The sequence below is a fragment of the Diceros bicornis genome, chromosome 14 (genome assembly GCF_020826845.1).
Source record: "Diceros bicornis minor isolate mBicDic1 chromosome 14, mDicBic1.mat.cur, whole genome shotgun sequence".
In the NCBI taxonomy this organism is placed as follows: Eukaryota; Metazoa; Chordata; class Mammalia; order Perissodactyla; family Rhinocerotidae; genus Diceros; species Diceros bicornis.
The window spans coordinates 53,344,389-53,488,567 of NC_080753.1; the positions used below are offsets into that span (position 1 = coordinate 53,344,389).

Consider the following 144,179-nt stretch of genomic DNA (forward strand, 5'->3'; position numbering starts at 1 on the left):
ATGGTTCCTGGCACGTAGCAAACGCTCCCGGAGCGGAGGTTGTAATTACCGGCTGCTCACACCTCGCTGGGTCCGGGCGCCCGCGGCTCTCTCGCAAGGGACCGACGACTAGCCTATTAGAGCGCGTCCTGCCTAGATAGATTTATTTGCTTGCTCGGGGCGGGGTTGGCAAGAGGCGAGGAGGGGAAGAAGGTGGTGGAGGGCAATGAAAGGCAAGAAGCGGCGGAGAGGGAGGCGAGCGAGGCGGGGCCGGGGAGGAGTTGGGCTGGGTTCGTGGGCCCGGGCGCAGCGCGCACGCCGAGCCCGCGGCGGCGGGGCGGGGGTGGCGCGCGGCGGTGGCCAATGGCGCGCGGCGCTGCGGCGGGGGCGGTGCAGGAACACCCGGCCGCTGACAGCCAAACTCACCAACTCCGCCCTCGTCCCCGCGGGATCCCGGAGCCCGAGCCGGCCTGGGGCCGAGGCCGCCCGAACCGCGCTGCCAGCGAACATGGCAGCAGAATGAGAAGGCTGGGGCCGGGTCGTGGCTGCTGCCGCCGCCGCGCTGCAGCTCGAAATCCGCGCCCGGCGCCCTCCGAGCCGCATGCTTAGCTGGCCTCCTGGTGGCCGCTGGATTATTTCATTGGGAGCAGAGAGCGGGGAGAAAGGGGACCCTGCCGCCGAGCCGGTCCGTGCTCTGGCACGGTGTAGAGGCTTGTGCGTACGAGTCGCCGGCTGCGGAAACGACGCGGGAGAGAGCCGGTCCTGGGCTGCGGCGGCGCGGGCGCGGGGATGAGCCGGCCATGGAGCCGCCTCGGCTGGGCGCACGGAGCCGGCCGGCGCTGCGCCGGGGGCGCCGCCTGAGCCGGGGCTCCGCGGGGCTTTGGGGCCTCGGGCGCCCTGGGGGGATCCCTTCCGCCGCCTCTGGGAAGGACGGGAGCCCCGCGTGGCGGACACTGCAGCAGTCACCGTTCTGAGGCGCCCCGAGCCTGCTCCGCCTGCAGCTCGGTGCGCTCTCGGCACCCGGGCGTCTTGCCCGGTGCACGGCGGCTGGCGCACCGCGGCGAGCCGGGTGCAGGGCTGGCTAGAGGGGTGTGTGTGCGCGTGTTCGACTGGAGATCCGAGCTAAAGCAGAACCAGGCGGACCTGAGCAGCCATGCTTCCCGGGGTGGGCGTGTTCGGCACCAGCCTCACGGCCCGTGTCATCATCCCGCTGCTGAAAGACGAGGGCTTCGCGGTGAAGGCGCTGTGGGGCCGTACGCAGGAAGAAGCGGAGGAGCTGGCCAAGGAGATGAGCGTCCCCTTCTACACCAGCCGCATTGACGAGGTGCTGTTGCACCAGGACGTGGACTTGGTGTGCATCAACCTGCCGCCGCCCCTCACCAGGCAGATCGCTGTCAAAACCCTGGGTGAGCGACCCCCTCTCCCACCTCCCCTTCAGCCTTCTCTCCTTTCCTTCTCTGCTGCTTTTCTCCTCTTGCCCCCTCTTCATCCCAGAAGCTTACATGGCACCTACCCTGACTTGGGGACTTGAGATCCCACATCCCACTCGGAGCTCCCTCCTGCCTCCACCCTGGCCTTCCCACCTCTGCGCTTCCCTCCTCCCTTCTGACACCTCCCGGACGCGCTTCCCCACGTGTGTGGCGCGGAGGCTGGAGGAGGCGTGTGTTCCGGCGATGGGGGACGAGGCGGGTGGGACGCTGAGGACTGGGGATGGGCTGCTCTGAGGGAGAGAAAACTAAGACCCCAGCTGTGTGGTGCCCGAGTGTGTGCGTGCGTGCGCGCCTGTCAGAGGCGAGTGCGCGCCCAGGAACGCCTGAATAAAGGGCCCCCACACGTGTCTTCGGTTTTCCTAGGGTCGCTAGACTGCCTGACGTTTAGCAGCTGTGGCGCCCTGCTAGGATATTTTGTTTCTTTCTACTGTGAGTTAGTTTAGTGTGAGATTAGAGATGTGACAATCCGCTGGAATTATTTCGTCTTCGCTGAAAGCAAGGATGGCGGGAGTGGTTGGATGGGGGTTGGGGGGAATCTATTGGGAAGTCTTCAGGGGGGTCATAGGTTAGTAAAGACTGGTTTGACAAAACCAGAGGAATTTAACTTTTCAGTGCGGCAGCCTAGGAATTGTTTTCTGCGCAGATTTGGAGTTATAGATGTTAAATTTTTAGCGGATAGGCGTACTAGTTCCAGAGGCACGGATGTTTTCTGTGGGAAAAGGCCCAGCGCTGCCAGTTTCCTCTGGAAGCATGCAATGGTTCCTCCTTAATTCCTTAAATCCTTGGTGTTGACTAGCCGGTTGGGGATGAGTTCACCACGCCTCACCATCCCGGCTACTCTTCTCACCCAGGCAGTCTGAGCAGCCGCACAGAGTATCAGCATCTCTGCGATGCCCAGAGGAAAAAAAAGTGCATGTTTTGTCCATCAGCAGTTCTCACACACACCTAAGACAATCCCAGGAAGATTATACACTCCTTACTCTCTGGAGAAAATGTATTGCCCACCCTTGAAAGTTGGAATTGTTATTGATGAGGAAAGGGACAAAGCATATGGCACAGGATGCCACATTAGACAAGAGTTACAAGGAAAGGACTGGAAGGAACAGGGACAGCACCCAGAAACCAATGGTAATTTATGTAATCTTGGAAAGAATGTTCTATTTTTAAAAACAGATATGAGTTCAGGGCAGGTGAAATGTACATATATTTTAATTCTGTCTTTAGAGGCCTATGATCGGAGTGTAAAACTCTTTCTCCCGAGAAAACCATTTTTATCAGGCCATTCTGCTATTGACTCAGATGGGACATCTGATAGCATTCCTAAGGAGGCTGCCTAAGGCTGTCAGTTTTCACGTCAGTTTCATTAAGCTTCTGACCTTTGTTGCCTGGTGTCTTGGGCCTTGAATTGAATGTCATTGGGTTCTGGCTAATGTTTCTTTTCTGTTTGATCTAACATCTATGTTGGGTGGCTAACCTCTGTGCTTACAGTGGGTGGATCTGTGCATATCCCATAGATTATAGCCATTCTATAGCATAAATCTATTAGGGAAATTATTTGAAACAGGTCCATCTTGAGCCCCATCTCTACTAGAGGGCTTATGACTGGTCATATCAGAAAGCCCTTATTGTAACATCCCTTCTCCCCTCTATGGCAGCACAGTCCTGTGAGTCAGACCCACAGAGCAACCCTAGAGCATGTCTCCAGGAGAGTGGCAATTTGGGAAACAAGGATATTCCTGTTTTCTGACTATCTCTGGTACTTTAGCCGTGGAAGTATTTGGGGACTCGGGCTTCAAGAGAAGTGGCACAAATTATACATTTCTGGATCCATCTTCTGTTTTTATTTTCAAATATCTCAATGTCTTTTTTTTTCCCTGGCAAGACTAATGTGAGTTACCTCTTCAAAACCAAGTGTGAGAGGCATAAGAAATAGAGTTAGTTTAATAATCGTGACTAAGGAATAGGGTTTTGTTCATATTTCCTTGGTAGGCATTAGATTTTTTTTTTTTAAATTCCTGACTTGCAGGTAATTTGAGATAGTCTGTGATTATAGAAAATGTAGAGGCGTTGGGTTTAGATGTGGCTGGACTTGAGTCTCGTTCCTGACTTCATCTTCACTGGAAAATCCCCGGAGGTCACTCTCCTTCACATCATGCCTGTGAGTTCACAGCGGGGTGGTCGTCTTCGTTTGTTTTGCTGTCACCGTTAGAGGTTCAACACCCACACAGCACAGGAAGTGGAAAACCCCAAGCAGTTACTGGGCTGGTCTGGCCGTTGGGGGTTTAGAGTGCTAGTGTTAGCCTGGAATTGAAAGATGCCCATCTTGACTAACGCTGATGAGCTGCCCTTCTCTTAGCAAAGGCTTTGACTTGCTTGCCCAGCAATGGTGAGAGATCTGTGGCTCTCCATCCGTACTCATGACTTGTCACAGGCCTGTCACAATGAGGGGCTGCTCTAGGGCCAGAGAGGAATGGAGCAATTGAATCACACACATCCTCCTTCAATTTCTAAAAATTTCCTTGAAATCCCTACCTTAGTGAACTAGGCATTTCTCTGTTGCAGAGACTTTTCTACAATGTATAATTTCTACAATGACCAGGGCTGCCTCTTGTTAAGTACCACCATGTGCCAGGCAATGTGGTAGGTGCTGTGCAGAAAACATTTCATTTCATGATTAAAATAATCTCCTAAGATAGATATTAGCCCTGTTTCACAAACGAGGCAACTAAAATTCAGAGACCTGAGTCGAATTGCTCAAGGACATACAGCTAGACATTTGAAAACATTCTGCCTCCCCCGGAGTCATTTCTTTCTCTTCCGTCCCGTAAATTTGCTCCTTTGCCTCAGTTGCTTCTCTTAGATAATGGTGGGCCAGGTGAGATTGTTGGAGTTATCCTTTAATTCCTGTTTACCCCCCTCATGGAATCAGTTCCCGTACCTGGTTGATGCCGTCTCCTAACCCCTCTTGTATCTGTTCCGTCTTCTGCATCAGTGCTTCCTCCATGGGAGGAGCGAGGCCCTCACCTAGTTTCTGAATTAGGTTGCAGCCTGCCGCTCCCACCCCTGCCTCTCTCCACCTTCCACACTGCTGCCCGAGTTATTGTAGTTGAAGAACTGCAGACCCGATCGTGTCACTGCTCCTCCCTTTCATCACTTCTAGGGAAAGGCTCAACTTCTTGGCAGGACAGGCAAGAGCTGCTGGCCATCTCGAAGCCCATGAGCTTCAGCTAAACCAAACTACTGGTGTTTCCTTGAATGGACCCTGTTTGATGATATGTCCATGCCTGTTGGGAACACGCTTCGGCCTTGCGTTTGTGACAGATGCCTGTTCATCCTTCGAGACTCAGCCCCAGGCTTACCTCCTCCCCGAATTCTTCCCCTTCTTCAGTCCCACCCCCTACATACCCTTCTGTGGTCTCAGCACTACATGCCCCGTCTTTTCTTGCACCTATTTTAGTGCCTTTGTTTAAAATTTAAATTTTACTTATGTTGAATAGGTTAGATATTCATATGGTACAGATTTCAAATGCTATAAAAGTACACAGTGAAGAGTAAGTGTCCCCCAGACCCTGTCCTTTAACTGGAGGGAATCATTGTTACCAGCTGTTTATGTCTACTTTTGAAGATTTTTCTAGGTATGTACTGGCAAATATCAGTGTGAGAATTTTTAAAATCTTTTTTATGCTATTGGTAACATCCCATACATACTGTTATATACCTTGCTTTTGTCATGCAACAATATTATCTTAAAAACTTATATATACATATATACATGTATAGTCGTGTGTCACATAACAATGTTTTGGTCAACAACAGACTGCATATATGACGGTGGTCCTATAAGATTAGTACCATATAGCCTATGTGTAGTAGGCTATACCATCTAGGTTTGTGTCAGTACACTCTGTGATGTTTGCACGACGAAATCACCTAATGGCGTATTTCGTTAAGCAGTGCATGCATATACATACGTATATGTATATAAAAAACTCAATGTGAAAGTATCCTTGTTCCTCTTTTTGGCTGCATACTAGTTCATTGTACAGATAAATTAAAATTTATTTAAGCAGTTCCTTATTACTCAACATTTAGGTTGTTTCATCTTTTGCTTATACAAACATGTAATGAATGATCTAGAGCATATGTCATTTTACACAAGTGCCAGTCTGCTTGTAGGATAAATACATGAACTGCTGGTCAAAAAGGATGTGCTCATTTCATTTAACAAAGACATTCCCAAATTAACTGGCATCTGAAATGACATTGCATTTCGTTGATTTCCTTGTGTGCCTCCCTCTGCAACTGCTTGACTGCCAGGTGCCTGAAGGCAGCCAGGGATGGTCTCGCTCCCCTTTGTATCCAGAGCAGCACAGCGTGCAGCACCCAGCACAACTCCCCAGCCAGCGTTTGGGGTCAGTCAAAACACATCTCCAATTTGTCCTCCTGCAGTGGGCCACTGCATCTAGACTATACAGTAAGCCGCCCGACTGCCTCCTTAGGTCCACTCTTGTTTCTTATCCAGTCTAGTCTCTATCCAAGAGGTAAGTGACATATACATACATATATGGCATTGTGTCACTCCCTGCTCAGAACCTTTCAGTGGCTCCTGTGGCACTTGGAACCACATTCAAGCTCCTTGCTGTGACTTAACTTGGCCTGAAATGGCTCTGCCTAGAATTCTCTCCCACCTCTTCATTCCACTGCATGCTCTCCTGGGCTCACCATTCTCCAGGCACTTGGGCCTTTTGTGTTCCTCAAACACACCAACCCGTTTCTCGACTCTGGACCTGCATAGGCTGGCTCTTCCCTCTGCCTGGAAGGTTCTCTCCTCATTCTTTGGAATGGCTAGCTCATTCACACTTTCAGGTTTCAGCTTTAATGTTATATCAGGAGAGAGGCCTTTATGATCCTCCTCTCCCAATCAGAAGGCCTTTCCCCACCTCTCGATCATGCCTCTATCATCCTCTCTGTCTTCTTGGTAGCACTGTCACAGTTGATGATGATCTCTCTCGTTTGTTCGCTTGTTCTCTTCTTTGCTATTTGTCTCCCCAACTAGCAGGTAAGTTTGAGATAGGGCCTTTGTCTACTTTGCTCAACAGGGTGGCCTTATCTCCCCTATACAGTGCCAGGCACTGAGTCACCTAGTAGGTGCACTATAAATATTTGTTGAATGACGAATGAATGAATGTTTGGGGAAGGCAAAGGTTATAAACAGGATGTGTCGATTTTTGTCCTGCCTGCAGTCGCCTGGTGCCTTTCAAACTTTAATGTACAGTCTCATCACCTGGGGATCTTGTCAAAATGCAGATTCTGGAGTGGGACCCGAGATTCAGAATTTCTGTCCAGCTCCCAGATGATGTGCATGCTGCAGCAGCCAGACACACAGATGTGATGAGTCTCTGCCTTTGGGAAAAGAAGACGTCCCCTGCCGTGAGTAATTAACCCGGCAGGGGAACTGTGTTCAGATACTTGTGGCCTTTGTGTGTAATGTGACGACATCTGTTTTCACGGTCCCTGCCCCTGTTTTTGGAGATAGAAGTGCAGACTCTCCTGGGGAAGCCTCTCCGTGGGAGAGAAGGCTCCTTTCAGATGGTGAATAAGGCTGTAGGGCTTCTCTGAGCTTTGATCTTGCTGTGCGTTGATCCTGCCCCAGCTTGTTTGGCATCATTAGCTAAGGTCCTGGAGCAGTGTTTCCTTTCCCGTCCTGCTTCACAGTGTCAGCAATTGCTCAAGGTTGAGGAGGGCTGCTGGGACAGGAGTGAGAGCGCGGGGAGGAAATGGGGTTGAGACAGGGCCCTGCTGGTCATGGTTGCCACATGGGTAGAGATGCGGCTGCAGATAATGTGCGGTGCAGTTGGACTTGATGGTGACGGTTGTGAAATCCCAGCAAACCCTGCATTCCCCATTCTTCCGTGAAGTCTCTTCATGATCTATTCCCATCTGAAGACTGTGTGGGAAAGGTGATTGCCTTTTACTCGCTGAGTTTCTGCCCCTGAGCACTGAGTGAAATGACTTTGGTCTATCAATTTGGTGTCGAGTTGAGGAAGCCCTGGGGTATTATGTAAATGAAAGAAATGACTCTTTGCTGTTAGGAAAAGTCAAGCATCACCAATCTCATTGCGTCTAACTGAAATCAGGTGCAGTTGAGTGATTATTTCGTTGATGATATCTGGCTGTAAAAATGAACAATTCTGGCAAAGTCTAAATTGCAAGGAGAAGAAGCCAAATGAAGAAGTTGGGCATTTTGATACCTGAAACTGGGGAAAACCAAAAAATAAAAATACGAAAGTGGAAGTAAATAGCATGTTTTAAGATTTTCACCAAGAAAGAAATACACAGGCCATTAGTGATATATTTTGACTCAGGGCAATCATGGCCCAACAAAGAGCATCGCTATAGAAGATGTTGTGATTCACAAAACTGACCAATGAGAGGAAAGGTTGTCAAGTTACCACTGTGTGACTTTGGGAGAGGGAACCATCCTTCCTGAGCCTCAGTTTTCTCGTCAATAAAATGGAGTTAATGATACTATCATATAGGGTTGGTGTTAAAATTAAAATGAGAGAGAGTGTGTAAAGACCTAGGCCATGGCCCCGCTTAGTTTTCTGCATAAGCTCAATAAATGTTCGTTTTACTTCCCAATGTGATCATTTCTTTTAGCCTATTCCAAACAGTACTTTTGAAGATTTTTTTTTCCTATTTTCTGTAGAAATGATTCACTCCTGCTAGATTCAGAAAATATAGTTAAAAGTTTTCTTATTTTTAAAAGGGAATGTGCATAAACCAAGCTTCGGATGTCAGATTGGCTGAGAATCCAGTACTTGCTTTACAGATATGTGATCTAAAGGTGCTGATGGTGTTACCTGGGACCCACCACGCCCCTATGAAGATTTATCGTCCCTGTGAGAAGGATGCAGGGCCGTCCCATGGGACTCAGGGGCAGGGATGTAGCTGGGTCTCACTAGGTACCTGGAAATCATGAACTCCGGGAATTTTACCATTTTGTGTTCTGCTCCTCTCCATGTGTCGGCTTCGTCATCCATCCCTCTTAGGCCAGCCTCTTCTGTTTCATGGGCCCCTGTAGTGGATGGAACACTGTCCACATGCAGCTCCCAGATGCAAATGTTACAGGTTCGGCCACCTGGAAAGCACAGCCCTCTCTCTGCCCTTCACCCCCAGTTGTCCCTGCTTGTGCCCAATGCTTTGTCCTGGCTCAGTCTTTTTGGTGATGATCTCATAATGTGGGGGATACATCCCAGAATGCTGGGGGGACCTCTCTACTGGAGGGCAGTGAGGGTGGAGGGATTGAGAGTGGTCACTCCGAGCTGGACCACACTCCGAAAAGGTGCTGATTATGAGAACACAGACTTGGTTGAAGATTTTACAAATGTAGACATTTCTTGATTATGTATGTTCTTTATTCACTTTATGAAATACACATTTGGCATTTCACTGCTTTTGTAATGACCACAGTGAAACAGTGGAAAGAAAAAATGTATGTGATGATCAAATGATGCCAACCTTGTTGCTGTCATTATTATTATTAAATTTAGGATGTATATATTTTTGGCCGGCCCGGTAGCTTAGCGGTTAAGTGAGCGTGCTCTGCTACTGGCAGCCCAGGTTCGGATCCCGGGCGCGCACTGACGCACTGCTTCTCCGGCCATGCTGAGGCCGCGTCCCACATACAGCAACTAGAAGGATGTGCAGCTATGACATACAACTATCTACTGGGGCTTTGGGGGAAAAAGGAGGATTGGCAATAGATGTTAGCTCAGAGCCAGTCTTCCTCAGCAAAAAGAGGCGGATTGGCATGGATGTTAGTTCAGGGCTGATCTTCCTCACACACACACACACACACACACACACACACACACAAATAAATAAATAGGATGTATGTATTTTTAAAGAATGTGATGGGAAAGTAGATAAACATGATCAACTGCATGGAGTTTTGTGGTCGTCTGTTGGTTTGCGAGCCTTTACCGAGACCTCCTGTGTGGTGTGCACCAGCAGAGGACCGTGGTGAGGCATAGACCCTTTGTCTTCAAGTATTAGTGTGGGTCATCGAAGGAGTCAGGAGTCAAGAAGAAGACTGAGGTCCCTGGGGAAAAGGGATTTCTGCCTTCAGACTGCCTTCCTACTGGAAACTGCAACATCAACTCTTCCTGGGTCAGCCTGCTGGCCTGCCCTGTAAATTTCAAACCTGCCAGTCTTCATAATGCATGAGCCAATCCCTTAAAATAAATCTCTGTCTCTCTGTCTCTCTATATATGTATATCCTGTTGGTTCTCTTTCTGTGGAAAACCTTGATGAATACAAATTTTGGCTGGATCAAGGCCACCTCGTCAGGCAAGCTGGGCGATGAGACACCTGGCAGATGTGTCACACAAGTGTGGGTCTGGAAAGACTTGTCGGTGGAGAAGCTGCTCCCGTGAGTTTAGCTGGTGGGTGTGCACCCCTAGGAGAGTGCTCTCGGAACTTTGTCCTCTAAGCTGGAAGACCTTGAAGGCAAAAGTTCTTCTGCATTCAGACTCAAGCCAAGGGGAATGGTGGGGAAAAGGCTTTCACACACTCACTGCTGAGAGCTATGTTGACCCTTCACTCTGACAGTTCTACACCTGTCAACAAGGTTTTGGGGAAGCTGACCTTCCAGTTTGGGCAAGTCTGGGGTGCCTTGGAGTTTAGACTTCCCTTGAGAATTGTTAATGCCCTGTACTTAAAAATGCAGAAAAAATAACTTTATATTAAAATGATATGAATTGTTTTTTTAAAATTTCCAGTTTTCAACTAATAGCCCTTAGGGTACTGAGATGCTCTTTTAGTTAGCATAGTATCCGTAAACTGAAACTATAGATTTTTGAAGCCCCAAATTAGGTTGGTTTGCAACTTGAGCATTGCTTTTTAAAAAAATAGCTTTATTGAGGGGCCGGTCCCGTGGGGTAGCGGTTAAGTGCACGCATTCTGCTGCTGGCGGCCTGGGTTCAGATCACTTGTCAGGCCGTGCTGTGGCAGCGTCCCACATAAAGTAGAGGAAGATGAGTATGGATGTTAGCCCAGGGCCAGGCTTCCTCAGCAAAAAAAGAAGAGGATTGGCATGGATGTTAGCTCAGGGCTGATCTTCCTCACACACAAAAAAAAAGCTTTATTGAGATATAATTTATATACCATAAAATTCACCCATTGTAAGTGATTTGATGATTTTTAGTAAATTTATACAGTTGTACAATTAGCACCACAAAAAGTTTTAGAACACTTCCAACACCCCCAAAATTTTCCTAATGCCTGTTTGCAACCAATCCCCATTCCCACCCCTAGCCCTAGGCAACTGCTGATCTGCTTTCTATCTCTACAGTTTTGCCTTAGCTAGAAATTTCATGTAAATGGAATCATGAAATATGTAGTCTGTGTCTGGCATCTTTTGTTTAGTATAATTTTTTTGATGTTCATCCATGTTGTTGCATGTATCAGAAGTTCATTCCTTTTTTACTGCATAGTAATATTCCATTATATGGATATAACACATTTTGTTTATCCATTCACCATTTGATGGATGTTTATATTGTTTCCAGTTTTTAGCTATTATGATTAATGTTGCTAGGAACATGTGCATACACATGTTCTTGTAGACTCATGTTTTCATTTCTCTTGGATAGATGCCTAGGAGTGAAATTGCTGAGTTGTAGGGCATGTATATATTTAAATTTTTAAGAAACTGCCAAACTATTTTCCAGAGCAGCTGCACCATTTTACATTCCTACTAGCAACGTAGGAGAATTCTTATTTCTTCAAATCATCATCAACACTTGGTATTGTCAGTCTTTTTTATTATAGCCATTACAGTTGGTGTGTAGTGGTATCTCATTATGATTTTGATTTGCGTTTCCCTAATGACCGATGTCGAGCACCTTTTCATGTGCTTATTAGCCATTCATATATCTTTTCTGGTGAAACATCTATTCAAATCTCTTGACCATTTTTAAATTGTGTTGTTTGTCCTCTTATTATTAAGTTGTAAGCATTGCTTTTGTAATTTTGTTATTAAGTTAGGAGTAGATTATTTGGGTTTTCAAGTACTTCCCTGTATTTTTGATTTTGGAACTAGATACAGCTGAACTAATTCTCTAACCCAAGTAAAATCAGCTTTGCCAGATCTTCATTGCAGTGGTTCATTATTTAGAAGAGGGAGACAGCCGTGTGAGCGGATGCTGATGACCAGGTCTCCCGTGCTGCCCTGGGCCTGCTCTTTTTTTCATTTGTTTTTACTTCATAACTGCCTTTTGAATGCCTGTAGCACTGTGTTAGCTGTGGTGAGAAATACCGCAGATAGTGAGATATGGTCTTTGTCCTGAGAGAAGATAAGCATATGCAAACCATGCGATGAAATAGATGATTCAGTACAGAACAAATCGAATCGTTAAACTGCAATGCCAGGAAGTGTTTGCTTAAGGCCATTGAGTAACCCAAAATACCAGTATCCGATCAAGGGTGGACCACCTGGGTAGCTTCCCAGTGCTAGGCTATAAAGGGCACTAAAACAAAGGGAAAAAAATGGAGAAAATGTTAGAACAGAATTCCCCTCATAAAAAATGCCATGTGTGTGAATGGGAGACTTGCAGCAGAGTGAGGCCTGGAAGGGGCTTCCTCTAATAGGTGGTGAATTATCGCTATGTTACCTTCTAGAAGGGCTGGTTCTAGTTCACTGCTGAGCTCTTGTTTTGCTGAGCAGGGAACATGAGTTTGAGGTTAGAGATAAAGTGCGTGGGGCCAGTAAGGAAAGGCCACACTGGTCCCCAGCGCCCTTCCCCTCAGGCAGCGTGAGTTCCTGAGGAGGTGGCCCTCCAGATAATGGATGCTGCCTGAAAGCTGAGGAGAGAGGAATTCCTGAGAGCTGGAATGGTCTGGGGAGACCTTTTGGAGGAGGAGGGGGTAAGATTTAAATAATTGAAAAGGAAGATATAGAAGGCTCTATGATGTAAAATTCTCTTCAAGGAGCTGTCTGGTTCTGTAGCAACACTCTGAGGAAAACTGTTTCCTCTGGTCCACTGCCTAGGACCAAGTTAGAGTGGTTTAAGAATGTCCAAATTTTAAAAATATTTTTCTTACCTAGAATTAAAAAAAAAATTTTTTTGGCCAGCAAATTCCCCTCCCCCTCCTTCATCAACAGCAAGTTCCACTTGCATCTTTCTCTCTGTTTGGATCCCAAATGGTGATAGTCACAGATGACAGAGCTCTGGGGTAGGCAGAGGAAACAGCTTGCAGGAACGTTGGAAAGAGCCCCGTTGAGAGGAGCACAAATGGCCGCCTTAAACGGTGTGAAAAGAGCTGCAAAAATCGATTCAGCAGGAAGAACGTTGTAAAGACAAAAGCCCCCTCTGTGATGGAGTCAGGGGCGTGCAATGGCGGAGAGTAGGGTCAGCTGAGCAGAGGGTGAGCTGGCTGTGCTCAGTTCCTGGTTTTGTGCTTGTGTCAGACAGTGGTGTTCCCTTGTGATACAGTGGATCCCCTTATGGTGCCAGGGTCAGTGCCGGGCTGGGGCTATGATTTATTGGACGGGAAAGGGTGAAAGGATCTCCTTGGAGATGGACACTCAGTGCGTGACATGTGGACGTGCTTGTCAACCTTAGGAGGCGAGAGCTTGTGGAGATTATGATTGTGGGGCTACTGCAGAGTCTGCTGTCGTGGGAGATGGTTTTAGGAGAAGGCCACAGCGGTGGAATAAGTAATTGGTTCTTGACTTGGGATCCAGAAGTCAGTCAACAGAGCCTTGCTAGGTGAGTGCGCTGGCTAGGCTTTTAAAAGATCCCCAAACGTGACACCCTGTGTATCTTCATTGCTCTCTTTCAAAAGGAAAAGTTCCCTGTTGAATTTGGTGTCATCCTGTAGAAAGTAAAGTGAGGCACCCGAATGCTTTTTTCATCCGTGGACAAGTCGGCCAATTTTAAGCAGCTCCCCCATCACGCTGCCAGGGGTTGAATCCTGGCCTTGCCACGTTCTACATGGCTGTGGGTCTTCCACTTAACTCTTTTGAGCCTCAGTTTCTTCTGTAAAACAGAGATAATAAAAGTACCTAGCTCAGAAGGTTGTTGACTTAAACAGGGACTCATTTAAAGTGAGTGCTCAAATAAACATGAGAATCCTGCTTAGTCAGAACTTATGGTGAGCTACTGTCCATTCGTTCTCCCCCTTGAACAAATATTTATCAAGCACCAGCTATATCCCAGGCACTCGCGAGATCTGTGCTTTGCAATACGGTAGCCATTAGCCGTATGTGGCTCTTTAAATTTACATAAAAATTAAAACTAAACAAAATAAATTCAGTTGCTCAGTTGCCTAGCCACATTTCAAGTGCTTGAAGGCCACATGTGGCTGGCTGGTGGCTACCATATTGGACGGTAGAGCATAGAACATTTCCACCATTGCAGAAAGTTCTATCGGCCAGCACGAATCTCGAGGCTGGGGATTCAGCAGTGAACAAAGCAGTCATTTATGTTTGATCTAAACATGAATTTTTGAGAAATCGAAACTTTTGGGTGTGTTTCATTTTCTCCCAGGAATGAGATGACAGTGGGTTATTGGTGTCTCAAAACTAATTAGTGGATGTTTAATGGAGTATGTGCATGACCTTCTCTATTTATTCGTAAGGACTCTATTATTCATAAGAAGGAGATATGCTGTGGAAAGTCCTAAAATCCCCATTAGATGTTGGGAATGAGCAACCAGATAAATGACGCACGTCCCCACCTTGGGGTCGTCACAGGTACTTTAGGTAGCAGATGGCCCAGAGGAGGCTGGAGTGACGCCAGGGTGGGAACTCTGCCTTCGCTCACAGGAGACGTTTCCTTAACCCTCTCAGCAACCCTGCGAGGTTTTCTCTCCTTTTGGCCAATGTAGAGCCTAAAGTGGAGAGAAGCAAAGGAGGGCAGTGCGGGGAAGGGACTAGATGCAGGCCTCCTAATCCTGCAAGAGCCCGCCACTCACAGCCGGTTCCTGAGAACTTGCTTTAGGGAGGAATACTGACTTCCCAGGAAGGCTGCTTTCTCCTCTGCTGCCAACAGTTTGTATGACTCCAGGGAAAATGAGGTTTCTGACCGAATTCCTCCTCTCTCCGCTTTCCCTGTCCTTCCCTTCATCTGAGGGGTAAGGCTAAATAAATTCTAAAGGATGAAATATCAACGAATAGCTAATAGCTGTTTTGCTAATTATTATTGCTTTCCTTTTTTTTCTTCAAGTCCCATTAACTTTGTGAAAGCAACATCCATTTGTGTGAGCGCTCCTTAGGGAACTGGGGCTGTGAAATTCCAGCGGGTTGGAGCTTGGAGGCAGAGACGAGTGTGCATTTGTGAGGGTGTCAGCACACACATGCCCGAGTGTGCCTCTGACAGAATGTCTCTTGACCGAAGTCAAAGGCAGAGTCAGGATGTTAGATTACTAGTTATTTAAATTTGTCATTGGCAGCTCTTCTTCTCTCCTACATGAAGATGAATAATCAAAAGTGGGCGGTGGAAAGTGAGATTCGTTCCCCTGCTCTGTCTCTTCCCCTTTTCCAGTAAAGCTGGGGCACCAGAGGAGAAAAAAGCAGGAGGCATAAACATTTAGGGAAAAAAATGCCACATGGCTCTGTTTGTCTGAACTTCTGCTCCTTCTAGCACCACCCCACATGGGACATTTGTTTACACCGCCTGATGCCAGTCTCAGAGAGTCCTGGGAGACGGGTTTAGAGCCCTTGGGGATGTGTCCTATCTGATTTAATATGCACAGCCGTTCACATCTAGGGCACAGAGGCAGCCCGGCTTTCCCCGGGAGGCCCAGGGGTACCACGGTGCAGCATTTGTCTGTGGACCTGAGACGTAGCCACTCGTGCTTACCTAGCTGCAGTAGGCTGCCCTCCACAGCCTGCCTGTATGGGGGATGCCACGGGGGATGTGCCCCGAGCAGCTGACATTTGCTTTTCTCCTTTCCAGCCCCCAGCACCCAGTCAGGAAGATACTGACAGGTGTGCTCGTCACTTCCAGGTGCCAGGGCCGCCGGTGGGATTGCGCTGACGACATCCTCCGACAGGGGTTCCCTGCTTGGGTATTTATCAGTTCTCAACTAGTTCATTTATATTCCCCATCCATTTATCAAGCGCCTACAACGTGTATGGCAATCTTCTAGGTCATGGGTGGGGGTGAGAAGAGATCAAAAATGTCTAAGATCTGGTGTCTACTCTGAAAGAGCTTATAATCTATCCAGAACCTACCCATCACTTTTGAAATGAGAAGAGGAACTAACATTTTATCGAGTACCTACTGCAGTACCCGGTCCAGAGTGAGGCACAATCCAGCTGTCATCTCATTCCCATCTCACAACCAGCCTTCAGGGTAGGCATTTAGCATCTCTATCTTCCAAGTGAGAAATTTAACTGTAGAGAGGTTAAATATCACATACCATTGATTCTAAGACACATTTTCACACTTTAAAATCTAAAATAGGGATATGTCTTACAATCAATGTCATGTCATAGTTTAAATTGGCAGAGGCTTTTTTTTTTCCTGGTGGTAAGTAAAATAATCGTAGGTCTTTGCAGTAGTGTCTTAGATTCTGTGAAATGGTGTTTTGTTAGGATTACTCAACTAAGAAGAAGTGGAATCAAAATCGACGTAGGTTTGTCTGACTCAAGCTGGTGTGTGTGCCAGCACACCATGCTGCAAATTCCGTGGTCCGTATGTGCAAAGGCCATGTGATTTTCACCGAGAAAGTACGACAAGGGGAAAATGATGATTAACCTGGAGCTCGCATCATCTAATTCCATAACTGGAGAGACAACCGCGTGGGGAACTGTATGTATCATACGGGATGTTGAAAGATTAAGAAGATTTTATTTAATTATCTTCCCTTCTCTGCTGATTATAATTCATTTTTTAAAGAGGCCAAAATTTAAACTGTTGTATGGACAAGATAGAAACAAGAGTGATGCATTCTTCCCTTTTTTCTCGTGTGCTCTGGGCTGAGTGGGGTGTATTTACCTGCAGCGATCAGTGGTTGTAAGCACAGTGGCCTCTTTACGTCCTAGAGAACCACGATAAGAGACATAGGCCGACTCCCATCCCCGCATGACTGAATTCTGGGAAGTCCCCATGTGCAGGCCTGTGTGTGTTTATTGTTGTCACAATGCCCTATAGTCACCACTCCCAGGTATGAAGTGAGGTCTGTTGAATTCCACGGCTGACCTGGATTCGGAAAGGCGTGCCCAGGACCACAGGGTGGAGAAACAGCCAATACCACATTTTGCACACCCTAGATTTGATCTGCAAGGCCCCCACTTGCTGTAACAAATCTGGTCCCCAATGGGCTTTCACTACGTCATTTTCCTGAGCAGCTGATGTGAAAGCAGAGAAGCAGAGGAAGGCTGGCTGCATGGTCTGGCCTCTCGTGGGAGGCCGTGTGGAACAGCAGAAAGAGAACACTCCTGGTGATTAGAACACCCTGACAGGCCTTGGGGGGACCTATCCCCTGACCCCTGAAGGAAACCCAGTCTCAGAGGAGTTGAGTGGCTTGTCGGTGTTCACACAGCTAATCGTTGACAGCTGAGTCAGGACCAAACGCAGGTCTCTCGGGTGTTCCTTCTACCTTATCAGATCTTTAATCACTTGGGGCCGTGTTTCTCCAACAATGAGGAAAATAGAGAAGTTGACTTCTGGGAAGCTCTCCTAAGGAAATAACCTCAAATAATAACTTGAAGAAACCTGAATACACAACATTGTTCAGTGAAGCTTTATTTATGTTGCTGAAACACTAGAAACAAAGGTAAAGTTTCCACATTAGGAGATCAGTTAGGTAAATATGGTAAATACAGTTGATTCAATACTAAATAGCCATTGGAATTATGTATAGGAAGACTGTAGCAATATGGGGAATTTCTATGACATGATTATAGGTAAAGAAAAAGGATATGGAAGTATTTGTATATGATGATGACAGCCTTGTTTAAAACACACATACACACATGCCCAGAAAATTAAAGTCTGGTAGGTAGTAAGCCAAAAGTCCTAGTGATGGTTATTATGGGATTGTGGGATTATGGATTTTTTTTTCTTCTCTAAACTTTTAATTTTTAAAAATATGGTCTTAATGGGAAAAATACATTTATTTTTCAAAAGAAACAGACAATAACATGGGAAAGAATTGTCAGATTGGGTGACTCTCCAGTTCTTACATTCTGTGATTCTTTGAATCTGGGACTGTTGTCCCCAGGCGCTTGCAGACGTTTATGGGGAAGCAAAAATCAGACTAGCATTGGCCGAAGGGAAAAGGCAGTCTTCTAGGGAGTGGGAGTGGATGAAAAAGGCCTAGGAACTCTGCTTTTGTTCAAAGAGGTAATTGGATATGACTCTGAGTTTGGGGAGAAGCCATAGGCTCTTGGTTGTAGGGTGATTATTTGTAATTCTAACTTTGTACAGCCAAAACCCAAACATGGCTGGAAAGAGCTGGTGCGGAGCCATCATTTTCTGCCTTCTGAACCTGCCCCAGGGTGGGAAGGGCAGCTTTTGCTGGCTTCAGCCTTCCAAAGAAATATAGGAATGGTGCAATTGTTCCATTTCCAGTTTTCATTTCCCCTTTTCTTTGCAGGAAGTTTTCTTTTTAGGCAGACAGGTGTAGATGGTGAGTAGCTTCAGAACCCTTGTTCTGAGAAAATTCATCACCATCTGCTGGTACTTATTCCTGGGCCACAGGAATGGTGATGTTATGCAGCCAAAAGGGTGCTGGCCTCGGAGCCTGGACAGGCGACTCGTGTCCCGACATCACAGCTAATAAGCTGTGTGACCTTGGGCAAGTGACCTCACCTCTCTAAATTTATACGAGTCTCTGCCAGTTCCCACCTGGTAGATCTATTCCAATAACTCACTTTAAAAGCTTGGCACTGACTGGGCAGAATTATTTGGTGTGGTAAATATTTTTAAGTGTGTTTTATTACCATTGCTGTCATATGGTTGATTAGCTTGGTTTTTCGTTTGTTTTAATGTGTCATACAAACACACATAGCTCTCCTTTATACCAGGAAGGATTCTTCCCTTTATCTGCAAGGGAAGAGATGCATTCTGGGGGCAAAGCGGCGTGGCTGGTGTGGCTTAGTGGAAAGGCTGCTTGCCAACGGTGTATATGTGTGTGTGCGTGTGTGTTGTGTCCTTGATGGTGTGGGTTTTTTCCCTCTTAATGTCACTGCTGAGAACACAGCTGTATGGTTAGCTGCCATTACCAGCTGTCAAGCTAGTAACTGAGTGAGGTTCAGTATAATTTCTGGGCACAAATTTATCAGCACAGTGGGCGTTCGGGGTTAGCTTTTTCTGCAGGTGCCTCATGAAGTAGACTGTGCCCCACTGCACTACGGAAAGATGGAGTTTTGCCCAGGAAGAACTACTGCACTGTCAGCAGCAGATCAAAGGGATGTTCAATCCAAGCAACTCCAGGCCAGAAATTGTACTGGGACAGTTTATAGGAGGCCAAAGCGAGGGAGACAACAGAGAACGTCACCCCGTCACGCTTAAGTAATTGGCTGGGTGCAGCCACTTCTCACGCCAGTGTCTGCCCAAGACGCGCCCCCTCTGTGTGTGGTTACCCTTCCTAGAAGGTAGAGCATGTGATGTGAATAAACTGTGGGTGGAAAGTCGGTTGTTTGTGATCATAACCCTGGCAGAGGAGTTAGTGGACCCCACCAGGCCGGCATTAAGATAAAACTCAGAGAGGGTCTTGAAAGGAAAATAACTCTGTTTACTTCTCCCGTCTTTTCTGTTATCTCCCAACTCAGATTAAAATCCATGCCATATGGCAACATTAAGAAGGTGCAGTAATATCATCATCTTGTACCTTCCACAGAAGTTACATAAGCAAAGAATCAGGGACCAGCAGAGAATGAAGGAGCCAGTGGAGGCCGTGTCCACGTGGGAAGTTTTTGGGTCACCCTAGACGGAGGGGTGGCTCTTGTCTTTCCCAGCACTAATTTTACACTGGGTTTCAGTGTTTGACAGTCATTATAAATGGGAAGGGTTCCTGAGATCCAACCTACACTAGGTGGTTCTTTGTGTTCATAGACAATCCTGTTGGCTCTTCTTAGCAGAGGAAACACTTGGTGTAATGACAATGTCCTGCGTCAGCTGGGTGCTGGGCGACCCAGGTTTCGTTTTAAAGTTGCTAACACTGCATATGGATCTTTTTCTCTTTCTTTAACGTTTTTAGGAGCCAGGAAACCTTGGTGGGGTCCTGTTCCTGATACTAACTCACTTTGTGGCCTAACACAGTCTCTCAACTTTGCTGGTCTCAATTCCTCTTTATATAAAATAAGAGATCCATTTACAATGGTTCTCACGCTTGGCTGCACATTAGGAACCCCTGGGAAGGTTTTGAACATCCTGCTGATGCCCAGGCTGCACCCCAGACCAATTACATCAGAGTCTCTGAGGGTGGGAACTAGGCATTGGTATTTTTAAAACCTCCTCAAAGCTAAGGAGCTTTGTTTAAAACAGTGCTTCTCAAACTTTGATGTGACATGAACCACCTGAGCATCTTGTTAGAATGCAGATTCTGATTCCATAGGGCTGGCGTGGGGCCCGAGATGCTGCATTCCTAACAAGTTTCCAGGGGATGCCAATACCACTGGTTCAGGGACCAAGCTTTGAGTAACAAGGTTTAGATGGTACAAGGCACAAAAATTATGTTTGAAAAAATGTGGCACAAGCAATATACTACGGAAGTGAGCACAGAAGAAGCAGCAGTTGTTCTGGCAGAGGAAATCAGGGTTGCTGCACAGAAGAGGTGGCATTTAAGAGACCCTTGAACAATAAGGAGGCTTTGGGCAGAATATGAATGTGTCCTAGTCAGAGAAACAGAACCAATAGGGTATGTATGTGTGTGTGTGTATGTATATATATATATATAGAGAGAGAGAGATTTAAGAAATGGTTTATGCGATTGTAGATGCTGGCAGGTCTGGAATCTGCAGGGCAGGACAGCAGGCTGGAGACCCAGAGAAGAGTCAGTGTTGCAGTTCAAGTCTGAAGGCAGTCTGCTGGCAGAATTCCCTCTTCTTTAGGGGAGATCAGTCTTTTTCTGTTAAGGCCTTCAACTAGTTGGATGAGGCCCACCCACGTTAGGGAGAATAATCTGCTTTACTCAGAGTCTGCTGATTTACATGTTAATCTCATCTAAAAAATACTTTCCTAGAAGCATTTAGAATAATGTTTGACCAAATGTCTGGGAACCATGGCCTAGCCAAGTTGACACATAAAATTAACCATCACAGTAGGGGAAAGGGTATCCCAGTTTCCTTTGGCCTCTGTAAACTCTAGAATTCCAGCTGGAGAGGGAGGAGCTTGTGGTCCAAGGGAGCAAGAATGATTTCTGGGCACTTCATCTTTGCTGCTGATGTTCCGACAAGTCTTTGTTCTGCTGTAAATGTAGAAGAGCCAGACTTCACGAGCCTCAGAATCGGCGTCGGCTCAGCTGTGGGTCTGTCGGTCCACCGTTGCCTCTGCCCCTGCCCATGTGTGGACACTGGAGCCCAGCCCAGTGTCTGGATCCTTGCGGTTGCCTGGCTCCATGTCCAGGGGAAATGGACTAACAGGGAAAATCAGGTCTGGAGGAAAATCATGTGTGGTGCTCTGGAGCAGACACTCTGCCTCACTCCCTCGTGATTTGAATCACCTGGAAAAGGGAAGCTGAGTGGGGGCAAAAACACCAGAATATCTATAGGCGAGGAGCACGCTGTAGTGGGGAGGGCGTCTAACGTTTTCTGACCCACAGGATGAAATACATTTTACATCATGGCCCAATAAATATGTAACTATAAATACATAGATATAGATAACATGTGTGTGCATGCATAAATAAAATTGGAAAAAGTTTATGATCTGGCACTTAGCCTTATTTCATTGGCATATGATGCACTATGATATTTTCTATTCTCTTCTATTTCATTAAGAAGAAAAGCTGGTCCTGTCCCACTGAACCAATTTCACAGTTCTTTTTTTGTGTGTGAGGAAGATCAGCCCTGAGCTAACATCCATGCCAATCCTCCTCTTTTTGCTGAGGAAGACCGGCTCTGAGCTAACGTCTTTTGCCAATCCTCCTCCTTTTTTTCCCCGAAAGCCCCAGTAGATAGTTGTATGTCATAGTTGCACATCCTGCTAGTTGCTGTATGTGGGATGCGGCCTCAGCATGGCCGGAGAGGCGGTGCGTCAGTGCGCGCCCGGGATCCGAACCCGGGCCACCAGTAGCGGAGTGTGCGCACTTAACCGCTAAGCCACGGGGCTGGCCCCTGATTCCACAATTCTTGATGGATGGATTCCTGCTGTGAAAATGAGACCCAAACCATGGTGGAGTGGGAAGACCTTGGAGAGTCTTGTGATCTGAAGCCGCACCGTCCAGGAAAGCTTTCTGTGGTGATGGAAATGTTCTGTTCTGCACCCTCCACTGTGGGAGCCGCTGGCCTGGGTGGCTATTGAGCACGTGAGATGTGGCCAGTGCAAAAAGGAACTGAATTTTAAATTTTGTTCCATTGTAATTAATTTAAATGCAAGTAGCCGCTGGTGGCTCCCGTGGTGGACAGCACGGATCTGGGGTACTGCCCTCCCTCTGCCTAGCTGTGTGGCAGTGAGCCCCGACCCTACCACACCCCGTCCCACACCCCAGGCCTCAGGTGCAGCATCTGTAACTGGGAGACTGGACTCGGTGATCTGCGCAGTGCTGCCAGCTCCTCCTTTCTGGATTCTGGTGGTCAGGAAAGCCAAGCTTAATGCTTACATGGGGCATAGAGTTAATTAAGTGCCTGGGGCGGTGTTACAGATAATGCACTTTGCATTTTTAAACGCTCTGTAAGAAACCTTTCCCTTCTTCCCTTTCAGTTGCTTAATTTGTCACCTGTGTGACTTGACAGTTTGGAAAGAGAGATGCTTTCTGCTTAATGAAATCTTCGTAGCCCATCTTCAGAAGCCGCCGAGCTCCATGGGTTGGCATTTGCAACCTGAACAGGAGGTGCTTTGCTGTCATCAGTTAGCTGTTCTCTTCTCCAGTAGAGGAAACCTTTCTCCAGACAGGTGTCATGGCCCAAAGGGAGGCAACAGTGGGAATTCGAGTGCAAACCATCCGGGTGGGTTTGATTTGCTTTTGTTGTATGTAGTTTGCAAAACTAGTGATTCCCTTGGAGGTTTGGAGGACAGAATCTGTTTACATCTCAGCAGTTAGAATGGAGAAGACCCGTGGTTTCCCTAACCTTGGGCCCTGCTGGAAAAATTAAGGGACCCAGGAAAGGATTTCTTCCTCACTCTCCAGAAAGTTCTGGTAACAAGAGTCAACCTTGACCGAGGTGGGGTTTGGCAGGGCACATACCCAGCTTATTTTACTTTTCAGAAAGCAATTTCTTCTCCCAGGCCCTCACAGTTGACCGGGCTGAAGGGGAGCTGGGTGAGCTCAGCTGATTTGTGCTGAAACCAGAAGTGATCTGAAATGTTCTGCCAATTCATCTTGGCTCTGATGGGAGAGGTAGAAAGAGCGATAGAAATTCTAGGAAGAGCCCTAATTCATGACATTCAGAAACTGAGAACAAAATAACCAGCCCTAGATTGGAATTAAATGGCCCCGGGCTGCTAGGAGCATTTAGTCGTGCGCCGCATAACGCCAGAGCGCATGAGCGCATGTACGGCAGCGGTCCCATAAGATTAGTCTCATACAGCCTCTGTGTGTAGTAGGCTAGACCATCTAGGTCTGTGTAAGCATGCTCTATGTTCACACAACGACGAAATCCCCAAATGATGCAGGTCTCAGACTGTATCCCCGTCGTTAAGTGAAGCATGACTATATCTTGTTTACTTCTGTTTTCTTGGTGTATAGACAATGAAAGGAGTTTTGAAAATAGTGCAGTGATAGCATTAAAGATGAGCTATGTCAGATTCCCCTACACGTAAATGCAACCCCCTTTGTTAAAAGTACAGTATTTGTCATGTGCCAGGCATGTCACTTAATGCTTACCACCACACTCTAAGGAAGGAATTCTCTTCGTTTACAGATGGAGAAAGAGAGAAGTTAAGTAACTTGCCCAATGTTACACAGCTAGAACTGGCAGTCAAAACCCAAACCTGATGCTCAGGCTATTAAACTGCTCTGCTGCCTCTCAGCTTTAGGCCTGACAAGCTGACGGTGGCCTGCGGTGCCCCAGGGTGTTGGTGACTCATTGTGCCATCCTTGGTACACACGGATGGTTCATGAGGCACATGTTGGCATCCTTGGTGCCCATCACTCTGAGAGGTGGGAATGCCGGTCCTCTGCTCGTTGGCTTTCTTGATGGAGGCTGAGCCTGGCTCGTGTGTGTCCTGGCAAGAGCTGAGTTGAGCGCGAGGTGGAGTGATGGAGAGGGAGCCTTCTTTCTCTCTGAAGTCAGAGCGGGGGAATTCACAGTGAGGCAGCCAGTGTACCCCGTGCATAGCAGATAAAGGAAAAAAACAACAGCACACCACTTAGAGACTCAGCTGACAGGAAACAGCTGCTGAAGGAGGAATGGACAACGTGGGGGCAGGGTGGTAGCGCTCTGCTCCGGAGAGTGGAAGGTGTGAGCTGACAGTGGACGGAGAAACAAGGGGGAGGCTGCACTGGAGCCATCACAGCTGTGCTAGCTGACTCGGGAGAGCAGGATGCTTCAGACGGCATCGTGGCAAGGGTCTGCGCAGGGCTGGGCCCGTGAGGGCAGACGCCTCCCATCCCTTCTGACCTGGGGCATCCTCCCTCCTCCCCAGCTGCACTGGCTCAGGGACACGATGAAGAGACAGCCTCCTCTGCCTCCTGTCCACCTTGCCTTTGATGCACGAAACCCTGATCTGATCTATTGGGGACCATTGTGGCTGTCCCTCCGGCTTTTCTTCCCACCACTCCATGTCACTTCTTACAAGAAATCACATCAGAAACGCTCCCTCCTCCCCGTCTCAATTCACTTCTTTTGCTCGAGGGGCAGTGAGATCTTTTTCTGACTGCCTTAGTGATGACGACTAGGACAGTCTCACCCTCACAAAGCAGTTTTGTATCACCTCATTTTTATCCTCGCAACAACTCTATAATGCAGGGGTTAACACCATTTTATAGAGGTGGAAAATGGGGCTCAGAGAGTTTAGGTCACTTGTTGAAGGTCACACAGCTAATCAGGAGGGTCCGTGACTGAAGTCAAGATCAGTCTGACTTCTCCGTCACACCAGATCGCCTTACGAGTTCAGTAGGGAGCATTATTGATTACATCTCTGTTTCAAAGGAGTTTGAAAATGGTTTATAAGATGATATATAATACAAAGAGTGTTTTTAAAAATTATGGATGAGGAAGAAAAGGCCAATGGACTAGGAAACAATCAATCAGATTTGGATTTTAATTGCCCTGAGTTCAAGCATCCTTTGGGGTAAGCTGAGACCTCTAGGCTTGTAGGATGGACAGGCTGACAGGAAGGAGTGAAATCACGCTTTTGAACGGCTAACCCCAGCTTGAGCTCCAGGAATCGTATCGGGAACCTCTGCTGTTGCCTGGATAGAAAATGCTTCTCGGTTTCAACTGAAGGCTGTCGCTGAAGTAGCCCAAGCGAATGATTTAGGAGCTCTGAAAACAGAGCCAGTGACCGCTCCATGTTCATTTTTCTTGCCAGAACAGGCTGGCAGCCACTTCCAGAGAACATAAGGTATAGAGAATAGTTTAGAACTACACTGAGGATGTCATCTTACTCTGAATCACATCCAGCTGCAGGAATTTGGTATAGATGGTTGTGAACACTTAGTGGGAAATACCCGATCTCCATCAGTAATTGGTAATGCTTCTGGCACAGGAGAAGTACCAAGTGTGGCATTATCCAGGCCCAGGCTCTAGTCCCAGCTCTGTCATTCCCTGGGCATGTGACGTTTTCTCTGCATCAGTTTCTCAAAATGTTTCTGAGGACCCTGGGTTGAGGGTGGACAAGGGGCTTGTTAAAAATGGAGACTCTTAGGCACCACCCTGTGATATCGGGTGTTCCTGGTGGATGGGTGAATTCCTTTGTTGGCTCTCTGCTGGTGGCAGGCTTATTAATCATCATCCGCAAACATTTATCGAGCACCTGCTATCTGTTGGACGCAGTTTTACATGCTGTAGAACTTTCTAGAACCATGCCTCCATTTTAGACTCCGGAAAATTACAGCAGGGCCAGGTTGCCTCTCCAGTCCCTGTCAGGTGCTCATTTGTTTCTGGCAAATGTGACTCACAGTCCACAGCGGGGAGCGGGTCTGGGAAGGTCAGGCTCCCCTGGCAGTCTTCCACTTCCCATGTCGGGCACACGTGGCTTTGGTCTGCACAGCTGTATAAGCATTGCCCCTTTGCCTCATGTTTATGATAGAAGGCACCATCTTTGATTGTCCCATGTGAGCCACTAATGTCACCTGTTAGTTATGGGAACAGGGAGGAGCAGGAATGTTCCCCCATATGTCAGCAGAATGAGTGCCCCTGCAAAGGATTTCCCAAACTCCTCTGTTCAGGTGCCCCAGAGTGGGGGAGTGGCATGGTTCAACCCCTCCTGCAGGGATAATCAATTCTCTTTGAGGTCTCTTGTTCTTATTTGAAAAATTAGTGTGAGCTTTTCGTTCTACTCAATAATGTCCCTGTGAGGAATGAATAAAATGAAAGCTTTTATTCCCACGAGGCTACCGTCCTGCCCGGCGTGTGTGGGGAGGGGATGCAGGTGCCCCAGTTTATGAAGCTCAGCTCTAGGAGGCTACACAGCAGGACCTAACGTTCTGTTCAGGATTGATCATCTGCAGTGAGAGAGCCATTGAGATCTGTCTATGTATTTATTTAGATTCTTGCTTTATTCTAGAAAGAGTTAGAGGTGGCTGCAATGAGTAGTTTAAAAATTAACCTGTATTTAATGGGCAAAATAAAGTGGAATAAATCTGATCTGTAGTCACGACAAGCTAAAACACTCTGTGAGAAGCCTCACTTCCTCTCCACCATCTGGGATCTTGCTGAGAGGTAGAGTGGTTGTGCTTTGGGCCACCTCTGGGACCCACGTCCATCATGGGATGAGGACTTCCCCGGGACTGAGCAGGACTGAACGAGGAGGGTCCCCAGCCCTGCACGCCTGCTGTACCAAAATCATGCCCAGCAATATTTTAAATAATTAGCAGTAGTCAAGCTAGAGGAATGGTTCTGCTAAATTCCCGTACAGTCTGTTTGAGAGTGCTGTCCACGGAGGGCTGACCAGGCAGATGTTCAGCTCCGATTGACTGGGCACTCAGGTGAGAGTGCTCCTCCCTTTTAGCAGGATTCCAGCAGGTGGGGGTACAAACACGGAAGTGCAGGAAGAATACGGGGCACTTGGACCTCCTGCGCCCTTCCTGATCTAATGTGGCTCTTTGTGTGGGTGTCTGTGATGAATTTGGCTGAGGCATTTCTTCCTCTTCTGCGTGGGCTTCCTCGGTCCAAACAGAACGTCCGGTGGCCTGTACAGGGCCCTGCTGACTGGCAGTAGCAGGAGTTCTGGTTTGCTGCTGTTTTAGCTTAATGATACCCCTTTCCCTGTGGTTTCAGACATTTCCCTATCAATCTGTCAATCTTTGGTGAGATATCATGAGAATTTTTGCTTTAGAATAACATATGTCACATCTCGGGTGTTTCTACAGCCAAATTCAGACCAGAGATGAGGGGACTTTCCCTCCCACTCGTAGTGGCCGCCCTGCCCGAGACGGTTCAACATGACTCCTGTGAGCCTGGAGTTGGCTTCCTTCTCAGGAAACAAAACCTCCGATGGGTGTCTGGAATTACCAAGGTGATTTAGTGATAGAGACTTCTGGAAGAACCAACCTGAGCGTAAAACTCAGTCCAGATCAGGTCGGAAACCTGACCCGCCTCTCACCTCTCGGGTGTATCCACTCACTGCCAAGCTTTCCGAATCCTTAGGAGGCATGTGCTTCTGTGGGGACAGGAGCCTTGGTGGGGGGCAGGGCAGAGGGCCGTGTGTGTGTGCAGAGCCCCAATGTGACAGGCACACATGCAGAGAGATTTAGATTAGAGGGCCTCAGATGACTAAACCCTCAGTTCTAGCGGGAGCCGCAGTATAAAATGGTATAAAACCTCATCCAAATGCATTTATAATCTATTTGAGATTTTTCATATCAGGACAGCCAGAGGTTTGCTGTGAGTGACAGCCAGAGGAGGAAGCCAAGGTCCTGGGGTCTGAAGTAGCCCTCCCCCACCACCCCCCTGACTCCTGCTCTGGTAATCCCATGTGCGGCCGCCTCTGTCTCCCTCTTGCCACCCACAGAAGGATTGGGAAGCGTTGGCGTCAGTCCCAGCTGTCAGCAGTGGCCTCGGTCTGTGGGAGGTGGAGCGTGGACTCCTGCAGTGGAGAGGGGTGTTTCTGCTCCGTGGGTGATGTGTGAGTGTGAGCACACGTGTGCACGTGGACGGGCATTGTGCTATTGCTCATTCTAAGGAGCCAGTGGGTAGTGTGGAAATGTGCCTTCTGTTGGTTTCTTGTTTTCTTGGTTTCTTTTTGGTGGTTTTAAAAGAAGTAGTCACTGAAAAGCCAGGAAGCAGGATTTGGGGACGTGCCAGTGAGCAAGAAGCCCCTCTAGTGTCCTGTATCTCTTGCTCTTCAGTCCAACAAGGGTGCGTTGTTGTATTATGCGTGCGTCTCTGCAGGGCTGTCTATGAGAAAGAGACATTGGCCTTGCTGGTTCCAGCTAGCTGCTTCTATCAGCTCGATGGGCTTGTATTAGTTTCCTGAGCCTGCTGTAACAAAGTACCACAAACTGGGTGGAGGCTTAAACAAGAGAAATTAATTCTCACAGTTCTGGAGGCCAGAAGGCTGAGATCAAGGCTGGTTCCTTCTGAGGGCTGAGGGAAAATCTGTTCCAGGCCTCTCCTCTACCTTCTGGTGGTGTGCTGGCCATCTTTGTCGTTTCTTGGCTTATAGAAGCATCACCCCATCTCTGCTTTCATGTTCAATGGTGTTCTCCCTGTGTGCGTGTCTGTCTCTGTGCCTACACGTCCCCTTTTTATAAGGACCAGTCATAGTGGATTAAGGCCCACCTAAATACCTCATTTTAACTTGATCCTCTGTGAAGACCTCGTTTCCAAATAAAGTCACATCCACAGGTACTAGGGATTAGGACTTCAACACCGTTTGTGGAGGAGTGGGCACAGTTCAACCCATAATAGTGGTGAAAGGGGGTTTTGTGCTCACCTGATGTGAGAGGCCTGGGAGCATAGGTTATGGAGTCCGAAGGCCTGGGATTGAAAGCTGCCACTTACTAGCTGTGTGTCTTCAGGCAAGTTGCTTCCATATCAGTAAAATGGGCAAATTGAAAAAAAAAAAAAAGTTGAATTGAGAGGAGTAAGGATGTTACCACCTGAATTTCTAGATGTATACATCTTCAAATGACTAAATAATTGTCCCCTCCAGGAATCTGCAAGGATCCCTTGTGTTCTGAATACTGAAAAAAATTTATCTTTGAAACTAGATTTATGCATTTAACAAACATTTATTCAAGCCTTGCTGTGCACAAAACACTTCGCAAGGTGCTAAGGTGTCTAAAAAAGACCGCTGATGTAATATCTCTGGTTTCAAGGAGCTTGCAGCCTCGTGAAACACACAGACATAAAGTGATGCTGTCATAGGTCGTAACAGGCATTGTGCAAAGTGCTCACCTGGATTAACCCACGTAGTCCTCAGAATAATCTGATGGATAGATACAGGGCCATGGTCCTTAATCCTCCATTCTGAATCCAAAGAGAAATAAAAAAACTGACTCCGAAAATTGAATTTTTTCTTTGGTGCAAGCTCATTTGATTACAGAATCTGAGCTGAACTGATGTGAGGCAATTTGTTGTTACATTTTTTTTTTCCCCACATCATGTAAATGTTCACACATTTCTCTGTAGAAAAATGCTGAAGGTGATGTGTAGCATTCAGTAAATGTACCTTTCTAAAGGTACATTTCTAAAATGTACCTTTCTAAAGGCAACATTCATGTTGCCTTTCTAAAATCTGGGAAATTCTAACTCGCATCCGGGCCCCAGAGATTTTGGAAAAGAGGATGGTGGGCCTGTACAGTCTGATGTTTTACAGACAAGGAACACCAAGGTCCAGAGGAGTGAAACCGTGTGCTCAGGTCTCAGAGCTTCAGAGGGATGGAATCAGCCCTCAGAGCCGGCACCCTGGCTCCAGGGCCCCAAGCTTAGTCAGTGGGTGACTCTGAGGTGGAGGATGGGGACTGAGGGCAGACATCTTACCTGTCATCTGACCCGTAGAGCCCTGCCATTCCTGGCCTCGTGTCTTTAGACTCCTTTAATTTGGAACATTTCCGCAGGCTCTCTTTGTCATCAAGAGTGAAGACGCTAACTCTGCATGCTTGGGTCAGCCAACCCTACTGGTATTCATTAAGCCTGTTTTGCTTACAAGTCACAGAAACCAGCTCCAGGAGGAGGCATAAAGGAGACAGGGGTGGGTGGGTGAGGGTACAGGAATCTCCCCAGACGGTACTGTGGCTCAGCCTCGAGAAGGATTAGAACCAGGGAATCTTCTCCCATGTCTCCCATCTGGGCTTCTCTCTTTGACCACTGACTTGCTGTTTCCCAGCCCACACAGTAGAAAACAGCTACTACCGCTGAAACCTGGCTTTAGACCTGCTCAATTTAAGACAGCAGCCAGACTGAGCTAGAGGCTCTTCAATCCAATCCAAATCCCCTGTGTCTGCTTCCCTTCTGTGTGTGAGGATGAAGAATGGGGGTGGCGGTGGGGGTCTGGTTAAAGAAAATACGGCATGTAGGCGCCCTCCATTCAGTGTGGATCTGACCCAGCGTTATCGGTCTTGCTGACCTTAACCCGGCATCTGGTGCGTCTTTGGGGTGAGCGTTCCCCTGGCCTTGGTTCTTACTGCTTGGGTCTGTTGCCTTCTGTTCCCTCTGCTGATCGGCGGTGGGATAACACATCGCTGGGAGGACAGTGCGGCCCGTTTGCTTGGGGTCGTGGCAAGCTGCTTGGCCTTTGGCTGCCCCTGCTCCCAAGCTACTGGCTTCAAATTGATGGGCCTGGAGCCACCACACCACCACCTGCTTGACAACTATTTGGAGGGCTTTGCTGATGAAGTCCTAAGACGCCTGCAGAGCAACGCTGCATTTATCAGGGTGCCCTGGACTTGACCCTGTGTGCTCCATGACCTCCTGTTCATCGTGACTGAACTGCTGGCTACTCCTCCCTGGCCTCACCAGGCCCAGTGACACAGCCAGGCTGCTCGCCGGCTCAGGCCTCCATGTTGCTTGTCTGTTCCCTTCTCTCAGGCCCAAGGGTCTTGGCTGAGGGCCATGGATTACGGCCTGGTCAGTGTCAGAGGCCAGGATAGTCTGGCAGTGGAAAAGAGGCCTTCAAATCCAGACTTACTCTGGGCAAGTCATTTAACTTCCCTGTGGGCCTCTTTCCTCTTCTGTCTCCTGAGGGGAATGGACCAGATGTTCTTTCAGGGCTCTTCTGATTCTGAGAAATTCTGTGATGTCCATCAAGAACTCTGGCAGGAGTTGCCAAGCGAGTACAAAGAATGAGCATCACAGTTGATAGAGAGGAGGGCGTCTATGTCTAATCGGGCCAGCCGCAGGTGAGAGCCTCTCTAACATCATGGGTTAGGGAACCTTAACAAGGACCATCCCAAGGCAGCTGTGGTCTGGGATTCCTGGACCTTATCCTGAGTCGGTTTACTCATTGTGCAGGCCTGAGACTGTTAGCCTTAGAAAGGCCTGCTTGCAAGGTTGACCCTTGGCTGGCATCTGGGAGCTAGACTGTACACAGTTCCCTACACCAACATAAAACTTCCCCTATGTGATAAGTGTGGCTCACTGTGCCTAAAGTGCTTGTGCAAACAGTATGGCTTATATTGAACATTTGGTATCCTTCTGTGAGTCTGGAATTTTGGTACCAGGCAGAGAGTGCCTGTGTGACCAGCCTATGATAAAAACCCTGGACACTAAGTCTCTAATGGGCTTCCCTGGTTGATGACACTTCACACCTGTGGTCACAGTTCGATGCTGGAGAAATTGAGCACATCTTATGTGACTCCAGTGAAAGACGAGTCCAGGAAACTTGTGCCTGGTTCCCCCAGACTTTGCCGCACAAGCCTTTTTCCCTTTGGTAGTTTTGCTTCCTATTCTTTCCCTGTAATCCGTCGTAGCCATGGGTGTAACTGTGTGCTGAGTCCTGTGAATCGTTCTACCAATTCACCTCCTACTACGCCTGGCGCTTGTCTTGGGGACCCCTGACACTTATGGACTTTAAAGTGACTGAGAGCAAGTAAAGATAAGCCCCACGCTCCTGTGCAATTCCCTAGTGCTAGTTCATAGCACAGAAGTTCTGTTGCCTCTGCCTATTCAAAGAGGAGGCTTCAGCTTAGTTAAAATTTGTGAATGTTGCATCCTGAGCATTGATGTCCCCACCATCCCCACACAGAATCCAGAAGTTGCACTGTCCATTGAGAGGCCAGGTCATTCACGGTCCACATGTAAAAAGCAAGGAACTCTTGGCTCAGCTTGACATTCCAGAATATGGAGGGAATTTTCTGGAACAGTTTGGCTGGCATGCCTTCTCATCAGGGCAGCTCTATCAGCATACTTCAAGATTCTTTATCAAATGAAGTTATAGATTCTCCAGAGCCAAGTCAAGAAAGCCAGTTCTTATATATATGTCTTATATAAGTTAGGAAAAAATTGCTGATGGAGGAAAGATCATTTGAGAGGAAATGCAAGGTCTTAACCTTAGCATATTTAGACTGTTTCTGTGAATTTTGAATAGAAACCACATAGCTTTTCCTGAATGCTTTAGGAAAGCATTCTGTTTAGAACAGAGTTCTGCTCTGGGGAGGGGCAGTCTTGCTTCCTCAGTGGCAAGAACTGTGAGTCTATACGTAAGTGGTGGAGAGGATGAACTATTGTGTCTGGCTGTCAGGTCTTTATGGACCATGAGAACCAAAATCACAGTATTTGATGCTCTAAGCATCCCTCTTTTCTGCTTGCAGTTGGCCTGGGTTGCCCAGGGGATTGAGTATTTGGCTCTCCAAGGGCAGAAGGATCATTCTGCCACTCTTCATATTCCAGCATTTAAAATTAGCCCCTGCTTTAGAGAGGCCTCTGGCTCTGTGTCTGGAGCCAGAGCTGGAAGTCAGCAGCTTTAGGAACAGAACATCTCAGGAGGTGCTGCCAGGGCTCCACCCACCCAGTCGCTGGAAGCATGACCCTCGAGGGCCGTTCTGAGAGTCTGTAAATTCCATGGCAGTTTAGTGGCGTGAGACACTGGCTTTGCCTAAATGGCTAAGCCGCATTTTTCTGTATTCTTGGAGGAATGGAGACGAGGCATTGACTCGCAGAAGGAGCTGCTGCAAATAACGCGCGAGGAGCAGGGAGATACTCTGCGCCTCTTGGCGTTTGTGAGGCAGTCTGAGTGTTGCTGTGGCATTTGGAAACCTTAATTTTGTTTTCAGAATTGTTCACAAGATTCCTCTTTGGTGGAAGACCAATACAAGCACCCTTTCCTTGGGGCTAAAATGACAAAAGAGGAAACCTTTGGCCTGCCACTATTGTTGAGCACTTCCTTCGTGTGGAGGACTCGTTGTGCTGTGTGCCTTATGGGGGTGAAGGATGGGCACTTGAGAGAAGAGGCCTCTGCTGTCCCTTCTAGAGCTTCCCTTTGGACTGGATGAGGGGGCAGCCCTGCAGCCCCTCCCATCACCTGGGAGAAATGACTGATGGGCACTTGTAAAGCAAAAATGTAAACTAATGGAAAATACCTGCATACGTGAGCATCCCTGGTATGGGCTGGAGCATAGCCGGAGTCAGGGGTGGCCAATTAGAGAAGTTACTGAAAAAGAGGCTTTTGAAGGAACCGTTAAAGGCAGCCATTTACTCAGGATCGTCTTCCTTTCCACGCGACATCAGCTTGGTCTCCTGCTTTCCTCCCTGCCCCGGTTCAGGCACCATGAGCCCCTCAGGCACACACACCAGAGGCTTGGAAGTCATTCAAGAAGTCCCCCTCCCTCGTCCCCCCCAATCCTACCAATCACCCCAGACTTTACCCCCTCAATTCCCCACTGCTGCCAGCGCTGCCCCAGTTCAGTCCTTCAGCATCATTTTCCCCCCAACGTTTTATTTGGAATTAATTTCAAGCTTACAGAAAAGTTGCAAGAATAAGAATAGTGCAAAGAACACCATCTCCCCTTTACCCAGATTCACTACTATTAACATTTTATTCCTTTTGTGCACTTTTGCTCTCTCTCCACACACACACACACACACACACACACACACACACACACAATCTTTTTTTTAACCGTTCGAGGATAAATTGTGTACATTACTCTTAAATACTTCAGTGTGTATTTCCTAAAACCTGGGATGTTCTCAGTAGGGCAAATTTAACCATTGATACGATGCTTTTCTCCAGTCTACCTTCTGTATTCCAGTTTTGCCCGTTGACCCAGTGATATCTTCCACAGCACCCACTCTGCACCACCTCCAGTCTCGGGTCAGGCCTGCATTTGGTTGTCATGTCTCTAAAGCCTTTTTTTGTCTTTCATGACATTAACATTTTAGAAGAATATAGTTTCCTCTTCTTTTTTAATAGAATGTCCCTCAGTTTGGGTTTGTCTGGGTTTCCTCATAGTTAAATTCAGGTGATGCCTTCTCAGCAGGATCACACCTGGAGACACGATGCCCACCTGCCCAGCATTGGTGGTGTTAATTTTGATCACTCGGTCAAGGCATGCCCAATTTCTCCTCTGTCTATTACTGTTTTTTCTGTTGCAACTAATAAGTGATCTGTGGGGAGACTCTTTAAGACTATTTGACTCACCTTCAAAATTTCTCCCTAGCTTTAGCCTCCATTCATGGTGTGTACCTCGTCTAGTCTTTATCATGAAGGCTGTAAAATGATGATTTTCCAACTCCAGCCTCACCATAATCTTTCGTCTGGATCAATGCAACAAACAGCCTCCTAATGGGCCTCCCTGCCTCTATTCTTACCCATCCACCCCAAGTCTATTCAGATGTGGTTCTGATTCCATCACTGCCATGTGTAAATGCTTCTGCTGGCTCCCCCTTACCTCAGGATGAAGTTCAGGCCCTCCTCAACCCTCTGTGCCTCTTCATCTTTGCCTCCTACCCTGCTTGCCTTGTCCTCTGTCATCTGGGGGTACTCAGCTTGTGATGTTGCCTCAAATGTGCTCTGTGGTATACCTCTGCTCCCTTTCATGTCTTGAGTGGAATGCCTTTTCTCTAATGACTTTGACTGGCAAACTCCCATGCACTCTTTAAAACCCAGCTAGGTTTCCCTCCAGGAAACCTCTTTTATACCTTCCCCTTCTTCAAGGCTAAGGTAAGTTTCTCTGTGCTGGGCTGCCACAGTGACCCGTCCCTGCCTCTGTCATAGCACTTACCACAGTACGCTGAAATTTACTGCTCTGTACACTCCCACTCTCATCCCCCTCAGAAAACCTGGTTCCTCAGCAGCAACCAGGTCTTATTTACTTTTGGAGTCTCAGAGCCGGGCTCAGTGCCTGACACAGAGGAGGCTCTTCACAAATTTGTGTTGTGATAATGAATCTCGAGCATAGAGTCGGAGCATTTCTCAAACACTGGACCAGAGGATGCTCTCCTCTTTCTCTTTTTTACTTTATACATATTTTTATTTAATTTTATTTATTTTTTTTAAAAACACTTTATTGAAGTATGATTGACATGTAAAAAGCTACATGTATTTAACGTAGAACTCGATGAATTTGGGGATAAGTATATACGTGTAGAAGGATTCTCTTTTTTCAGAGCATTTTTAACAGCTGGTGTTCCAACGTGGGGTAGCGGTTAAGTTCGTGCTCCACTTTGGTGGCCCAGGGTTCGCAGGTTCGGATCCCGGGTGTGGACTGATGTACTGCTTGTCAAGCTATGCTGTGGCAGTGTCCCATATAAAGTAGAGGAAGATGGGCGTGGATGTTAGCCCAGGGCCAATCTTCCTCAGCAAAAAGAGAAGGATTGGCAATGGATATTAGCTCAGGGCTAATCTTCCTTACCAAAAAAAAAAAGCTGGTGTTCAATAAAACACAGCTTGAAAATCTCTGCATCTCTAAGATCCCTTCTATTATGGGTTGAATTATGTCCCCCCCGCACCCTTACCGCCCAGCCATAAAAAAGATGTGTTGAAGTACTATTTCCAGTACCTCAGAATGTGGCCTTATTTGGAAATAGGGTCTTCTCAAGTGAAGATGAGGTCTCTTGGTGGGCCCTAATCCAGTATGACTGATGTCCTTATAAAAAGAGGAAATTTGTAGACAGACACGTGCACAAGAACTCCATGTGAAGATGAAGGCAGAGATTGGGGTGAAGTAGAACAAGCCAAGGAACACCCAAGATTGCCCGCAAACCACCAGAAGCTAAGGGAGAGGCATGGAACAGATTCTCCGTCACAGCACTCCATATCTTGATCCCTGACTTCTAACCTCCAGAACCGTGAGGCGGCACATTTCTGTTGTCGGAGTCACCCCGCCTGTGGTACTTTGTTATGGCAGCCTGAGCCGACTAAGACCCTTCCAACTCGAATCTTTGATCTTTTGTAATGATGGTGAAATAGTGATGTGTTCACTTTAACATTTATGAGGGCATAATGGTTCCAAAAATAGCCTTTAAACACTCTCTTTCAGAATAGCAAAGTTTTGCCGAAATACACTGACACCTAGTGTGGGTGGGCCTAGAATTTGGAAAGCCATCTCTGCTTCGGATCCCTAGGAGGTGGGCAGAGAAGGGTCCAGGGAGGATAAGGGACATGTTGCGTGCTCAAATGCGCCCTTCCAGCCTCTAAAAGCCGTTTTCACTGTCAGCAGGATTAGTGGGGTCATGTCAGCCTTCACCCTCTTTCTTAGCACCCCCATTTCCTTGCAAGGTTTCCCTTGCTATAACTGGCTGCCACCTGCATGGTTGTGTTTGGGGAGTAGAATCAGCCCACACGTTATTCTCTGCCAATCTCGGGGGGGGGGGGGTTGTCTGCTGACAGTGCTTGCGAGTGTCACTCTGGGATTAGCAGGTGGCCACGGCAGGCCTGGTTTGACTCTTGGCCGGCACCCAGACTCGCCTGGCTTCACCGTCCTCTCCTGGGGCTACACGCCCAGGCTCTTCCTGGGCTGAGTGGCTTTTCCAGAAGGCTGGTCCTCCCCACACTGTAGCCTCCAGTTTAGAGATCAGGGCCACCAGATGATATCACTAATCACCCCACCAGTGGTCCCCAGAGTTCTAACAAATAAAGGTCTCTATTTTGATCCGTTAGCCTCATTCTCTCGGGGTGCCCAGGAGTGCTGGTTTTTAGAATTCAATTTTGGGAGTAAGTACACAGGTAAATAGACCTGTGTTTGGGGATTTTAAAGGTGATTTGAAATAAATTCCATTTAATGATATGGATATTTCAAAAGCCTGTCCCCTGTCGTGTTCTAGTCCCCAGAGCAGCGACTTTGTTAACTCTCGGTTCCTGGCCTCGTTAGGATGTTAGGAATGGGGCTGTGCTTGTCAGCAAAGTGAACAAAGTGGTAGGTCCAAACTCCAGCCTGGAGGCTCTGTGGTCCTCTCTCTCTGCTTGTCTTTTTTGGTCCCTGTCAGCATCACTTTCCCCTTCTGCGGTTGAACAAACAGATATTCTTCAACCTTCCCTCTGCTTCTAATCAAGGCTGCCGCACCTGGCTGGCTCCTTGGCTCACACCCTATTAAGAGATCAGAACTGCACTGTTCGCTTCTGTCCAGCCCAAGAGGCTTAGGACAGCTGGTGTTGGATGTATGGACTGTGCTACCCAGCAGGACAGACCGTATCACACGTGGCCTGAGGCTACTGGCCTCTTAAAGATTAGACCTGCACTTTATCATGTCTGTGCATCCTGTAAGCTGCAGCACTAAGAGAGCTTCTTATAGAGTACATCTCTCGATTCTGCAGGAATAAGGGAGAAATACTACCTTTTGTTTGAAAGCAACCTTGTTAGAAAGAACAGTGATGCCAGTCCTGGCTGTTGTTCCCTCTGGTTCCTTGGTGGAAGGAATCTTCTCTCCACTTCAGAACTGCGGCTTTGAGAGGAAAGAAGCCAGGCATCGCCAGAGGACAAGATCTGTTTGCCTTTGGCTCTGGGAAATGTGAAACAAGAGCTTGTTTTCCTAAAGCGTTTGAGTCCTCTGGCTCTTCTGACAGGGAATAGGTGGGATTGGATCTTGGTCTCCTTAGATTAAGGGCCCAGTACAAGTGCAGAACATTATTGCTGTGATCAAATAGGAGACTATGGCCACACAGTCTCTAGATCTCTTCGAGATGCATATTAGTTCCTGAATATGCACATATGAATATGAGAAGTGGTGCTCCGTGAACATCAGGAAATCTGGCCCTTTCTGGAGACGGGAGCTGCCGAGCATCTGCAGGCTTGGAAGGCTGCCAGCCGTCGCCTTTACCAGAATGCTAACTGCTTCCCTCCTCACTCTTCATCCATGGTACCTTCTGCCGGAGGCTGGACTGTGTCCTTGCCATGGTTAGTCCCCTCCACTGTGTGCATAAGCTGGTACGTCACTGTGTTACTGACGATAAATGTGCTGCTATAGGAGGACTGGTGTTTATATTATTAATCAAGTTGTCTTTTGGGGGGGATTCACTTAATTAGAGGAGGTTGATTTTTATAGCAGAGCTGTAAAAGGATAAGTTCTTTGCACAAAATTTGAAATTGAAGAGAACTCTAAATTCAAATATTTTCCCTCGGGGGCTGGCGCTGTGGCGTAGTGGTTAAGTGTGCGCGCTCCGCTGCTGGCGGCCCGGGTTCGGATCCCGGGCGCTCACTGATGCGCTGCTTGTCAGGCCATGCTGTGGCAGCGTCCCATATAAAGTGGAGGAAGATAGGCACAGATGTTAGCCCAGGGCCAGTCTTCCTCAGCAACAAAAGAGGATTGGCATGGATGTTAGCTCAGGGCTGATCTTCCTCACAAAAAAAAAAAAATTTCTGTTGGATATGTATCTGTGAGCTATGTCAGTTATGTCTGCTGCATTTCATTTTAAAGAGATCTGTCATTTGCAATGATCTCAGATTTGTTGTTTTCCAAGAAGCTTTTCACGAAAAGCCCCACCAGTTCAAAAACAAGGGAAGTTAAAGCCCGTATGTCTGTGGTGGCAGCATCTGTGTGAGAGGACGAAGGACAGTGATGTCCATGCTGGCACTCATGGACGTGTGGAGTGGTGGGAGTCTCAAAGTCCATAAAGAAACGTGAGCCCCGAACCCAGGGTTGCTTGCCTGAGGGCACAGCTAGTTAGAAACAGAAAGGGTCTGTTGGTGAGATGAATCTCCTGGTTTCTCAGCCTGGTGGTCTCCATGACACCATGGACTTGGCTGGTTCTCCGTGAACAGGGACAAACCATCTGAACCCAGGGACGGGCAGTATTGGCTGTGGGCTATGGATGCGTCCCCTTTCACCTCCCTGTCCTACGAGCTTACATCAAACATGTTTGTAACCCATTTTGCTCTTTGTTGAGGAGGGTACCCCTGTAGGCACAGAACTGCCTTAGCCTCTGTAGAGAGAGCTGGGAGGGGAGAACTTAATGTTAAATGCTTATGATATAATGAAATAATATAATTCCCAACAGATGTGGCTTGTGGAATGAGTTCTTTGCAATGGTCTGATTACTTTTAGATTAGTGGTTGAAGTAATCAGTGTAACAGGCTCAAACCCTATTCTTTTAATTCCTGCCCATCTGAATACCCACATGATTGCAGTGGTTCCCGTCTGTCACGTGGAGAGGAACAGTAGGGAGGAGGAGAGAGTAGAGACCCTATCAAGAGCAGGACAGACACACACCGGGCAGTTTTGGCAAAGCTAAAGCATTAAGAGATAACAACCAAAGCACTTATTTTAAAGTATTTAAAGGGCTCTGTGTTTCTTAAAATGAGCTAGGATGTTTGGGTAATAACCCAAGTACTGTTTACATTGAAAGCTGTTCTCTGATTTAATAGGAAACATGTCTGGTTTTGATTTCTGAAAACATTTGTTAGCAAAATTACTGCCAGGAGACCAAGCCAGTCCTGGAATGGGAGGAAGTCTGAGCACTTGGTTTTCTAGAAATGAGGAGTGCTGCCCAGGGGCAGGGCTCGGAGAGCAGTCATCTGAAGATTGATTGATTACAGTCCAGGAGGTGGGCATGGTTCACACAGAACTCGTGTTAACCCTTAAATTGAAAGACCTGGAACTGCGTGGAAGTCCTGGGTAGCCTGGAACGGTAGAATTGGTCTAGCTTGGATTTCCTATAGGAATTATTATTGATTGCCAGCACCTAATGTTCGTAATTTCAGCATGGAGGGCAGTATAGGTAAGCAGTTAAGATTGCAGGCTCTGGAATTGGAGGGACCTGGGTTCATATCCTGCCTCCTCCACTTACTTGCCTTAGTTCAGTGGTTCTCAGTCTTGACTGCACGTAGAATCGCCCGAGTGGCTCTTAAAACTCTGGATGCTCCGGCTGCATCCTGGAGCAGGTATATAGGAATCTCTGGGGTGGAAGACAGGCATGGGTATTTTTTAAAGTAGTCCCTGTCTTCCCGTATAATGGGTAACCGTGTTGAGAACCACTGTTCAAGTAAGACCATGGAGAAGTTTACTAGTTCAGTCACTGTATTTCCTTGTCTGTAAAGTGGGGATAACATGTATGGTTCCTGTGCAGAGAAAAAGAGATAATGCAGGCTGGCCCAGTGGTGTAGTGGTTAAGTTCATGCACTCCTCTTCAGCGGCCCAGGGTTCACAGGTTCGGATCCCCGGCGTGGACCAATGCACCACTTATCAGGCCATGCTGTGGCAGTGTCCCACATACATGATAGAGGAAGATGGGCACAGATGTTCGCTCAGAGACAATCTTCCTCAGCAAAAAAGAGGAAGATTGGCAACAGATGTTAGCTTAGGGCCAATGCTCCTCACCAAAACAAAAAAGATAATGCATACCAGGTGCTTGGTCCAGGGCCCAGCACATAGGAAGCAATCAATAAATGACCATCTATGTCACCAGCTCAGCTTCTCTACATGCAAACACAACTCCTGAGATGTACATGGGATTGTTCTCATGTCCATGAAGGAAGGCTCTGGATTACAGTTCTTGCATGTATTTGAGATAGAGAGACTGGTGGCCTCTAAGCCTGCAGGGGTGTGGAGCGTCAGAGGCCTTCCTGGGGTAGGCCTGCACAGGCAGCCAGGCTGCTGTTGTCTGACTTCCTCGGCCCCGCAGACACCCCCACAACCACTCGAAATCACAGAAAAGCATGATCTTTTATTTTCAATTATTTATTCTCTGATCCTCCCTCTCCTCTGCCTAGGCATTGTGATAGATGCTAAAAAATCCATCCTATTATAGTGTTTGACAAGGGGCAGTGTCCAGAAAATCAAATATGAGGAAAGTTTGGGTCATTCTCTCATCTTCTACCCAGTACCTCTGGAACAGTTCATTCCTAAGTCCTGCGATTGCAGGGACAGATGTCTCTGGAAGTCAAGAACACAGCTGGCTTCTGTGTCTGTGATTCTGTTCTCATTCACTGGTAAAATTATGTCTACTTATGGAATATTAATCTGTGTCTGTATCAGGTCCATAAATATCAATTATAAAAAGTTAATACATTGTATCTGGGTTAACAATTCTGTTCTCAGAATATTACCAGCTACTCCCTTCACCTTAGTACCAGCTCTGACACAGGTGCACTGGTTGGTTCAGGGGAGTTTACTGACACCTGCGTGGAGCCAGATGTTCGCCACCGTGCTGGGGTGTCTATGGGACACTGCAATGCTGAGGGCTCACTTCTGGAGTGAAATAGTTTCCAGCACCACAGTGAGGCTGTGGAGAGTGTGGACTTCAGACCTCGGAAGGTCTGGGTTAGGATCCTAGGGCAGTACTTGGCCACTGAGCCTCAGTATCTTCATCTGGAAAATGGTGACAGTATTTTGTAGGATGGTAGGTGATAAAGATTATAAATAATATAAATAATATATATGTCAGGTCCATAATAAGTGCTCAGTAGTGTAGATTAATATATTATGTTGTATATATTGCATATATAATATATTATAATTAATATTAATATATTACTAGTTAGGTATCAAATTGTTCATGTTTTTAAATTTAAATTTATTTTTTTCTATTCATTTTTGAGAAGGTGTGCTTTTATGTTCATAGGTGGCACTGAATTTTCTCTGAGGCTTGGGAACTGGTCTCAGTGGTTACAAGATATAGTAAAAGTCTGTGTACGATTGCAAGTGGTTTTTCCATAAAGAAGGTAGTTGCATCCTTAGGTCCTCAACAGTTTCATCATCCTTGCCTTGAGTCTGGGGAAGAAAAGGCACCCTCACCCTTCCTTCATTTAACAAACATCTACTACATCTGTGCTGGTATTAACTTTCTTCTCTGCTCCTTCTTATGTAAACACTAAGTGCACAGTTTCTTTATTCTAGGTTTTACTGGAACAGGCACAACTGTGCACGGGGGTGGGAGTGAGGGAGTGTCCAGTGCTGGGATCATCAGTACTGGATCCACAGACGCACTTTGGGAGGGAAGTAGAGGCTCAACTCACCGCAGGCCCTTTGAGGCTCCCTGAGTTCTCTATGCATAGACTGCAAACCCCTTTATCACATCACGTTGTCATTTGGCATTTACGTGTCTCCTCCACTAAGCTAAACAAATGGAACGACATGTGGGAAGCACCCACGGAATGCTCAGCACGTGGTTTGCATTCTCTCTCTCTCTCTCCACGTGTACGTCTATTTTTTCTTCCTTCCTCCTCCCCCTATGTGCTCCCTCCCCATCTTATGCATCTGTAACCCCAGTGCCCAGCCCAGCACAGATGTAATAGATGTTTGTTGAACGAGGGAGTGAGGGTGCCTTTTCTTCCCCAGACTCAAGCGCGTGGTAATGTGCTCCTCTCCGGTATCTGGTGTGCAGCAACGTGCCGACAGACATAAGCAGTGACTGCCAAAAGTCATGATCAGCATTTTGGCCCCTGGTGTATTCACTGCTGCACATCCGTCTGTTACATGATAGCTAGAGGGTTTGTCTTTTTAAATGAGCTGATTGAGAGAGATTTGGACTAAAGGGGCCTCTGTACTTTAAAAACCATTACAGCTGCTCTGTCCAGTACCGTAGACACCAGCCACATGTGACTATTTACATCTAAATTAATTAAAAGAAAATCCAATGAAAAATTCAGTTCCTCAGTTGCACTAGCCACATTTCAAGTGGCTCTCGTATTGGACGGCACAGAGAACAATGCCATCATTGCAGAAAGTTCTGTTGGACAGTGCTGCAATAGAGGGTGGGCAGGAAGAGATTTAAAGGTGACTTTTAGAGGTGAGAGTGTCCTCTTCAGGGAGGCTTGGCATGTCATGACGGAGCTGGGTAAAGGGAAAGGCAGCAGAAATCTAAGCTTTCTTGGATTTTCATGGATTTTTCCAAAGTTCCAGGCTTGGAGGCTGGAGCTCTTTTTACTTTTCATCACTGCCTTCACCGAGACCCATTGCCTTTGGGCTGGCCTTCCTCTTTCTCTCATACCCTACTCTCGACAACACCCTTTTTCCTCTGAAAGTGGTTTTAGGAGGAAAACACAGGGCCCTCCTGGCCACGGCAGGCCTGTTATTTGGCTGCAGGACATTCGGGGCCACCATGGCTAGTGCTGTTGGACCAGCGGCCCCACCTGGTGTGGGCCGCAGACAAAATTCTGGGTTGGAACTTTGCATGAACATAATGCCTTTGACCGAATGTCTCATAAAGTGATTCTGTTTTGTATTTCTCAGGCTAGCCAAGCCTTTTGTGGGAGTAACCTGATAGCCCATCAATATTTTCCTGATGTACAAATAGAGAAAACAAAGCCACAGGATGATTATGTGCCCAGCAATTCACAATAGCAACCAAAATTAAAGTCACACCCACCTTCACCCTGGCAGTTCCAAATCGGGGGATTTATTAGCTGTATTAGCACAACTGTTTATTGCAGCACTACTTATAATATTGAATAACTGGAAACCCTAAGTGTCTACGTGTAGAGGAGTGGGTTATGTGAATTGTACCATATTAATACAATGTAACATCGTGTAGCCTATAAAATCATAACTTAGATTCGCATGCACTTTGTGGAAAGATCTCCAAAGTATAGTGTTAAGTGAAAAATTAAGATATGAAATAAATAGCGTGATCCCACTTTAAAAAGATAGATATTCCAGGAGGATACACAAGAAACTGTTCACAGTCTTATTTGGGGAATGGACAGGGGTTGAGGAGAGAACTTACTTTCATTTTATATCCTACTGTAGTGTTAGATTTTAAAAAGAACATGTCCATATTTTACTTTCATTTTAAAATTAAATTTTATTTACATACTTTTAAAATTTAATTTTTAAAAACTTGTTTCATTTGTATATTTTTTGGCACAGGGAGTACATGCATGTGATTGAAAATTAAAGGTACAAAAGAATAAACCATAAAATGCTTATCTTCCTCTCTCTCCTGGTCACCAGCTCCCCTTCCTGGAGCACCCACATTACCTGTAGACCTATTCTATGAGGGTACAGATAAAGTAACTTTCTTTCTTTCTTTCTTTTTTTTTTTTTGGTGAGGAAGATTGGCCCTCAGCTAATATCTGTTGCCACTTTTCCTCTTTTTTCTTGAGGAAGATTGTTGCTGAGCTAACACCTGTGCCAGTCTTCCTCTATTATTTATGTGGGATGCCACCACAGCTTGGCTTGACCAGTGACGTGTAGGTCTACGCCCAGGATCCAAACCCGCACACCCCAGGCCACCAAAGCAGAGCAAGTGAACTTAACCGCTATGCCACCGGGCCAGCTCCAAAAAGTAACTTTCTAATCACCCCTGTAAACATGAATGCATGCTAAAATCCCCTCTGACCAGCGCTGTTCCCCAATCCCCTACCATTCGTGTATTTATAATATTAGGTTTTTTTTTTTTTTTAATTTTTTGTTTATTGCAATAACATTGGTTTATAACATTGTAAAAATTTCAGGTGTACAAGTAAGGGAACAGGACAAAACCCCAGAAAAGGAACTAAGTGAAAGAGTGGTTATAATATTAGGTTTTAAAAAGAAAGCTAGTGGGGCTGGCCCCGTGGTGTAGTGGTTAAGTTTGCATCTCCGCTTCAGTGGCCTGGGGTTCGCGGGTTTGGATTCCAGGTCTGGACCTACACACCGCTCATCAAGCCATGCTGTGGCTGCATCCTGTATGCAAGATAGAGGAAGATGGGCACGGATGTTAGCTCAGAGACAATCTTCCTCAAGCAAAAAGAGGAAGATTGGCAACAGACGTTAGCTCAGGGCCCATCTTCCTCACCAAAAAAAAAAGTAAATAAAGAGAAAGCTAGTTGGGGAAGAAACCCAACTTTTCCAAGTCTATTAGTCATGGATAAAAGGCAAAAATTCGGAGTCCTAGGCTAGCCCATTCCTTAGACTGAGTCTAGGTCCTGGGGAAGGCATGCGGTGGGTTTGGCACAGTAGCTGTTTACCAACCAGTGCAGAAATATCTCAACAATTGAACCACCTGCTTGGTTGTACCTGGCAGAACCACCTGGAGATGTGGTGCCCAAGACTGTGGTAGGCTTTGTTCGTTTGGAGATTACAGTCCAGTGGAAGAAAACACAGAATTGATTATTTCCTCACAATTATAGTAAGGGAGACGGAGGAAAAACATGAGCATATTCCAGGGGTCTGAAGAAGTTCATCAGTAAAGGAAACCTCCTCTGAAAGGAGACGATGAGTAGGAAATTAACTTGGAGGAGAGGTGAGGGTAGGGGATGGGGTGAACAGCATTCCAGGCACAGCATGTGCAAAGGCTTCACGAGGTCAGTTTCTCATGATGCAAGCAGAAGATTTATAGCACCCCAACCACAACCATTGTTTTGTATATCAAAGATACATTCTTCAAGGACTCTTCATTCCTTTGTGTTTGAGTTTAGTTGTTTGGTTTTTCTTTGTTAGCGCTCTCCCCCGACCCCAAGGTGGGTAAATAGAGATTGCAGTGGTAGCCCGAGGCTACAGGGCCCCAGCCCCTGACATGAAGAGGGGGCAGTGGTCATGAGTGCAGCACAGCACGTGCTTAGAAGTGCCCCAAAAGAGAAAGCTCTGGAAAGGAGCAGCTCTGAGGTTGCCCTGGGGTTCGTGGGGTGTTTGGTTGGGGACATACATCCTTCAGGATGTCTGAGTTTGTACAGCGACCTTTTACTGCTACAGTGGCCTGTTGAAGTGAGTCAGATGCCAGCTGAGCATGTGGTGAATTCTCCAGGCCTCTGGCTTTCCAACCACATTTTGCCTTGCTGTTTGTTTCTGGTGCTTCTGCTGCGCACTGGCATCCAGCCTGCTCTTCCGAGAACCCACTGTGTTTCCCTCCCTCCACCCTGTCTTCAAAGAATGCCCTCCTCGATCCTTTCTGCCCGGCTGGTCCCACTGGTCTTGTAAGATGAAGCTTGAATGTTGCTTCTCCGGGGGGTATCTACTCCTTCCTCCTCTCCTGAGCCCAGAGTCGGGTGCTTTACTCCTGTGTTTCCATAGTGCCCTGCACTTGCCCCGCACCATGCTTTGAGGCCCTCTGGACTTTGATGCTCTCCCAGAACGTGGTGCTTCTCAGGTCTGTGCTTGCTCCTTCTTGGTATTCAAGGTCTGGTGCAGTCATACAAGAAGGCTCAGAAAATGTTTGCTAAATGAATAGTCTGCAGACAAGCACCTTTAGGAACCAAAGCAGGCAATGCTGTGTGGATTGGAGGAACCCATAAAGCTTTAACGGAGGGATCTGTTCTGCTGACCCTCATGGGAGAGTGGGGACGAAATCGTATGCATCTGGGTGAAGGCAGTGGAAATGCACTGAGAGAGAGAGAACGTGATGTGGGGTCAGGTGGAGAAGGAGAAGAGGGAGGACACCATGTGAAAACTCCCCTGCAGCCTTTCCCCCATGGAAGCCCCCCTGCAGGTCAACTCAGTGGTCTTCAACTGAGGGAGATTTGGCAATGTCTGGAGACCCTTTTGGTTGTCCCAACTGGGGAGGTGCTACCATCAATTAGTGAGTAGAGGCCAGGGATGCTGCTGAATGTCCTACCATGCAGAGGACTGTCAGCCCCCACAACAAAGAATGATCCCCCACAAAATGTCAGTTGTGCTGCTGTTGGGAGACTTGAGTTAAGCGGAACATGGCTTAGCCACATGTTGATTGCGTAGACTAGGGCTGGGTGAGTAAATGTTAAATGTTTCTAATTAACTTGTACATATGACCGGTGACATTCTCCAGGGAGTGTTTAATGACCAGAGATACAGAAGAGGAAGTGGGTTTGGGGGCAGGTTGCTGCTTCGTTCATTGAAGCTTTCCATTTCTCTCACCGTGTGGACCCAGGTCTGGTGGGATAAAACATTCAGAGTGTGGGACAGGGAGATGCGCGCGGGGCAGAGGCTGCAAAATCCTCTGTGCTGCCCACTCACAGAACAACCACAGTGGCGTGGCGCCATTGTGCACAGGTCTTTGACAGGCATGGAACCACAAGGGAAACCATGTAGGAGGGTGTCCTGATAAGAGGAAGGTGCTGTGGACTGAATGTTGTATCCCCCCAAAATCCTTATGTTGAAACCTTAACCCTACAATGTGATGGTATTTGGAGATGGGACCTTTGGGAGGTAATTAGGTTTAGATGAGGCCATGAGGGTGGGCCCCCATGATGAGATTAGTGCACTTGTAAGAAGAGACATGAGAGGTGATCTCTCTCCCCGATGTGAGGATGTAGGGAGAAGGTAGCTGTCTGCAAACCAGGAAAAGAGCCTTCACCAGAACCCAACCATACTGGCACCCTTCTCGGACCTCCAGCGTCCAGAACCATGAGATATAAATGTTTGTTGGTTAGGCTGCCCAGTCTATGGTATCTTGTTATAGCAGCCCAAATCCAGTGAGACAGAAGGTGAAGAGACTGGACAGGGAAACTTTATTTTATGACCCTGCCTCCCCTAAAGTTGCACTTTCACAGAAGCGTCATCATAGACATGGAAACAGGAGTTCCGCCTTGTCTCCTTCTTCTGTTTAGAACATCATTTAGCCAGGACCAAATCTGGGTACTGGTTGCATGGTGATGGCTGTCTTCTGTTTTTAGACTGATCTGTGCAGTTGCCCCTGTAGCTTGTTGTTTTGACATTTGGCTGCTCAGGGTGGGTTCCAAAGCCATCTGGTGTGCAGGGGGCCCAGACTGGGGCTGAGTCAGTGAGGAGCCCCTCCTCCTTGAGATACGTTAAGAGAGCAGAGCGAGCATGCTGCTGGGAGGAAATGGCCTTCATCTCAATGATTGTGAATATCGAAGGTGGAGAGAGTTGCTTTTGCCATGAGATATGCTATTGGAAGCACAGGCCCTGAACAGTCCACGGTTTCTGCCAAGTTCTGGGTTTTGAAGACAGGCAAAAGGGTAAAGGGACTTTGGGGAAAGGAGTTTAATTAAAGGTTCTTAGCTGGTGAGGTTTCACCCTTGGTGGCAATCTGGGAACGAAATGTAAATGGTCATTTCAAGTTTGTATTGAGGTGCTGGTTGTTGCTTTGGGATTTTTCTCATCATTAATGAAAAGCTTTGTTCTTAAGATGCAATTTGCATAATGCTACTTGGAATAGGACCATATAGAGAAGAGAGTGGGTGCAGGGTCTTCTGGTAGAAAAGTGCCACCAAGCTCTGTGGCTAAAAGGGCATGTGGCCCTATTGGTGAGGGTGGGATCGCCTGGAGGGAGGGCTCTTCCAGCCTAGCACTGGGATGAGGAAGCCTGGAGTTGGGCCTGGGCAGGTCCATTCCCTGTGTGATTTAGAGGTACGGCAGCTGTAAGGGAAAAACTCAGTTTTTTTCCTTCCTGTGTAGGGAAAAACCCAGCTCTTCCTTACTGTGTGTTTCTTCCCTGTGAGTCTCCTTTACTGTTCACAGAAACACTTCACGTCCAGTCACCAAATGTGTGGAAGTGTTTGTCCACCCCAACCAATTCTCTGCGACTCCAGCTCAGTGTCCTACAATTTAACTCAATTCTTCTTCTTTTTTTTTTTTTGAGGAAGATTGGCCCTGCGCTAACATCTGTGGCCAATCTTCCTCTTTTTCTTTTTTCTCCCCAAAGCCCCAGTACATAGTTGTGTATCATAGTTGTAGAGTTGTAGTTCTTCCATATGGGGTGCTGCCTCAGCATGGCTTGGTGAGTGGTGCGTAGGTTTGCGCCCGGGATCCGAACCTGCGAACCCCGGGCTGCCGAAGCGAAATGCGCAAACTTAACCACTATACCACCAGGCCGGCCCCTAACTCAATGCTAACACTCTCTACCTGGAGATAGTGTCAGATCCCACAGGTTAAGGGCTCAATCCCACGAGACTACTCCTACCCTACTTCAGACGCCAGTCACAAGTCCAGTTTAGGACCTGTGTTTCTGACCAACCGGCTATAGATCAGAGGTTCAATGACCCCCTCCGTGGATTCGTTTAATTTGCTAGAGCAGTTCACAGAACTCAGGGAAACTCTTATGTTTACTAGTTTATTGGAGGATGTGATGAGGGATACAGATGAACAGCCAGATAAAGAGTCACGGAGGGCAAGGTCTGGGAGGGTCCTGAGCACAGGAGTTGGGTGCGTCACCCTCCCGGTATGGATGTGTTTGCCCACCTGGAAGCTCCCTGAACCCCATACTTTCAGGATTTTATGGAGGCTTCTTCATGTAGGCATGCTCGATTATTAACTCTATTTTCAACCCTTCTCCCTTCTCAAGAGAATGGGGTTGGGAGGCGGGGCCGAAAATTCCAGGCTTCTAATCATGACTTGGTCTTTCTGGTGACCAGTCCCCATCCAAGAGCCCACCCAGAGTCGCTCATTAGAACAAAAGACACTCCTCTCACCCAGGAAATTACTAGAGTTTCAGGAGACCTGTGTCAGGAACTGGGGTCAAAGACCAAATTTTAGAACAAGAGATGCTCCCAGTGCTCTTATCACTTAGGAAATGACAAGGATTTCAGGAGCTCTGTGCCAGGAACCAGGGACAGAGACCTATATATATTTTCTATTATTTCACAGCAGCCTAGAGGAAGGCAGGAGAGAGGGGTTAGGACATGTGACTTGAGAGAGAGAGCAAGGAAAAAATTAAAGTCTGAACACGTCCTGTGAAAGTGTAGCTAGTCATGCGGTTGAGGGGGTAGGACCATGCTCTCTTCGGATAATGAGAGGATACGAGTGGCAGAGTGCAAAGACCAGGAAGTCTGGGGTCAAATCTTGACTCTGGCTAAGTGACCTTGGAACAATTGCTTAGCGTTTCTGAGCCTCTTTCAGCTGACAGCTAGGCTGTGGTGTTGCGGGATGGAAGCATGAACGTACGCTGCAGAAGTGCGGATAATCAAAAGTAGTCCTCCCTTCCCCTTGCCCTGGGAGGAGGCCGGTGGCTTCCCTCAGGGAAGGCTCTGGGTGCTTCAGTTGGAGAACCTACAGAGAGAAACTGTCTGCTGTTTCCTCAGCTTCATGATGTAAACACTTGAGCCTTTTTTTTCCTTGAGGTGGTCTTGAATGTGCTGGCTGTAAAAGGCAGTGGAAATGAGAAGCTGGCACAGCCACCCCGGGCGCCTGAGATCAGAAGGCGACAGGAAGATGAAGACGTCAAGTTTGCCTTTCCACCGCTGGCCGCAGGGCTCTCTGTGGCACCTCTCGGCTTACACACCCTCCCCACTTCCTCCCCAGCCCCCAGTTTTCACACCGCTGTGACTAGTGTCACCCTGGGCTGAGTAAGGCTCACATTTTGTCAAAAGAGGCACCGGGACCAGAGCAGAGGAAGTTCACATGGGCTTGAGGGCTACAGAAAAGACCTAACCTTCTACAGACACCGGAAGTGGGCTGATTTTTCCTTTTCTTTCTTTCTTTTTTTTTTTGTTTTTGTTTTAATTCGACAACAAACATTTATTGCAGACTTAATAAAGGCCAAGAATCACAGTGTATGTTCACATGTGTTATCTCGTTTAGGTTCTACAACTCTTTGAGTTAGACATTACTATTTCTTGTTTTACAACTGAGACTCAGAAATTATTCACCAGTAGCTCTGAAATAATCGAGACAAGATTTGAACCCAGGCCTTCTGCCACCTGCACTCCTCCTGCTATAACTTTAGCCTCAGCTGAAGTAATGAAAAGATCTTTCTTCTTCTTCTTTTTCTTCTGGGACCTACTACTTTAAGTTTATTCAGTGAGGGATAGGGAAAATGGGATTTTTTTTTTAATTGAGGTAACATTGGTTTATAAACATTGTATAAATTTCAAGTGTACATCGTTGTATTTTGATCTCTGTAGATTACAGCCTTATTTTTTCTAATGCTAAGAAGAAAAGGGAGTTCAGCATTTAAAGATGGTTGATGGAAAAGGCAACTTGTTTCCACCTGGACTTTCCTGTCTGTCTGGTACCCGGGACTCCCAGGCCTGCGTGTCTTTGAACGTTGACTGTGTTGAGGGAGCTTGGTGCGCTGTCAGCCGCTGTGCTCTGCCTGACTAGGAGCCATTTGCAAAGGGAGCAGTCAGCAGCTTTCCATCGGGGGCTGCTCATTTGTCTTTTGGCAGAGTTGACCTCCAAGTGTAGTAGTCCCTTCCCACGCTTGGGGGCCAGTCTGGGCTCAGTCGGGTGTCCTGGGGCCTGTTAAAGATGAGGAGGTGCTCATCAGGGGCCCCCACATTCTGTATGTGCACAGTCCAAGGGAGCTCCAGGAGTAGCAGGTGGTGGCATAAACCTTCCTTTAATATCAGACGTGATAGCGACATTGTAAAACGTAGGTAACTCAGACTTATGTAAATTGAACGTCCCAAAAACATCAGAGAAGTTTGCTACGAGCAGTACTTTTTAAAATCTTGTGTTTAGCTTATCACAGTTCGCCCACGTCTAATCTCTCCCTTGAGCCTCCCATTTTGTCAATTTGGAATTTTGCACAGTTATCGGATTTTCTGCAAGTCAAGTCCTCCTGCATGCACATTCTCTCTTCAAAGGCTTGAGGTGTACAGAACACGTGGGTTCTGAGCAGACTCTGCGTGACCTTGGAAATGTCATTTCAAGATGATTAAGTCAAACTGGAAAAACTCAGTGTGTCGTGAGCCCCTGTTACCTTGAGTTTGTTCTGTGGGTTCCCACAGCACACCACATCGGGGCTATTTCCAACTTCCTTGTGGTTTCCAAAAATGCTTTCCTGTAGTTTGCTCAGCACAATAACCACATTAGATAAATATCGTTATATTCCTGCTTTGCAGAGGAGAAAACTGAGGCCCAGAGAAATTAAATAACCTGTCTTAAGACACGAATAGTAAGACAAAGAGCTGAGACTTCAACCCCAGCCTTTTGGCACCAGGGCCATGTCTGTCCCCAGTGGACACTGCCTGCCATTCCCAGAGCAGGAGAAAGCTGCAGAGAACTTGCAACATTTGGCAAAAGGCTCCCTGTCCTCTGCTCTAGCTTAGTTCCCAGTCCCCATCCTGCTTATAGGGTCCTGAGTTGTTCCTTGCTTGGGGTCTGCCTTCTCAGTCCACCCAGATCTCTGATTCTGGGTCCCCAAGGGAGCTGTTCCTTCTGCTTGCCTTGGGTTCTTGTTGTGACATACTCTCCCTGGTGCCTGCAGAGTACCAGTGGGGTGTTCATTCAGCATCCCAGGGAGCAGAAGGCCACCTCCCAGGCTTTGAAGGGGCAGGCAGGGTCCTTGGAAGGCTTTAGGAGGTTGGAGGAGAGGTTGTAGTCATTTTACTAGAAGCTGGGCAGGTCAATGTCTCGCGCCCAGTTATGGCTTCCACCTCACCTTGTGACCCAGATGACACAGTCTGGGCTGGGGTAGGATAAACCCAGTGTTGTATGTGGGACACCAAGCCTCATCGACGGCTGTTTGTGTCTTCCTGGCACTCATGTCTTCTGTATTGTAGGACCAGGTAGGCTGGGCTTGCAGCCTGCCTCGTATGTGGACTTCTCGGCCTAGAACTCTCGTAGGAGGCACCACGGAGCCGGGTGGGCGGGGAGAGAGCCAATCCCAGTCTCAGCCTGACTCACCTGCTTCCCGCGTTGGATGACTTCCCTCAGACTTGCGACGTTGGGTCCCTGGCCTGTGCCTACAGCTGTGTGAGCAGGATGGCCCAGACATTTTTCCTCTTTCTTGGGAGAACTGGGGAACATGGCTGTCATTTTCATTTTAATTTCTAGAAGAGCCTCGTGGAGACTTCTATTTGGCTTTCTGGTGAGACTTGACCGGCCAGGGGGCGAGAGCTCAGGCCGTATGTACTTATCAGGAAGATGCGTAGAGAGGAGACCTTGAAGCTTTTAGACCCGAATGAGGACTGTGACCCTGGTTTCTCTCTGAGCAACCCTACAAGGGACTTTAACAAGCTCACAATCTTCAGATGGTTTTTATTTCGTTTTAAATTTTTTTTCCAAATTTTTTTATTGTGGTAAAATACACATAATGGAAAAATTACCATTTTAACCATTTTAAGTGTACAGATCAGTGGTATTAAATACACTTATAATGTTGTGCAACCATCACCACCATCCATCTCCAGAACTCTTTTCATCTTATAAAACTGAAACTCTGTACCCATTAAATAGTAACTCCCCATTCCCCTCTCCCTCCAGCCCCTGGCAACCACCGTTCTATTTTCTCTATGATTTTGACTACTCTAAGTACCTCATACAAGTGGAATTATATCATATTTATCCTTTTGTGACTGGCTTATTTCACTTAGCATAATGTCTTCAAGGTTCATCCATGAGGACAACTCACATTGTAGCATGTGTTAGAACTCTTTCTTTTTAAGCCTGAATAATATTTCATTATATATATCGCATTTTCTTTATCCATTCCTCTGTTGATGGGTATTTAAGTTGCGTCTACCTCTTGGCTGTTGTGAAGAATGCTGCAGTGAACATGGGTGTGCAAATATCTAAGATCCTATTTTCAATTATTTTAGGTATATACCCAGAAGTGGATCGGATGGGTTTTTGAGCCATTTTATGCATTTCTGAATCCTATCTTTCTTAGCTCAGGTCTGGTGGAACATAAGCCCTGGAGCAGTGGCCAAGAGCATGGCCCTGGGGTTGGACTGCCTGGTTTTAAATCCAGGCTTTACCTCTTACTAGTTCTGGGGCCTTGGACCAGTGACTTAATCTTTCTGACCTCAATTTTCTCACCTATAAAATGGTGACAATGATAGTACCTGACTCAAAGGATTGTGGTGAGGATTAAATGTGTTAATATGTATAAAGCCCTAAGAACACTGCTTGGCATATGGTACTATAATATAAGTTTTAGAGCTGCTACAGTTATTATTATTGTTATGGTTATTATAATCTTTGTATGAATGTGCTCATCGGTAGTTCTCTAGATTAGATGGTTAAGTCTAAAACATTTTTTTAAAAAAACCTTTGTAGGGGTTTGCCCATGGCGTAGTGGTTAAGTTCAGCGTGTTCCGCTTTGGGGGCCCGGGTTCTCGGGTTCAGATCCCAGGCGCGGACCTACACTCCTCGTTAGCCACACTATGGCAGTGTCCCACATATTAAAAATAGAGGAAGATTGGCACAGATATTAGCTCAGTGCTAATCTTCCTCAAGCAAAAAAAAAAAGGGGGAGGATTGGCATGGATCTTAGCTCAGGGCTAATCTTCCTCAGCAAAAAAAAAAAAAACTGTAAAATTTCACAATGATGCAGAAATGTAAAAGGAAGACATTTTTAAAGCCCTCTGCATCAATCAAGGGGAGCTACTATTTTTTTTTTGCATTTCCTTCTACACATTTTTATATGTATATAGATTTTAATTTTCTATTTTTTTACAAAATAGTGGCTATACTGCTTTTACAATGTTCTCATTAACAGTTTGTGGTGGGCATTTTCTTATGGTTTAGAGTGTCCTTTGAAACTTGATTTTAATAGTGTCATGATATTCCATCATTCAGATGACATAATGTACCAAGTTTTCTCTTTGTTCACACTTATTGGGGTGTTAGATTTGAAAGGGAACCCCTTGACATCTGGCTTCTCTGTGCAATGAAGATTTAAGATGAACACTGATGTCATCATCATCTTCCTGACATTTGCAAAATCTGTTACAGAATTGAGCACACCTAGGACCAATGGATCCAAGTTATGTGAGGGCAGCTTTGAGCCAAGTGTAGAGACAAAACTCTTGACTATTGAATCACAGCTCAGCCATGCAGTGGCAGCTCTCTGAGCCCATTGTCTCTCTGATTATTTAAGCAAAGAGTGAATGCCCATCTACTGGGGACATTCCTACTTTGGGTGGGAGGTAGGTTAAAAAGGATCTCTAAGGAAGAACTCATCTCTGAGATACTTTAAGAAGCTCCTTCATGTGAGGCAGCATAACATAGTACGAAGAGCATGTGTTCTGGATCAAAGTGGGTCCAGTCCTGGCTCTGCTACTTATCTGCTGAATGACCTTGGCCCAATAACCTGACACCCTCAGCATCCTCCTCTGTGTAGTAAAGTGGGTCTGACTGTGTTCTCAGGGTGACACGTGACACTTATGGAGAGCAGCTAGCCTAGTGCTTGGCACATAGCAGGCGCTCAATATATGGACCTAGTGTCCATGTCAGTGGAACTGTGTGTGAATTTTAGCCGCTGGTGGGAATCTGGTCTCAAATGAACGCAGGAGTGAGGGGTCTGGTATTTATGTTGCTTTCTGTCTGCCAGGTACTCTCCTGGGCACTTTAGATTTATTTTCAAATATAATGCTATCTGGGTTTCATTCCATTGTTTTCTCTTGGAAGTGAAACAGACTTTTAAAGGCATCCCTTTGGTTGGTTTTCAAGAAAGTTTTCAGTAAACCAGCTGTAAGGGGTATCGTGGCACCTGGGACACTTCAGACATGCAGCATGTGGTGAGTGCCACGTTTGTTCCCACACATGCTCTTCATCTGGGAAGATATGTGTTTAAAACGGAATTAGGATGGAGAAGAAATAGCCAATTAAAGCAAGCTAAATTTAAAATAGTTTCCTGGGTGAAATCGCTAGTCACACACATTCACACAGTCTACCCTGCGAGCTGGATTTCCAGAACTGTCAAAGCAGGGTAAGGCATTCCCACCAGAGCACCTCCTGCCTTCACCAAGAGAAAATTCTCGGTAAGAATCCTTGCCATCTGGTTCCCGCAGCTTTCAGGAAAGGCTTTTGTTTAAACAAAGGAACCAGCCCACTCGTATCTGGGTAAGCACATGCTTCCTGCTAAGATGGAAATGATCCGAATCAAAAGGAACATGGGTTTCTTTTTTCTTTCTTTTTCTCATCCACCTGAAATAGCTAGTGACTTACTTGCCAAGAGTTGAAGTACAGACATGTAGCATCTCTGCTTTTTGGGAAGTGTCTGCTTCTGTCTTGTGAAGGCATTATTGAAAATAAATCATAATAAGTGGGGAACTTGGAGGATGAAGGAGAGGTTTATTGGGTGGCAGCTAGGATTGGAGCTGGGGAGGGCATGGAGACTCGGTAGCATCCTGGGGACACTGAGCATCACTTGGTAAACCTCAGCATCCTTCTCTGCAGGATAGATGGTCTCTCAAGTCCCTTCCAGCCATACCTTTCTCAGCACCTGCAGAGTCTTTTTCTCTTCTGAGAATCTAACTGGGCAGCGTGTGTTCCCTAGGCCTCTGGTTCCACTTGGGGTTTTTGCAGCATCACAGACCATAAAAATGAACTTCTTGTTCTTTTTGTTGTCATTGGAACCTAAGGATTGAATTGCAGCCTTAATTGGAGAAGGACATGGTTAGAGGAAGGGGAGATCATGTGTGTTTGTGTGTGTCTGTACATTGTGTATTTACATGTGTGTTTGTGTGTGTGTTTGGCATGTTTGTGAATAGGTCTGTGTGTGTGAGTGCCTATGTGCCTGTGTGTGTGTACAGAGGTGACAAGGGGAGGAGTCACAACCAATCCCTAGTTTTCAGCCTATTGATTTATTTTCTGCCCTCCTTGGATATATTTCTCCATAAATGAATTAGAGCTTATAATTTCAGATTTTTGCTCATTGGTGCTTCCCAAGAAACCAGCGACTGATCCATCCGTCACAGATTGCTCTGTCTGTTTGATTGACAGCCCTGGAGAAAGGCTGTACTTGCCCAGCAAACCCTTCTGGATTCTTATTAGAGACTCTCCTTAGACAGTAGGAGATTCTGGCCCAATAGTCTGAGCAGTACCTCCTGTGACATTCATCCTAGCCAAGGCTCAAAATGTGATAGATACTACAAATGCTGATTGAATTACAGAATGATTTTTTTTTTTCATCTGCCTCTTATAGGAAAGGCTAATAAAGTCTAATAAAGCAGTAGTTCAGGTAGAGAGAACAGATCTTGTGGGTGGCATAGGCCTTTTGTGCAGTTGTCAAATACAGGAGCTGGGGTGGTAGGAAAAGATTGATGGGGCTTTTCTAAAATGACAGGTGGATATACAGTCTCCTGCTAAAAGGTCATTGTTTATGTTTTTTTTTTTTTAACTAAGATTTTTATAGGCATGTGACAACACCAATGGGGAAAAAAAGCTTAAAAAATTATCCATCATATAGTGTACTATACTTTAATTATTCACAATAAAAATGTTACATCTACCCCTTATTGAGCACTCACTGTGTGCCAGGCACTGGGCTAAGAATTTTACATGCGTTATCATTCTTATTTTTAGATATATAGGTTGTTTCCAGCTTCTGTTCTATTATAAATAGTGCTTAGATGAATATCTTTGCATATAAATTTTTGCCTGATTTATGACATCCTGTTGAGAGTGGATTCCTTTAAGCACAATTACTGGGCAGGGAATTAATAAAAACACCCTTGAAACACATTGCAGCATTTCTGTAGTGCCATATTATACTCCCACACCAAGGAGGTGCATGCCTGCTCCTCGTTCCTCCCAAAGACTCCGAGAATCAGTCCTTCGTTGAAGGAGAGGCATCAGCCTGCTGCATAGATAGAACCCTGAAAGTTAAGATAAATACCTGACAAAGTTTATTCTAGAGACTTAAAAAAGTCTCTAGACTTTTTTAAGAAAGATAGCAGCTCTTTTACTGGATTTCCATGTGATGCACATTAGAGGCGTTGTAATGGAAGGCAAAAACACATGCCTTTATTCTCAGGGAGCTGGGATGTTTTCAGGAAGGCTCTGGGGTCCGTCTTGGTTTATGACAGCTTTTATCTCTCCTCTGCTTTCTCTTCTACTTTTTTTTGTGTGTGTGTGAGGAAGACCAGCCCTGAGCTAACATCTGTTGCCAATCTTCCTCTTTTTGCTGAGGAAGATTGGCCCTGGGCTAACATCCATGCCCATCTTCCTCTACTTTATATGTGGGACGCCGCCACAGCATGGCTTGACAAGCAGTGTGTAGGTCTGTGCCTGGGATCCAAACCCATGAACGCTGGGCTGCTGAAGTGGAGTGTGTGGACTTAACCACTATGCCACTGGGCCTGCCCCTCTCTTCCAGTTTTAACTTCCTTAGCATTCCACTCATAAGTTAGCTGTATCTCGAAGGAGATGGGATGGGATCTTCCCCTGAAAGATGCCTGAGAGTCTGGGCCACACTTGGATCTGAGCAGTAGGAGGCTGTCTCCCTCGATCTCCCTGCCAGGTCTCTGTGTAGCATGCCCTCAGGCTTCGTTGTCACCCCTTAGAAGCAGGCTGACTGGCCTTGGGTTTTCCAGCGGAGATTGTGTTTTCTCTGTCCAGACCCAGTATAAAGGCATGGGTTCTGTTCCATGCAAGGCAACAAGGATGTCTTGAATGCCTTCTCTGTGCCAGCTGTATTCCCAGTCACTGGAGACAGGGCAGCAAACAGACAGACCAGGTCCTGCCTGCGTGGAGCATTCACACTTTCCAATGAGGGAAACGAGGCACACTAAAGGGATGATTGCTGTCCCTCAGCGGGTGATAAGTGCAGGGAGCAAGAAAGGAGCGGGGAGGGGACAGAGTGATGGGGGCAGGTGGGGATGAGGGAGATGCTGGCTTCCCTGGGGTGGTCAGAGAAGGGCTCTCTGAAAAGACATCGTTTGAGTGGAGATTTGAAGAAAGTGAGGAAATGAGATGTGAATGTTTGGGGACACTTGTGGGATGAATGTTCCAGGTGGAAGCAACAGCAAGCACAAATGGGTGGGAGTGTGTTCAGCATGTTGCATCACAGCGAGGAGGCCGTGGGCTGGAAGGGAATGAGCGAGAGGGAGAAGTCAGAGGACTGGTGGTGTGGGGATATGGAGGAGGGAGGCATTGTGGACGGCCCGATAAACGACAGTAAGGACAGGGTTCTGTGTTAAATGTCCTGCAAAACCATGGGAGGATTGATAGCAGGAGAGTGACGTGGTCTGATGTTCTGAGAGGCTGGCTCTGGCTCTGGGTTAGCAGTCGGCAGGGGTGGAAGCAAGGAGACAAGCAGCCCCTGTCACAGTCCAGGTGGGAGAGGATGGTGGTAGCAGCGGAGACTGGGGGGTGGCCCGTTTGGAGCACTCATTGTAGGGAGGTCAGATGTCCTTTGCTTCACTCAGTCCTGTGGAAGTAGAGCTCTGGCCAGTAAAGGCCTGGGCAGTTCTCTGGCCTCCTTCCCTCCCCCTGAGAAAAGTAGGAACTTCTAATATAGTCTGTTCCCTTTTTGGGATCTTGACCTCCAGGTCTCGGTCACATCCCTCTGCTTTTGGAAAGATGCTCACCTCTCAAATGGGCACAAATCTTTCTTTCCAAGTTCTTTCTTCAACAGGAAATGCAGTGGAGGTCCAACATGGCACCTGGACTTGAGCAAAAACCATCTGTTTCTTTTCCGCCATGCCAAGCCTCGTGCTGCATGGGAACTTAAGAAAAAAACACAAAGCCAGGAACCACCTGCTGGAGCTCCCCGACCACACAGTCTGACTGGGAAACACGGAGCAGACAGTTGTCAGGACGCATTGTGATTGTCTGTCAGCTTCAGCACCTGTACTGACTTCCTTCTAGGGCTTTGCATTATTGCTATTTTTAGTAAAAAGGGCTGAGAAACATTTTCTAGGGTAACAGGAAGGCCCTCCCTAGATCAGTGCTCAGGAGACCTTAATTTTCCCTCCAGTCTGTCAATCAGCAAATGTCACTGGAGCATCCATTCTTGGCTAGGACTGCATCTTCATCTTGAACGTGAGTCCTAGACAGCGTGATTTCTAAGATGCCTTTCAGCTTTAACATCTTACAATTCTAAGTAAGAGTATAAACAAGAAATAAGGAGCAGAGGTGACTGATGAAACCAATACTCTGGGCTTCAGGAGAGAGATCCTTTTACGTGGTGGCCTGGGTCTGAATTTAAGACACACTCCTCTGTGCCACCTTTGGGGCCTCCACATTCATTATTTTCCAGATATCCAAGGCTGCGTGACTTGACTCATCCTGTTAAACGAAAGATAAGCAAACTGAAGGCTGGGATAATAAAACTTCCACGCAAGGAGAATCATCCCTGATGGCTGCATATTCTGCAAAAGGACCTAGTTTGATCAGCCACGTGTCAATCAGACTGTGTGTCTGTGTTCAATTTTCATCTCAGAAGAGAAATTAATGAGAGAGGGACAATTACCCAAGAAGTGGCTGTTTCCTCCAGTTCCAGCCTTTGGTTTTTTTTGGTCCATCCCCTATTTTGTTATGATTAATGGTCTTGCCTGTCCACTGCAGTGACTTGGTGTAGGTTTTACGGAGTGGGCAAGTGGCTGGCTTCCAAAAATGACAGCCTTAGTCCAGGTCTGGGGCTGAAGCCAGGTCAGGGAAGCCTGATACCTCTCTCTCTTCTTACCTGCAAGTTACCTTGTTCTCCCAGGCATACGAGATTGGGAGATCCCAAGCATTCACCTTTAGCAAGTGCCTTTCTCCTCTCACTTTGTTTTCATTTTCTCAGCACGCCTGCTGCCTATTGTTGTGAAATTCTTCCGTCTATCGATGAAAGCGGTCCAGGTTTTCCAGATTGCGTTCTTACTAAGATGAGTGCATGTCCTCTTCACCGACGGGGGGATTACACTCTTTTAACTTAATCATTTCCCAGCAGGTTCCCAATCCAGACATGCATTATTGTTTCTACGATGATGTGGCAGCTGATAGTGTTATTCATGCTGTGGTTGAAAGGATCCATGTTCTGGCAATCTTTTCCTGCTGCATTTATGAGAAGCTGTCCTCAGGCTCAGGGCTTTGTTGCTGTTTTGAGCCTGACATTGTTCTGGGTCTTTGTCTGACGGGCTGCGTGACGCAGTAAGAACCCCTCCATGCTGGGTGACGCCGTCTGTACTAGCAGCATCGCTGTGTTGGTAAGCAGCATTAGTACTTTGTGTCTTTAGGCTACTTCTCTGGCTTTGTTCTTGGAGCTGACTTAAATCGATTGGACCACTCAGCAATAGTCAGGTTCTTTTGGAAACTATTTTTAGACTCACCGTTGAAAGTAGGTACAGACAGTACCCGAGGATGGAGTACTAGAGTATTCCAGAGTATGGAGTAACCTAGCATGTGCTTCTTATTGAGCACATCATCTTTCAAAGTGCAGTGTTTATAGCAGGTGCTTTTTAAAGAAGTTGACTCATTGGTTTAACCTTGTTCTTGGTTGAATGATAATTGTGACTTGGGGATGATGATGATGATGATAATGGGATAGTTTGAGAAGGCAGTGGCGGTATCTGAGCTGGTTCTTCCCTGGGCCCCATTCATTCTATCAGCAAAGCCTGACCACCCTCTTATCTCTTATATACTTTTTGAATCTGTCCACTTCTCCATTCCCATTGCCATCACCCTGGTGCCCATTGCTGCCATGCCCTGCCTGGATAATGCATGTGAATTTTAGTGCAGAGCCTGGCACATAGTGAGTTCTGAATAAGGGGCAGATACAAAATGTTGATTGTGAATAATTGAAGAAAGCATGATACATCTATATGAGGTACTGTTTCCTGATTAAAACCTTTCTGAGACTCCCCATCACCTTTAGGATAAAAATCAAACTTCCTTCCAAGCCTACAGCTCTAGCCCCTGCCGAACTCTCCCATCCACCCAATGACACTTTCACTTTTGCGATGGCACACCAGTCATACTTACTTTCTTTCATTTCTCAGACCCATAAATCTTCTGCCCACCCCAGGGCCTTCATAAGTGCTGTTCTGCTCAGAGTGCCCTGCCCCTCCTCTCCACGTGGCTAGCTTCTTCTCATTCTTAAGGTTTTAGCTGAAATGTCACTTCAGAGAGGCCTTCCCTGATCACTGTATCTAAAGTAAGTTCCCTCTTGTTATTCTCTATCACAAATTCCTTTTGATTCCTCGCACAACCTGAAATGATATTTCTTGCTTTGTTTACTTGTTTATTGGCTGTCTCTCCCACTAGAGCCTAAATTCCATAAGGGCTGGGACCATGTCTGTCTTTTACCACTGTGTGCCTGTCACATGGTGGATGCTAGAAAAATATGGTCAGTGTTTGTTGAATGAATGAATGGAAAACTGGATGCTAATCATAATAACCATATGGATAATAATGCTAATGAGTGGTTAGGCAAATGGCCACCATGTGCCAAACTCTAGACTATGTGTTTTGTGTTCATTATCTCATTTAACTATTTCCACAGTCCAGAACAGATACTCCTCTGATGAGGAAGTGAGCTGTCAAATGGGTCAACTTGCCCAGCTATTGAATCCAGAGCCACAGAGGGTCAGGTCTGTTATTTGATGCCCTGTGGAGGTGAAGCCAAATCCCTCTCAGATCCAGGATGTGGACAGATGCCTCACCTTGGGGAAAAATGAAGGGTGGGAAGGCATCCGAGATCTGCAGCTGCCCTTGGGGCTGGACCATGCCCAGGAGTATCCACTTTCTCGGAACTTTGTTTTGAGCTCTGAGCTTGAGTGGCTAAGACATGGTGGGTGGAGGAGGTGGGTGACTCAATGATACTGCGTTCATTTCCGTAAAGAGGATGCCCTCCCTAAGAGGGGTGTCAGTGTTGAAAGGTCTCAGTGGGTAGAAGAGCAAGGCAAACTTGCTGGCAGAGAAAGGTCAGGGTTCCCATAGTCAGCATGTTCTAGAACTGTCTCATGAGGAGGCTGGCATGTTCAAGTTCTGGAACGGGGGGATGAGAGGAGGGGACCAACTTTAAGAGGATTTGAGAAAAGTCGGGTATTTAGGTCTAGCTTCTGAGGAATATTTCAAGTGCTCTCACCACAAAGGGCACCGTGCTGGGGAGTGATCTGTATCTAAGCAGTGGAGGGTGCAGAGTGAATCCTTTCAGCAGATGGCTGGGCTCATTCCCTGCCGCTAGGGGTTCTGGGACATCATCGCTGATGTGCTTTCTCAGCCCCCACCTCCATTTCCTGCTTGGACGCTTGGACACTGCAGCCGCAGATCACCCACAGGAATGGCAGGCCACATTCTGTTCCTAGCCACTGCATTAGCTGGGGTTACAGTGGCCTTTGCTTCGAGTTACAGCCTCTTCTGATTAATGCCATATTTTTGGGAATCTAGGGCCTCCCCCTCCCTCACTCCAGAAAATATAGTTTAAAATTAAAATAAATTTCTGCCAGCTAATCTGTCTTTTGACTTAGACTGAATATCCTGATTCCTGCTATTAACTGAGGGGAACCCCTTTAGAAGTTCAGGCCCACGATAACAACAGCTAACATTTTTCCACCATTGACTATGTGCCCGGCACTCTGCTAAAGCTCTTTCCACAACAGCCCAGTGATGTAAGTACTGTTCATTGGTCCCATTTTACGGATGGGGCTATGGAGGCACAGAGCGGTCATGTGAGGGGTCACACACCTAGCAAGTGCTGGTGCCAGGAATTGAAGTCAGGCAGAGCGACTCTCGGACTTGCTTTCTTCAATCCTGTGCTGGGCAGCGTGTCCTGCCAGAGACAGTGTGATAACCCTGAGCTTCCAAATGCATCACGCTCCCTATTTAAGACAAACAACTCAGCTCTTGGCCTCCTAAGTCTTTGCAGGCTAGTTTTGTTTAGATGGTTGGATTTGCAGTGGGGCTGGCTGACTGGGGTGCTCTCTGAATTCTTCTAGCACAGATTCCTGCGTCACACAATCTGGCACTCCGTCCAGCGTGACCGCACCGCCATCTCGAGTCATTTCCAAATATGCACATCTCTTCTCCCCACCCAGATTGCAAGATGCTTACGAACAGGGCCCATGCTTTGTTTTTCTCCAGTTTCCCCAGAGCACCTGGCATGTTAGTGGGTGCTTAAAAGTGGTTTAATGCCACTTAGTCTGACTAGGGGACAGAGTAGCCTTCACTTAAGTGGCAGCCTTCTACGGGTGGATCAAACTTGCATTAGACTGGTATTAACAAGCCCTCATGTCTTTGTAGAACAAATATGGTTTGCTTTGGCAATTGTCAAGCAGATGGAAAACATCATCTGTAGACTCCAGAACCTGATTTTTCAGGAGAGTTTCAGGGGGTTGACCATCTTGTGAATTTTATATTGGCCTCTTTATATCGGGCATCTTTGTGCTGTATAATTCCTAAGGTGACTGCTGTTTCCTGTTCAAAAGAGAGAACCAAGTTGAGCTCTGAGATGGGACCTGGTTTGCTCGGCAGAGCCTTGGGGTCTGATCTGCCAGGTTGTTTCTGTCTGGTTTTGCTGTGTGTTGATTTGCACATGTGCTTGTTTGAGAAGGAGCACAAGGCGAGGGGGTGACAGCTGGGGTAGCCTTGGAGGGAAAGGGCAATGTACGTTTCAGGGTGGTGCTCCCCCCCCACCCCTCATTTTGGCCAAAGAATGCTCAGACATTCTTTTCAGCTTGCATCACCCTTGGCTTACCTTGGATGAGGAGAGTAAAGAGCAAAATTATAGCCATCTGGGAGCTCCCTGCTTTCTTGGAGCAGAATGCCACTGTGGGTACCTTCTATCAGAAAGGATTTTATTGGTTTTTCTTGGATCAGACCTCTTCATTTGATTATCGTTGGATGAGGAAAGCATGCTTATTAGTTGTCGTTGTGCATGCTGACTCTGGCTGTGCTCATGTACCTTGGTGGCAGGAGAGAGAATGGAGGCCAGTGGCAGGTTAGACAACCCCTAGCAAGCGGGTGGCCTAATCCCCATGGTGCCTATCTACAGGCAGATTTTTAAGACTGACAGGTCACCCCTGCTCCTTCCTCCTGCTACCCAAGAGAGTGTGAAAGGGTCAGGGCACCGTGGGCAAATGCTCCACCAAATTGTTTGACCAGCAACCTTATAAAAGAGAGAATGTCAGGTGGAAGTGGCACCTAGTCTCGATTTCAGACAGTCCAGGGGACATGGTGGCAAAGGCTAACCTAACGGCAGAGCCAAGCGGGTGGGCCATCGGCCTGCATTTACTCAATGCTCTGGTACAACTTCTTTCTCAGTTCAGATTTCTCTGGGCTTCTTGTGTGTACAGTGGATGCCACGGAGACCACTTGAAAGGCTGTGAGTGGTGCTGAGCAAACAGCAAGCGTGCTTATCGTCATAGCAACACTGTCGTATTCCTCAGACACATACACTCTCCAAAGCAGACAGGATCCCAAAGGGCTTCTCAGATGAGGGTTTGATGATGGCTTTGCTCAGAGGAGCTCCCTTCACCCCTTCACTGTACTTGGTCGTCACAACTTGCATGCTTCAGAGGAAGCAGTGGGTGGCGGGGGGTGGAGGGGTGCTCAGAGTGCTGAACCGTGTAAGGCCAGAAGGGAAGGCAAGATAAGGGGGGCAGACAGCAGACGTGTTCTTGCTGATTTCTGTAGCCCAAAACCAATTCTCTCAGCAAGGGTTGGCACCACTGGGATAAGACTAACATGTGGGGAAGGGGTGGATGTTAAAAATATTTGAAATATTTTATAACTGATATCACCAATCACATTTGACACTGGCTCTGCTTCCACACTGGTTCATACTGGCTGAACATCAGCTCTGCTAAAATAACAGTCAACTTTTCTGTGTATTAGTGTGCTCAGGCTGCCATAACAAAGTACCGTAGACTGGGTGGCTTCAATAACAGAATTTATTTCCTCACAGGCCTGGAGGCTAGAAGTCCGAGATCAAGTGTTGGCTGGTTTGGTTTCTTCTAAGGCCTCTCTCCTTGGCTTATAGATGGCCATCTTCTCCCTGTGTGTGTCTGTGTCCTAATCTCTTCTTTTTATAAGGACACCAGTCATATTAGATTAGGGCCCACGCTCATGACTTCTTTTACCTTAATTACCTCTTTAAAGACCTTGTCTCCAAATACAGTCACATTCTGAGGTCCTGGAGGCTAGGACCTCAACGTATGAATTTCTGGAACACAATCTAGCCCATAACACTTATGTGCTAAGTGGTGGTAATGGTCATCTCCGCCCTTACTATTTACTGGAACTGCTCTCAGCACTTTATATGGACCATCTCCTCTAATCCCTGCAATAGCTCTAAGGTAGCTACTGGTATTTCCCTCATCTTACAGATGAAGAAGAGAGGCACAAGGAAGTGAATACTTTGACTCCAACAGCTAGAAAGTGGCAGAGCCAGAACTTGAACTGGGCAGTCTAATTCCAAGCCCATGTGCTGAGCCTCTCCATGCATCCTCTGAAGTAAAGGCTTTACCCATCTTTCTCACTGGAAGTCATGTCAATGAGCAGGTTTGGGAAAGATACAATCCCAATTCACTGAAGAGAAGAAAATATTGAGGTGCTCTTTCACACTCACGCCTGGTTCCTATCACAGACTGGGATGACAGGGCTGTATCTGTGGGGACAATGGCGACCTTTCCACGGGGAAGGAGGTCCTCCAGGTGACACTCTGTTACTGCATCTGAGGAAAACAGGCGACAAGTTACAACTGGATGAAAATGGACAGCTGTGTCTCTGTGGGTCCTCACTAGGTAGTGGAGGAGCCAGGCCCAACAGCCACAGGTTTGAGTCATTCAGGGCTTGAAGCCCACGGTTTTCACAGCTGGCTTCTCTGATCCAAGTGTCCCTTTGCCTGGAGGCTTCCTTCTGTTGCTCCTCCTTCCCTCTGACAGAGCTGTGATACAATGACAGCACACTTCTAGGACTACGCACACGCTCGGCTGTTTGTGGGGCCCTGGGCTCTTCCTGGTGAGAGCTTAAGGCTTTACCATACAGTTATGCAGGAGGTCCTGGTTACTTTGAAGGCATTTCCCACTGTCTCCTTGAAGTTAAACCCCTTTGCTGTGTGACTAATTATGTGGCCTTAGTTGCCTGAGGCAGAGGGTGAGGGTGGGCTTGGGGGTAGGTATGGTTTTGGTTCTCACTGTCAAGGTTGGGAATTACGTCTTTTCCTCCTACCCTCTTCCTTCTTTCTTTCTCTTCTCTTTTTCTTCTTTGGTCCAAACTGGTCAGACTTCCATGGGTCTATCCTGGAAGTCCCCTGACACTAATTCTGAGCTTTCAAATGGTTCCCTACTTTCCTCCTGCCAGCATATTAGGTGATTAATACCTTTCTTTCCACCTTTCATTGTTGTTATCAGGATTCACTCAGCGCTAGGTAGATGCTGCCTTCTTAAGAGGTTAGATAATCTATCCAAACACGGGCGAGACAGCTGCCTTGTTAGAGCCAGGACCCTGGGCTCCCAGAGGAGATGCTATCCTTCTCTCACCTGAAGGCACCTCTCCAGAGCACCAAGGAAAGCATCTGCAAATCATTTAGGACTCGGGGCTTTATTTCCCTATGTTACCCACCTTTTTGATATCATTTACCTCAATTAACCTTGGATGTTCACCCTGCCTTCAGAATCCTGCCAGGCTAAAAATCTGTATCATTTCGGAAATTCAGCAGATTCCATTTCATTTCAGTTTCTTTTTTATCTATTAAATTTAAATAATGGAATTCCTCTTTATTAAAGACAGTGTGTGGTATACTCCCTTTAATATTATTTCTACCTATAAATCTATCCATCTTCCTAGCTGTATGTGTGCATAAAGAGTAACTGGATTACAGTCGCTTAACCTAATGATGGGTGCTCTATGGGTGGTGGGATTTAGAGTGTCATTTTCCTCTTCAGATTTTTATGAGTTGCTTAATTTAAAAAAAAAAAGGAATACGTGTCATTCCTCTAAAAGCAGTAAAGTCATTCCGAGATAAATGAATATATAAATAAACAAATACATCAGTCCCCCTATTCCCTTAACGGAGCTGTATGCACCAGGTGAGCATTGGGCACCATTAGCCAACACAGCGCTGAGGGTAGAGGGCCCAAGGACTGTGCCAGCCTCAGATTATCTCCTGTTTGTGAAACCTTTTGTTTGCTTGTGGCTGGATTTTATTTCGACCCACTGGCCTACTTTCCTTCAGGTCCTGCCTGTTCACCTGAGCTCCTTTACACTGCTGCTTTATCTTTTCTCCCTGCCAGGTCACCTGGGAGATCCTCACAGGCTAAGATACATTTTTACTGGAATAGCAGCCACCAGTAGAAAAAGCACTTTCTCCTCACAATGGAGGAGAAAAGTTTTTTTTTTTTTTTTTTTAAAGCAAAATGTGCCCTTTATCAAACTTCCACTTCAAACCACAGGGAGGAACAAGGGGAAGCTTTTGCCTCGCTGCTGGAGATAAGGCATTGTGCAGAAAATTTAATTAGGCAAAGCGAGACAATTGGACCTGGGTCCTGCCCTAAGGAGGAAAGGAAATTAACCTGTGCCTGTCACAGCGGGGCCCAAGGTCATGTTCAATTGTGTTCTGATCAGCGGCTATTTCCTGAGCTAGAGAGAGAATGTGTCAGTTCACAAACACCCTCCACATAGGACAAATGCTACCTTGAAGGGCTTTTGGCCACTCTTCTTCTGCAGTGTTCCATAGGGAAGGGCTCATTGCTCACATACCTTTGCCAGATCACAGTTTTTCTGGGAACAAAGCCAGGTGCTCCCATCCTTTGGGAGCTGACCCAAGAAGAGAGATTCTGTGAACTTATGCTCTTTGGTTGGGCAATCTCAGAGAGTTGGTTGGGTGAGTGTGAGTGGGGAGGTGGTTGTGTTGGAGTCACCCTATTTATTTCATCACTGTCTACATTAAACAAAGGGTTTGTGTTTGCAGTTCTCTCCTGATGAAACCGGGTGACTTAGGAGAAATGATCTGACTAAATCCTGTTGTAATAGCCGATCCTCTGAGCCCCGTTTGATCTTAATTTTCCCCAAAGTTTGCTATGTAGAACCTCATAGTTACATGGAAGGTGTTTATACAGAAACCCAATCTCTGCTTTGAAGAAGGTTTTGATTCTAAGATAAGCCCTTTGAACTTGGCTATCTTGGACAATTTTCTTGGTCATTGTAACAATGTCTCAAAGGCACTCCAAAGAGACATGACAAAGAGCTTTGTTTTTAATATGATCCTTTATTCCGAATGACTAAGTCAGTTTGGTCAAGGAGGACTGCTCTGCCCTGGAGTAGCCAGCACACAGAGGGAGGTAGAGACAAAAGAAGGTGGTGAGGAAGATGAATCTCTGCAGTGCAGGAACATGTAGTCTAGTTAGGGATCTAAGCTTCTTTAGCAAGAGAGGTAGGAAGAGCCAGAGCCTCGCTCTCCAGAATGAAAGCCAAATAGTGGGTGTACTAATCAGTGGGTGTCATAGTCACAATATGGTGTAATTACACAATGCCCTGTCTATCTCCCCACTGACCGTTGGCAGGACCGCATCTTACACACCACTCTATCTCCAGTGCCTTACACAGGTCTTGGCAAATCATAGTATAGCAGACTCCTGGCTGTCCCTCCCCTCCCCCTAATCAGTTCTCCCCTTCTTCTCTAGTAACAGAACCATTAACTTTTAGCTGGACCCCTTGTTGCCAAGAATAAAAAGAGATTTATTATAAGGAATTGGGTTATACAGTTATGGAGGCTGAGAAGTCCCAAGATCTGAGAGTTGGCAAGTTGGAAACCCAGGAAAGCCAATGGTGTAGTTCCAGTCCAAGTCCAAAGGCCTGAGAACTAGGAGGGCCAGTGGTATAAGTTCTAATTCAAAAGCCAGCAGGCTTGAGACCCAAGAAGAGCTGATATTTCATTTCAAGTCCAAAGGCAGAAAAAGACGAGTTCCCTCTCACTCAGCCTTTTTGCTCTATTCAGGTCTTCAACTGATTGGATGAGGTCTACCCAATGGCCCACTCAAGTTGACACATAAAATAACCATCACAGTGGGCTTATCTATTTTCACAGTGTCCTGCTTTCTTCTCTTCAACAAATAAATCCTAAGCATATAATTTCAGCTACTATAACCCAGATCCAAAATAATGATTTTTTTTCCTCACATAACAGCCCTCTGAAAGCAGTCTGGCAGCTGCCCAGTTCAGGACATCACAGTATCTAGGATCCAGGATCTTCTCTCTTGTTGCTCCACCATCCCTACGGTGTTGCTCTTGTCTATATGGCCCAATATGGCCTCACCGCCTCTTAGTATTCATACAAAAGAGGGGGAAAATAGAGAATTGCACCATGGGAAGTTTACACATCACTTCCACTCATATTCTATTGGCCAGAACTTAGTCATATGGCCACACTTAACTGCAAGGGAAACTGGGAAATGTAGTTTTTATTCTTGGCAACCATGCGCCCAGCTAAAAATTAATGGTTCTGTTACTGGAACCATTGGGAAGAGGGGAGGGACAGCCAGGGATCTCACTACCCTTGTACTAGGTGCTGGAAATAGAGTGGTATGTAAGATGCAGTCCTGCCAAAGGTCAGTGGGGAGATAGATACGGCACTTGTTGCCACATTGTGTAATAAATCCTAACACAGGGTAAACGCAGGCAGCCAAGCTAGAGCAGGACTGTCCAAGAAGGCTTCCCAGTGATGTACAGCAGGAAATCATTTTAAAGGACAACAGCATTAGGTCTGGTGGGTTGACAGCCATTTTCTTAAAGCCTTATTTCAACTGGCCCTGTATTTTCCCTTCTTTGGCAGTCAAACTGAATTCAGAAGTTGTGGTTCAGATCTTTGTATTTAATGTCAAGTAAGGAGATCCAAAATATTCCTGGAAACAGGAATTAAAACGAGGATTCCTTCTCTCTTGTGGCTCTCTGTCTCGCTCCTTTCTGCTTTCCCCTCCCATCCCTTTAGTCTAGGATTAAGGAGTTCCGCAGACTGAGCAGGAATGCAGGCATCCGTTCTGAGCCTTGTTACGCTGTGTGCGTGGAGCCCTTGCAGGCTTTGTGCAAGAGGTCCTTTAGAGGGTTTCAGAGTGGGGGCTGGGGGCGGAGGAGCGGTGGTACAGAGAGCTCTTACATAATGTGGTAAACAAACAGCAAACGGGCGTTTCATTTTCCATTAGCCAGAGAGGCATTTTATTTCCACTAGAAATGGGAGCAGACGTGAAAGCAATTAGTGTTAGTGGGTTTACAGCGATGTCCCTGGAGCCAGCAAAATCCTGGAGCCAGATGTCTGTACTTTACTGGTTCCTCGTTCAGAGAACATTCGTGAGTTATTTCCACCCCTGCCCATCCCACCTCCTGCCAAAAAGACCCAAAATATCACAGTTGGGAGAACATAATATTCCTTGAATAGCAGAGGCAGAAGGCCTGTTCTTTGGTGATAGAGAAGGCTGCCTCAGAAGTTGGGGAGGGGAGGGCGGGAGTGGCAGGAAACATCCTCCCCAGCATTACCCAGGCCACGGGACCCTTCAGGCGACTGATGAGCTGGGGCCGCGGCTTGAAGCAGAGATAAATATTAGGAATGGTGATCTCTCAACCCCACCTTCTATTTTTCTTCAACCCAGTCCTAACTCACCCCCAATACACATGGAGCAGGAAGGATAGACGTAGAAATAGCAGAAATAGAAGCCCTGAATATCTTCTCACCCTCTGCATGGGAATAATGTGATCTCAATTTCCCTCAACCTCAAGCTTCGTCATGACCTTTGTCACCACCAGAACCACCAAAGGCCACTTAAATACTTTCCAGGGTAGACCTTCTTTCCCTGTATAACCTCACCTCTTTCTTTAAGATCTGATATTCCATAGTTTATCATTGCTTGTGTCGGGGGAAGAGGTGGAATCTCTCTCTGCCCTTTTCTTTAAGATTCTTATGGCTGGCCAAATAATTAACAAGACAGGTTAGCAGGAGAAAATAATACCAAGTTTAATAACATGTATATATGGGAGAAAGCAGGGACACTGCGTTTCTCAACACAATAGCAGAAATTCTCATCTTAAATACCACGTTCAGCCAACGACAAAGGAGGATGTTGGAGGTGGGGGGAGTCAGTTACAGGAGATTACCACTAAAGCACAGTAAACAAGAGTAAGGTTATTATGCAGATTTAAGGCCTCACCTTTCACATTGATAAGTCCCTAGAAATGAGGCCATCCCCCCCCTTCCCAAAACAGAGAGGGAGATACCTTTACAAATGGAGATTTCCCTTATAAATGTCAATGATTGTCTGGCAACTCCTCACAGGGCCATCCAGAGAATGTGGCCAGAGAGACAGAACTTCCGATAAGATGGGCTTGTTGGTGCCTTTCCTGTTGTAACATTTATCCTACCTTATCTTTACAGCCATCATGATAGATCTGTTCCAGGAAGGAGCCACCATGTCAAATTCTTTAGGCAGTTAATGGGGGAGATCAAATGTCCCTAGAGAAAACAACCAAGGTAAAGAGATAGATTTCAGGGTGGCCAAATCTTGATCTCCCCACAGTCCCGCCTTTGAAACTAAAAGTTTTACAGTCCTTTTGAAACCTAAAGAAGTTTCATAGTCTAGAAGCTGAGTTGGTAGATTGTTTTATCTCACTGAGCACATTTTTTAGTCCTGATAATAGATCAATTTAATTAAGTTTATTTTAGGAGGTGGTAATGCAGGTGGGCTCTCAAGGTTACGCCTATATTATGGAAGCAAGCAATTAAGTATTTAATAGAAGCATTTTTATGTAAACAAAAGAAAAACAAGGTTAATGGTTGGAGCAAGTTGTAAAGCAGTTTTTGAGTTAGAGGACAGCCAGTTAAGAAGATTTTTAGATGTCAGCGTCAAAGCATCTTTTGCAGTTTAAAATGTCTCTGATGGTGTCGTCAGGTCATCTCAAGTTTATATTAAGTCCATCAGCTTTAGTTTGTAAGGCTTCAGGAAAAAGGGCAGGTTCAGTTCTCAGTGATTTCAAATGAAAATGATGGAAAAAAATGAACAACATTAGTTTGGAGATCTGTAGCCAGATATTTTAGGAGACTAGAAGAAATCAGGATCTAGTCCAGTAAATAGATATAAAACAAAAACCTCAAAAAACAATTAACAAAACTAGGATCTAATATCTGCAAATGTATATTATAGTTTTTACTGAAATATAATTTTTTTTTCTAAAATCACCCTCGTTTTTATTAAGATAGCCAAATTAAAACTAACTAGTTTGTAAAATAAGTCTAGTTCTAATAGAGTTGGCACAATTATTTATATAAGTACAGCAAGAATAGCAATTAATCATATAAGCTCTTTTAAATCTGCTTTGTTGGAACTTTTTATAAGGAATCTCAGATTGAACTTCAAAGGCCTCTTGAGGCCAGGAAAGCCAAGCCAAGGATTTTGTCATCAGACTTTGCCTGTAATACCTACAGATTTGGGTGAATTCTTCTCTTCTGAGGTTCCCCCAAAATATTTTGAGGTTCCTGGTACCTGTCAGATAAGTGACATTTTTTTACTTATCTTGGTAAGTGCTGCTTGGAACACAAGGTACCAAGCCAATATTTTTACGTGGCTTTATTCTATAAAGTCTAATCTTCATTTTTCAAAAGCTGTATGGTTATATCGCAAATATGATGTTCTAGTCACAGCCTTGGTAATATAACCAGTGTTTCTAATTGTGTCCTGTCATAAGGAGAACAGATTTTTATTGAACTTATGTAAATAACTATATTGCCATGAAAACAACAATATTCACTCACTAAGAGTTTCCAAATTTGAGGGATCAGGTAGAAAGAAAAAGATAAATATTTTAATTTTATTTATAAAAGTATCATTTACCAAATTGTTATAAGTCATAGCTAGCTCAGGAGAAAAGAGAAAAAGTTTTTCTTAAATCTGAAAAAAACAAAACATTAAAAATTTAGCAATATTTTAAACGAAAAATCATAAAAATTATAATTATCAGTTCATTCAGTCTTGTGTAATCTATTCTTGATCCCAACTTTTTTGTGAGCAGCTTTATGAAGTTATCAGTCTCTCCATCAGATTTTTGTAGTTTTTTAAGAAGTTCAGTTTTATGATCAGAAAGTTTATCAGAAGCCTGTATTTCAGTGTAAATGTCAGAGTCCTTTCTATGAATTTTTCTGAAGTTGAAACATTTTGCAAAAGCATTAGAGCAAAGAAATGTCTGTAAACAACAAGACCTCAAAATGGCAATTGACAAAGAAATTTGGTTAATTTTGTGACATACAACACTTTAAAATAATAATAACCAGAATTATGACTGATAATCAGGACAGATCAGCATTTTAGTAATGTTATATAATTTTAAAACACCTATATCAATAACATTTACCCACATAATACCACCTAAGCAGGCTTATCATCACTTGTCTGACAATGCTTCTCACGTAGTTTAACATACTGAATAAGCCTAATAAGTTTAGTATCTTCCTCCTTATAGGTAGAGAGCAAATTTCTTTGTCTTCCTCCTTATAGGAAGAGAGCAAATTTCTTTGAGAAGTTTCAGGGCCCTTTGAAATTTCTCAAAGAAAAAAAGTAAAAAGACTTTATTTAAGATATGAATTTTGGGGAGCTTGTCAAAAACATAAAAAGTCAAAGCAAACAGAGCATTAACGGTCCCAAAAGCCTTAATAGAGAGACTTTAGTTTTTTGAACACAGGAAATTATTTTAACAGGTTTTTTTTTAGGTAGACTTACTCAAAGGTAAAGAAAAATCTTTTATAACCTCTTTATCAAGTTCAAGAAAATTACCCTTTTAAGAGAAATAAGACCAAATTATAATTTTGTATCAGCTTACTTCTGATATTAAAACTCATTTACTTAATTAAATTCATTTTAATTTCAGCCAACTTGACCATGTAAAAACTCCTTTTCCAGAATTTCTCTTTCACAAACCTATAACTTTCCTTTTATACAGACGTGTTTTTTTAAATTTTTTTAGTAGCTTCAATCATATATATTAATTAGGAATTTTAACGCTTAGAAACCTTAATTTGTAAGTAAAAACTAAGTAAACAATTAATTACATTAGTATCTTGTGGCTTGGAAAATTTATGAACACTTTATAACTTCTAGAAATATGTTACTTTATAGTACAATCTTTTAATAAAACACATGTTTACCAATAGACCCAAAACACCTTTTAGTTTTCCTGTAATGAAAAGCCAAAAGTAGACAAACATACATTTAGCAATCAATGTCTAATATCTTATGTTATTTGGAAATGATCTAGATATTCAATTGAATTTTTATCATAAAATTTAGCAAAACTCTAAAGTTTTAAGTCACCAAAATAGTTTGGAAGCTGTAACCACCATAACACATAATTATTGTTTAAAGTTTATCCAACATTCATCTTTTTCACAACTATTTAGTTACTTATGCCCAAGAATTATTTAGATTGCCTATAAGACTTCATAAGACATTAGATAAAATTAGCCATCATTTAAAATATTATTTTTGTTAACCAGTTCTGTAATAGAAATAACATCAGTTTTTTTTTTACAAAATTTCATGTAAATTGCATGTAAATTTCCTTATACCTTTAGACATAGTTTTCATTAAGATTTTTATCAATAGGTCTTGGTCTTCTAATTTTGGACAAGGGAAGCATTCCCAGTCAGACATTTTAAAACATACTCAGGCAAAGTTGATGTAACTCTATATAAAATTAGCTCAAACATTCTAACCTTTATAATCTTATCAACACTTACACTTTTACATGTTCTCAATTCAATTGTAACCTGAGTCAAGGTCTTAAGACTAGTCAAATTTTTCCCTTCCTTTTTTTGGCCTTAATTCTTAGGTACCAATTAAGCAATTATGTGAGAGCTCTCAAAACATTTTTTTTCCCCCAATTTAGAAGTTTTTCTAATTTAAAGGATCCGTCGTCTGGCCATTGACGAGTAGGATCTTCATTTGTATATTTATTCCAATAGTGACTTGATCCAATAAGCCTTTTTAAGGAAAGACCCGGAGGTAACTTTCCACGCTTAGAATAAATCTTTCCCATGGACGCAAGAGGCGTCCCTGGTGAGGGTGCAGATGTTGTAGCCCCCATGATCCACAGAATTCACTCCCAAAGATATTCAGAGAAAGTAAAGACCTTCATTGCACAGGCGGTAAGGATGGTGTAGTGAAAATGGTGTCTCCGGTCTCCCACAATAGTGTGGGACGCCTCCAGTCACAGACCCGCTAATCTGTGACACCGGGCAGGTGATACTGGAATGGGATTTTTCCAGCGCTAACAAGCAACAAAGGTTAAGACGACAAAAGCCCTTATGGACTGGGCCCTTTATGACAAACTCCCCTGAGAGCTTGGCACAGCCAGACAAAGACAGTTCGGAACCCCAGTCTACTCAACTGGCCACCAAGGTGCACTCTGGTAAATGCACCTTCCGTATGGTGGAGACCAAGGAGAATATTCTCACTGGTCACAAAGCCAAGTTCTCAGGACACAGAACAAGACAGAGATTACTCTGGGAGGAAAAGGGATCAAGATCAAAACCAAGAGTACTCTACCAAATTTAAACCAAGAGTCACTAAAAGCACAAGAAACTAGTTTCCCAAATATTTTCTCTTGCCAATCTAAATTTAGAAAGAGAAAAAATTCTCACCATTTCCTTCCGCCGGACTCCGCAGATAGAGATTCCCGGAGGCTGACATGGTAAGAAGTCTTACGTTTTTGCTGGCTTTTGTCAGGCGTTCCCGTATCTCATCATCTGCAGTAGTCCAGGGAGAAGGCAGTTCTTCCAGCCAGAGAAGGCAACTTGCCAGCCAGTGTGGATCCTGCCGACTACACCAAAACTGTCAGGGGGAAGAGGTGGAATCTCCCTCTGCCCTTTTCCTTAAGGTTCTTATGGCTGGCCAAATAATTAACAAGACAGGTTAGCAGGAGAAAATAATACCAAGTTTAATAACATGTATATATGGGAGAAAGCAGGGACACTGCGTTTCTCAACACAATAGCAGAAATTCTCATCTTAAATACCACGTTCAGCCAATGACAAAGGAGGATGTTGGAGGTGGGGGGAGTCAGTTACAGGAGATTACCACTAAAGCACAGTAAACAAGAGTAAGGTTATTATGCAGATTTAAGGCCTCACCTTTCATATTGATAAGCCCCTATAAATGAGGCCATCCCCCCCTCTTCCCAAAACAGAGAGGGAGATACCTTTACAAATGGAGATTTCCCTTATAAATGTAAATGATTGTCTGGCAACTCCTCACAGGGCCATCCAGAGAATGTGGCCAGAGAGACAGAACTTCCGATAAGATGGGCTTGTTGGTGCCTTTCCTATTGTAACATTTATCCTACATTATCTTTACAGCCATCATGATAGATCTGTTCCAGGAAAGAGCCACCATGTCAAATTCTTTAGGCAGTTAGTGGGAGAGGTCAAATGTCCCTAGAGAAAACAACCAAGGTAAAGAGACAGATTTCAGGGTGGCCAAATCTTGATCTCCCCACACTTGTCTGTATCTCACTGTCCAGTTCGGGAGCCACTGGCCACATGTGTCTATTGAGCACTTAAAATAAGGCCATTCCAAATTGAGATATCCTGTAAGTGTAAAATACACACTGGGTTTCAAAGACTCAGTTTGAAAGAAGAATATAAAATATCTCAAATTTTTATACTGATTATATGTTGATAATATTTTGGGTATATTGTGTTAAATTAAATATATTATTAAAATTCTACCTGTTTCTTTTATTTTTTTAGTGTAGCTATTAGGAAATTTAAAATTATTCATGTGGCTTGCATTTGCAGCATGTGTTATGTTTCTCTTGGGGCAGTGCTGGTTTATGTTATCTTTTAAAATATGTTAGAGCTTTATATTTTAAGTTATTGAAAATATTAAAAGAACTTTAAAAACCTTCCCAAACTTGAAAAGTCTTTAAAAGACAAGAGGCTCTTCAAACTTTTGTAAGAAGAAAGTTGGATAACCAACAAAGGGCTCCTAGCATTTGAGACAGAGTCTAGAAATGTAATCACCTTCAGGAACCAGGTAATGATGTAAACAAGTGAGATGGGCCTGAGGTCACACAAAAGGGAATGGTGGGGCTTGTGGCTCACTGGGGCGATGTGACCTATATGAAGGCATCCAAATTCAAAATTTTAAAACACTGGGTGCTCCATAAGTAATGTCTTCAGGTGGAATTTGACTCAGAGGACTCCAGCATGCTACTCTTGAGACCTTCAAAACTTTAAAATAAACTGTTTGACATTATAGATCCCATGAAAATTACCCATTGCAGACAATTCAAACCAAACTTTGTAAATTGGAATTTCTTTTTTAAATCTTGAAATGGCATTATCTTTAATTTTGCACCCAAATCCATGCATAGGCTCCGCTCTGTAGCTTACATGTTCTTGTACTAAGAACATGGCTGACAGTTAATTCAATTGACCGAATTCATATTCTGGAAGATGCCAGCATAGTGTTGCCTCATATAGTTCTTCTAACAACCCTGTGAGGCTGATTGTATCTTCATTTTCATTGAGGCTCAGGGAAATTAAGCCACCCACTTGGCCATAGCAAGAGAGTGGCAGAACCGAGGTTCAAGCCCACATATTTCAGATGCCACTGGCGTAACCTATGAACACAAGGTCTCAAAGCTTTATGCCTTTGTTTTTTTCTAAAAGTTTTACAGTTTTAGCTCTTACATGTAGGTCTTTGATCCCTGTTGAGTTAGTTTTTGCATATGGTGTAAGTTAAAGATCCAACTTCTTTGCAGGTGGCTATCCAGTTGTCTCAGCATCACTTGTTGAAAACACTATTATTTCCCCATTGAATGGTCTTGGCACCCTTGTGGAAAACCAGTTAACTGTAAATGTGAGGATTTGTTTCTGAGTTCTCAATTCTATTCCATTAATCAACTGGTCTATCTTAATAATTTTATTTATTTATTTATTTTCCTCCGAAGCCCCAGTAGATAGTTGTATGTCATAGTTGCACAGCCTTCTAGTTGCTGTATGTGGGACGCGGCCTCAGCATGGCCAGAGAAGTGGTACGTCAACTGGTCTATCTTTATGTCAGTAGCACACCATCTTGATTACTGTGCTTCGTAGTAAGTTTGAACTCATGAAGTATAAGTCTTCCAACTTTGTTCTCTTTTAAGATTGTTTTTCCTATTCTGAGAGCCTTGCATTTCCATATGAATTTTAGGATCAGCTGGTCAATTTCTACAAAAAGTGCAGGTGGAATTTTGATGGGAATTATGTGAATCTGTAGATCAATTTGGGTAGGACTGCATCTTAACAATACTAAGTCTTCTGATCCATGGACACAGGATGTTTTTCCAATTATTTGGGTCTTCTCTAAGTTCTTTCAACAACGTTTTTTAGTTTTCAGAGTACAAGCTTTGCATTTCTCAAATTTATTTCTAAGTATTTTATCCTTTTTGATGCTGTTATAAATGGACTTGTTTTCCTAATTTAATTTTCAGATTGCTCATTTTTCTGCAAAATTTTAAATAGTGTCACACCATCCAAAATACATGATATTCCACCTGTGGATACCTAACCTAGCATCTGTTGGTCTCCCTCCCTCCCTCCTTCCTTCTCACCTTCTTTTCTTTCTTTCTCCCCTCCCTCCCTTTTCTTTTTCTATCTTTCCTTCCTTCCTTCCCCCCTTCCTTTCTTCCTTCGTTCCTTCTCGCCACCATGCCACTATTGGGCCCATAAAAATTAACAAGAATTCCCTGCTCTCATCCACTACATGGTCCAGATTCAGATTTCTTTGATTGTCTCTAAAATGTTTTCTCATGGTTGGCCTTCTCAAATCAGGGTCCAAACAAGCCCTCCCCTTATACCTGGCAGTTATATCTTTCAAATCTGCTTGCTTTTCTAACAGCCATTTTCTGGTTTTTATGCATTGAGGATTTGATTTACATTATTCAGGCACAGTGAGTCTAACCGCATACGTGGCTAACATCTACAGTTAGACAATCCTCCTTAAATGCATCTCATTTCATCTAAGGAAATTTGAAACATAAAATTATTTTCTCCAGCATTAGAGCCACTGGTGAGCACAAGTGTGTGATGCTGTTGCAGGCCCTCCAAGCACCTGTTGAGGAGAAATAACCCTTGCTGAAGATATTAGACAGAACACTATTGTTTCTATTCCCATCCCAGTACTTGAGCGTCAATGACTAATTGTTATAAGGAGTGACAAAGAGGGCTCTCGCTCATGTCACTTGATTTAATAGGGTGGAGAGCTAGATTCCCCCAGCCCCACGAAGGACTTTCTCACTCAGGACCTCTCCCACTTCTCATCCCTGGCCTCCAGTCACCAGATGTGCTTGTGTCTCTGTTCTTCCAAGATTCTCTCCTCTTCTCTTCATTTAAAATGTTGATCTGAAAGCAAGACACACGTCTGCAATTAGGGTCAAAGCAGGGCTTACAAGTCGAAAAATCCTTTAAGAGTTTTTACGTGGTATGTGCCTAAAAACATCCCACTTTTATGTTTTTTCCATTGGCAGCACTCCATTCTGACAGAATGTGTGCTCTTTTAATCACTATATGCTTGTGGATTGCTCCTAACTTATATTGTTCCAGTGGGGAGACATTCAAAATATCTCCCCATCCAGTATGGCCAGGTGCCAACCCAGCAGCACAGAAGCCACCTTGGAGCTAGAGTAGGGTTTTGGCTGTGAAGCTGCCAACGCTTCAAGTTGCTGGACCATGGGGAGGTGGGGAGGTGGGGAGGGTTCCCGGGTGATGGGGAGATAGGAATCTCACAGCAGTGGCTATTTATCAACTCATAAATACATGTGTTAATTTTTTCCAGCTCCGTCGTGACTGCCTGAATTGGTTGTGTGCTGGCTGAGTATCGGCCCAGGCATTGTGCATGTTTCAGTATAATAGCTTGTACTGTGTCCATTCTAGAGCTTCCACCTTCCATCAAGTCTTTACTCTCTCTCGCCAATATATCAGGAGGCTAGAGGTCTCTTCCTTTAAAAACAAAAATCAGAATTCCCGTAGTTTCATAGCTCATAATCCCTTCAGGATGAAACTCAGCTTCTTAGTGAGTGTGTGAAGAACTGTATGGAGGATTCTAGGAGAAAGAGACACAATGTATTGGCCTCCCCAAAAGGGAGCATGCCATCAAAGACATCGGACCCCCTCCCCCAACCTTCTCTGTCCTTATCTGTCTGTCTCTCTCTTTACTTTATTGAGGTATTTTACGTACAATAAAATGCACTCATTTTAACAGTATAGTTTGATGAGTTTTCATAAATGTATATACCTATGTAACACCACCCCAATCTCAGGATGTAGAATATTTCCATCATTCCAGAAAGTTTCCTGAGTGACCTTATGGTCCATACTCTACCTTTCCAGCTCCAACCCCAACCCGGCTACCCACTGATGTGCTCTCTGTCATGATAGCTTACTTTTGCCTATTTTACAATTTTGTATAAATAGAGTCATATCGTATGTACCCTTTTGCATCTTGCTTCTTTCGCTCAGCATAATATTTTTGAGATTTCTCCATATTGGTGCATGTCTCAGTAGTTCATTTATTTTTATTGCTGAGTAGTAGTCCATTTTATGGATATACCACAATTCCTTTATCCATTCAGCTGCTAATGGACATGGGGTTGTTTCCAGTTTTTGGCAATCGTAAATAAAACTGCTATGAACATTCATGTTCAGGTCTTTTGTGTTGAGATATGTTTTCATTTCTCTTCAGTACATTTCTAGGAGAGGGGTTGCCAGGCGTTAGGGTAGATACATGTTTTATGTTATTAAAAATCTGCCTGTTTTCCAAAGTGCTTGTCCAGCCCATCTCTTTTAAATGTCCGGCATTACTGTTAACTAGCTCACACTTTGTGCTAAAGAAATAAAGAGAATGAGTAGAGTCAACTGGTGTATGTGGCATCCTTGTCAATAGAAAGGCTTTCAAAAACAACCCTGAGCTCCTAAATGCTCCTCACTGGTTCCTCTTCTGGGATGCTGTTCTCTCTGGCTGGCCTGAGCCCTGACAGGCAGGAAAGAGAAGTTGCCAGAAGCCCAGGAGGCTGAGCAGGCAGCTGAGAGATGCTCACTGCCCAACAGAGCCGCGTGCTGCCCCCAGGCCCTGGGATCCTGAATGACTTCCTTTCTGAGTACAGGGAAGCCCGTTAATCACAACTAGACACCTGACGTCAGCTCCTTGGACTCTGCGTTTGTGTACTGATGGGGACATTCAGGGTTAAATATGCAACATGGGTGTTTGAGTACAAAGGGGCAGTTCTTTTGAAAAATAATTTTTTACTGAGGTAAATTAACATACGGTGAAATGCACATATAGTAAGTCTACAGTTTGATGAGTTTTTATGAATGTATAGACACGTATCACCACCCTAATCAAAATTTGGAACATTTAAAGGAGTGAACTTGAAAAGGAGGTCCCACCTGGACTTGTGTAAGGCCAAGTTTCACTGATCCCCACCCAGCCCAGCTCAGGCTTTGGTGAGGAAGTAAGCCTTGTCACAGATCCTAATTAGGCAATACCGTGAACCTGGTAATAACTGCCCAACATACTCTGAGCCTGTCCACAGGGGATCTCACTCAATCCTCAGAACAGCCCTATGAGGTACAAGTTCTCATTTCCATCGTACAGAGAGGAAACTGAGGCCCAGAGAAGTCACTAACATAATATATATACATATGTAAAAAAATATATAATGTTATATAACATTGTTATATACACTATGTATGTTATATATACTATACATGTTATATATATAATATATAACATAATACAGTAACTAACACGAATCAGCCAGTCACTGCTGCACCAGGAATGAAACACAGCTGTGAAGGCTCCAGTGTTGGCACTTTTCCCTAAACCAGGCTTCTCGGACTCTTTTGAAGTATTTCTAAGAACAGAGTAAAGGGAGTGCATACTTGGGAGACAGGAAGTATTTGGGGATGTGGCCTATAGTTGGAAATTTCTTCTAAAAATTAATGCAAAATTTGTATTTGGTTCTAAATATGCCTGTGTTTAATATAAAATATATTTAATATAAAAATGTTTTCCCCCCTCCCCAAATCATTAAGTCAAAGGACACTCCAGGGAGATGCCACGTGGGCTGTGTGTCGTTCTGACACACAGACTGCAGGACACCACCGTCTTCTCCTAACTCCTAAGACTGAGTTGCTATTTGTCCAAATATATTTCCTGTTCCCCACCTGCTCTCTTGTTTGGTGTTGGCTTCTAACATGGAAGCAAGTAGAGGCAATGTTTGCCCTGCCAGGTGGTAACAGGGCCCTCAGGTCTCCCCTGTGGTCCTCCTCTGGGTTTTATGATACAGTGCTGGCTCCCACCCTTTCAGGATACGGCAGAGGCTGCCCCAGAGATGATACGGGGCCAGGGAGTGGCAGAGGAAGTGAAAAGCCATGGGTGAAAGTGCAGACAAATTTCTCACAGCTGGCTGTCCTCAGATGGAGAAGCGAGGGGCCTGAAGCCTGACATCCCTTTTCCCTTTGAGGGCTGGCTTCTGCGGGGCCCCCAGTCACTGTTATGAGCTCACTAAGTGACAGTCATGAGTGCCCCGTCCTTCCCCGAGCACTTTTCTCCAACCAGGCCGCCTGTGGCTCTGAAGGTGTGGTCCTCCTGTGGACCTCCAGTGCATATTTACCTGGGAGGTAAATGTCCCTCCCTCTCTGACACGAAATATCCCAGGTGTATGAGCTTCCTATTACTGCTCTAACAAATTATCACAGACTTAGTGCCTTAAAACAACACAGATTTATTCTCTTAACAGTTCTGGAGGTGAGAAGTCTGAATTCAAGGTGCTGGCAGGGCTATTTCTTCTGAAAGCTTCCGGGGAGAATCCGTTTCCTAACCTTTTCCAGCTTCTAGAAGCTGCCTTGGCTGTATTCCTTGGTGACCCCTTTCTCATGTCACTCCAACCTCTTGCTTCCATGACATCTCCTGCCTCCCATTCTGATCTCCTGCTTCCTTCTTATAAGGACCCTGTGATTACGTTGGGCCCACCTGGATCACCCAGGCTACTCTCCCCATCTCAAGCTCCTTAACTTAATCACATCTGCAAAATCCCTTTTGCCATCATATAATGTAACATTCACAGGTTCTGGGATTAGGATGTTGACATTCAGCCTACCACACCAGGGGACACAGAATCTTTGGCACCAGCTCCTGGGAGAGGCCACCTGTCCTGTAGGTGATGGTTCGGCTGGAACAGCCCTCAGACACTCAGTGTGGCACTCACTTTGAGAGGCGTGTTTGAAGCATGTGGGCGCTCAGACCCAAGTTCAAATCCTGACCCAGCTGTTAGCTCTGAGACCTCTTACAGGTTAACTGTACTATCTCTGAGTCTTGGTTTCCTCATCTGTAAAATGGTGGCAATAATCTAACTTCGCAGGGAAGATTGAAGATAAAGTATCTAGCACTGTGGCCAGCAAACAGTAGGTGCTCAATAAATGATGTCTGTAATTATTTTGAGAATTTCTGGTGAGCTACAAAGAGATGGGACTGATACTGTTCCTCAGCTTAGTTGGCATGTTGGGTGGCTTCATGGGTACTTATATGGTTATGAAAAACAAACTAAACATATAAATGCTGTTCCCCAGGCTCCCAAATTCTCAAACCCACCGCTGCAAGTTTGGAAAGGGCAGTCGATAGTGACATCCTAGGGTTACATTCCCGCATCCCCTCTGCCTGCCCCTCGCTCACCCCAGGCTCAGGGTCTGGCAGGTTTAGTCCCACGATCAGGTCTCCCTGTACGAACCCCAAGCTGGACCTGGAATTGCCCAAGGATGATGCCAGCTTGAGTGGGACCTCCCCAGGGAAGGCCCCCAGCTTGTCTTGCTCATGGCTGGGAACTAACTTGGGTGGAGGTGGCCGTGGCTGGTGTTTATGCCAAGGGAGTTTCTTTTGGGGAGGAGCAAAGACCAGGGAGCTCATGAAGCCTCCCCCTGTGGTGGCTTCTGGGCTCTTTACCTCATTTGTGAGTGAGTACTGGCAGCCAGTCACTTTGTATAAGTTATCTTTATTCCCTTCTCAGGATATTACTGTCCACATTTCACTGGTGACGAAGCTAAAGCCCTGAGAGGTTAACTCGCTTATCTGAGTTTGCACAGCTACTAAGGGGCAGGTCTGGCATCTGTCCAACTTCTAAGCCCATCAGCCCATGACACTGCAATATCTAAATTTCTGGATAATTCATGAATCTATTGTATTACAAGAAGGAAAAACAAGATTCCCCTATCAGAGGCAAAGCTATGATATATGAGTTTTATCGGGTGATTTATAGTCTCGTTATCACATACCCCGTGCCTCTTGGCAAAGGGCCACGCCGAAGACCAGGGCTGTCATGCTGTTGGATATGCCCATCCCTTGTTTAATGTGTCCTGCCCCTCCCTCCTGAAACTTAAGCCCCTATCTCCACCCAATGGATTCTGTAAGCGTTATTTTTTCCTTTTTGAATAAAAATTATAATTGTATCTATTCATTTTTGAGTTGGTAATATAGTCACTTCCTTCAAAATTCAAAGGGTACAAATGCAGATACAATGAAAAGCCCCCCTCCCATCCCTCGCCCTGACCCCCTCACTTTCCTGCCCAGAAACAACCAGTGCTACTGGATATCAGCGTTCCTTCCAGAGATATTTTACATAAACACAAGCAAATATATATTTATACTCTTCTTTCTAGGCCACGAACATTGTTCTGCATCTTGCCCTTTCTGTCTAACTTTCCATATCATGTATGAAGAGCTTTCTCATTTTTTATGTGAAATAAAAAATTTATATAAAATCCTAGAAAAGATAATATTTCATGGCAATTAAGGTAAATGTTTTAAAAACAGGCTACATATTTATTTATCATCTAGGTAGCAAAATTCCTGTAAATTATTTCTTTAAGAAATTGGTCGAGAGGGCGGGCCCCGTGGCTTAGCGGTTAAGTGCGCGCACTCCGCTGCTGGCGGCCCAGGTTTGGATCCTGGGTGCGCACCGACGCACTGCTTCTCCGGCCATGCTGAGGCCGCGTCCCACATACAGCAACTAGAAGGATGTGCAACTGTGACATACAACTATCTACTGGGGATTGGGGGGGGAAAAATAAATAAATAAATAAATAAAAAGAAGAAATTGGTCAAGAAAAAAAGAAATCGGCTAAGGAAAATAATGTATTATTTTGTAGAGTCCAAAATGATTGAATAAGTAATGACTTTCCCACGGAAAAAAAAGTTGTTTTGAATCAATTTTTTCTTTAATTTGGAAACTCAAGCACTGGTTGGCATTATTAAGAAGAAATAATTCAGTAAGTTTTGGTGTCACCAGATTCCAGATGAATGAGAGAGGAAGGAGATTGTATTTTTATGGGACTCTGTTGCTCCACCTCAGATGGACAGCCCTGGTGGAGGTGTGCTGTGGCAGGGTCTCGCTGGACTGGCCCATGGGTGCCTTTCCACAAGGATGGTGAGCCCAGGAATATGACCACAGAATGCCTGTGTCACTTCTCACCTCTTTTCTTCCCTGGAAAGCTCCCTGACTTCTTTGCTCCTATCCATCCACCTCCTCTGCTTACTCCCAATATGAAATGACCAGAGTCCATTATCTGAGAGGACCCAAGGGAAAAATACATTGACCAAGAGAAGCAATTCTTTTTTTTTTTTTAATTGAGGTCACATTAGTTTGTAACATTATGTAAATTTCAGCTATACATCATTATATTTCAACTTCTGTAAGGACAAGCAAGAAGAAGCCCGCATACATGGTCAGCAGAGTTGTCTTGCCCCACCCAGAGTCATTCTTGGTCTAAAAAATTTCAGGACCTCGAGGAGTTCCCCCACATGCCAGGGGCAGGCCTGTTCACCAACTATCTACTAAAAGTAACTATTTATCAACCATTTTAAAGAAACAAACTCCACAACATCCATTGGCCCAATAACATCATGACTGTCATTAGTATTTATCGACCACTTACAATGTTCTAGACCTTGTGCTAAACTCTTGAGATGGTCTCACAACTCTCCAGTGAAGTCCATACTCTCATTATCTTCACTTTACAGATGAAGACACAGGCTTGGAGAGGTCAAGTTACTTGTCCAAATAAGTGGTAGAGCTTTGAGGTCAGACTCAGTCCTGGGTCTGCTCTCCTACCTGTGTCCTTTGTCAGTATTCTCTACTGCAGCTTTGTGGGCACCATCAGGAAGGTCCAGCCAAGATTACTGACATTTAAGTCCATTTCTCATCTTCTGCCTTCAAGGAAACAAAAAATCTAATGTTCACCATCCTTTATAAAAATAACTCTTCATATTCTTGAAAACTGTAATTAAGTATCCTTTCAACTTTCCTCCTCTGTATTCTTTCCTCCTTCCCTTCTTGGGTTAATTTCAAGCAACAAAGATTTGTTGAAGATGGTCATTGTGCTGGGCCATGGGAGCACACACCAAGAAATAGATATGGTTCCTGATTGTTTGAAAGGATTTCACCATCTGGTTAATAATAGCTATCACTTATTAAGCACTTATGGTGCTAAGCAGCTTACATGCATTATCTCATTTAATCCTCATAAGAACCTTTTGAGGTGGATACTATTATTATCTCTATTTTATATAAACCAAAAATAAACAGAAGCCCAGAAGCTTTGGGTGAACTTGCTCACAGTTATAGAGTTCACAGGTGGTTGGGAGCTTCAATATCATACGTGAAAATATGAGTAAGAATTCCAGATGTTATATAATAAAGGCTCAGAAAGTTATAACTGACTCAGGCAGCAAGTGTTAGAGAAGGAGCGAGGCCTGAGGCTTGGGGTCTTCAGGAAAGACATCTCAGAGGAGGTGGGACTTAAGTTGCTCCTTGGAGAGGGGGTTGACACAATGGGGACTAGGGCAGGTGGGAGGAAAGATATAAGGGTGGGAAAAGGGCACGGAGAGGCTGAATCTGTTTGAACTTGAAGACTTAGCTGAGGGAAGGTAGAGAATCCCTTTGGAGAGGTAAATCATGGCCAAGGCATGCAAAGTCTCAAATGCCATAGGATGGGCAATGGCAAAGATTAAGTTTCTAAATAGGAGGGACGTGTGTGTGTGTATCAATATTTGGAAAAGATTAACAGATAAATTGGAAAGGGGTGTTAGACATTTTTTAAAGACAGTATTGACACAGTATGGACTTTTAGAAAATTGATTGCATAGCAGCAGTTGGCAATAGCACCTTAATTTGAATTTTGCAATAAGTTGTTCATGTGTCCAGTTGCTGAGATTTTTTTTGAGCAGTTTACCATACCTCTTTCTTTTCTACTCATTTAGCTTAAAGGTGTGTATGCCATGGAGGAGTGAGTAGCATGTGCTCCCCAACACGTTCTTAAGTGTTTTCATATCTGCACCTTCCCTGAAGCTTCTAGAACTGCTAAGGTGCTCTCTTTTGAGGCCATGTGGAAGGCCAGCTGGTGGCACCATAGATCGTCCTGACTTAGCATCAGAGCCCCTCTGGCCCCTTCATCTCCTCTCTGCTCCTACGCCCCCCAGTAAATGCATATTGGCTGTTTAGTTAGCAAGGCACTATATGAAGACTATGAATCACAGGATATTAAACTTGGAGGGACCCTATAGAACATCTAGTCCAAACACTAGCTGTCCCTCTTCTCTCCAACATGCTTTACTGTAAAAGGGAATGGTCAGATAATTTGGGGATTGTTCCATGTTGTTGATTCTTTGGAGATTCATGTAAACAGTAATGGCTCAAAAGTACTATATTAGAGAAACTTTTCCCTACGGAGAGGGTGCTTGCAACTTCAATTTATTTTGTGTGTGCCTATGTAACTGGGTGCTTAAAATGGCTTTAAAAACCATCAAAACAGAAACACACAGAAGCATATGAGGTGAGGGTGGCCATTGGCACGTCTCATCTCTGCTGGGACCGTGAGGAATGAGATCTAGGCTGGGAATGGGGATGGAACACAGAACTGAAACTTTGTAACATTTTTAACCAGTACTTCCCAAACATCTTGACCCTAGAATCCTTTTCTCATGTGTGGCACAGCGATGAACACCCCTCAGGACTGGAGTTCCTCAGAAGCACTTTGGGAAACACAGCTTTAGCCCAGTCCTCTCTCTTTGCAGATGAGAAAATGCAGAGTGGCAGGGCTGGGACTGGGACATGGGAACAGGGATCCACATAAAGTCTCGACCCCTGTCACCTGCCTCATGGCCATATATCCTGATTACTCAGCCTCATTGTAGAAGGGTGTGTGGAGGTGAACGCTGCCTATGGAAGCCTCCAGGGAGAACAGCAGAATGTGGGGCGTTTGGCAAGAAGAGCTCTGTGGGGGCTGATGCTCACTGGTGGAGTAGTGGATGATGGCTGCTGAGAGCAGGTCCTGCCGTGTGAGTGACACTTCTGCTGACTCTGGATGGCAGGGACAGCCCCATGTCCCCCAAGGAGGACAAAGTTCCTCTGCAGTCAGGCTGGAGGCGCTACCTCGAGTCAGCTTTCCAGGCAGTGGCTCTAGAACTGGCGATCACTGGGCATGTGTCCAGCGCCAGCACCATGTAGGTTTGTTTGCCTGTGTTTAAGAAGGGGATTTGGGCAAACTGGAGCTTTCTGGGATATTCCCAGACCCTAAAGGATGTAACGATCCTTTAGGGTCTGGGAATAAAAGGAGAACAGAGAACCATGAACACCAAAGCTGTTGTTTGGAAAAAAAGGGTAATTGCCCAAAACTCACTAGCCTAAGGTAACTGATAAGGGTAGAGAGTCATATAAACTGGTGTTTGAGGGGAAAGGAATGTGAAAAGGAACCTAAAGGAGAAGCGAGCTGCATAGAGCTGAGTCCTTTTCCGTGGAGCAGAGAGATGACTGAGGGAATAGTTAGTGACTTTGTTCTTATATATTATTATTATTATTTATTGTTATTTTTTATTTACTCTATGAGTGCTTTAACTTTTACTGAGTACACTCTTTAGGCTTTAAGCCCTTGAAGAGGGTGAGTAGCTTTGTTTTATGTACTGTGTTAGCTTTGTTTTATTACCTGCCCCTCCCCTATACTGCTCAATTTCATACTTATATCTCTTTCCTCCCCGACTCCCAACAGAAATTAACCTGCATACAAAAGGCACTCAGTTGTTCAACGAGCTAATAGAAGAATTTGGCCAGTTCTACTTGTAAAACCCCTGATGACTGCTTAATCTTCATGCACTGAAAGAACAGAAAAATGGTTCTGTTATTTCCTTTCCTTGCCTAGCAGAAATGCAGCATAAGAGTTTTCTCTGGACCCCACATCCCTATCTTCCCATTCCCAGCCCCAAGGGGGACAACAACCATTCCTTGTGGCAGAATGGTTGATTTTTACAGAAGGTTCCCACCATCACCACTTGCCAGTTTTAAAGACAGTTCTGTGAACTCCTTCACACGGTTTCCAACGGCATTTTTAGGTTGCTGTTAGGATCAGAGCCCTGTGGGAGCAGGTGCCTGGGTGACTCCTCTCCTGCTGGTCCTATCTTGAGATACCCACACAGAAGAATGCACAAGCCTGAGATTAGACCATCAGCCCCACATGGGAGACACACTAACTCCTCTGCTCTTCCCCGCAGCCAGCGGGATGCAGCTGTTGCTAAGCAACCAGTTTATTGGGCTCTCCTGGTCAGCAGATATAGAAGCAACTCCTGCTGGAGAGCTCCAGCTGGGAGATTCCCCGGGGCTGGAACTTGAACTCTGCTGCTGCCCATTAGCTCTGACCCTCCCCTGTGCACTGAGGGCCCCTTCTTCCTGGAGGTGTGGATCTGCCTTTTGAGACTGGAAAGAATGTTCTAGATCAATGACATGATAATAGATTCAGCTTAAATAAAACAGAATCTCAACCTCATGGGCAAAGAAGTCTCCTAATTTCAGAGAAGTTCAAAATGATTTATACCTAAACTCTATATCTTTATTTGTATTCAAACCCCTGAGGAGGCAGCTGATCATATTACTTTGCATCAGAGAGCACAGAAAATTGTATTTATTCTCTAGGGTCAAGAAGGTGCCAAACGCGTCTCTGACCCCCCAGTGGGTGGGACCTGTGAGCTGGAGTGTCAGTAATGCCCTGTAATCACTCACACCTCGCTGGATCTCTGTGGCTCTTTAACGGGCTTTCATGGCCAGGTTCAGTCTTTTATGGTAAATTGTGAACAAGTACTAAAAAATATCTATAGCAAGCTAAGTACTATGCTGAGGGGAAACCAAAGTGTTGACTGGTATAAGATGGCTCCTGCCTTTAAAGAACTTATAGGGGAGGGGAGGGAATACACAGAATGTTCTAGAACAGAAGTTCCCAAACATTCTCCATTCATGGCATCTTGAGTGTCTTAGAAATTTTTTCATGGTGCTCCTAGGCCAAAAGAAAGATCCAGCAATTCAATTTAGTAAGTCCAAATAATAAGATCCAAATAATAAGTATTTATGTCCTAACAACAAAGGAGATACTTCAAAAAATAACACATAAATTGAAAGAATAAAAATATTTGTATTTCATTCTTAAAATAAGCAGAATGAGTTATAATGGGACATGTGTGCCTGTTGGGCACTGCACAGTTTCTCAAACGTTGTAATCAGAACACAACCACTCTCATTTGCTGTTCTACCTTGATTTTTGCCTGGTACTTTTGTTTGTTTTGTTTTCATCACAGCAACTGCCAAACATCGAGCTTCACCGAGACTGGATGTTACTGAAAGGAATGTAGTGCAATCCAGTATTGAAACTGTGAGCTTCCTCCAGCTAGTAGTTCCTGCAGTGGCCAGTAGAGGTTGAGTACCACTGTGTTTTCTTCAAAAATTTACGTACACTGCAGTGCCCCTGTGAGTTTGCTGTGGGACCCCTGGATGCCTTGGGTGCCCAGGCATCCAGATTGGGAACCATGGTTCTAAAGCGCAGAAACTAGTAGTGGGAAATACAAGATCAGGCTGAGGCCTGGGCACACCCCTCCATTTTTTCCTCAGGAGGCTATTAATAAGTGATTGTAGACTGAATGGATGGTTACATGGAAATCCATGATTACGACCTGATTCCTTTGCAGTCGTGTTTTACTGCCTGTTAAATTGCATTTAGAATTGCAATGTATTGTTCAAGATGAGCCACCGATAGGCAGAGGGAGCCAGAATACATGGGTTTGAATCTCGGCTCTACCACTGACTAGGGTGTGAATTTGGGCATTGACTCTTGAGGGTTTGGCTTCATGGTCTGTGAAATGGGAATGACAATGACCTCCCCGGGGGATTGGGACAATTCATGCAACTGCTCTTTGCCAGGAGCTTGGTACTTAGTAAGCATTTCAATCAATAAGCGTTAGTGGTTTCCGTAATTCTTACTCCTGGGATGGGCATTTAGACTTCAGTGTGGTTGAGCATGACAAGCTTTTCTCAGGATGAGGCGTTAATGCGAGAAGGGTGGGTGAGGGCTGAGGTGGAGGACAGTACCCTGCCAAGAGGGAAGGGGACGAGCCACAGTGAGGCCTTGTAGCAGAGGCTGCACCGCTCTGCTCTCAGAAGGCCTCACCAGCACCCCTCCCCACTGTGGAACAGAGCAAGCCAAGCCTGGGGCTCTGTTCTTGTTCTCTTTATCTGGCACACCTCTAGTGCATCTGATGTGTCTAAGACATCTGGGCATCTCCCCACATGCAAGTCTGATGTGTGATCAGGTGTTCAGGAGCCCCCGGCCAGACTTCTTTCGGGGCTGTGCCCCTGCACAGCGTTCTCCCGGGAGTCAGCGAGAGTCCCTTGCCTGCAGCAGCATCTGCCAGATGTCTAGGAGCCAGTCCAGCCCTGCTGGGACTCTTTCCCCAGGGACTGGAGCCTCTAGAGCCTTTATCACCTGTTTCTGTGTCCCTGCCTCCTTCAGGGCCTCGCCGTATTATGTGGAAGAGAAAGTCTGAACTCTTGACTCTTAGCTCATTTCCTCATCTGTAAAATGGCCCTGCTGCCATCTGACATCACCACGCAGGCCATGGGCTCTCCAGGCTTTCAACTACCACTGCTGGGGCAAACACAGACCCAGGGGTGTCCAGTTTTCTGGGAGTTCCTGCCAACTAGGTTTTTGCCTTTAAAAAGAGTCTGCAATGTTTGCAAATTGTTACAAAAAAACAAACCAAAAAAAAAAAACCCAAAAAACAAAGCTCTAAGACTCACCCTAGCCAGCACCTGGGGCAGTATGACTTGTCTCCACCCTCAGTAATCAGTTGTTCAGCCTTTCAGCCTGGCACAGCTGGGCTTGCTGAAACCTCCATCAGCTCAGCCCAGGCGGTTGTCATCTGGTCCTAAGATGAAAAGTGGAGCACTGTCCCTTTAAGAGAGAAGGCTGGAAGAGGGAAGAAATTGCTGGCTTCTGGCTGCTCCAGGGAAGCCTGGATCTCTGTGTTTAGTTAGGTGCTTTGTAAACTACCCCCGCTCTCCTAATCTTGCCCGTTTCTGAGGTTCTGAGCTCTGTTGACAGGATCCTTGTACTAGTGATGATAGTCGCCCAGATCTATCAAAATATCAGCTGTAACCAAGGGTGAAGTCTGGTTCTCGGGAAAGAGAGGTTCTAATTTGCAGCCTTGATCACTAGCTGAGCTTCCGTGATTTACTAGGAGCAGCTGATAAGATGCTCAGCTAAAAGTCTCAGACTGCCTCTGCTGTACATTTGCCCAGCCCTGCCTCCCTGTTGCCACCCCATACAGCCAATAACGCCAAGAGAAGTCCCTGCCTGGGTGTGTGGTCTTGAGTGAATCAGGACCCCAGCTGGCGCCCGTAGGCTCTGCATTTTGTCTCCATTTGGAAGAGCATCTAGGGATTCCAGGCAGAGAGTGCTGCAGTAAGTTTGGTTTTAGGGTTTTTCTTTTTGCTATTGCATCTCAGCAATAACGTTGTTCTTGTAATAGGCTTATTCCTTCCAGCAGGCTTTCCTATACACTGTTCATTTCATGCTCTCAGCAGTCTTATAAAGCTGGCAGGGCCAAATATCAGCTCCATGTCCCGGATGGTTATTGCACATTGAATCGGTGGCAAGGCCAGACCTAGAAGCCCTTTCAATTTCAAGTCTTGCTACCTTACCCACCCCTCCCCCGCCCCCGTGCTGCTATGCACTTATCTCCTTGCCTCCCAACTTGTTTTGAATTCTTGTAGCTCTAGGAGCTGACAGGAGCAGTTTTTATTTGGATCCGTTATTGACTTCAGCAGATATTCATGAGCACTTTTCATGTGTCAGGACAGTGCCTTTATGCCATTTCATCCTCAAAGCAGCCTTTTGAAGGTGTTATTACTACAATTTTATAGGTAAGGGAACTGAGCTTCCTTGACATCAAATGTCTTGGGTCACGCAGTTCCAAATGCCAGAATCAGATCTTCAATCCACGTGCCCCGACCCCCATTCCACTTCCCTTTCCAATAAATCACGCTGGATCTTGGGCCACTTTATTAATAGGCACACGGCAGTTCCTCTGTGCCCAAATCAATCTTCTCAGAAAGGGGTCCAGAAAGCTTGTAAACCTGTTGTAGAGAAGCATTTTAATTGCCAACAGAAACTACCTGGCTGATTTTAGCAGAGTGAAATTTTTTGAAAGGACATTAGTTCATCACAGAAATGTTAGGCAGGCAGGGGAGGTAGGCTTGGAAAACTACAGGAACAAAGAAAGGCTTGGCAGCTGGAATCATGGTCCATATCACACCAGGAACCCAGCTGACGTGGATGGACCCTGTTACTTGCAATGGTGCTGGCACTGGACCATAGGTGCCATCGTTGGCATCACTGCCACCACAGCCCTTGGAAACTGAATATCGCTTCCCGCCACTGCCAGCATGGATTTGCCACCTTCCTCCTTCCTTGTGTACCAGGCCCAAGTGGTGTCCCTGGTTGGCCAAACTCAGGGGTTTGCCTATGCCTTCAGTGCAAAGGCTGCTGGGAAAGCAAGCCCTGGCTTGGCTCCCATTGTGGGAAGCTCTGCCTCCCGCCAAGACTCACATGGTGGGGAATTTCCCACATGGAACAAGAAAATTCAGGTGCCGGGCAGCCCCTGAAAATTGCAAATCTTCACTAACCCCGCCCCCCCATACACACACAAACACCTAATTATAGGTTACTTCTCTGTTTCTAACCATCGCCACCCTCCCACCACTCCCATACCTGTCACGGGCTTGGTCTAAAATGTGCAGACGATATAGGTGAAAGTGTTTTGTTAATGATTATCCTGACCTGCTAATCCAGGAGCCTTGGATCTGGTTTGCCTCCTGGCCGTGGGAGGGGTTTATTGCTGTTGTTTTGAACTAAAGATTGTCTCACAGCTGATTGTATCCCTCTGCTTCCGGCTGAGGGGTGAGAGCCATTGTTTCTTTGTGAGGAAGCGTGGAGCATTGCGGTGCTTTCCTTTCCTGAGCAAGTTTTGGCCACGCCGAGGTGTTTCCCCCCCAGGGTCTGCATTCCTGGGCTTCACAGGGTGGTGGTAGCGTGGCCCCACTGTGGTGCTGCTGCTGGCAGAGTGCTTCTGGAAAGTGAAGCGTGCCGCAAGCCCGTTGCTGTCCAGTCCTGTTGCCAAGATGGCGATGCCCGCAAGCCGAAGGCTGGAGCCCTTGCAGGGCCTCCTTTATCCAGCTGTGGGAACCCAGTCCCCACAAGGGCCTGTTTCCCCAGCCGCTCTCCTTCCTGATAATATTCTTTCACTTGCTCTGGCCAGTTCACTGCCACAGATGTGGAGGAACCGGACATCTGCCGCTCAAGGACACAACCGCTGTGGTTCTCCCACGTTGAGCCTCCGGCCCTTCTTGCTGTTCAGCTCTTCCCCCTTCAAGCGCTAACCAGCCTCTGCCCTCCCTTCACTGCCTTCCCAGATCACTTCTCAGCTCAGTGCTGGGGTCCAGGGGGGGTCTAAAGAGTTTGGTGCTTTTGTTACCGAGCCCTAAGGGACCGGTGACAAATGGGTCCTTTTGCCCCGAGCCCTCGTGCCAATAGGAAGAGAACCGGTTTGGAATAACAGAGCAGAAACTAGACTCATTGATCAGTGAATGGAGGAGGCAGAGCTCCTGCTCTAAAACACCTTCTCCCCGCAGGGAAGGTGAGCAGGGTTCTTATGGGATATGAAGGGGGAGGGGTCTCCCTGTTATGGCTCGGGCGGGGCCATTTGGGGCATGCGCAGATCTTCCCTTCTTGCACACTGCACCTTGTGCGCATGGTACCCCATTGCCATCTTGGACTTTTCTGGTTTGGACAGGTTCTGCTGTTTGGCCTTCTGGCAGTGTTCTGCTTTGGTTCCTATAGCATATAGCATATAAGCTTAAAAACAAAGCATTAGACATGGAAAATGTTTTAGGGACTTCCCTGGGTGACACTTTTATTGACACATTTGTTAGCTCCAAGGCTCAGTCATTTAATCCTGCTCCCACCCTTCCACTTGCAGGAATTCCCTAGATGGAAAATGGAAAATGTACAGCTTTGGGGTCACAGAACTGAATTTGCAGCTGGGACCTGCCACACATCTGTGATCTTGGGCAATCATAATCTCTCTAAACCTCAGTGCCCTATTCCAGACAAATGAGGATAATGGTGCCAGTGTGATACTTAACTGAGCAAATGGGAAGCCCGGGCACCTAGGGGATACATAACAAGTTCAGCTGCCACCCTGCCCAGCACTATTCCTATTACCATTGCCTACAGAGAGCCCTGAATTGGGGACACAATCTCCGTGGTAACCAGGAGACTAATAATAGGTTTTTAAATGCCTAAAGTACCTCACTGAGTCTTTCTTTGTGATAGAGTAAAAACTACTGAAAGAACATAGAAACTAGGGGAGGTTTGAAAGGAATGTCAACACGTGTCTGAGGTGCTTTACTTCTGGAGAATACTTGAGAATCTTCCTCTTGGCAGGGCTTTCTAGGGCCCGCGTGCAAATGAGTGGACTGGGCTGCAGTGATTTTAAGATGACCTTCGCCTCCTGGTGTCACTCCTGTGATTAGTTATATGGCCAAAGGGAAATGATCTGGGTGGGCCTAATTTAATCACAGGAGCCTTTTAAAGACAGAGTTCTCTCCAGCTGGTGATAAAAGAGGAAGTCAGAGCAATTCCAAGTGAGAGGAGGATTGACTTCCACGTGCTGTTGTTGCTGTCCTGAAGATGGCATGGCACATGAGGACAACCAGCAAAGAAACCAGCGGGGGACTTCAGGCCTATAGCCCCAAGGAACTGAATTCGGCCAACAATCTCATAAGCTTGGAAGCATATTCTTCTCCAGAGTGGTTTTGTGAAACCCTAAGCAGAGACCCATCTGAGCCTGCCTGGACTTCTGATCCAGAAAACTGAAAGATAATAAATGGGTGTTGTGTTAAGTGGCTATGTTTGTGGTAGTTTGTTACAGCAGTAATAGAAAACTAATACAACAAAGCAATAGGGACTGGTGGGGGCTGTGGTATACTGGAGATGCATGTGCCACCTAACTGTGGAAGCCACTATTCAGCTCCAACTGATTGTTGTCATGCAAGAGGCTCTGGGGGAAGTAACCCAATGTTTCTGGATCTTTCCATTTTTTAAGAGAGCCCCAAAACTTAGACTGTGTGAAATATCCTGATTCTTTTTTTTTTTTCAATTATTTTATTGAGGTCATATTGGTTTATAACATTGTGTAGTTTCAGGTGTACATTATTATATATCAGTTTCTGTATGGACTGCATCGTGGTCACCAACAATAGTCTAATTTTTATCCATCGCCATACATATATGCCACTTTACCCCTTTTGCCCACCCCCCACTCCCTTCCCCTCTGGTAACCACTAATCTGTTCTCCTTATCCATGTGTTTGTTTATCTTCCACATATGAGTGAAATCATACGGTGTTTGTCTTTCTGTGTCTGGCTTATTTCGCTTAACATAATACCCTCAAGGTCCATCCATGTTGTTGCAAATGGGATGATTTTGTATTTTTTTATCGCTGAGTAGTATTCCATTGTATATATATACCACACCTTCTTTATCCATTCATCGCTCGAGGGACACTTGGGTTGCTTCCATGTCTTGACTATTGTGAATAATGCTGTAATGAACATAGGGGTGCATAAATCTCTTTGAATTGTTGAAGAAATATCCTGAATCTTAAAAAACTCATCTGTTGGGTAAATATACCCATGATCCCTTCACTAAACATAATCCCTTTTGAATAGAGAGTTTCCTCCTCTTTTTTTTTTTTTTGAGAAGTTGCCTAGTTTAAAGTCTGTTGTCTTCTATATATGCACAGTGAGGATGGTATTTCTCTTTAAAGTGTTGACTTGCAGTTGACGATTAGGTACCGAGGTTTTGTGGGGGCTGTGGGATATAACACGAGGCTCCCACTCTTTTAGATGTGTGATGAGAATTCACACCACACTCAGGAAGAGAAAGTACAGTTTTCTTTGTTTCTCTGCAGCCATCCTGATCACCATTCTAGGCCCATCCTTAGGTGGGTGGGTAGGGACTGGTTACAGTCCAATCCAGTAGTCTCACCTGACCCAATCATTTACATTTTCTTTTAAGCAGCTCAGTCTCTTTAGGTGACTCTGGTGGCCTAATTGTTCAGCATTCTGCCCTTTGCCCCTCCACTCCAGGAGGTAGCTGCTTCTGTGGGGAAAGTGTGGCTGATGTTCCCTAGATCCAGGTTGTATTCCTCGAATCCCGGCTTGTCCAGGGGCCCTCTCACACCTCCCTGCCCCTCACACTTGGGTCTTTATGTGCCAGCTACAGGCAGGGAAGGGCTGCCTCAGGCCACCCACCTGGGAAGCTTGCCACTAGCCTGGAAGGTCTCTGGCTCCTGCATACCTACCTGCTGTTCCCGGATACCTCGCCTCTTGGTCTTCCCTGGGCTAGAAGTGGCAAGTTTTTCTTTTCTCTCCTGGGGAATGCCCAGGCTGGCAGGAGCTGGCTAGTGACTTCCCAACATCATATCCTCATTCTCAACATGTATAAGCCATTGTGATGGAGATGTGTGGGATTTACCAATAAGGAAACCGAAAATGAAAATTGTTTCGGGAGTACCATTGCCCCTTACGGATGTTATGGGCTCGATTAGATGATACTGAGGCACACGAAGCAATCTGAGAAAATTGAACTACTGGTAGGGATTCCTGTGCAAAAGCAGGGCTCAGACCACAGGCCTGAGTAGTGGAGGAGAGTCCATAAAAGGGTTGGTGGGATGGGGCTGGCCTTAAGGGTAGGCTGGATATACACAGAAAAGCACTTGAACATCTAATTCCGTTCAGTATCAGGTCCCGGCAGTATTAGCTGTGCTGACTTCCTCTCCTTGGTTGTCCCATTTCAGGGCTCACTGACACCTTCGAGGCCTTGACGAAAGGAGCTGAATGTGGGTCACCCTGACCCATTTCCATCTCAAGTTTGAGATTAGAATGGAAACTCAGTCAGGTTGCTCTGGGGCTTTTGGTGGTCACCTAGCTGAGCACGAGGCACCCCACCGCCCACCGCCCTGGTTTCTATGCTCACGCACCAGTCACTCACTTGACTCTCCTCAGGGCCCTCCTGCGGCGCCGTGTGGTGCAGGCATTGCACACCATGCACAGGCATGTGGAGCCGGCCAGAACAGGAGCACGCGTTGGGGAGGTGGATGTCGTCTCTGGGTGTTGTATACACTTTAGATATGGGTGCAAAGAGTAACCTAGCCAGCCTTAAGACAAGGGTGTCCAGAAGGCAGGCAGAGTGCAGAGGTTAACCCCAGGCTTGCTGTGGAGCCAGGCAATCAGAATTCAACTACTCATTGAATTGTGGAGCTGTGGGCACGTTGCTGACCCTCTCAGAGGCTCAGTTTCCACATCTGTAAGATGGGGACAGTATTAGGACTTGCCTCAGGGGGTTGTGTAGACTGAAAAATGGAAGTGGATGTAAAATGCTCAGCCTCTTCTGGCACAAAGTGAGTGCTCCGTACATGGTGGTTGTTGCTATTTTAAATTATGTCATTATTATTGTGAACGGATCAGATTAGTGGTTTGAGTTGGGAAGTTGTTCATCAGGAACTCTCATGGGGATTGAAGAGGAGGGATTTAAGCTCTCCAGAGGGGTTCTCCTCCCAGTTTATGTGGAGGAAGGGCCAGAGGGCAGAGAGCGGGGTTAGACAAGTAGTCCCTGCTGATGCTGCCACTTGTCTTGCACTTTCTAAGCTGAAAGAAAACACGTGCCTGTGTGTTGGGGGGGCAGGGAGGAGTTATGGAGGGGGGAAATAAAGGAAGAAAGAGACAGAGCTGGACTAAATGGAGTGTTGCAGAGAGTGAAACTGACCAAATGCCGGCATCCCAGGGGATAGAGAAGGAGCAATTAGAACTAGTCCTGTCTGTTCAGATCTTAGTTCTGTTAAAACCAGAGGTTTGTCTTTGACCTGCTTTTGTTTCCCCTTCACTCTAAACTCCAGTTCTGTTTGATCTTCTTTGAATCAGAGACTCTTTTAAGACTAACGATCCTCTCCCTCAGAAAATTGAACATCAAGATATATACATGCAATTTTTGTCAACAGTCCAATTTTAGTGGTTTCTCAGATCTCAAGTTCGATACCCTTGTTTTAGACCATTTTCTAAATGGGACCTGAAGCTTCTGAATGAATAGGAAAACTCTTTTTTTTTTTTTTGTGAGGAAGATCAGCCCTGAGCTAACATCCATGCTAATCCTCCTCTTTTTGCTGAGGAAGACCGACTCTGAGCTAACATCTATTGCCAATCCTCCCCCTTTTTTTCCCCCAAAGCCCCAGTAGATAGTTGTACGTCATAGCTGCACATCCTTCTAGTTGCTGTACGTGGGACGCAGCCTCAGCATGGCCCGAGAGGCGGTGCGTCGGTGCGCGCCCGGGATCTGAACCCCGGCCGCCAGAAGCGGAGCGCGCGCACTTAACCGCTAAGCCACGGGGCGGGCCCTGAATAGGAAAACTCTTACACATACCTTAGAATCCTGCTCAAATGTCACCTCTGCAGCAGAGCTTTCTACCACACCCAAATCAGTTGGGCAGCCCCTCCTTCGTGCTCTCATTGTTAATTAATTAATTAATTTCCTCTGTTAGATCCTCTAATCTATGAAATCTCATAATCTATTAGATCCCACAATCACTCATTTCGTGATTAGTCTCCTCTACTAGACTGTGAGTTCCCGTTCACTTTCCTTACTCATTTTTTGGTCCCAGTGCCTAGCACAGAAATGTTGATGGAACAGAGTATAAAGAGTTCCCTGCTTGAAATGCAGAGAAAGCCCTCTCTACCCTTTTGTGAATAGGAGGAAAAACTAGGAACCTGTATCTGATGGGACTTCCTGTGGGAGCTCTGCCATTCTGCCTGGACAGCTGCTAGCCAGCCTGCAGGACCAGCATCCGTTTTGGCTTCCAGAAGATAAGGGGCTGTCAACACAAGTGGAATAATAGGGAACAAATGGTGGGAAAGGAGCATTCGCCTCATAGATTTCCACCATTGATTAGATAAGGGAGTATGTAATTAGAAATGTGCTGGCAGGGAGGGATGCTTTGAAGTTCCTGGCTGATTATGCTAGGGAACGGCTCTGGTATCTGGGTGCCCATGTGGCAGCCATACCCCAGGTACTGAGGGATAACCTACCTGATCAAGGGCAGGAAAGGGCAGCTGCTCTGTGGGACAGCAGAGAGCACGTGTTTTTCCCTATAAGTGTCAATGGGAAGCCCCTTGCCCTGACTCCTGGGGGGCCCATTTGGATGGAGTATCAGCCCCCACAAAAGCTCTGGTCTCTGGAAAAAATATTGGCGGGTCCTCAGCCCTAGCTTGGAGATCTTGGGCTTGGAGGATGTGAGGAGAGCTGCTGCCTGAAGGTGGCTTTAGGTTCTATTGGTTGGAAACTCCTTCCCTGTAGCACTAATTCCTCATGAGGGCTGTGGATATTTTGGCTCAGTTACAGAGAACACACTCGGCAGGCTTTGGATGAAGCCAGTTTTCCATTTCTCCATGAGGGATCCTAGTAGGGCAGTAAAGCTCCTTCTGAAATTACTTAATTTAAAAGCTTCTGACAAACAGCAGGCACGCTGCTTTGCACACTGCACTTTTCACCCTTCAGAAGTTTCCCATCGACCTTATTTTCTCCCCAACTTCAGCTCCGTGACGTAGGTGACAAGGTATTAGTCCCATTTTATAGACAGGGAGCTCTCACTTATTTGCTGATGAGGGGTTCTCGTCTTGAAAAATTGAGTTGGTTCCAGCCCAAAGGCCCCCAAAAGACCCAGCCTAAGCTCTTTGTCCTCACGCAAAGGGGTAAAGGGTCTACGTGGAGGCAGGTTATGAAGACTTCCCCAGAATGCCAGGCCTGTCCCCATGTGTTCTCTGCCACCCACCCTAGTCACACTGTACCTCCTCGACAAATGTGGCAAGATTCCAAGACATCCATTCCTGGGTGCAGCAACAGATGCCTCGGTGGAGTGAGCTGAGCGTCGGGGGGTGGTATAATGGCTCACAGTCCCTGGGGGGAAGCAGCAGGGTGACCACCATCCGCCACAGCCCCTGAGTGCTCAGAATCTCCCACTGTTCCTCCACGTCATTGTGAGCACAAGTGGGCTTTGCTGCAACTTTCCAACTGCTCAGGAAATGTTTGGAGCTTAGCAGAACACAAAACGCTTTTTCTCAGACACTTAGTATTTTTCCCCACTTTCCATTTTGCACTGCCTGTTTATTTGGAGCAAAATCAAGTCCACATGTTTCAAGTCTGTTGGCTTGATTCTCTGCAGCATGATTTTCTCTAAGATTGTTTGAGGTCCTAAAGTTGGGATCTTTTGCCTTAGAAGGAGGACATCTTGCCACTAGAGAATATGAACCCTAAACCTAAAGGAAGTGTGTTTTGCATAGTGCTCTGACAGATGTGTGGATGCAGGCGGCAGAGATGGCCCTCCCGTCCTTTTGGTAAAGTTGTCCATCCAGGGGTGAGAAAGCACAGACCTCCCTCTTAGGGAGTGACAAAGCACAGACTGTCTCCGCAGAGCAGAGACCAGGGTTGTATTTTTGCCTCAGGGTTCCCCTTAGGAAGCAGTCATGGCTGTGTTGGGGGCACGCTGGTAAGGGGCCTCTGCCTCTCCCTGAACTCTTCAGTCTCTTTCCCTGGTGGAATCTGTTTACTTTCATATCAAAGGAATGTCAGAGCCACATGCTTAGGGAGGGGTACCTCTACTTATTATTTTTTCTCCAGCACAAAATAGAGAGAGAGGGCTTTTTTCTGAAGAGCTCATTCTAGTACTTTCTCTAGAGGTGGCAAGAAAAGCATTGTGCTAAGACACATGAAAATCGTCAAGACACCAAAGACCTGTCGTATCCCTGGAGAGCCAGACCCAAAGCCCAGGCTGACGGGCGATTTGGAAAGCAGGCATCTGTCTGCTTTCTCTGGGAGAAATCCCAGCATATATTCAATGGCATGTGACACACCCAGGATTGTGGGCTGTGTCAACTCTATGCCCAGACAATGCAGCTCCCTTTACATTGAATGTGATTTTAGAGGTGATGGAATGCTCTGTGCCAGACTAATCCCTCTACACATGCACCTACACACACACACACACACACACACACACACACACACAGGGTCTGAAGAAATTTACAGTTAGAATCGTATTCCTTTAGCCTAAGCCCTTGATTCTTGTTAAACTGCTAAGAACCTTGACATTTCAGGTTCTGGGCATTTTGGTAGTACAGATTTTTGTGGGGAAAAGCTGAGAAGGGGACCTGAGGATCTCAGGGGGATCCCAGAGTAGGCTTTGCAGAAGCCCCACTAAGAGGTAGAGTTGAAGAAAGACTGTCCAGAATAGAAAACAAACTTTGCTTTACAAATCTGTGAAGGGCTGCTAGCTCTGCATTTGGGGTTCCTTTTAAAACTGGAAGCATTCTTTTGTATTTAATAGTATGTCATAAGGGCTTCAAGAAGTTATCTTACAGTTTACAATGGAGATGCCTGTTCCTCAGAACCTGAGGGGACCATGCATGGGCTTGGGATGTGGGTAAGGTTTTGTGTGTATGTGTGAATTGCATCTTCTGGAAAGAGTCCATAGCTTTCACCAGAATCATAAAGAGGTCTTGAGGAATTAGAGCAAGAAGACCTCGCGATGTAGCCTGAGCCTCTGAAGCATTCCAAGTTCAGGGTCAGTGGAGCTTTCAGCAGTTCACTGGGGCACAGGAACTGGCACAGGTCCATTAGCTCTGGGATCTGCCTGCCTGCCCTAGACTTTGGAGGCCCTCCTACCATCACGTGAGCACTGTCCTTCAAAGGTCTTCATGTCTCCTTTGTGCTTAAAAAAGAAAAACTATGGGCCGGCTCGGTGGCATAGCAGTTAAGTTCCCACGCTCCGCTTCAATGGCCGGGGGTTCACGGGTTCGGATCCCGGGTGTGGACCTATGCACCACTTATCAAACCATGCTGTGTCGGCCTCTCATATAAAGTAGAGGAAGATGGGCACAGATGTTAGCCCAGGGCCAATCTTCCTTGGCAAAAAAGAGGAGGATTGGCAACAGATGTTAACTCAGAGCTAATCTTCCTCAAAAAAAAAAAAAAAGAAAGAAAGAAAAACTAATATTTTCTCTGATCATAAAAGTAGCAACTTAGAAAATATGGAAAAATGTAGTGAAGAAAATAAAAATCAGACGAATCCTACTAATCAATTAACCACTGTAAATATTTTGAGGTGTCCCCTTCTAGGTTTTTTCTTTGTCTTTTTTTTTTTAAGAGAGAGTTGAGATCATAGTATGTCTATGAATAGAGCCCTTTTCACTTCACATTACATCATAATCATCTTGCTTGCCATTAGAAAGTCTTTATAAGCATCATTTTCCATGGCGGCACAATATTCCATTATATGGCTGTACTACAGCTTGCATACCCGTTCTGCTATTGTTGGGCAGTTGCATTGTTCCCAGTTTTTCACTTTAATAAATAATGCAGTGAGAAGCATCTTTGGGCAAGCGGCTGTGCTCACATTTCAGATGATTTCTTTATGATAGATTCCTAGAAGTCTCTTTTGACTTTTGAAGATATTGTGTGTTAAGATGTTACTGAGACCCATCTATAAAGTGCAGACATCGAAAAGGACTGTGGGCAGAGAGGTGGGGCCAGGCAACAATGCTCACTGGGTTCCTGCCACACACACAACATGCCTCTAGATGCTGTGCGCATTAAGGAGATACTTAAGATATTAGAAGATCCAGCCTTTATCCTTGAGGAACTTGTATAGTGTGGAATCACAACATACATAAATAGCCTAAAGGAAGAGGTGTGTGTATCTCAGAACCCTGGGGGAGTCATGCATGAGTTTCAGGATGCACTAGAGTTGTGTATGTATATCCCTATTGCATTTTCTGGAAAGAGAGTCTATAGGTTTCATCAGTATCTTTTCATCCACAGAGCTTCAAAGAATTACCCATTCCGTAATTGTCTTGGGTATGTGGAGGGGGAGTGAATTATTTTTCTCAATTTATTTTTTTCTTCTACTATTTTATCTTATAGTTTTTATAATAGAAAAAATAAAATGGCAGTCAGGTCTTCTGGTGTGGGGGACCTTGAGGTAGGGTATGGGAGAGGCCACAGCCTATACCCAACAGGTGTGAGGCAGATTTGGCAGCATTTGTCACCTGTCCCTGCAGTGACCTACCAATCCATTTATGTATAAATCTGTTCCCGCCAACATGAGCTGCTGTTACATGAGCCTAATGCCAGCAGGATCATACTATCAGAATATTATGTTAGGCAGGTGCATGGCACCTTTGGTAATACAAACCAATGTTTCCTCATCCCTCTGCTGGCATCTCAGTCCTCACCTGGTTGCTAGGAGTTAAAGGAGCTTCTTACTAATTCAATCATGGTCATCAGGAAAGCCTGCCAGCTCTGCCAATATGGAAAAGGCCAGGATATATGGTCCCTGTGTAGGCGCCAGGCCTTTCACTCAGAGCCAGAATTAGATGTGCTCATGGAAATTGACAAGCATTGATTGTAGGTATTTTCTACAATCTGTTCTGACCACATCTATTGTTGGACTAGTTCTTCCAATGGGAAAATGAGAGAGCTATGTGCCAGGCTGTGGCCTTGTCCAGGCGTCTCCACTGGACGGACACCTACAGGTGCAGGACTTCCACAGAACCCTATCTTAGCTTACCTTGTTTCAAGAGTTCATAGATTTTGTCAAGTCAGGTGCCGGTAGTCAGGACAACTGGGATGGGTATGTGTGTCTCATCACCCGATTTCCCGTGGTATCTCCCTCATCTGTGGCTGGAGTGTCCAGTCTGCATTAGAGAGTCTATGAGACCTGCCAGAGGCAGCCACGTGCCTTGACTCAGAAGCTTCCCACGTCTATTCACCTAGCATCCTTTACTCTGGCTTGCTAACAAAATCCGCATAATTCTATTTTTTTTTTTTTTGAGTTCCAGTTGGCTGTTTCTCCAAGTTCAGCTGAGTTGTTTTTCTTCCCGGACTCTTGGCTTCTACGGAATAAATTCCTTTCTCATTCCCTCTCACTCTCCTTTTCTTTGATCCTTTGTTTTCTCAAGACCAGAACCACTTAGTCTCCTACAGGGCTTCCATCTACCTGTAATTTATGCACCCATTACAGTCATCACATAAGCCTCATTCTTATTTGGCCTTGGCTCCACTGACCAAAAGCACCAAACCCTGTGGTGAGACAGATGGGGGTGGGGGAGGAACCAGCCACTGCCCACCCCTCAGATACAGGGAATATCTGCCCTTCCCATAAGGAGCAGGAAAACGTTAAGCAAACACGTATGTGACCACTGCCAGCCCTAATCCATAATACAAAATAAACAAGCAAGATAACACTTGAAATATAATCCTTTGTTGGTGGTTGTAGGGGAGACAGCTAACAGCTTAGGCCTTTGAAGGATATCAGTGAGAAATTCTTCCTCATACTTAATCAGACTTGCTTTGGCCATGACTTAAGCTTATGTATTCTGGTTCTATCCAGATAGTGACACTATTCTCTTCTCCACATATGATATTTTTAATAAAAATTAATTTGACATATAAAACATAAAACATTCCATATGTAAGATAATTTTAATAATTTAATATAAAAAATATCTTTTATATGTAAAAAGATTATATTGTATACTTTAACAGAACTATCTTATATAAAATATAAGGTGTAATATATAATATAATAATATAAAATATAAATATTTAAATATTTTAAATATTAATATTTTACAAGTAAAATATATTTGTATATAAAATGTTATAGATTAACGTAAATAAAATATTAAATGAAGCATTTTATATTGGCAACTATTTTAAAATATTTCTAAAATATAGGCGATGTCAATATATTAAAATAAATCTTAATATTTAAATCAATACCTATGGTTTAATGTTAAAATTAAGTAATTTGACTTAAATATTTAAAATAATGCTGAACTATATGGAATATATTATTTCTGTGTAAATAAAAAGTATTGTAAAATATTTTTAGATTGCAACAAGGATATGTTATAGGTCTGGTTCCTGTTCTGAGAATTAACGCCTGGGCGCGACAGTGCCCCCTATCGCTCCCTCCACGCCAGCGCCCTGACCTGCTCTGTTTCCTCCCGCCCGCAGGCATCGGCAAGAACGTCATCTGCGACCGCACGGCCACGCCGCTGGACGCCTTCCGCATGATGTCTGCCGCCCACTACTACCCGAAGCTCATGAGCATCATGGGCAACGTGCTGCGCTTCCTGCCGGCCTTCGTGCGCATGAAGCAGCTCATCGAGGAGGGCTACGTGGGCGAGCTGCTGGTGTGCGAGGTGCAGGTGCACAGCGGCAGCCTGCTGGGCAAGAAGTACAACTGGAGCTGTGACGACCTGATGGGCGGCGGCGGCCTGCACTCGGTGGGCACCTACATCATCGACCTGCTCACCTTCCTCACCGGCCAGAAGGCCGTCAAGGTCCACGGGCTGCTCAAGACCTTCGTGAAGCAGACTGACCACATCAAGGGCATCCGCCAGATCACCAGCGACGACTTCTGCACCTTCCAGATGGTGCTGGAGGGCGGGGTGTGCTGCACGGTCACCCTCAACTTCAACGTGCCCGGTGAGTTCAAGCAGGACGTGACCGTGGTGGGCTCGGCTGGGCGCCTGCTGGCGGTGGGCACGGACCTGTACGGGCAGCGCAACAGCGCCCCGGAGCAGGAGCTGCTGCTGCAGGATGCCACGCCCATCAGCAACTCCCTGCTGCCCGAGAAGGCCTTCAGCGACATCCCCTCGCCGTACCTGCGCGGCACCATCAAGATGATGCAGGCCGTGCGCCAGGCCTTCCAGGACCAGGATGACCGGCGCACGTGGGATGGACGGCCGCTCACCATGGCCGCCACCTTCGACGACTGCCTGTACGCCCTGTGCGTGGTGGACACCATCAAGAGGTCCAGCCAGACGGGCGAGTGGCAGAACATTGCCATCATGACGGAGGAGCCGGAGCTGAGCCCCGCCTACCTGATCAGCGAGGCCATGAGGCGGAGCAGGATGTCCTTGTACTGTTAGCATGGACCGGGCACCTAGGGGGACTTAGGCCTTCTGTGTGGGGCGCAGAGAGGGGGAAATGCATGGAAAAGAGATGGCCTAGAGGAGTGTGGGGGTGGGGAAGTGGAGAGGCAGTATGAGGAAATGGCATCTGGGAAGGCAAACCCCAGCCCAGGTGAGGGCCCCCAAACAAGACTGTTGGGGGGCTGAGCTAATAGCCTGGGAATATTCAGAGGGCCTGCCATTCCTGAGGTCATTCCTGCTGGGCATTTGCGTGAGATGGAGAAGGTGTAAGTGCCTCTGCTGCCCTTTCCTGTGAGAAGCCAGTTGGGGTTGCTTTCCTCTGCACCTCATCCACTCCCCACATCTTGGCCTCCTTTGCAAGCCAAATGCTCCTGCAAGGTCAAGGCACTGTATCCAATGGCAAGCTAGTTGGTGCCGGCTTCCCTGACACCCACTACTGGCAGGAGAAGGCGCGTCTTCACATGTCCACACAAGCCAGTTAGTCCGAGGTGGGGTGGGGGTGCAGTGGGCTAATGTGAAAGTTCAAATTCCAGGAAGCCACTTAAAGTGTTTGAAGGAACGAGTACTCAGTAGCAGAGTGTACAGCTTTCTTGATTGATTGGTCTTCCTCATAGGAAGCAGGAGGGAGTGTCTTCCTAATTGGTTCATTGCCCTTCACCTGGCCTCAGGTGGGGTGAGGAAGTGCCAGGAACAGCAAGCAGAGAAACGGGTTCCCTTAAGCAAAAAGGAGAGAGCAAGAGCACATACTGCATTGAATCAGATGAGGCAGAGAAAAAAATACCCCTTTGAATCTGTCAACAATTAAAAACCTGCAAGGAGCCCCGTTATAACACTATTTCCAGCAGAGTGGATTTGAGTGTGAGAGGGATTTAGTACTGCAGTGTTGAGGTTGTCCTTTCACATGGCTCCCTAGGCAGGGCCAAGGAGACAGCAGGAGGTGTGGGTGTGACCAGACACTCAGATGCTGGCCTCAAGGACTGGGGGCAGCTTCGGGCCCCAGGGTTGCAGTGGGAATTCCCCAGCAGAAGGGGAAGGGAGCCAGCCCTGGTCTTGCTTTGGGTTCGAACACCCATCTCTCCTACCACGCTGCAGAAGGGCTTTTAGGAGATTCACGCAGCTTTGGGGATTTAAAAAGGGAAGCCTAGATATAATCATCTTCCCTTTAAAAAAAGTCAAGGCTCTTTTCCTTAGCTTTGACCTTTGCTTTCATGATTCTGACACTTGAAAATTTTTAAATAAGTATTAACCAAACGGACAACAGCAACATAATTTTCAGTGTTTCTAAAATGGGGCTTTAGAGTGCTCTGAGGTCTACACTTCATGCAGGGTTGAGAGGCTAATGTTGGAAAAAGCATTCTTCCTCTCCTTGGCCTCCTGTCTCTCCTGTCTTGTCTCGTCACCCTCTGCTTACAGAGCTTTACTGGAGATGGCAGACGGCAGGCTCGGAGCAGGCAGTGTCAAATGTCGAAAGGGACCAACCAGAGTCACACACACACAGAGACATACAAACAAGGGTTTGTGAATGCTCACTACCACCAAATATCACTAAAGTCGTTCTAAAAAACTCAGATCTGGTCTTGAAAGAAAGACAAAGTCAAATACAGTTTGAAAACAGGGAATCATCCTTTTGTAATCTTTTCTTACTCCTTCACCCCACTTAAGACATTTGTCGAGGTTGAATGTGGAGACCATGACTTGTAAATCTGCATAGCTTTTGTTCACAGGTCGCAGACATCCAACACTTGTCTTTGGCACACAACTGAGGTTTAGACTTCTTTTCAGATAACTGGCAATAGAACTAGAAGGGACTTTAAGGGGCTGGAGTCCACCCCCAGGCTCTGAGTAGACAGACTCTGAAAATGAGCAGTACGGTCGTTTACATCCTCCATTCTCCTCCCAGGGTGAATATACTATGATGCTCAGGCTATGGTGCAGTATGGGCGTGTCCAAACACCACGAGAATGTCATTTTCTAGCACAGAGGAGTGAGTATTGCCTTCCTGGAAAGAATCACCCTACTTCCTTGGGGCCTGACTGCAATGACTTCCTCCTTCCTAGTCAGCTGAAACTCTCCAGCTTTTGTAGTTTTCAGCTCAGAACTAGCAATTTGGTGGAAGGGGAGTCTGCCAGTCCCCCTCTGAGCAGAGGGCCATGCCATAGACTCTTTTGGTTCAGGTTCTCCTAAATTGCCCTCTGGATAAATAGCTTTTGGGGAAACTGAGTGGAAATAATTTTTTTTTTTTCTAGCTAGCCTAAGAGGCTCTGATTAAGGATGAAGGGCAAGGAAACTAGATGACTCTATGGGTCTCATTTTTCTATATCGTTTATAATCTAAGTAGGGATATTCCTGGAGTTTCAATTTATGTTTCTGTACTTACCCAAAATACTTGGGGTTTTTTCCCCCCCAAAGGCCTCTGAGCTCTGTGATAAATATTCAGTGTCTAAAACAGAAATTCTCATTTGAGGCTGGGGTATATAGAAAAAATATATATTCTTTAAAAGAAGCATGAAAAATTTTTATTAAGTATACTCAAATTTTATCTACTGAAATGCATGTAGTAGGTAGATGCAGGAATGAGAGGAGGAAAAGACCTAGGTAGTTCATTTTTTAATATAAAAATTACAGTAAATGGGTTTAAGATACTTCTTAAGGACTCCTTTCATCCCTGTCCTACCACTTGCAAAGACTAGATTGGGCGCCGCAATATGAAGCTGACATCCCAAGCTTTCTACAACATTCTGTAGAAGGACTTGGTTTCAACCTGGCCCCTCTAATAGTGCCCTTGGGGGTGTGGGTACCAGTAGCTGACTTTGACCTAGGAAGATGTCCCAGCAGTAATCCAACCTGTTTCTGCTTTGTTCAGTGTGCTCCAAGGATCTGGTGTAATGGAGGCACCACTTTAGAGTCATCACATTTAGTCCCCCTTGCCTGATTTGTTCCCATCATTGTGTGGATGCCTCTGGTACTGGCAGTTTTGGCTCATGCCACTAGTTGCCTCTGTAGATGTCCCCATTTCCAAATTCTGAGAGAGGGTGTAGGTCAGGGGTTCTTGCTTGGTATCCACAAGTGTTTGGGAATGCTCTGTGCTTATTTGGAAAGTTCGGATTCTCAGAATTTTCTTCTAGAGAGAGAGTCCATGACCACTGTCAGCTTCTCTATGATTTCTCCCCTCAATGGGAGAGGTGTTGCAGGGTACCACAGATACTCCTTAGCCCACCTGATAGCAAATACCTCTGTGACAGGTGTATCTGCACTCTGGGGTCAGTCTTGACTGATTCAACTCAAGATGAACTTCTCCCAGACCCTTTCTTCATCTGCAGAGCCATCCCAGTACCCTCTGTGCTCCAGTCTTTCTTGATTATCCACTGTGTGCATGGTATTTTAAGTACATTATCTCATTTAATCCATAAAAACAACCCTATAGTATTGGGAATTGTTATTCCCATTTTTCTCATGAGAAAATCAAGGCTCTGAGAGGAAGAGTAACTTGGCCAAAGTCATACAACTATTAAGCAAAAGTGAGGTCACCTGAATCCAAAACTTTTCTTCTTCTCCAAACCGTGTTGCCTCCCAAGAGAAAAGATTTGTTTGTGCCTTTGCAGTTCTCGCCAGGCAGGAAAGCGCTTCTTGTCAAACGCTGTTGGGGTCTGCTCTCATGCTCTGTGGAGCAACTGTGATTAGAGCTGAATGGGACCTGCATGGGGCTCCACTCTACTGCTGTTGACACCCTCCTGTTGAGCAGGATGCCACATTTGATGTTCTGCCAGAAGGTTCATTACAGAGCTGCAAATAGAAGTAGTCAATTTTTCTTCCCCTTCCAAAATGGAAATATCACTCAGCTTCTTTTAAAATCGACTTCCTAAGTTGATTTTGATTGAAGATGATGCAGCAAACCGCAGAGTTGTGGATTTTCAAAACATCGATGGCCAATTATTATAGATGGCCTTGGACTTTGCTCTTCGTGGTCTGAGTATAACATAGGAAAATGTCTGTTCTCAGGGAGTGGGGCTGTTACAGTTTATTTGTCCGTGACTCAGATTTTAGCTGTGAATTGCATTTGTACCTTTACACTCTCTTAACTCTCTTCATCTTGTCTCATAGCCGCAGCTGTTGAATTTGACCTGTAGTCATGGGGGGTAATTTAGCATGGCTAATGATATCCTGGGGAGGAAGTAAATCCAGTGACATCTGAAGGGACTTCAGAGCCCAATACATTCACTTCGTTTATTTTACATCCCCAAGAGGTTATGCGATGACCAAGGTCACACTGCTTCTTAGTGGTAGAGTCAGGACTAGAAGCCCAGTTTTCTGAGTCGAAGTCACATCCTGCCTCACATAGCATCTTCAGAGCTCTCAGATGGGGAGAGGGAGGCTCAGGGAGGTGAAAAGACTTATCTGAGGATCCACGGCTCGTTGGTGGATGAGTTGCAATTAGAACTCAGACCTGCAACGGGCTGTATTCCCCGAGCTGTTACAGCTGAATCAATTTTTTAGAAACTCAATTGTGTCTTGAATGTACTCAGAAAACTGTTTAAAATTTTCCGTTGTGATTGTAATGTGAACAGTTATCCCTAATTTGTACTGTATTTGGCAAGGATGGGGGACATTATTTCAGATGTTCGCCTTCGTGATTTCCTGAGGCCAGCTCTGCTTAATATCGCCCCCACCCCTCTCCTCGATACAGATCTAGGCCTTGACTAGTTTAGGACTCCTGCTCCGCCCACTTCCTACTTTTTTTGGCCATCAGAGCCTGAAGTTTATAGGGCAGGGGCCGTGACACTGGGGAGCTCATTAAAAAGGAAATCAACTTGCAGAGCCCCGCGTTTCAATTCCCTTTTGGGGACAGGGAGGAGGGCAATGAAAGAAAAGCTGTGCACCTCTGCAGCGTGGCTTCAGTCTTTACGGGCAGCTTCATGCCTCGCCCAGCCGGCCCCACCCCGGGCAGAGAAGTGGCAGATGGGAGGGCTCAGAGTTTCAGGGGACAGCCCTGAGTCGACCTCTCAGGACTTCTCACAAAAGGAGTGAAGAGTGAAGACCTCCTGTGCTTCTTTAGGAGGTGATGGGCTCAGTCGTCTCATTGGGGTCTGGGCGTGAAGCCGATACTGCATCTGAGTGACCACATCCATTAGCAGTGGAAGGCGGTGGCCTCCTGACCTTTCTCTTCCCCATGTCACATCCCTATTTGCTGGAGGGCCACCAAAGCATCTGGCTCTGAGTCAGGCTACGACAGTGTTGCTCTACTGACTACTCTTGAATCTGTTGCTCCCTTTTCGGTTTACCCCAGCAGTGAGTAGAGTAATAACGAGACCATGTCGTATGCAATGGCTCTGTGCTTAGTGCGGCCTCAAAAGCTTGCCCGGGCGGGTGTAGCCAGGGCCTGCAGAATAACCCTGTGTCTTGCTGTCTCTGTCTCTCCTTCCCTGTCCAAGTCTCTGCTGTCCCCTGCAGCCATCACAAGGGCTAAGTTGTTGAATGAGCCCCTTGGTTTCTCCTGATAAATGTGATGACTTATTTGTGATTCTACTCTAATCCCAGGTTAAGAAACAAGAAAAGCAAGCCACCTGACCAGCTCCTTTGCTCCCCTCCTTCTCTTTCAGGCATCCAAATGTCTTTAGTATTCTGCCCTGTGCCTTGCCCAGGGGAGGGAGAAGTTTCTAGCAATTACAGCTTTCTGTGTGCTGCCTGGTGCTTTTACAGTCCTTCATTTTTTTTTTTTAACCAAAATTGCATTTTTTTGGTTGTCATTGTTGAGTATATATTTATTGTGTTTTACAAACATGAGTATATGTAAGTAAATGTATAAAACCAAACTTATATATAAAAAGTCAAGGCATGTATACTAGATATTTTAAAGAGTTATTTATCAATGGGAAAAGATGTGTGTTATAAAGTCAACAGAGTCTATATTTTATATATAATGTAGATAGCAAAAAATAGCTTATAAATTATAGAAGGTTTTGGTTTTCTTTTTTATTATTAAAGCAAAAAAAAAAAAAGGGGACAATGATGCCACTGTTCTTAGTGTTTTAAAAGCCAAACTACTGTGGGAGGCGGCCTTCCCTTCTGGGCCTCGGGCTATGCAGTCTGCGCTCCAGGCCTAGGCTCACTGTTACCTCTGCAACACGCGGGGGGGGGGGGGGGGGGGGGGGGGGAGTCCCTGGTTAGCATCATTCAGCCAGCTGGCATGTGCCACGTCAAATGTGGCTTCTTGCCGTTCTCCACAGTTTGCATTGGTGGGATAAAGGAACGAAAATAGCAAATAAAGATTGAAGAGAAGATACAATTCCAGCTGTTTTCCTGTTTATTAGTCCCAGGTGTTCCAGCTCATGAGTTAGGTACCTGGTCAGTTTGTAGACCTGAAGCAAGAATGGGGGTAGGATTGATGGTGGTGCATCTGGAGTGTGTGTGTGTGTGTGTGTGTGTGTGAAAAGCTAGCCCAGACAACAAGATGACAACATACACTTTAGATTAGGGGAGGAAATTTTAGAATTCTCTATTATTTTAATATCTTAACCTAATACCTCACACCAAGCTTTGAAGGATACTTTCTAGCAGGCTCAGCTGACTGTCTACAAGAGCATCTTTGCTTACTTCATTCTTAGCAGTGTTTAAGGGCAACCATCTTGGACTGAGCTCAGTCTAATTTCAAATTTGCTTGACATCAGTTCTCATGGATGGGCTGGCCTTTCCTTTCCACTCTGCTGTCTTAGAGGACGCACACAGGTAATTCTTCTGGTCCATGCTTTCCCTTCACTTGAAAACAGTTAAGAATTAGCAAGAATGATGCAAAAGCAGGTCTTGATGTTATTGCATTCAGAACACAGCCCGTCCATTAAGACAATAAAGTTGTAGCAAACCCCTGCATTCACATGGATTATTGTGGTGCACACATAACATTCTCATACCTTATGATACTGTAATAAATCTAAGATCAGTTCTGAAGAAGGCAGTAGGAGAGAGTGCTTTGTCTAAGCTGAAAGCCCCATTTGCCCAAATGTAAAATATGGCTGCAATGGGTCCAGTCCTCTAAGTTTCTTCCAGCAGAGTGGCCTGGGAAACAGCCCCTGGTGGAAAACTCCACTCTCCTAAGCATTTATGTGCACTTTCAATCCAGGAGCTGGTTTTTCCTTCAACGATTTGGAATCTCTTTGTGATGCTGGTTTCTCTCCATTTAGACCCATTTCTTGTTATGTAAACCAGGGATTATACAGCTTCCTACTAAATCACAGATATGATCTCATTGCTTTCCTAGGCTCTGGACTATTGTTTAAAAAGAACAGATGCAGGGGCTGGCCCAGTGACACAGCGGTAAAGTATGCGCGCTCTGCATCGTTGGCCCGAGGATTCGCAGGCTTGGATCCCAGGCGCGCACCGACACACGACTTGTCAAGCCATGCTGTGGCGGCGTACCGTATAAAGTAGAGAAAGATGGGCATGGATGTTAGCTCAGGGCCAATCTTCCTTAGCAAAAAGAGGAAGATTGGCATCAGATCTTATCTCAGGGCTGATCTTCCTCACAAAAAAAAAAAAGAACAGATGCACATTGCAGGTCATTCAAGTTGTTGTTTACTGGTCAAATGAAGAGAAATCTGTTTCTCCTATGCCTCTCTGCCCCACCACTACACACACACACACACACACACACACACACACAGAACCATTTTCCAGGCTTACCTCCTGCTTCTTTTATCTTGTGAATTTTTACCACCTGTTGTGACAAGTCTGGGTGATACAATTGGAAAAGTAAAATGACTGCTACAATTGTTATGAGAATGAATTACACATATACAAAGTATGCAGAATTTTGTATAGAAATGAAAGAAAATAACTTCACCTCATTTTAAGTAGTAGGCTCCCATTTTATTAACCCACCTTTACCTTAATCTTATCTAAGCAGAAAAGATCCCTCTGCCTAGATATTCCTAGGCAGTCTCTATCTCTGAGTCCCTACATGCATTTGTCTGTAGCAGTGCCCCCTGCTGGAAGGCTGTCCAAGACGTGTAGATGACAGAAATGAAAAAGACGCCACTTCACAGAGTTTGGGCCAAGTCATGGCCAGCTAGACAGCATCATGCCTCATTTGAGCCAAACCGCTACAAAAGAGCTGATGCAAAACATTCAAAATTCTTTGCCTTGTTCATTCAAGTTCAAGCTTCCTCTTGAATCCTGTCTCTGAGTCTACATCCGCTGGGTAAATTCCTGAGAGATGACTTGAGTTATGACAGCTTTTGTAGCATTGCTGTGGTCCAACCACAGCTCTACAAGATGAACTTACCATATTTAGGCTGGTTGTTTGGCTTCCTCTAAAACATCATCCTAATTATGGGAACACCTTTCTCTCCTAATTTTACACAGATTCTGATCACCTTGGATGGAACCCTTTAGCCATGAGTGTAAATGAAAGGCTACCTTGAGGGGCCCTTCTTAGACCGTTATAGATTAATTCATTTCTTGGTCAATGATTTGTACATTGATGGGGCTGAATCCCAGAATTACAACCTGGGGTGTACATGTATGCCTGCCCCATTGTCTCTGCCCCTTCGTCATCGGCCATCAGTGCCTTGGAAGAAGGACACCCTGGGGAGGAGGAACCCTAAGAGGACCTTGAGTGGCTGCAGTGGATGTGGAGGCCGTGTCCACAAAGACTGCAAGGCTCCAGGTGGTCCTCAGTCTTGAAGCTCCCCCCAGATCACTAACCCTCTTTTACAGATTACTGAAGGGTCTAAATCAGACCGCAGTCAGACCAGGCTGTTTGAAGATGCCTTGGGAATGGGGAAGCTCTTTAGACTCCTCAAAATCAAAGACCAAGCTGTCATGATAGCTAGTGAGAGACTACAGGGAGGGGAGCAAGAACAGAGCCTCAGGTCTTTCCAGGCCTGCTGAGCCTGCTTGTCTGGGATGTGGGAGCTAACACGTGAGCCTGGAGAAGTCTTCAGTGTGCTAGGCTAAGGGCTCTGGACTTGACATTCAGGTTTCCACCATGAAGCAGAGGAGAGAGCTAGCCTGGAAGAACAGCTGTGTAGCTATCTGGCTGTGAAGTGCTATAACTATATGTATCCCTGAGGAAGCAAGTGGGAGGGAAGGGATGGGGAGAGAAAAGAGGAGAAGGAGCTGGTGGTAATGGGGGGCAGCAGTGGGGGAGTGGGCAGGAGCAAAAGTGGTAGTTCGTGCCAAGGGTGAAAATAGTTGATGGGGGGAAATTTAATGAAAGGCCAGAGCTGTGCATGTGAGATGTGGGAGGTTTTGAAGATCAGTCGATGTCACATGAGATGTCTGAAATATGTCTCCTCTGTGGCTGACAGGCCTAATCTCTGCTCTGAGAACAGCTTGTATGAGGAGGAGGATAGCAGATGAGAAGGAACGAGGGAAGAATTCTTAAGGGAACTTTAAAAAATCTGGCTGATTCACTTCTAGAGCTGTTCAAAGTTATCAAACTGTTGGCATTTGCTGGAAAATTTTCAGTACCAACCACAGTGTTAAGGGAGCACCAGACTCCAGGTGCACCTGGGATCCCATCCTCCTTTCTTGATGCTGTTCCTATTTGAAATTCCCCAAACCTGGAGTCTTCAAGGATTCAACATCTGCCATTTCACCCTGTGAGTTAGTCCCCTCCTGGGCCCATTAAACATACTCTCCACTCAGGAATCGGCCATTTAGCCTTTCTCTGTGTACACAGCGTCTCTCACCCCACCCCCACCCCCCAGCTTTCAGAGACCCTGCCAACCACGCCATCACTACGATCTGCTTTCTCCTCTTGCACCAGAGCTCCTCTGAAGAAATCCCCAGTGGAGCAGGCCCAGCCTAACAGGAGTGGATGCTCATCAGCTGCATCTAGCCCTGGCCTCTGCTGTCTTGGACTCACTGGTTCAGTCCTCAGCTCTGTCCCGGATCTCCTCTCTCGTCAGGTTGCCTGTGACATCCAGGTTTCTCCCTTACTTGTTTACAACGATCTCTTGCTTTCATTCATCCAAACTGAGGCCATCTGATGGGAGCCTCCCCACCTGTTTTCCTGATCACTTAATATATGTTGTATCTGGCTCACTTCCTCATCCTTGCACAGGAAACAGGCAGGCATCGTTCCCTCCTAACGCGGGGTCTCATTCCTTCCCAGCCTACACACGTTCCCCATCTTGAGTGTCTCCCTGTCCGCTGAAGTCTTCCTTCATCCTTCAGTTAGGCCAGGCTATGAATTCAGGTAGTCTTTGAAGTTAGATGAGGGGGGGAAAAGAACCCCAAAAAATGCATCTTGATTTTTACTAACTCTAACTGAAATTTAGCATTTTCTCCAATTATGGCATCAAGTTACAGTTTTATTAGCAGTCTCTGTGACTTTATCACCAACAGAAATCACATGTATTTTCAGCTCTCATTGTTGGTTTTGTGGATATCCTAAAATGTGATTTATACTCATCACATCTCTGAAATTATGAAAATTAGACAACAACCAGATCCTGTGATGTAATACTTCGGTAAAAAGCCCATACATTGCCTTATCACAATTTTTTAAAATTTTGGGTAACTATATATCAATATAATTTACTTTGTAATCACATATGTATTATTTTATACATTTGAAAATATTATTCCTGGGGAGAAAAAAAACATTATTGCAAGAATGTGTTCACCAACTTCACCAGACTGCCAGAGACATACATGGCGCAAAAAAGTTGAGAATCCCTGAGTATGCTGGAAATAGCCTTAGCATGATCCTTACTCTCAACTATTAAAAATTTTCTGTTCCTATTGAATATGATTTAAATAATGACGCAATTAGTTTAAAATAGATACTCTGAAATCCAAAGACCCCTTCTGGATGTCCGAACCCCTGTTTTTAGGAAGTGCCTGCACCCAAGTGTTGTTTCCCAAACAAAGCTGTGCACCAGAATCAAAAGAGCCACCTTGGGCCAGCCCAGTGGCGTAGTGGTTAAGTTCGCGCACTCCGCTTCAGCAGCCCAGGGTTCACAGGTTCGAATCCCAGACACGGACTTATGCACTGCTTATCAAGCCAAGCTGTGGTGGTGTCCCATAAAAAGTAGAGGAAGATGGGCACAGATGTTACCCCAGGGCCAATCTTCCTCAGCAAAAAGAGGAGGATTGGCAACAGATGTTAGCTCAGGGCTAATCTTCCTCACACACACAAAAAAGAGCCACCTTGTTATAAGCAGATTCTTGGGCACTGCACCACACCACCTGAATCAATTTTCAGGCAGAAGAGGTAGCTGGAAATTTTTTAAATGTGAACAACACAGGCATCTATTAAAAAGCCCACACCATACACAGAGGTATGCAATGAAAGTGACAATCCCTTCCATCCCAGATCCTCATTTCCACTTTCTAGAGGTAACCTCCATCAACAATTGTATTCTCTCCCTGAAGTTACTTGAGCATGTACACACACCTTACATATACTGTACACTGTTCCATGTCTTGCTCCTTTTCTCTTGATAATGTACTTTTAACATCTTTCCACATCAGCATATAAGATTGACCTCATTCTTTTTAATGGCTTTATTGAAAGAAAGCAACATTAAAAATTCTAATTAAAAAATTTTAAAGCTCTGGAGATAGATGGTGGTGATGGTTGCACAATCGTGTGAATGTGCTAACTGCCACTGAACTATACACTTAAAGATGGTTAAGATGGTAAATTTTATGTTTTGTATATTTTACCAAAATTTAAAAAAATTTTTAAGCTCCCCAGGAAACTGAGCTGCAGCTCCAGTCCCCTCCCCTTCCCCACCGCTTTCCCCCTGATCAGGTGAGCCAGCCTGACATTTTGGGGACGACTACTCTCATCTGCCTCTTTGCCACCATTCAGAGCCCTCTCATTCTGGAGAACCTAAGCAAAATGACAGTTTGTATTTCTTTATGGAAACAAATGATCTCCTTTTCATGGGTGGCTGTTAGCACAGAGTGTTAGGGGCGTGAAAGGGTGCTTCCCCAAGCCTGTGAGAAGTCAGCAGACAGCTGGCATCACCACTGAGGTCCAAGCACTCGATGAGGATGGAATCCTCTCAGCTCTGGAATGCCTTTCATCCTCAGTGTTGAAAGCTTTGCAGAAATCAGGCCAGGGCTTGTGAAACAACTCAAGCCTGGTCACAAACAACCCCCACAGTCAGCGCTAAAGCCTCCTTGTACTTTCTTTGACTGGTGTTTCGGTGTCCTTGACCCAGCTAAAGGGCTTGGAAAAAGCCTTTTCAGAAGCGACGTGTTCAGATAAGTTAAATCCCCTGAAATTCAGCACCGTGTGGTGTATCTGTACGGTTTAATGTGCTTCCATTGATCCACGGACTCCGGAGCAGTTCAGATCTGAGGGCACAAAGGCTGGTTCAGAGTACAGTGTCGTGAAACCTTCAACCCCAGGCAGATTTTCCGAGCACCTCGGTCCATGCGTGTCACAAAGACACGTCCATGGGAAGTATGCCTCGGCTACAGACTGACTCAGGGCACTGTCAGACCCCTGCCAAAGGGGCCTTCGTGACCTGGAAAATTTACTGTGGTACCCAAATTCTTGTCTCTCTGTTAAGGAATCACTTAAAATCTGAACTTTAAAAGCCTCAGTACCTCCCACATTCAGGTAGCTTGGCTCCGTGTGTTTGTCCGAGTCCCATCAGTAGGGTCCTATAGGTAAGGTTACTCTGCTGGAGGTTAGAATTTTCCCAATGTTGTGTCACTCCCTAGAGTGTTATGCCATGTCATTGCATACATCAACATCTCATGGAATGAGTCTTTGGTTTGTGAGGGATGGCTCTGAATTTATAAGTTCATTGGAGAGTCTTCTCAATTTTCTACTTCCTACATGATTGCTAATAGCCACTTGTCTGGAATGTCTCATCCTTCACGTAGCCCTCTCCCCCTGCATTACCAACACTGTGTGTCCATGCATTTGTGAGCTCGATTCCACTGTACGCTCTATCGGATTTTATCTGCTCACACACCATTCCTTTGAGCCATTGTGGCCTTGCCTGGCCCAGGCATGGTTCTTCTTCAAGACATAGCATCTAAGGAGCAGCAGAGACCTGGCTGTTATATTCAGAGAACTGTGAGGCTTCCACACCCCTCGTGTTTTCATTTCACTGCTACCTTTCCTCTGAGATCAGATTGTTCTCAGACTTGACTATGTGACTGAAGTCCTGGCAATTACCTTATAAGGTGAAGGAGTCAAGACAAGCCCCATGGAGGTCAAATCTCCTGGCAAGCTGGTTTTCTTGAGATAAAGCTCTTGCTCTGGGTTGCTGGCTTGCCATGATGCCTGATAATAGACCATTTAGAGTCTTTTTAAAGCTGTTTCCCAAATATTAACTAGTTCTAGTAGGAGTTTCCAGAGATTTTACTTTCACCCAAGAAAAGAAATGTAATCAACTTTCAATTCTGGTTTTTATGTTCTGGGTTACTAGCTGGCAACTTTCTCCCGCTCCAAGACACCCAAGAGATGGCGCAGACTACAGTGGGAGTTAGGTGCTCTGTAATCATTTTGCTTGGGTTCTTAATCAGAACTACCCTCTTCCCTACCTGTGCACCCCACGTCCACTCTAGGGGTACAACAGACTCTTAGGGTGGAGACAGGCAAGTGTAGTTTGAAAAGTTACCTCTAGGTCAGTGGCTCTCAAAGCATGGTCCCCTGCTCTGCAGCATCAGCATCACCCAGGGAGCTTGCTGGAAATACAAATCCTCAGTCCCACGCCAGATCTACCGAATCAGAAACTCCGGGGGCTGGGCCCAGCACGACCTCCGGGTGAGTGTGATGTGTGCCCACTGCAGGCATGGCTCTCGGTGAGTCTTTGTCTTCCATCTATTAAGATGGAAGGGCCCATTAAGGGACCCATTAAGAATCACAGTCCTGGAACTGTGGCTCTCAGCGGCTGCATCTTATAATCACCTGGAGAGCTTTCACAAAATACCGATACTCTGGCTCCACCCCTAGAGGTTCTGATTTAACTCATCTGCCAGGAGGCCCAACCACAGCGCTTCAGGTGATTCTAATGGATGTCCAGGGTTCAAGAGCCACTCGTGCTGTTCTCTTTGCAGATTTTGGCAGCCTTATAAGTAACCACCTGTCTGTTCCCCACTGCCTCCTCCCAGCACAGAAGGAATTTATTCCTTGTAGTTCATCATGTTCCCTCATCAGCCAGAGAGACAACAGGATGGAAGCATTGCCAGAGTGGGGGACTGGGATTTCCAACTTCCCACCCCCTTACTGGCCGCAGGACTTCAGAAAAATTAAATCCTCTCATTTTTCTAGGCCTCAGTTGCCTCATCTCTAAAACGGAAATTATATGAATAATTCTTTCCTTTCTTCAAGTCAGAGAGCCAGTTGACAGTCTTAAAGTCTTTTCTAGCAAAAGAATAAATCTTTGATTCTAAGAGCTTTTAAAAGGTCAGAACTTGTCTTCAGCATAGAATTGCTAATATTGATTTTACTCCCTCCAAGATGGGCAGAAAATATTGTGAGCTGGTCAATATTGTGTCTTTCCAGTATTTACAAATATGACTCACGTCTAAAAGAAGTTGGTACTCAGGCAAACAGGTGCCCAAAAGGAAGCCATTACAATGGTTGGTAGTCTTACTCTGCCGGTAAGTGTTCCAGTGGACACTCAGCAGTCTGTCTGGAGAGCAGCCCACTTCCATGTTCAACCTGGCTCCCCCATATTCACGGACATCCGATTCCTTTCACTTCTACCCAGCTACTCATCTTTCCTCCTGACTGCTTATTTTCACTTTTTTTTTCTGGCTCTGCAAAAATTGTACAGTAATCAACCTGTGATTAATTTGCATGGAGCTTGTCTGCCCCACCCCACTAATGCACAGACTCCCCTGAAAAACCAGTAGGGTGGGCCAGGATGGAGACAGTGAATAGGTCAAGCATTTCCTGAGTCAGTTGCCTAATTTTCTTGGTATGCTCACTTTCTTCTTCCCAGAAAGCAAAATAATTTGGTATTCCTCTGCCTCCTACACCCCACCTCCCAACAGTAAGTAAAGAGATTAGAAGGCTGAGAGAAGACGGTAAATTGCTTCAAGGTGATATTGTATCAACAGTACTATGTAAACAGACAAGTAAACCTATAATGTCTAGAATTCCTTCAGAAAGAAAAAGAAAAACTGAAAAAGAAACCCAGGAACTTGGCCAGAAAACCCAGCCAGGCCATCCCATGTGGCCTGGGTCACCACGGGGACAGCGTAGATCTGGATGTTCTGTTCCACACGCTGGTGTCGCACCTTCTACTCTAATGCCCACTCTCTACTCCACTTCTATAATCAGAGAACTTCCCTTTTCCGGAGGAGATGTGCAGGAAACGGACCTCCAACAGCCAGTGAGCTGTGCAGGTTCTAAACCCTTTAGCCTTTTGTCAGCTTGAATTGGGGAACTCAAGTGCAGCTGGCCGAGAAGGAGAGCCGTGCTTTATATGGGTGTGCTGAGCAAGGCGAGTGCCTTTTATTCTCTTTTACATATTCTCACCTCGCTGCCGAAGAGACCTGTATTCTGGATCCCAGGTCTGCAGTCCCATCACGCCACCTAGGACTTTCTCAGGGAGATAGGTAAGGCTTTAGATGTGCAGGTTCCACACACTAATTCTTGGAGTTCCTACTGTCTTTATGGCTGAAGAAATTTTTGTGTATTCTTTGGTTTTATGGTTGCATCTTTGACTCACTTTTTTCTCATTGAAGGGATGTTTTAACTTCTGTTGTTAAACCCTGATGAGACAGAGTTAGTCTCCACGACAACTTCTCCATCCTTTTGGTTTTATGATATGTGCATCTTAAGATATCTTTTCAAGATTACCTAGGTGGCAAGCTCGTTGTACAATTCTACAATGAATAGAACCTACCTTATGGCGAAATAATCTGGTCTGGCACGTATGATTTGAAGGTTCTGGAACTGCCCGAGCCCGAAATTTCTCTCTTCCATCCTATTGTTCATACCTGAAACTTCACCCTACTAGTTAGTGACTTAGCTATCCTAAGGTACAAAAACCCCAGGAGAAAGCAGCTTATCGATTTTTTCCTGAATGATAGTTGATAGAGCAGATCCTTTTCAATGCGGCATCCATTTGACAGCAGGTTTAGGGAGTGGGGAGAGGTGGGCAAGAACTTTGTCCATGGAGTTGGCGTGAGATAGGACCCTGTTCAGCCAGGGAAGAGTGACAGTGCCTTCGTTTAATCCTTACAACCACCCTTGCTATTGTTAACCCTCTTTTACATATCCAAAGCTCAGAAAGGTTAAGTAACTTGCCAAGGGTAACACGGATAGCAAATGATGGATGTGGTCCAAACTAATATCTGTATAGAGAGTAGATGACACTGAAATGCCAGTGATGTCTGATGCAATCCTACCTTTATCTTATAACTTCACTCATCTAATCAGTGTTAAGAATCTCCTATTGATCTGGCACTAAGGAGAAGGGCCAGGACACAGATATATCCATGTAGCATTTGAGAGAGCACATCCCAGGAGAAACTGTCCCAGTGATCCAAAGCAAACAGGACTCTTTGAAATCTACAACTTGCAAAATGTGGCTCTGTATTCTTTGATCAAAATAATTAATCAGATCAGTTTGGCTTCCCATTGGACTTGCTTGATAAACCAATAGATCATTGGTTTGAGCTGAGGTCTGCAATGCAATTTATTTTATTAAAAAAAAATAAATTAATGTTCAAGATAGCAGAGTACACGCTAGTGTACTACTAGCATGTAGATTTCCAGAAATGTCCTAAATCCTAAGTTAGCTTTCCTTTATTGCTACGTATCACCCCCCCTGTTAAAAATTAGACTTTACTGCTTCATATTGTGTTGAAATTCTGCTCCAATCCCAGGAAGAAAAGTTCTCACACACTTCCTTCCCCTTCCCTGCATCACATACACTGTCTTAGATCCTAGAGACAGAGTGAACCTCCAACCCTCTGTGCCACATGGTGCCGGGCTCACGCTTGCATTGGCTGGTGTTTGTTGTATAGGCTGGTGCCTAGTATGATCCCTGGCAAAGAAGGAAATCTTCGTGATTGTTTGTGGGGAAAGGGAGAAAGGTGAATAATATTGGGTAAGCTACCTCTTGGTTCAGGAAATGGTTCTAGGGTCCTTCTGGGAACCACATGACAGGGGACTCCAATCCAGGAGAGTGTGAGGACATGGAGGAGGGAATGTGTTGAGAGAGTTCTTTGGGAGACCAGAGTTGAGTCTCTGATTTGAAACTTAGGATAATTGGGTCAAGTATAAGAGTTGAGGGGTTAGATTGCATAGCAAGCATTTTGGAATTGGGGTGATGGTAAGAAAGCTTGGACAAGAGTGGAACAATGAAGAAAGTAAAGCCTTCACAGAGAGAGAGAGAGAGAAGGATTAGATTCAGAATAAACTTAACAGGACTAGGAGGCCAAAAGCCCTCAGAATTGGGGGATGGGGGGGGCTGGTGCTAAGTCTATTTTCCTCAGACAACAAAGAGCTTGGGTCTCTCCCCTCTGCAGCTCCACCTTCCTACAGATGTAAAGTTGGCACCTTTAAGAATGTTCACATCTCTGTTTGAATTGGTTTTATGGCATTCAAAGTGATCCTGAGGGCATATTTTTGTGGAAATCTGTACTCATTTGAATATGTTTGGTTGCATAAAACAGAGTCTCAAAATAACAGAGGCTTAAGCCAGATAAGAGTATCTTTCTCTCTGTGTAACAGCTGAAGCTGGAATGGTGGGTCTTCTCTGCTAAGTTGTCAGGGCACTGGCTTCTTTATCTGGTTAGTCCATCCTCCCTAGGAAGTCATCTTTGTCTGGATGGTTCTAGATATGTCACTGCTGTGTCTGTCTGCATTTCAGCCAGCAGGAGAAAGGAAATGGGAGAACATGTCCCTTCCTTTTAAGGGCATTATGTGTCACACATAATGTCCCCCTCACATCCTTTGGACAAGACTTAGCCTCACAGTCACACCTACCTGTGGGCGAGGCTGAGAAGTGCAGCCTTGATTCTGAAGCCCTATTACACCCCTCCATGAGCATTCCCCAGGCTGACCTACCTGGACTGAACTTCCAAGTTCTCAGCTGCTACCACACTTGGCTTTTGATTTGGGTCACTCCCTAAAGACCCAACTTCAGCTATCCTAGTCTAGAAATTGACATATCCTCTTCTCCTAAATTCAAATATGACAATTTAAAAATGAAACTAAGGGAAAGGCAACATTAAAAAAATCGTGACTAATGTTCTATAGTGCTCACTATTTACATGTGTCAGCTTTTGGTCTAAACATTCCATGTACTGTAAATCATTTAATCATCACAACAGCCTTTGGTGTAGGTACAATAATTATCGAGATTGCTTTTTTTAGGTGAAACAGGAAGAAATTGAGTTGATTGTCCGGGGTCACAGAGTGTGTAAGTGGCAGAGGTGGGATTCAGACCAGGTGGTCTGGTCTAGAGCCTGTATTCTTAACCACTATGCCTTATTCTCTCTCTGTTTACCAAAGTGTGGACACACGTTATTAATAGGGCATGCATTCCTTGACCTAAGCTACCCAGTGAGGAGCCATAGCTGGCTTGCGAGGCACAGCTTATTGGCACACATATTTCTGGTGCTTTCCCTTGCCTCACTGCCCTTTGTCCAGGCTGTTTCCACCTGTTGAGAAGCTCGACGCCTTCTTCTGTGGCTTCAGGCTGGCCCTTGGGGAGGGCCTTGGGGAGATCTCTCGAAGGCCTTGTGCACAATCCCCCCAACTTGTGCTCTGGATCCTACACCATCTCCCCCACTCAAGGACGCGGTTCCAGGAATTCTCCTCTTCTTGCCAAATCAGCAGTTATTCCTTCGCTACCACACCATTTCCATAACCACACAAACATGCTGTTTCTTCATCTTGACGTTACTTCCTCATGCCCCTACCCCAGCTATCACCCATTTCTTTGCTTGTCTTTGCAACAAAACTTCTCAAAAGTGGGGCTGACCCAGTGGCAGAGTGGTTAAGTTCATGTTCTCCACTTCAGCTGCCTGGGGTTCTCAGGTTCTGATCCCGGGCGCGGACCTATGCACTACTCATCAAGCCATGCTGTGTCGGTGTCCCATATACAAAATAGAGGAAGATGGGCACAGATGTTAGCTCAGGGCTAACCTTCCTCACCAAAAAAAAAAAAAAAACTTCTCAAAAGAGGTGCTGATATGCTCTGTCTACAATTCTTCTCCTCCCATTCTCTCCTAAACAATCAGGCTTTTGCTCCCATTGATCTTCTCAAGGTTGTCAATGACCTCCTGAGGTCAGTTCTCAGTCTTCTCTTTACTTGACGTATCAGCAGTATTTGACACTGCTGATCACTCCCTCCTTGATATACTTTTTAAACTTGGTTGCCAGGATAACCTCTTGATTTCTTCCCACCTCACTGGTTGCTCCTTCTTGGTCTTTTATACAAATTCCTCCTTTTCTCTTCACTTTTTAATGTTGGAGTGTCCCCTATTTTCTTTTCTCCCCCATCTGCCCACTGCCTTGGTGATCTCATGGCTCTTAAGTAGCCTTTATATGCTGACAGCTCCCAAGTTTATATCTCCTGCCTCTGCTGAACCCCACCTATCAGTCAGCGCCCAGTCGGGAGACAGACACCACATAGTAATTGGAACAGGGACAGTTTAGTGTAATTATAACAGGGGACTGGAGTAAGGGAGGACTGGCTAGCGAGGGGTAAAGAAAACTCTAAAGAATACGGAATAGCAGCTGTAGGGAATAGCCACTACCCCTAGGGCTGAGATAGAGAGCCAAGGAGGGAACAAATCTGGAAGAGAGGACCCCCATTCACACCCCAGGGCTGAGATCCAGACCCAGTTAGAGAGGGTACAGCTGTGGCTCACGGAACAGTGGAGAAGTTGGCTAAGCTGTGGCACTCGTGGGACCTACTGAGAATTGGCCCTCTCGGATGCTGGGGAAGCTGTCTGCTGGTTGGTGCTGTACCTTGTAATCTGCTGGAAAGCCACACAAGAGGGTACTGGGGGAAGCCACCCACGAGGAGGTGTCTTGTGCTGCTGCCTGCCAGGTGCTGGCACTGGCTGCCGCCCACTGTGCACCCTGCCAGCGCCTGCAAAGAAGAGTTCACCAGACTCAGGATGAGAAATCCTCTCCTCCTGCAGTGTCCCTCCAGTGCACTCTGCGAGGAAACTTAATACCATGTCAGGGGGCAAAGTAAAATTATTTACAGGGTTCAGTTTCATTATCACACAGCAGGCAACGAAAGATGGGTTTGGAGCTGAGAGGCAATTAATGAACTGGTATCCTCCAGACTGTGATCAACTATCTTCTTGACATTTCCACTAATGTCTGATACACATCTCAAACTTACTGTGTCCAAAATGGGACTAGTGTCCAAATTCTCCTCCCAAACCTGCACCACTTGCTCTTTTCCCCGCTCGTCCAGTTGCTCAGGCCCAACACTCCAAGTCACTGTTGACTCTTTAATTCCTCTCCCTCTCCCTATCTAATTGGTGGGGAAAACCTGTTGGCTCTACCTTTAAAATATATCTATACTATGACCACTTGGTACCCTACCCACTGTTACATCCCTGTTTAAGTCATCTTCATCATCCCTGTTCTAAAGCATAGTGTATTAATAGAAAATCTCAGGTATAATAAGGCCAACAGAATCAGGAGATGATGGCCGTTGAAAAAGATAGTTTGTTAGACTCACAATTCCCAAGAGGAAGGGACATGCCACCCCTTGGGGGGCACGTGGGGAAGCACCAGGGTTGGTCAGGAGGCAGAGAGAGAGTGGGGGACTGTGGGCAGAGCCTCTATAGTGGCTTCCATGGAGAGGAATAGGAAAAGAGGGTGAGCAGGCTTAGGACTGGCTAGTTTGAATAATCTCAGGGAGCTCTGGGCATTGGGGCTGCCCCTAGTTGTCTGGTACCTGGCCCTGGGGTGATTAGGGCAGGGGACAGTGGCCCAGAGTGTGAGAGCCCAATAAGGGAGGTGGTGGAGGTGTGGGCTCGGGATTGGTTAGTTTGTAATTGAAAAGCTCTCCCTGGGAGAAGGACTCCTCACAAGGAGGGGGGCAATGAGGGAGACAGGAGACACACACGTGGGGACTCAGGCATATTCATGTTGTCCAGACGAGGCATGTCTGGCATATACATATAGTGCAGATGTTATAGAGTCACATTTACAGAGGTTAGAAACATGCTTAATACAATCCGTTTCTTGAATGTCTACAATGGCTCTGGTATCCCTGTTTCTCCCCATGTCCCTCTGAAGTCTATTCTCAACATAGCAACAAATGTGGTTCTTTTTTTTTTTGGTGAGAAAGATTGGCTCTGAGCTAACGTCTGTTGTTAATCATCCTCTTTTTGCTGAGGAAGATTAGCCCTGAGCTAACATCTGTGCCTATCTTCCTCTATTTTGGATGTGGGACGCTGCCACAGCATGGCTTGATGAGCGGTGCATAGGTCCGTGCCTGGGATCCAAACCTGCGAACCCCGGCCACTGAAGCAGAGGATGTGAACTTAACCACTATGCCACCAGGCTGGCCCCCCAAATATGGTTCTTTTAAAACATGAGTCAGATCATGTCACTCCCCTGCTCAAACTCCCCCATTTGTCTCAGAGAAAAGGCCAAAGTTCTCCCAGTCACCCGTGTGATCCAACCACCCCCCCATTAACCTTTCTCACTGCTGCCATCACTGCCCGTCTGACACTCCGCTCCAAACACTGGCCTCCTTGTTGTTCTTCAGGTAAACAGAGACATGCAGTCTCATCCCTAAATACCCAACCAGCCTTATCCTTTTTCTAAAAAATAAATTTACTAATTTATTATATATATTGTTTACTATCCATTTACCCTACTAGAATGTATGCTCCATAAGGGCAGGGATCTTTTATTTTTATACTTACTATCTATTTATTTGTTTATGTAGACATACCCTAAGCACTTAGAAAAGGGCCTGGACCATAATGGGAGCTCAATAAACATTAGTAGAAAGTTGAATATCTGGTATGTGTCCTCAACTGAGGATGGTGTCCTGTGGCCGCACCTCCCACCAGCTCATTACATGGCCAGCAGAAAGTGACTTTCTTTTCCTGTTAAAAGCTTGTGTTGTACCAAAGCCTCTTCTTAAGTGCCTGCTTCTTATCTGGGGAACATCTCTAGCCTTCACAATGGCTCCAACCTCTCCGAGGATTCAGTCAGGTGTCCACACACTACTCCTTACTTCCCACCCCCTCTTCTCAAACTCTGGGACTGTCTTATACACAGAGTGAGAGAAGAGGGCTCTCCCCACAGTCCCTCAGTTCATCAAACTACTGAGCGTGGATGTCACACACAGCAATCGTGAGTAATCATAGTAATCTTAAGCACTCTACGCATTTATCTAATCCGCATGACAACCCTAGGAGGTAAATAGTTCCATTACCCCCATTTTACACCAGAGACAAATGAGGCATTGAGAAGTTAAGTAATTTGCCTAACTAGCAAATCGAGGAGCCAGACTGTGTCTGTGCCCTGTTGCCAGAAAGTTTTATGTCATGAAAATAACAATTACTAATTTGGAGGGAGCTAAAACTGACTTGAACTTGAATTAAAAATTGGTTTGAGCTGAATTATAGAGAGATGGAAATCAAATGTGATTTTCCAACGTAAACTGCACTTAATCAGTCTTAATAGGCTCAAATGGAACCAAATCAGAATAGCCTGACATCATCCAGGACTATGTGTACACAACCCCGAGATTGGTGCACAGCGGCTCAGGTCCCCATTTCTATACCAGTTGTGCCTCCTCTAGGCATTATCCTTCAACGCCTTCCCATGGCTCTCAGATCAAACCCCTCATGTCTTCATTTTCTATGACCCCTCCCAGTCTGAATGAATTCTCCTCCCACCCCTATACACCGCCTCCTATGCACATTAAAGCATCAGATATCTGTGTGGTTTTCTGGATTCACTTGTGTCTCTTTCAGTAGACTGTAAGCTCCTTGAGGGTAGGGACATGTATTCCCAGTGCTTGGCACATAGTGGAGACTCAAAATGTTTGTTGAAGAAGAACAAATGTTTGCAGCCCCCTCCGGCCTCATCTATCTCTCCTATCAGTCATGCTCTCTGGAGAGGATCTGACACTCATACATACCAGGACACACATGATCAGTTTGGTTGAATGTATCCATCCTTGCAGGTGTCCTTGCTTTCTAACAGTGGAGAGAGTCTTAAGCCAAAGAAATGGCATTTAAATGCAGAGCAGGGGCAGAGGAGGAAAGATCTGGGGGGAATTGGGAAACATTTCCTGGCAAATCACGTCGTATGAACGGCCATCTCCTCTGAGTCTGTGCAATGCTAAGCGTGTTCCCTTCATTTCCGCAGAGAAGGAGAACACATGCACGTAGACAAAGAAGGCTGCACGTTTTCCTCGTTTACTCTAACAAACTCCGCCCCCCATTTTTAAATTTTCCTGACGCCTTGACAAGTTCTTTTTTTGTTTGATTTGTTTTTCTGAGAAATGCCACTTGTCCTAGAAGAACTTTTATTTGATATTCCTAAATAGCAATTCTTTGATGCCAAAGCTGGAGTGAGGCCAAGGGCTCATCTTCCAGCTGAAAATCAGGTATTTTTCATGGTAAGCGATTAGGACTAAGTCAGTGTGGAAGGCTGGTTTATTACACGGATCTCAGGATCCTCTGCTGTATCAAATGAACATGCAAAAGATGCATCAGCAATAACTAAGAACAGGTTTTAAACAAAATTATTCCATACTCCATCTGTTCTTCATAATTTGGTGCTTATCCCGCACTCATTGCAATGATTGGCCCAAGGCCAAGCAGCGAAGGGGATCTTGTTCCTTAAGTCTTGTCAAGATTTCTCCTTCGTCTTTCTTCCCTCTTCATTTTCCTCCTCCCGCTGCTCCCTCCTCTCCCTCCACCTTCTCCCTCTTCACTGTGTTTTAATCATGACCATCAGCGGAGCTGCTGGAGGACTTAAAGGAGCAGCTCCTCCGTGTTTTACTAACTGTGCTGGGTGTTCATTCTCCTGCAAAAGGAACATATCTAAAATCCTACAGATGCTTATGTCTTTGTTATGAATTCTACTGCAGTGCTTCTCAAGCAATCTTGTGGCAAAGAATCAGCTTTTTTTCTTTTAAATTCTAATTTGTTGTGGACTTAACTTTTCTCAAATATAATAAATATGAATTACTAGAAAAATGAAATGAAAAAGACATACAAAATACAAGCCCCTCATTTTTATTATTAAATTCAACAGGCATAAAATTATTCTATCAAGGGGCCGGCCCGGTGGCGCAAGCGGTTAAGTGCGCGCGCTCCGCTGCGGCGGCCCGGGGTTCGCTGGTTCTGGTTCGGATCCCGGGCGCGCACCGACGCACTGCTAGGCAAGCCATGCTGTGGCGGCGTCCCATATAAAGTGGAGGAAGATGGCACGGATGTTAGCCCAGGGCCAATCTTCCTCAGCAAAAAGAGGAGGATTGGCAGATGTTAGCTCAGGGCTGATCTTCCTCACACACACACACAAAAAGACAACTAAATGGCATAATATGCATACAGCTCTTACAACAGTAGGCTCTCAATAAATTTAACTATTATTATTCTTTTTACTTGAGGGAATAAAGAGGTCCCTGTTGCCTTGCTCAGCATTTCCATCTGCAAGAAGATGGATCTGTGGTTTACCTTCCAAGCCAGGGCATCTTCTCTTCCTCAGGATCTGGAAATACCCACTATGCCTTGGTGGAGGCAGAATCCTAACACCCACTTAGGGACGAAGTTCCCCTTGGCTCAGTGTGAGGAACATCCCAACTACCTACTCTTGCTGCCCTCTGCTGCCGCCATTGAGAATTACGCCGAGCAGAGTTTCCACTACAGGAAGACTAGGAAAATCCAACTCCACGTGGAAGGAATTATCAATATGTACTTTGTTCAGCATTTGATTGAATATGCTAGGATTCGTTTTTCACAGTGCCTTTAACATCACAGCTTTACATTTTTACAAACACTCTGTAAGTGCTTCTGGACATTGCCATCAAACGCAGATCTTTGTTACCGTAAGCTCAGCCTACTTGTAACTGAACATGGCCAGTTCTCAAACCTGCTCCTGCTGACTTCCTCATTTTGGTTTTTTCTGCCAGCATATCCCAGACGTCCAGACTTGAGTCCTAAGTTAGCTGCGGCCTCTCACATCCTCTCAGCTGCCCAGACCCATCCCTCCCTCCTCTTGCAAGGGCTTTTAGCACCTCCAGAGAGGGCCTCCTGCTTCCACATCTCTCCTCCTTACAGGTCTTTGAAATCCGAGTCACCTCTCCACCGTCCACACTTGGTCCGGGTCCCTTTGGCCTTCTACATCCGACCTTTCCTGCTCTCAAGCCGTATCTCTCACGCCGCCCACAGAGCTGCCACAGGCCAACTCCCATTCTCCACATACACATTATCATTTCCTTCGTGGTTCACATGTGCTGTTTCTTTTGTCAAAAATACCCTCTTTTCTACAAAAATTCCTTACTACTCAGCTCAAATGTTCTTTCCTCCACAGTGTCTTCTTACCACTTCTTATCAGCATTTCTTATGTACTACTCAGGTGGCCCTTATCAAATGCATTGTTACTTGGGTGAATTTCTTCTTAAAAATTTTCTGACAAAATGCTTTGTTGAAATTTTGAGATTAAAGAAAATGATAGGATTAAAAATAATTTTTGGCCCTCTACTTCCAACTAAGATGCAGAATAAGAAGCACAAATTTATCTCCTACCTGAAACAACAAAAAACCTGGACAAAATATATGAAACAATGTTTTTTTAAGACACCGGATATCAGGCAACAAAGGACAATGATTCCATGAAAGGGGGGAAACAAATGAGGTATGCCCCAGCTCACTGCCTTGAGAGAGTTTCTAGGCTGTGGGGCAGAGACGGGGAGCCCATGAGGAGCCTGGTGGACTCCCTGAGTTGAGGAGACAGAGCTGAGAGAGCAGGGAAACCAAGATGGTTACAGTTCACAGGACAGAGTATTAGAAAGGAGAGAAATGCACAGAGAGCAAACCCCTTAGATCTACAGAGGATCCCCTTCAAGTTCTCAGCAGAGTACTGATCAGTGCATGCGTGAGAGGAAACAACCTGAGGCTGGCAAAAGAATCACCCAAAAGGATTAGAGAGAACTATATCCACTGGGTTGTTGGGGGAACCAGTGCCTTTTCCCACCAGCCAGACTGGGAAGCCTCATAATTTGTGGAGCATCAGGTAGAGTACTTGAAATGGTCTTGCCCCGGTAGTGGGAAATAATCAGCCCTGGAATAAACATGTCTCTGGTTCCATCTAGCAAATCTTAAAAGCAAGACCCAAAGGGATCAAGCTGTTCCCAAGTAACTGAACTGCATTCCAAAACTAAGCTCAGGAATATTTACAGGGATACAGTTATATCCAACACCCCAAAAGATAAAATTCACAAAGTCTAGCCTCTAATAAAAAATTACCAGGCATGTAAAGAAGGAAGAAAATACTACCCATAATGAGAAGAAAAATCAGTCAACTGAAACTGACCCAGAACTGATACAGATGTTAAAATTACCAGACAAGTACATTAAAACAGTTATTTTAACAATATTCCTTACATTAAAAAGTTGAGTAGAGGCATGGAAGATATAAAAAAGACCACCACTGAAATTCTAGAGATGAAAACTATGAAGTCTAAGATGAAAAGTACACTGGATGGGACAAATGGCAGATTAGACATAACAGAAGAAAAAATTAGTGAGTTTGAATACATAACAATAGAAATTATCCAAAATGAAACACAGAGAGAAAAAGACGTTTAAAAATGAACAGAGTATCATTGAGCTGTGGGACAACTTCAAGCAGCCTAATGTATGAGTAATTGCAGTCTCCAAAGGAGGGAGAGCAAAAATTTATTTGAAGAATAATGGCTGAAATTTTTCCAAATTTGATAAAATCTATAAACTCACAGATCCAAGAAGGTCCATGAAACCAAAGCATTAAAAACATGAAGAAACAATAAAAAGGCACATCATAATCAAACTGCTCCAAATCAGTGATAATGACAAAATCTTAAAAGCACTCTGCAAAAATATCTTTCAAAAATGAAGGTGAAATAAAGGCTTTTTTGGACGTAGAAAAGCTGAGAGAAAATTCATCACCAGCAGATCCACACTACAAAAAATGTTAAAGGAAATCCTTCAGGAAGAAGACAAATGGTACTAGATTCAAAAAATATGAATCATGAGGGGAGAAATGGAAGTACATAACTGTAAAGTTCTTATTCATACTATTGGTAAATTGGTATAATATAATTTGAAGATGGAATGTGATCAGTTAAAGATGTATACTATAAATCTTAAATCAAGGACTAAAATAAGAAAATACAGAGTTATAACTAATAAGTTAAAGGAGATGAAATGAAATCATAAAAAGTATTCAATCTAAAAGAAGGAAGAAAAAAGAAAAAGGAGAACAAAGCAGGTAAGACAAATAGAAAATGAATAGCAGGAAGATAAATTTCAACATAACTAAATCAATAATCACATTAAACATAGATAGTCTAAAAACTCCAATTATAAAGCAGAGATTGTCAGATTAGATAAAAAAGTAAGACCTAGCTATATGCTGCTTACAAGAAATGTGCTTTCAATATAGAGACACAAATAGGTTGAAAGTAAAAGAATTAAAAAAGATATAACATGCTAACACTAATCAAAATAAAGCTGGAGTGGCTATACTATTAGTAGACAAAGTAGATTTTAGAACAAAGAAGGTAATTTCATAATTACTGAAGGGTCAATTCATCAAGAGGAAATAATATAAAAAATTATGTACTTAATAACAGAGTCCCAAAAAACATGAAGCAAAAACTGATAGGACTGCAAGAAGAAATGTACAAATCCTTAGCTGTAGTTGGAGATTTCAATAACCCCTCTGAATAATTGATAGAACAGGGAGTGACATCAACAAAATGGTGGAACAGGAGTTTTCTACTATCATCCTCCCCACCAATTTTGACAATCACTCTTCACTTTTGTGAAGAGTATCTTTGTGGAAGTCTGGGAATCCAGCAGAGAAGTTTCAGTGCATCATTGGAGCAAAATACTCCAAGACTGAACTCATTGAAGAGGGTAAGAGGAATGGTTTCACATTACCCAAGTCACTCCTCCCCCAAGGCGGCACAGCTTAGGGCCAAGAGAGACCCTCTTGGTCCACGATTTCTCCCACAAGGGAAAGTGAGACCATGGGAGTAAGTGCCTAGCTTCCCCTGCTGTGCAAAATGCTGCCAAAGTGGCCCACTTCTTTCTTACTGCACCCAGAATACTGAGGTGAGCTGCATGATTGAGGGGCAGGGAGGGACTGGGAGAACAGCAGCCAAGGCTAGGAATGTGTCAAAGAACTGTGGATCCTACTAGCTGCTTCAGACTCCATCAGGAAGCCTGCCCATGAGCCACTGGGGATACCTCACCTGCAGATACACCCAACTGGCCCACAGGCACCCCCAATGCTCTGTGCATCTCAATCATACAACTGCCTTACCCTTTGGCTGACTCCCTGTGCATGCTCCTGAGGGCAGCAAGTGTAAGCCTTTACAGCTAGTGAACTCATGCAGAAAGCTGGCCCTACTCTGCAGGATTGGGAGAAAGCACACAAACTTTAGCATTCAGCATTGCCCTAAGGAAGACAAACAGGACACTGTCAGCACCTGGCCTGACTTCGCAGGATTGAAAGAAGAGATATAATTAAAGAATTCCACACCCACCTACCCCTAGAGGGAACAAGAAATGTGGAGCAGGAATATTGATAGAAAAAGTCTGAGAAAACCTCACAATCTCTAGCAAGGATGAGAGAAGGTATTTCTTTCCTGAAGCTAGTCAGTAAGACTGGAGGGGGTGACTGCTTCTTCAAATGCAAAGACAGCAAAACAAAACTTCAGGGAACACGAAAAATCAAGGAAACATGACACCACCAAAGGAAGACAATAATTTTCCAGTAACCAACCTCAAAGAAATGAAGATTTGTGATTTGCTTGATAAAGAATTCAGAATACTTGGGGCTGGCCCAGTGGCATAGCGGTTGAGTGCACACACTCCACTTTGGTGGCCCGGGGTTCGCAGGTTTGGATCCCGGGCACACACCAATGTACCACTTGTGTGTGCGCACAGCCATGCTGTGGCGGTGTCCTATATAAAGTAGAGGATAATGGGCACAGATGTTAGCCCAGGGCCAATCTTCCTCAGCAAAAAGAGGAGGATTGGCATCGGATGTTAGCTCAGGGCTAATCTTCCTCACACACACAAAAAAAAGAATTCAAAATACTTGTTTAGAAAGCTCAGTGAGTTACAAGAAAACACAGAATTGCAAATCAAAGAAATCAGGAAAACAGTACACAAAAAATGAGAAGTTTAACAGAAAGATAAAAATCATAAAAAAAAAAACCCCAAACAGAAATTCTGGAGCTGAAGAATTCATTTTCAATGAATGAAATGAAAAATACAATAGAGAGCATCAACAGCAGACTTGATCAAGCAGAAAAAAGAATGTGAAATCGAAGATAGGTCATTTAAAATTATTCAGGCAGAGGAGAACAGAGAAAAAAGAATGCCAAAGAGTGAAGACAATTTATATGAATTATTGGCTACCATCAAGCAAAACAATTTATGCATTATTGGCATCCCAGAAGGAGAAGAGAGAGAGAGAAAGGGGCAGAAAGCTTATTTAGAGAAATAATGACTGAGAGCTTTCTTAATTGTGGGAGAGATTTGGACATTCAAATTCATGAGGCTTATAGGTCCCCAAACAGATTCAACCCACAGATATCTTCTCCAAGACAAATTTTAATAAAACTATCAGAAATATTCCATCAAAAAGCAACAGACAACACTCTTCTCAAGTGCACATGGAACATTCTCTAGGACAGACCATGTTAAGCCACAAAACAAGTCTTATTAAATTTAAGAAGATAGAAATCATGTCAAGAATCTTTTTCTGACCACAATGGTACGAAACTAGAAATCAATTATATGAAGAAAACTGGAAAATTCACAAATTTGTGGAGATTAAACACCATGCTCCTGAACAACAAATGGGTCAAAGAAAAAATCAAAAGAGAAATCAAAAAATACCTTGAGACAAATGGAAATGGAAATACAACATACCAAAACGTATAGGATGCAACAAAAGCAGTTGTAAGAAGGATGTTCAAAGCAATAAATGCCTACATCAAGAAACAAGAAAAATCGCAAATAAACAATCTAACTTTACACCTCTAGGAACTAGAAAAAGACAGTGTGAGAGGAAAAAAAGGAACTACAAAACAGCTAGAAAACAATAAGATGGCATTAGTAAGTACTTACCTGTCAATAACTATTTTAAATGTAAATGGATTACATTTTTGAATAAAAAGACACAGAGTGATGGAATGGATTTAAAAAAAAAGACCCAACTATATGCTGCCTACAAGAGACTCACTTCAGCTTTAAGGACACATACAGGCTGAAATGTGAAGGATGGAAAAAGATATTCCACGCAAACGGAAAACAAAAGAGAGCAGCAGTAGCTACACTTAGACGAAATAGACTTTAAGTCAAAAACTGTAACAAGAGACAAAGTCATTATATAATGATAAACGGGTCTGTTTATCAAGACAATACAACAATTGTAAATATATATTTACTCAACATCAGAGCACCTAAATATATTAAGCAAATACTACCAGATCTGAAGAGAGAAATAGGCAACAATACAATAATAATAGGAGACTTCAGTACCTCACTTTCAACAATGGGTAGATCATTCAGACAGAAAATCTATAAGGAAACATTGGACGAGAACTCTTGAACTATACTTTAGACCAAATGGACCTAACAGACACATACAGAACATTCCATCAAACAACAGCAGAAAACACATTCTTCTCAATTGCACACAGAACATTCTCCAGGATAAATCATATGTAAGGTCACAAAACAAGTCTTAACAAATTTAAGAAACTGAAATCATACCAACTATCTTTTCTGACCACAATGGTATAAAATTAGAAATCAATAACAGGAGGAAAACTGGAAAATGCATAAATATGGGGAAATTACACAACACACTCCTTAACAACCAATGAGATGGGGAATAAATCAAAAGAGAAATCAAGAAATATCTTCTTGATTTCTGTTCAAGAAACACATGAAAATGGAAACACAACATACCAAAACTTATAGGATGCAGCAAAAGCACTTCTGAGAAAGAAGTTGATTGTGATAAATGCCTACATTAAGAAAAAAGAAAGATCTTAAATAAACCACCTAACTTTACATCTCTGGGGACTAGAAAAAGAAAAACAAACTAAACCCAAAGTTAGCAGAAGGAAGGAAATAAAAAGGTCAGAGAAGAAATAAATGAAATAGAGACCAGAAAAACAATAGAAAAGATCACTGGAACTAAGAGCTTGTGTGTGTGTGTGTGTGTGTGTGTGTTTGTGTGTGTTTTAACAAGATAAACAAAATTGGCAAACCTTTAGCTAGACTTACAAAAAAAAAGAGAGAGAGAAGACTCAAATAAATAAAATCAGAAATGAAAGAGGAGACATTACAACTGATACTACAGAAATACAAAGGATCATTAGAGAATATTATGAACAATTATATGCCAACAAATTGAGTAACCTAGAAGAAACGGATAAATTTCTAGAAACATACAACCTCCCAACCTACTGAATCATGAAGAAATAGAAAATCTGAACAGACCAATAACAAGTCAGGAGATTGAATGAGTAATCAAATACATCTCAACAAAGAAAAGCCCAGGACCTGGTGGCTTTACTAATAAATCCTACCAAACATTTAAAAAAAAATAGCAATCCTTCTTAAACTCTTCCAAAAAATTGAAGAGGAGGGAACACTTCCAAACTCATTTTATGAAGCCAGCATCACCTTGATACTAAAGCCAGACAAGGACACATCAAGAAAAGAATATTAGAGGCCAATATCCCTAATGAACATGGTGTAAAAATCCTCCACAAAATCTTGGAAATAGAACTCAACAGCACATCAAAGGATTGTACACTATGATCAAGTCAGATTTATCCCTAGGATGCAAGGATGGTTCAACGTACACAAATCAATAAATGTATACACTACATTAACAAAATGATAAAAATATGGATAAAAATCATGATCATCTCAATAAATAGAGAAAAAGCATTTGACAAAATTCAACATCCTTTCATGATAAAAACTCACAATACATTTGGTATAGAGACAAGGTACCTCAACATAAGAAAGGCCATACATGACAAGTTCATAGCTAACATCATAGCCAACAGTGAAAAGCTGAAATCTCTTCCTCTAAGATCAGGAAAAGATAAGGATGTCAACTCTCACCACTTCTATTCAACATAGTACTGGAAGTCCTAGCCAGAGCAGTTAGGCAAGAAAAAGAATTAAAAGTCATCCAACTTGGGAAGGAAGAAGTAAAATTGATTCTGTTTGCAGATGACATGATCTTACATGTAGAAAAGCCTAAAGACTGCACCACAAAACTGCTACAACTAATAAATTAAGTAAAGTTGCAGGATACAAAATCAATATACAAAAATTAGTTGCATTTCTATACACAAACAATGAACTATTGGAAAGAGAAATTAAGAAAACAATCCCATTTAAAATAGTATCAAAAACAATAAAATACCTAGGAATTAATTTAACCAAGAAAATGAAATACCTGTACACTGGAAACTATATGATATGGATGAAAGAAATTGAGGGAGACACAAATAAATGGAAAGATATCCTGTGTTCATGAATCAGAGGAATTAATATTGTTAAAATGTTCATACTGCCCAAAGTGACCTAAAGATTCAATTCAATCCCTATGAAAATTCCCTTGGTATTTTTTACAGAAATAGAAAAAACAATCCTAAAATTTGTATAGAACCATAAAATATCCTGAATGTCCAAAGCAATCTTGAGAAAGATGAACAAAGCTGGAGGCATTGCACTTCCTGATTTCAAACTACATTACAAAGCTATTGTAATCAAAATAGTATGGTACTGGTGTAAAACAGAACACATAGACCAATGGAACAGAATCAAGAGCCAAGAAACAAACCTTTGCATATACAGTCAACTAATACTTGACAAGGGCACCAAGAGCACTTAAAGGGGAAAGGACAGCCTCTTCAATAAATGGTGCTGGGAAAACTGGATATCCAATTGCAAAAGAGTGAACCTGGACCCCTAAATTACACCACTCACAAAAATTAACTCTAAATGAACTAAAGACTTAAATGTAAGACCTGAAACCATAAAACTCCTAGAAGAAAACATAGGGGAAAAGCTCCTTGACATCAGTCTTGGAGATGATTTTTTTGGATGCAACACCAAAAGCACAGGCAACAAAAGCAAAAATAAACAAGTGGGACTATACCAAACTAAAAACCTCCTGCATAGCAAAGGAAATGATCAACAAAATGAAAAGGCAACCTAAAAAATGGAAGAAAATGTTTGCAAACCATATATCTGACAAGGTGTTAATATCCAAAATATATAAGGAACTTATACAACTCAATAGCAAAAAAAATGAATAACTAGATTAAAAAATGAGCAAAGGACCTGAATAGACATTTTTCCAAAGAAGATATACAAATGGCCAGCAGGTACATGAAAAGGTGCTCAACATCACTCATCAGGGAAATGCAAATCAAAACCACAAGGAGATATCACCTCACACCTGTTAGAATGGCTATCATCAAAAAGACAAGAGATGACAAGTGTTGGCGAGGATGTGGAGAAAAGGGAACACTTGTGCACTGTTGGTGGGAATGTAAATTAGTGCAGCCACTATGGAAAACATTATGGTGGTTCCTCCAAAAGTTAAAAATAAAACTACCATATGATCCAGCAATCTCACTTCTGTTTATATATCTAATGGAAACTAAATTAGTATCTCAAAGAGATGACTGCACTCCCAAGTTTATTGCAACATTATTCACAATAGCTAAGATATGGAAACAACCTAAGTGTCCAACAATGGATGAATGGATAAAAAAAGTGTGGTACGTGTATATACAATGGAATATTATTCAGCCATAAGAAAGAAGGAGATCTTGCCATTTGTAACAATATGGATGAACCTAGAGGATACTATGCTAAATGCAATAAGCCAGACAGAGAAAAACAAATACTATATGATCTCATTTATATGTGGAATCTAAAAAAAATTAAATTAAAAAAGTTGAACTGATAAGAACAGAAGGGAGAATGATAGTTACCAGGGGCTGGAGCATGGGGTAAGGGGAGATGCTGGTCCAAGAGTATAAGCCTTCAGTTATAAGATACGTGAATTCTGGGGATATAATGTACAGCATAGTGACTATAGTTGACAATACTGTATTGTATACTTGAAACTTCTAAGAGAGTAGATCTTATGGGTTCTCACCACACACATAGAAAAGTATCTATCTGAGGTGATGATGTGTTAATTAATCTGATGTGGTAATCACATTACAAAGTATAAATATATCAAATCATCACGTTGTACACTTACATACAATTTTATTTGTCAATTATACATCAATAAAGGTGGAAAAAAATAATAGGTAGAACAAGTAGACAGAAAATCAGTGAGAATATAGAAGACTTGACCAACAGACTGAATCAACTCGACCTTCTTGACATGTATAAAATCCTCCACCCAAGAACAGCAGGACACGCCTTGAGAATACATGGAACATTTACCAAGATAAACCATTAAACAATTCTCAGTAGCTTTAAAATAATTCAATTCATAAGAAGTATATTATCTGACCACAATGGAATTAAATTAAAAATCAGAAAGAGGTGGATCTCTGGAAAATTCCTCAAATATTTGGAAACTAATTAACCCACTTCTAAATAACCCATGAGTCGATGAAGAAATCAAAGGAAAATTAGAAAGGATTTTGAACTCAGTGAAAGTACAAACACAACATATTAACATTTGTGAGATGCTGTTAAAGTAATATTTAGGGGGAAATTTATAGTACTAAACGCATACATTAGAAAAGAAGGAAAAACTCCAAGCAGTTTCCACCTTAAGAATCTAGAAAAGAAGGGCAATTAAACTAGAGAAAGCAGAAGAAAGGAAAGAATAAAGATCAGAGTGGAAATCAATGAAATAGAAAACAGAAAAATAATAGAGAAAATCAATGAAATAAAAGCTGGTTCTTTGAGAAGATCAATTAAATTGATGAAGTCCTGCCAGATGGATCAGGAAAAAAAAAGAGAGAAGATACAAATTGCCAAGATCATGAATGAGAGAGATGACATCACTATAGGACACATAACTACAAATCCTACAGCCACTAAAAGGATAATGAGGGTACATTATAAGAACTTCATGACAATAAATTTAAAAAACTGAAATAAAATGGAAAAATTTCGTGAAAGACCTAAACTACCAAAGCTTAATCAAGAAGAAATAGATATCCCAAATATCCCTCTATCTATTAAAGACATTACATATGTAATTTAAAACCTTCTCACAAAGAACACTCTATATGCAGATGTTTTCTCTGGTGTATTCTACCAGACATTCCAGGAAGAAATAATCCTAATTCTACACAAAATGTCCCACAAAATAGAAGAGGAGGGAATACTTCGCAACTTGTTCTATGAAGTCAGCATTACTCTAATATTAAAACCAAATAATTTACAAGAGAAAGAAAGCTACAGAATAATATCCCTCACGAAAATAGATGTAAAATTTATAAACAAAATGTGTGTGTTTGTGTGTGAGGAAGATTAGCCCTGAGCTAACATCCGATGCCAATCCTCCTCTTGTTTTCTGAGGAAGATTGGCCCTGGGCTAACATCCGTGCCCATCTTCCTCTACTTTAAATGGGGCGCCAACACAGCATGGCTTGACAAGCGGTGCATCTGTTGGCGCCTGGGATCTGAACCTGCGAACGCTGGGCTGCCAAAGTGGAGCAGGCGAACTTAACCGCTATGCCACCGGGCCGGCCCCTATAAACAAAATTTTAGTAAATCAAATCCGACGTATATAAAAACAATACATCATGATTAAGTGGAGTTTATCCCAGGAAGGCACAATTTGTTTAACATTTGAAAATTAATCAATGTAATTAACCATATTAACAAAGTATAGATGAAAAACTGTGTGATTATCTCCACATATGCAGAAAAGCATTTGGCAAATTCCAGCATCTGTTCCTGATAAAAATACCTTTGAAGGGTGTGTTTTGCTGACTCCT

General features: G+C 45.0%; 1 protein-coding gene across 1 annotated transcript; it reads left to right on the top strand.

Annotated features, from left to right (window-relative positions):
- Nucleotides 1-481: 481 nt before the first annotated feature.
- GFOD1 (Gfo/Idh/MocA-like oxidoreductase domain containing 1) lies at nucleotides 482-109,269 on the top strand. Its single transcript, XM_058555244.1, has 2 exons — nucleotides 482-1,385; nucleotides 107,087-109,269. Exons 1-2 carry the CDS (start codon nucleotides 1,133-1,135, stop codon nucleotides 108,004-108,006), a joined length of 1,173 nt encoding a protein of 390 aa, XP_058411227.1. The 5' UTR covers nucleotides 482-1,132; the 3' UTR covers nucleotides 108,007-109,269.
- The last annotated feature ends 34,910 nt before the right edge of the window (nucleotides 109,270-144,179 follow it).

Excerpts from the sequence above, each read along its gene's own strand:
- GFOD1 (XM_058555244.1), top strand. The coding sequence starts at position 1,133 with ATGCTTCCCGGGGTGGGCGTGTTCGGCACCAGCCTCACGGCCCGTGTC. Across the intron at positions 1,386-107,086 it reads GATCGCTGTCAAAACCCTGG|GCATCGGCAAGAACGTCATC; the intron begins GTGAGCGACCCC and ends TCCCGCCCGCAG.